Genomic DNA, 137527 nt, shown 5'->3' with positions numbered 1-137527 from the left:
ACCCACTTCATAGATGAGAAGATGGGGCCTAGAGAGGCCTAGTGAATGGGCAGGAAGCTGGGCTCAGAGCCCCACAGCAGGGAGGCCTCGGCCAGCTCCAGAATGAGCTCTGAATGAAAAGAGTCGTGCAGGTGGCTCTGCTCTGGCCTCGCCCCGGGGGCCCCCACCCTGCTCGCCGCCCCTCTGCCAGAACCACAGGCAGCCTCGGCCGGCACACGCAGCCTGGCCCAGCTGGGAGGCCGTGCTCCTGGCACACACACGCCACAGACACATGTGCGCACACACCTCCCCCAACCCCTCATTGCAGAGCCCCAGCTCCGTTCCCCCCGTGCACACCTACCTGCACTCACCCAGGCCTCGGCCCCTACGATGCCCAGGGGTCCGCCTCCCGCCCAGCCCAGCCCACCCCCACTCCCCCCCACCCCAAGCCTCCAAGGAGGGATGTCGCACATCTTCCTCTTCTTCAGCTAGCTTCTGGGACCCCACGGTTTCCCACAGCACGCCCAGAAGGAGAAGCTCCAGGGGTCCCTGAAGCAAGGAGCCAGGAGTGGGTGGGGTGAGTGGGGGGGGCAGCGGGCAGGAAGCCAGGTGAGGCCCCCTGGGGGCCACAAGGCACCAGGAGGGGCCCCACTGGGCCTCATTAACCCAGGCCAGGAGGCCTCTAAGGCTACCCCTTCTGCCTACGTCTCAGCGCTGGCCCCCACCACCACTGACGCCACCCACCCCCTGAGAACAGCTCACAGGAAAAGCTCTCACCCACCTCCCCAGACCACTGGGCACTGCTGGCCAGCCTCAGAGACCCCAGGTGGCCCAGGTGACACTCCTTCGATCCAGAAGGCCAGGCCCAGTCACTACAAGACGTGGACGATGCCAGCGGCCTGGCCAGGTGGTTGAGGCTGCACTGATCAGCTCCTCACTGGAGGTGAAGGGACGGTGAGGGTGGTGGGCTGGTTCCCAGCTGCAGGAGGCACACCCCATTGGGGTGTCAGGGGATTGGAAGGCGGGGGCAGAGAGGTGGGGAGGGACGGGTGCGTTACCCCAGGAGGGTCGGAGCCTGGGGAGGGGTGGGTCCTCTGCAGTGGGAGGCTGTGCCCTGGGGGTGGGAGGGCAGGGGCTGTGTGCTCACCTCACCCTCCCAGGAGCCCATGGGGATGGCCCCTCGTGTGAACAGGCAGGCACGACAGCCACCCAGGCCGCAAGGAACAAGAAACACCACGTGGGTGGGCAGGACAGACAGACAGGGCGGGAGAGGAACGACCCCACCACCCGCCCCGCACCTCCCTGCCCCGCCCTGCATTGAGTCCAGGAGGCCTCCGTGAAGGATGTCGGGGCAGTGCTGGTCTCCAGGTCCCAGTAGCGCTGGGGGCCAAGGCTGTCACCCACCAGCCGGGCGAGAAGGCCAAGTGCGGCCAAGCCGGGCGGCCCAGCCCCACCTGCCCTGCAGCCCCCGCCCCCGCCATGCCCCTTCGGTTGTCACATCTTCCTGCCTCAGAAGCATCTACAAGTGTTGTGCTAAGTCCTCCTGGAGCTGGGGGGCATCAACAAGACCCCCAGGGCCAATCCTGGGGCGGCCAGACAAGGACCACCTGGGTCTCAGGGCTGCCTGTCCTCTGGGGCCAGAGACCCCTCCCAGCCCCGGGCCTCGCATGGGGCTGCCAGCCCAGCCTGGCCCCAGCTGCCACAAAGACGCTGGAATTCCACCAAGCCTCTGGGGAGGGCTTCCCGGCCCCCCATCCACCTGTGCCAGTCTCCCAGCACAGCCAGCCAGGTGCAGGGGGCAGGGCCTGCTCGGGGTGGGGACCCGGGGCCAGGGGGCCTGCAAGATTTCAGTGTGGTGGGGGACACACAGTTGGATGATTCCATCTTAAGAGCCAGCCTGGGAAGGCCTGGCTGGGGCCCAGCCCCTGGAACATCCACTAAGTGAAAGTGTGTTTGAGGGGGCAAGGGGAGCCCGGAGCCACAGGGTGCAACCCACCCACGGGGGTGACTGCCTGGCTGTCGATTCCAGGACCAGGAAGGAGGCGTCAGGCGGGGCCCCGGCCACACAAAGGCTGCGGCAGATGAAATGGTGTTTGCCTGCTTATGTGAAGAGTGATGAAACTTTAAATGAATCGCTGACCTTTCTGGAATGACAGGTGACCCGAGCCATATCTGAGGTGTGTATCGAAAATTGCTGCTGCTGCCCGAAAAGAAACAATAAGACAGAAAATGTGGTTTGAAAAAATTGAACGGCTTCAACACCGAGGGGAGCGGGAGTGATTTCGGGCCGTGGCTCAAGCCCACAGCTCTGCCCTCCCCCGGGGCTGGCAGGCCGGCCTCACAGGACTCCCCTGGCTGCTCCGGCTCTGCCACCCCCTTCCTCCCCGACCAGCTCCTATTTCACATGCTGGTGCTCTGGGCAGAGGCAGTGTCCTCCCCCACATCCACATCCACGTCCCCTGGAGCCCAGCTCCCCAAGGACGGGCTGGCACTGGGGAGCCCCCGTGCCTCAGTTTCCCCGAGTAGGACATGTGCCAGGAGCGCAGCGCTGGGGCTGGGCAGAAAGTGGTGGGCAGAGCTGCGCCCTCGAGCCGTGCCTCTGTCACCTCTCAGGCAGAGGCGGCTCGAGCCAGACCCGCCTCACCTGTGAGCGCCACCCAGCCATGCAGCCCAGAAACAGATGCCCTCCTCAGGGGAGCAGAGAGCCCCGCGGGGCCAGGGGCCACAGGCACAGTGGGCGGGAGGCGCTGCCCCTGCACGGACCCTGGCCAGGCAGGGAGGCTGAGGCAGGCGCTGGCAGGTGGAAACTGGACGTCCCCGCCGGCAGGGCTGAGCCTAGAGCCCCTCCCAGCGCGGTGCCCTCCCTCCCTGCGCCTCCTGAGCTGGCTGGGGCTCCCTGGAGCTGGGGAGCCAGCATCCGGCATCATCCCCAACTCCACCTCCTCCAGGAAGACCCCATTCTGCCAGCTGTCAGGGCAGGGTGAGGCCAGGCCTGGGGGTTCTGGCAGGGGAGGGTCTCCTGGAAGGGGCCCTGTGGCACCAGGAACCCTCTAGGGGCAGAGGGGCCGCAGCCTGGAATTCACTTGACGAGGACACAGTGCCAGTGCGGTCAGGAGGGGTGAGTCCCCTGTGCCGAGCGGCCAGGAGGGCAGGGGCCCGGTAGGGAGGAGAGGCTTCGTCTGGGGAGAGGGAAGGTGTGGGCCGGTCCTGGGGTCGAGTGAGGCCTGCAGGGGAGGAAGCAGCTCCCCGAGGGGAGCACATCCCGGCTGGAGCGCAGGGAGACCCCATGAAGCACCAGACAGGCCCTAGAATCTCTGCCTGAAGCCTCACAGGGTGCAGCCCCCACAGCCCACACCACACCCTGGCCCTCTGTCCAGCCCCTGGGGTGAGCCCATGTCTTCCTCCCACTGAACACGCTCCTCTGGGCTCTGGGCGCAGGTCTGGTTCTCACCCGCCTCCCTGTCCCCTCAGGCAGACCTGCCTCCTCCCGCGAGTATAGACAGCTCCCCCAGACCCGGTCGAGCCCCTCCTCTTCTCTATGCACACGCCCTCTGTGGGGTCCCTTGTCCGCTGCAGCGTGACAACCCTACACCTGCAGCACTCGCCACGGTTCTGCTCACAGACGCTCAGGTCAGGAGCTCGGACGAGGCCAGCAGGCTGGCTGACCTCCTACCCCCATGTCTGACCTCAACAGGAGACACTCAGAGGCTGGGCTGCCTCCCCCGTGTCCCCCCACACCTGTGCTTGACACTGGCCGTGGCTGGGACCTGCCAGCCAGGACCCACACGGCCTCTCCGAGTGCCCTGATGGGGTGGCCTCCCTTTCAATCAACTTGGAAGCCACCCTGTGTCACATCCGTCTGCTTCGAGGGGTGGGAACACAGCCCCTCTCCTTGGGGAGGGCGCCTATGCCCACGGAAGGCCTCCTTGGGGCCACCTGGAAAGGTGACCCAGCAGTCCTACCCCAGGGCCTCACCCAGGGCAGCAGAGGCCAGGCTCGGCGCATGCTCGTCCCCTCTGGGTCCAGGTGTGGATCAGACTCCCTGGGGCAGCCTCTCGGGCAGCTCCAGCCTCCTCCCTGTGGACCCGTCCACCTGCCCCACATGGCAGGCACACAGCCCGTTGCCCGGGTGGGACCCTCTCAGCTCCCAGTCAGCCCTCTGGTCGCCCCTTGTTTCTGTAAAATGCATCTGCTAAAGGGTTTCCTCACCTTACTTCCTCCCGTGAGCCTGCACTGCCCTTTCATCCAAATCGAAAGTGTTTCCTCTTTTGGGGCAGCTTTATTGGGGCGAGGCTCCACCCACCCAGGGCTGTGACACCCAGACCTGGAGCCCCTGAAATCTGCGGCCCAGGTGACCCCTGGCCCAGGATGCCCTCCCGTCCTGCGGGCTCCAGGTCCTCGCTCCCAGTCCACCTCCAAGTCCCCGGGCCCTGACCCAGGAGCTGGATCCACGTTAACGTACAGACCTACCTGCATGCACTCTCCTGAATTTTATCAGGATGTCATTCCCACGCCATGCGGCTCACCTGTTTAATCTCTGCATCCGATGGCTTTGGTACGTCACACTAGCATTTGAATTGAGGTGAGGTCTATTTATTTATTTTTAGCAGAAGCGCTGGGGACCAAACCCTGGACCTCGTGCACGCCAAGCTCACGCTCTACCGCTGAGCCACACACCCCGCCCCCCGAGCTGAGCTAAGATACATAATGTGGTGTCTTCATCGTAACCGTCTTAGGTGTGCGCGTTGGGGCGTTTCATACGTTCCCACCGCTGCAGCCAGCGCCGTTCGTCGCCAGGTCTCTTCTGTCCCCTCCTCAGAAACTCTGGGCCTAGTCAACACGGACTCCCCAACCCCCCACCCCGGTTCCCACCACCCTGCTCTCTCCTCTGTGGAGCTGACGGCTTCAGACACCAGAGCAGAGCGTGTTCAGTGTTCATCCTCACCATAGCAGGTGTCAGAATCTCCTTCCTTTTTAAGCCTGAATAACATTCTGCCATGTGGACGGACCATGTTCTTCCATCCTTGGACACTTGAGTGGCTTCCACATCTTAGCTGTCTTGAAGGATGCGGCCGTAAACATGGGTGTGCAAGTCTCTCGTCAAGACCCCACTTTTAATTCTTTGGGACACATACCCAGGGGTGGGATTGCAAGATCATACGGCAACACAACTTTTAAATGTTTGAGGACCCTCCGTACTGCTTTCCTCAGTGGCTGCACCTACATTCCCACCAACAGTGCACAAGTCTCCAGTTTCTCCAAGTCCTCGTCAGCACCTCGTATTCTCTGGCTCTTCCATAGTGGCCGACCCCATGGGCGTGAGGGGGTAGCTCGCTGTGGTTCGACTTGCACTTGCTTCCGTTTTTGTGGAACGTGGACACAAACACAAGCGTCGACAGGTCTGTGTCAAGGACCCCAGGGACCCCTTGCCCCTCAAGTCACCAGTTCAGGAATCTGGCTTCACCTCTGCCTCCCCTCGCCCCCAGGTCACCGAGAAGTGGGTTCTCCACACAAAGCCTTCCATCCACTGTGCTTCAGGGCATATTTCCAGAAGATAAAGGGACTTTGAACAAGACCACAGTGCACCATTCACCAGAAATGACCCCACCGACTCCCAGCAGACTGAACATCCCGGCCGTGCTGGTCCCCGTGTCTGCGGGGTTTCCTCCCGGCGTGTTGACACCAGGACCCCTGACCAGGCCTCTCCTGATGCACAAGCCGCGGGGAAACGAAGTCACCCCTACTTTCATCCTCCAGGCACCTGGAGAACAATCCCACCCCCCACCCCACGCCCCGTCCCCTGCCCCCTCTGCCACAGGCTGGGATGGACCCTGGATGGCTGGCCAGTGGGGGGGTGGGCAGAGAGAGGCCCCTGAGCTGGCCATGGGTGAGACTTGGCTGGTGGGGGAGGCAGGGGGCAGGTGGGCGGACAGCAGAGCAGGACTGGATGGGAAGACTGGGCGGTCGGCCAGGTTCTGGGGTGCGGTGCACTTGCCCCCACGCTCCACCTGCAGTCTCCTGGAAGGCAGCAGAAGTCCCTGGTCACGGTCCCACGCCCGGGGTCCGGCAGCACCCTGCCCTGCCCTGAATCCCAGTCCCCTCCCAGCACTCACCTGGCCCGCTCGGCGCCCGGTGGCCTCCAGGAGGCGGGGACGCGCATCACCCGACGTCCTTCCCTGGCCCCCGCTCCTCGCCCGAGGGAGAGCCATTTGGACCTGCCCAAGCTGAACAATACAATATTTCTGTTGAGCTGTGAAGTTGATTAATAATTTGGAAATGAAATCAATGCGCTCTGCTTTTCATTCCCCGAGTGTCCCGTGCGCGGGGACGCCACCCAGGCAGCTGCCGCCCCCGGTGGGGCTGGGGTGCTGTGGCCGCCGCAGACCTGCTGACCTGAATTCACCTTGCATTCTCTGCAGAAGCAGAAGCACCGCGGGCTGCAGATCCTTGGCGCCTCACCTCGGAGCAGGGCACCTGTCCCGCCTTCACCCCAGGGCCCCTGCAGGGATGGCATGTCCCTTGTCTGGGGTCCCAGTGGGCCTGGCCATCTCCCCGTGTCCCTCACTCCCACAGGGAGTCCCGGGTCTGCACCCACCCACCTCCCTCACAGTCACTGAAGCTGCTGAGATGGGTGCTCAGCCACGTCCCCTGCAGCTTCCCTGGGCTTGTGGTCCCCCAAGACCCCCCGATCATTGCTGCTGAGCTTCCTGGCTGCAGCATGCAGGGGCTGGGGCTGCTTCCACACTAGCCCCTCTGCCGTCCCCCAGGACCCCCCAGTCCTGCCCACTGCCCACCCCCCAACCCCCGTGCACAGAGTTCAGGCGCAGCAGCCCCCACGCTGCTCCCAGGAAGCCCACTCCCCACCCGGCCCGCCAGCTCCTGTCTAGGGGTTAGAAGGGTGGCGTCGGTCCTGCGGATTCAGCCACCAGACCCAGAGCTGGCCCTGCAGGTTCATCCCCGGGCAGAGGGAGTGAGGGGATGAGTGAGCGAACAGAGTCTGCAGAGACACAAATGCTTCCAGGGTTCACAGGGGTGGTGACCTGAGGACACAGGGGAGCCCCAGTTTTGGGGGCCAGAGCAGCAAGGCACGCCCCAATGCTAGACGGGGGGGGGGTCTAGGGGACCACAGAGAGTGCGGGGGGTGGGGGCAGGAGACTCAGAACAGGGAAGGGGCTTGGGCGGGCAGGAGGCCCCCAACGGGCTAGGGTAGGTCAGGGGATAGGCGGACAAATCCTGAAGACCCATCCCCAGGGCTCAGTGTATCAGGCCTTCAGCGTTCACAGTCAATGGTCAGTGAGGAGGCTGCCCCACCGCCCCACCGTCCACCCCCTCAGCTGTCCCAGAGCCCTGCCTGGACATGCCCTGCCAACTGCATGCACTCAGCCATGCGGGCGCAAGGCTGGCGTCCGGCCCTGCCCTGCCCAGGCCGGCAGAGCTGCCCCCGCTCCACTCCCCTGGAGCCTCGCTCCCGCAGCAGCAGCAGCAGCGCCCAGCAGGCCCCTCTCAGGCCTCCCAGAGGTTGGAGCCCCTGCTCGGCCCCAGAGCATCGGCAGGGCTGCCATCCTGGTCCCTGTGACCAGCCCTGTGGCCCCTCCTGATGCCACCTGTGTCTTTGAGCTCTGCCTGTGACCTTGGGCAGGTCCCTGAGGCCCAGGCACCTCGCCTGGAACGTGGGGACACAGGACAGAGCCCCGGGCTTCTGGGTGAGCAGTCTGGCACTCAGCCCGGCTAGGCGCGCGGTGCTTCCCTCGCTGGGGCAACAGCGCGCGTGCGCGCACACACACACACACTGTTCACTTGCTCAGACTGGGACAGGTGTGGGGCTGTGGGGTCCAGCCCCTGGGCCCCCAGAGACCCTCTTGCTGGCAGACTCCACTCAGGGCCACCCCAGTCTGATGCCTTGACACCAGCGGTCAGGCCACTCCACCGTCTGCCCCAGAGACCAGCCCTTAGACCCAGGCACTGGCCACAAAGGGCAGCGCTGGCCTGGCCCCAGATGCCTTTTACCAGCTCCTAGGGTGGTGACCCACTGGCCTGGCCAGCACAGCGGCCAGTGCCTCTCCTGGGGGGCCCTGGGTGCACGAGAGGGCAGCAGCGGCCCTGGCTGTGTGCACCGCTCTGGGCCCTGGGACAGACGGGCCCCAAGGCCCGGGTGGGCACGGCTGCTCCGGGCAGAGCAGGTCCACCGTGGAGGCCTGGCTCCAGAGCCCAGCAGCCTCGCCTGCTCTGTGGACAGCAGGCCACCGTGGGGCGGTGAGGGCCCCGCGGCATGCACGTGCAGAGAGGTGGGAGGCCGCCAGCCACACTGTCTGTTCCAGCAGCTCCCCAGAAGCCGGAGTTCCTTGACCCACGCCGGGCAGGGGAGGCCGTTTTATAGGAGCCATTGACCGGGCGCATTGATCCCCGAGAATGTATCGCACAAATCATTTTGCACTAAACTGCGGGATCGATGGAGAAATCTCCCGGAAAATTTATATTAAAAGTCTCTGTTTGCCTAAATGAGTTCCCTGTGCCCCATATTGAATATTTGGCTGATGAATTGAATGGGTTTAAATTTGAACATTGCAGACCCATTAAAGAATGAATTCTTAAATCAAATCCTGCCATTTATGATTGAAATGAGATTTCCTCTGCGATGGACCAGCCGCTGTATAAATCAGCTATGCGTTTTATACTGAACCATAAACAAGATATAATTCTTTTAAATACACAACAGGTGCCTTAAATCTTTTGATGCATCTTGTATTTATCTGAAGTGGGGATTGCTGTATTTACACCAGGTCGCGTGGGGCCTTGGATGGCATTGCCAGGGAAGGTAAAGGTCTCCGTGCCGTGGGCTCCCACCTCAAGACCCCTCCAGAGAAGCCCACCAGGGGCCAGGGAAGCCCAGTCCGTGCGCCCGCCAATGCCCGCAGCCAGGGCCCCTATCCGAGTGAGCTCAGCCCCTCTAACACTCGTGCACGGAGCACATAGTCATGCTCATGTGCACACGTGAAAATATACACAGCACACGTGTGCTCATGAGTCTGAGCATGCTTGAGTGACTCGTATGTGTGCAGGTGGGCATGTGTGAACAAGCATGCACACACTAGCACATGCACATGGCACCAGCACCATCACACACTCCCACCTGGACACCTATGAACACACATGAGCACACAGCAGCCACAAGCACACATGCTCTCCTGCAACACACACACCAGACACAAACTGTGCACAGCAGCACAAATCCGACAACACAGGAAAGCACACACTCACACGCATCCCCTCGAGGCTCTCCCCAGGACCTGAGGGCCAAGGCCATGTGGGGCTCTCTCCCCACGTCGTGGCGCCTTCTCAGCGCTGTGGGCACCAACCCACCTGGCCCAGTTCTGGGAGCAGAGAGAAGCCTCCCCATCATGGTTCCATGTCTGGCATCTACACACAGGTGCCTCCCGGCTCCCTGTAGCTCCCACCTTCCTGCACACCTACAAGTTCTCCAGGAGGAACCAGGCCAGGCACTAGGAACCTCTGAGTCATTGACGATGCCAGCAGGGCATCCAGGAAGGCTTCCTGGGGGAGGCAACCGTGGCACTGAGCCCAAGGTATGAGCAATCTCCCCTCCCCAGTTTAGGTTCCTGTCCAGCAGGCATGTCTCGCATGGACCACACTTTCGAGAAACTCTCTCAGGCCTGTCTGTGCTGCTCACCTCCATCCAGACCCATGGGCAAGCCTCAAGGGGTCCTGGCCCTCAGCTGACCACTTGGGCTGGAGGGGGCTCTGAGGCTTGCCAGAAGCAGAGTCCCCTAAGGAAGCGGACCCGGTGATGTGAGTGTCTAGAAACGTCAGATGAGGAAGCTGAGGCTGGAAGGGAGGGAGGGTGGAGCCAGAGCTCCAGACTCTCATCCAGAGCCTGGAACCTCCCCCAGGAGGGGGCGGCACTCAAAGTTCCTCCCGTCAGCCCCCCAGGCTGCACTGCTGCCCCCGGCTGCCACCCATTCTCTCCTGCGCCCACGCCCACCGGCCCCTGAGTCCTGGGGGTGCTGCATCCTGCCTGCCTGCCACCTCGGGCTGGTCACCCTCTCCCAGGCCTCCCAGCCAGTCATCTGCAGACTCAGGGCCTCCCACTACCTTCCTAGCTCAGGCAGCATGCAGAGATCTAGGGGTTGAGGTCACATCAGCAAGTTTGGGGAACTGATGTGAAAAAGTTGGAGAACCCAACAGAATAAATGGTCAGGCAAATCACAGAGGGGAGAGCCAATAGGCTAGTGTGTTCATGAAGAGGTCAGCCCTGACAGGAGTCAGATAAATGCAAAATCAGACACACTTGGTGCCCCACGGAGTAAGGGCTTCAGAAGGTCAGCTCAGAGCCAGTGTTGGCAGAGCCCGGCCGGTGGCAGGCAGTCTACACAGCAGGTCCCGGAGCCCAGGGAAACGGGGTGCATGCAGACTCCCAGGGCCCACACGGTGAGGCTCCTGGGGGCCACAGATAGGCTCGTCCTCTGTGGAGCTGGGACAGCCAGGCACCTGCCGCCAGGGGCTGGGGGAGCAGAAGACGCCCCCAGAGCACGAGCGGGAGCTCCAGGCACACAGTGGGTCTCAACCGCCAAGGTTCTGTGGGAAGCAGGGAACCACCGCCCAAGGCCACACATGAGCCCGAGCGGCCGTTCTCACCACTCACTACCTGAGGCTGTTTCGCTCGATCCAGTGTCACCGAGAGCGCAGAGTCCCTTAGTCCTCGAGTGCCGATCCGCCGCTCCGGGGAATCCAGGGTGGCTTCCCGCCAGCCTCTGGTCACAGCGTGGTCACCGATGGGTCAACACGGAACCCCGCTGCGTGCATCTTCTGTTCAGGGCCACCTGCTGGACGCACACTGTTAACTCACCAGCACTGACCCCCAGCCAGTGGCGCTGTCCCTGGTGCTGAACGGAGCTCTCCCAATGCCGGAGCTCCTCTGCCGGGCACGGCCCAGTCTCTTGCGCAGAACGCTGGGTGGAATGAGCACGAGGCTGGGGTTCCGTGTAAGCAGCAAAATCACCAGCCGAGAGCACAAGAGTGGAAACTCAGTACCGAACCGGCGGGAGGAGGACACGCTCACAGGTGAGTGGACGCAGGAAGGCCAGGCCTCGGTTTCCAATGCTCGGCACACGGCCACAGGCGACCTCGAAGGTGCCGCGAGGGTGGACGGTGGGGACAGTGCATCTTTGCAAAGGCAGGACCCAGGAATACTGAAGACCAGCCCTCCATCCAGAAGCAGCGCCTTGCCCTGTCCACAGAGCCACCCGCACAAAAAAGACACAGGTGGCAGGGGGCAGGCTGGGAGGAGCAGGGGAGGGGGCTGGGGGCCGATGTTGCAGGGATGTTCATATGTTGTTTTAATGGAGGCCAGTTGACCGAGACTCAAGGCTCAGACTGCTGGGGTGCCAGCCATCGGGCCCAGGCTCCTGGCCCTGCCGTCCACCCTCCTTGAGGTCCAGGGCCTGGAGGCTTCCCACCCAGCCCCCAGGAAGCCAGGGAGAACCTCAGAGCCTGGGCCACAAACTGCAACTCAAGGCCTTCTGTTACTACAGGGAAGGTGAGCCTGGCTATCCTTGACAAAGGGGCTTCCAGACCGAGCAGGGGCCTCCAGAACGTGCAAGCTGGCTGAGGGCCAGGAGGGGAGGTGGAGGGAGTGGTTCAAAGGTGCTCGTTCCTTTCCTCTTGTGTTTAATTTAATATCCAGATATAACACCCAAGCACCTGAGTGCTGATGTGTAATCATCTCAATATCACCATTTTCTAAGCTGCCCTAATGACTAGGCTTCTGTTTCCTCTTTGAATCAATGGATATTTAAGGGAGAAAGGAAGAGATCACATTTTCAGATGGTGCCAGGATGCTCAGCTGCTTCAGCTGCTGCGCGTGACTCTCAGTGCTGTTACACTGCAGCCAGAGGCTGCGGACGGAGTCACCCCTGTAGGAGGACTTGACTGAGACTTGCCTCACGGGCCATTAGACACCTATTTTTAAGAAGTTTCCCTAATTGCTTAGCATAAGGGTCTTCCGAACTTAGAGGAGGAAGTCTGGTGCACATACACATGTGCATGTTAAGTTACCTCTGGATAGCTTTACTCAAACCCTATGCACACGAGGGGATGTCTATACCCTGATCTGTTGAAAGACTTTCATTGCAACTGTGTCCCCGCTGTCTTTGCTTTGCTGTTAGAAGGTTTTCCTCTAAAACACTTCATATTGCTGCACGTTTGCCACATGAAAGTTTCCCCTCCAATCTCTTCACTGTGGGGTTCACCGCCTGTCAATGTAAATTTACTTTTTCTCCGTTTTCACGCTTTATATATCTAATCTTACTTGATCGGTGGACATTTGTAAAGGCCACAGACACTCCTGCTCAGGACGCGGCTCCCACCTCCCCTGCCTGGAGTGGTGACTGATTCCTCAGAGAGCAAAAGACAGGGACGGCCTCCTGCCCCTGCAGGGGCCCACGTGGAAGGGAGCCCCCCACTGACTCGAGCCTTCAGATGGCACGGCCCCAGCCCACAGCCCGACCTCGTGAGAGGCCTGAGCCAGAACCTAGGCTGCTCCCAGACCCCTGACTCACAGAAGCCGTGAAGTAGTGGATGTTGGTTTTTCAAGCTGCTCAGATTGGGGGAGATCCATTACACAGAAAAAGATAATGAGTCCAGCTTGACGGCATTATTTGCACCCGACCACCCTTCCTGGCTCAGTATTTACCCAGCGTGGTTTCACCTTCCTTCCTCTGTGACCTCTCCATATCGTTTGCTTTAGGTGTAAAGGTCAGGATTCCAGCAGGAAGCAGGTGGCAGCCCAGTCCACCGGGAGGACCAGAGCCAGGGCCACGCACAGGCGTGGGGGCAGCTGTGGGGGCAGAGGGCAGCTCCCAGCTCAGGCTCCCTCCTGCAACTGCACGCAGCCCTGACTTCATTCACGGTCACAGCCATTTTCACAGGGAGTGTAGCTCACTTACCTTTATTGTTGTAGTGTGTGTTTGCAGTATGCTTTCACACTTGCTTCCTGCTCTCTCTGCTCATATCCCTGGCTTAGGAGTTAGTTCTCTTTGTTTTTTTCTCATTCATGATTTTTAAAGTAAACAGGCATCCTGTGCTTTTAAATGTGTATGTTATTTGTATTTGCATTAAAAACATGAACTTGAGGCCAGGGGACCGAGGCTGAGGCCAGGGCAGCATGACCGAGAGCAGAGCCCCACCCTCCACCACCGGCCGCGTGGCTGGGGTGAGGACGTGTCTCCAATCCCCAGGCCACATGCCGAGCCTCACCCAGACCTCACTGCCCGGCCCCACCGACATCCTCCTGCACTGGCCGTGGCCCCTGGGGGCCCCGTCGTGTGTGGACGTCACCAAGGGCAGGGCAGGGATGTCCTGTGCATTTTTGAAGCAGAATTACAGTGGAGAGGAGACTGCTGGCCAGCAGGTCATTCCGCCCAGAAGCCCTGAAAACAGAAGCCCAGGGACCCAGTGGCAAGCGCGTAAGAGCTCTGTCCTCGGGTGCCGTCACTGCTGCTAAAATCAAAGAGTAGCTGAACCCAGAAAAAAACCATCTCTCCGTTTCTTGGTTACTCTTATTTTGATTCATCCCTCAGGAGGACACCTCTCAGTGATTCTAAAGGAAGGACGCAGTGGGAGGGGTGGCCTCAGAGCCTCCATGTTTGAGGATGTAGTTCAGTATCTTTGTTACCGGAAACAGCTCTGCCTAGGAGGACCACAGAATGCTGTTTCCAAATCTTATAGCTTGTTCCCTGATGAGATTCTTTACGCAGAAAACCCTCCCCTCCTAGGGTCCTCTAAGCCTGCCCCAGAGGCACGCACCTTCAGGGCCGGCTGGACGTGCAGACCAGGATGACATCACTTCCAGGATTTGCCATAAAAGCCTGGCCTCCGTCCTGGGACCATCTCTGCCCTCCTCCCCCCTGAACTGGCCCCTCACCTTGGGGGGCTGCTGCCAGGCACCGGGGGGGCCCAGGGGAGGGGGTTGGAAGTGGATCCCCACCCAGCCCGGTGGAGCCATCAGCTGAGACCACCGCCCACAGCCGGACGACAACCTTGTGAGCCCGCGAGCTGGAGGCCCCCGGGTGAGCCGCACACAGACTACCGGCCCTCAGCAGTGCAGGATGGTAAATAGCTGCTGTTTCAAGCAAGCGGGTCTGAGAGCATTTGTTACACAGCAATAGACAATTAACACAGCAGGGAACCCGGAAAACCACTCCTAGAACCAACGAACGGACCTGGCGAGACACAAGGAAATGCACAAAACCCGATTTTTTTCTGCAAGCTGCTAGTAAACAATCAAAAGTGAAACTTTAACATCTATTTAAATTAGCACGAAAAATAAAATACAAAATACATGGGCGTAAACTTAACAAAATGTGTGTGACTGCCACACCGTAACAGGGAAATCAGAGGCGCAGCGGAGACGCAGACCGCGCCTCTGGGTTGGAGACTCAGCCCCGCTGGGACGGACGTGCTCCTAGACTGGTGCACGAGTCAGCACAAGCCGGGCAAAAGGCCAGCAGCCTTTTTTGTAAAACTTGCTTGAACGTGGCCTACAATTTTTGAAAAGGAGGGAAACTGGAAGGCTCACACAGGGGTCTCAGGACTTACTGTAAAGCTGCAGGAGCACGAGCGGACAGACAGACAGCGGGACAGGACAGTGAGCCCAGAAGTAGACATGTGGACACGTGGTCTGTTTATTTTTTTAATATTCTATCTATTATTGTGTTGTTTAATCATTTTATTCTGGCAGTGGGGGAGGTAATTAGATTTATTTATTTTTTAGGGGAGGTTCTGGGGATTGAACCCAGGACCTCCTGCATGCTAAGCATGCTCTCTACCACTTAAGCTATACCCTCCCCCCTTATTTTTGACAAGACATCAACTCTCGTTAATGGAGGAAGGAAACGTTTTCCAAAAACAGGGCCGGCACCAGCAGATCATCATATGGGGAAGAGGCAGACTGCCATCATGCTGCCCCGACCCGTCCTTCCACAAGGTCAGAGACACGAGGGGGCCTGGCAAGGCCTCACGGGCCCCCACCCACTGCCACCACTCCGCACCCTCTGAACTCCCAGCTCCCGGTGTAGATGGTTCCCCTACCCACGACCCGCCCACCGTGGGTGAGCAGCAGGGAGGGACCTGCCCAGGGCACCATCCAGCGGGCTCCAGAGGCAGCACCCCCAGGTGAGGAAACGGAACAAGGGGGAGACAGGGGAACCCCATGCAGTAGGGCCGGGACCACTGTCTGGGCAGCTGGACCCTGGGGTGCCGAGGCCCCGCGACTGTTAGAGGGTGTGGGGTGAGGGATGTGGTGAGGGCAGGACCCAGGGCAGGGCGATGCAGGTAGAGGCCCAGCCATGCGAGGCTGGCTGGGCCTCTGCACAGGGTTCCTGGCCCTCGTGTGACCTCTGGCAGGGGGAGAAGGGGGCTGCCTCCTCTGAGGTGCGTGCTCCTCCTGCTCCTATGCTGCTGGCTCTGCTGTTTTCCCAGCCGCTCTCTGGGCCACCCGCCCTGCCCATCTGCTGCAGTCCAGACCCTTCTCAGCACCTCTGGCCCTGACCTCTGGGGCCATACGGGGTGGCCACCCCACCCCCATCCCAAATCTGAGTGAAGTTCTTTCTCACAGACTCAAATTCTGCCCCTGCATTTTGTGTGTTTGTACCAACTGGGGCCCTGCAGCAGCAGGCCTGCGTTAGGATCAGGAAGAAGAGTTTACCGAGGGGGGACCCACCGCCAAGATGCAGAGGAGTAGGGCTTGCCCAGCTCAGGGCCCTGCGGGAGGCAGCAGGGAACACTGAAGAGCAGAGCGCCCTTCGGCAGGATGAGCCCCGGCAGGCGAGCTGGGCGGAGAGGCCCAAGCGGACCCTGGGGCAGGCCCAGCAGCCCCACATCCCTCTCCCTCCAGTTGGCTTCCAGTTCAGCGCCACGACCTTTCATCCTCTCCTCCCCATCACCCCAGCACCGTCTCTTGTCTCTCGTCTCCATGTCCCTTACATTATACCAAAAACCAAATCAATGCCTCATAAAGGGTCACTTTATTTTCCCATAATAGATCATTGCCGAGCCTACTTGTCCACTGCTGTTGGATGAACGTCCCACAGGGCCCTCCCTGAGCCTTCCTCTCACTCTGTCTGTCCCAGAACAAGGGAGGCCTCTCTGGGAGCTGCTTCCACATACGGCAGGTTCTCCTTAGTCCCAGCCTCGGTCAGGGATTGTGCTGGCTGCATACACACCACCACCACCAAGAAACCGGGGCTGAGTCTGGGCTCCGCAGTCATTCCGAGACCCAGGTACCTCTGTCCTTCTGCTCCACCTCCTTGCACATGGCTTCCCACTTCAAGATCACCTCATGGTTCACATGGCTGCCAGAGCCCCAGCCATCACACATCTGTTCAGGAAGCAGGAAAAAAGAAATGCAAAGAACAAGGGTGCTTTTCCCAGGTGAGTCAGCTAGTTTTAAGGAGCCTTCCCAAAGCTCTGTCCAGCACTTTTACTCACATCTCGTCAGCCAGAACTGTCACATGGCCACAACCAGCTGTAAGGAATATCGGGGAAAGGGGTCCAGGGAGGGTGTCCGGCTTAGCCAGGACAAGAGAGGGCCCAGCAACTTGGGGTAGGGAGCCCTGTGGGGCAAGTCTGCCCCTCACCCAGCAAAGAGCAGGTACGGGGGCCAGGATGAGCCCCACAGAGTCCCAGCCAAGGACCAGGACCAGCCGCTCCCTCCCAGACGTGGGCAGACTCCATGCCCTCTCCTTGGTTATCCCCAGGCCCCACCTCTGCTGCTCCAAGAACCCAGGAGGCTCTTCTGGGACCAGCAGGGCTCACAGATTGGAGCAGACATCTGGTTTCCCATGGTCTCCTTCATGGCACCCAGGGGCAAGGTCTGGCCAACCCAGTGGGCTCAGGACACCAGACCAGCCTTGGGTTGCACAGTCCACCCCACGTGACGGTCAAAGCTAGGGCCTGGGTGCCTGGGCCAGGGCAGATCTGGCTGGAGTGGCCCTTCAACGGGGGCTCCCTGTTAGCCCCACCACCTCCTTCCACCGGGCCCCTCGCCCCTGGCCCAGGCCCTACTCCCTGACCCAGTGGGCCTACAGGGTGGCCCTGCAGATCACAGATGCTCTGCCCCATGCTGGCTCAGCCTGGACACCAGTCCTTGGGGTCTCCTCCACGGCCCATAGCATATTTCTGAGCAGAAAAGCCTTCCAGCGCCCCTGCCCAGGGCTGAGGGCCCAGGGAGGGGCCGGACGGGAGCTCCCACCTTGCCCCGCAGGGCAGCACCCAGCAGGAGCGGCCTGGTAAGCAGGAGCAGGTGGAGAGGCCCACACAGGGGCCCAGGGTGCCTGGAGGGACTCACGCTTTGCCTGCACCAGCTTCTCTGCTCTTCACCCAAACCAAAGAGGGGGCACCACGTCACCCACTGTACCGATGGGGAAACTGAGACACAGGGCACGAGCCAGGCTCCATGCCCTGCAGCTAGACACCCTTCTGCATGGCCACTGCCCTGCCCTGAGAAGCACAGGTAAGGCAAGTCCATCTTGGAACTGGTGTGACCGGGATGGGGACATGCAGCTGCAGGCGGATCCCCGCCTCCCTCACTGGCTCAGGGGCACCGGCCAAGCTCTCCGGGATGTGCTGGTCAGCGCTGGCCAGGGACAAGGCCCCCAGCCGGCCGCCCCACTGAGGGGCTGCTGTGGGTGCCAGCAAGGGTGGGCTTCTCTGTCCCTCCAGGGACAGCGGCTGGAGGTCCGGCCCCACTTCCCTGGGGATGTGCCCTCCTGTCCGTCAGTTCTCAGGAGTCCACTTGGCCGCCCACCTTCCTCAGCGCCCAGGCCCGGCTGGCCCCTCCCGCGGCGGGTGGCGGCTGCGCCAGTGACCTTGTGATAACCCGAGTGCCATCCGTCAGCGGCCGGCCGCCAGGCTCCGGAACACTGCGGCAGCTCATCTGAATTCAAATTACCCTGGGAGACGCGCACGGTGCCAGCCATAACTCAGCGCGGCGGGAGGAGCGGGCCGCCCGCAGATTGGACATTACCATACATTCCTGGGGCGTCGGACAGGGCTGCTAATGAAAATATCAATCAAAAACTCAGCTGACTTAATGGTCAATTTAAATTAATTAATTGGGGAGGAGAAAAAAGTCGAGGGGGCAGCACTGACGGGCTCCAACTCTGCCGGGCGGTGAGCAGCTGGGTGCTCCGCTGGGAGCCACCCGGGCCCGGGAGACAGGGCATCCCCTCCCAGGGACCCCCAGGACATCCGAGGGCCCCTACCTGGGAAGGGGTGCGAGGCCTGGCATTCCTGCCTCAGGAGCTCCCAGCCAGCTGCGGGGCAGCCTGCCCAACTGTCCAGCTTCGCTGTCCACAAGGACATCGGTCACTCCTGCCAGGTCCCCCCGTGGTCGCTGAGGAGCAGAAAAGCCCTGCGCCCTGCAGGATAGGGGGGAGGGTGACAACCACCCTCCACTCAGGTCTCTGCCTGGATGCCTGCCCTCCCAGCCAGGCCTCATCTCCTCGCCCGTGAAAGGGGATGGAGGCATCCACCGCCCAGGGTGCTGCAGGCCGGGCGCCCCTCGGCCCCTCGGGGGGGTCAGTAGATGGTCCTCAGCACACAGACAGAGAGGGCAGGTCCCCAGAGGGTGGCCCCACACACCTGACGGACGCGAGCGGCCCAAGATCCACCCGAGAGGAGGCTCCGGAAGACCTGGCCCAGGGTCCCGGCGTAAGCAGAGACTCAGCCTCTGCTTCACCTTCGTCCCACAGGTAGCTGTCCCTGCAGACCAACCCCTCCCCCAGGCCTCCAGGTGACAGGCGCCCAAGGGCAGGGGCCGGCCGGGCAGCTGTGGCTCGGCCTCGCAGCTGTGGCTCGGCCTTGAGTGGCCCCCAGAGGGCAGAGCAAGGCCCCGCAAGGCTGAGGGAGGAGGGATAACAGGTCACTGGGCCCCCAGGGCAGCCCCCACCGGGGCCGATTCCACCTCCAAGTCCTGCGGCCAAAATCAGGACGTGGGCGGCCCCCACTGTGGGGCCAAGTCCCAGAGCTTCACCATTAGTCAGACTAGCAGAGCTGGCTCCTACGTGGATGGGCCCTTGGCCCTTGGGCAGCAGAGGCTGGGGGCAGGGGTGGGCAGGACCCCACGGGCAGCAAGGAGGCTGTTGGTGCCAAGTTCACGTGAGTCCAGAGCAGTGGGGGGTCAGGCGGGTCAGGGTGGGGCTTGGGGGCTGGGGGTCCTGCCCTCCCTTTTGTGGGTGGGCACCTCAGAGTGGGGGGTTTGGGACCAGTGGGGGCTGTGGCTGGGCTTTGGGCTCGGGTGGGGTTTGGGGTCAGTGCTGGGGCACCACGTGTTGGGACTGGGGTTCCGGGGAGGCCATGGTGTCCATCACTGGGAGGGAAGGGAGTGGGGCCATATCTGCCCTTGGGCTGTTAGGCCCCAAGCTCCCGAGGGTCTGCCCACCCGGTTGTTACCTCTGGTCCTGCCAGGCCTCCTGCTCAGTGCCTGGCCAGGAAGACCACCCCAGCCTGCCCAGGTCCCCATAGGCCAGGCCCCGGGGGTACAGGGCCTGCCTGGCCCGGCAGTGGGGGGACACAGCTCTACTCCTCAAGCCTGGAGCGCTGCGGCTGATCTGGCCAGACCCTGCGGAGGCCTCAGCAGCAGCCAAGGCCCACGGGGAAAGAGTGGGAGTTGGCGGAGGGAGCCCAGGCAAGGGGGCCTCAGGCCCCCACCCCTCCAGCGCTGGTCCCTGTAGCCACCCCTGCTCCCAGGGTTTCACTCAGCAGCTGGCTCCTCCCAAGGCCATGCCTCAAGTCCATGGCAGCCTGGGGCTTAATCTCAACTTCCCAGAACCCCTTGGAACCCACCCACTGAGGAGAGACTCCCTGGGGGATGTGGGCTGTGTGAGCTGTGTGGGCTCGGGCAAGTCCCTGACCCTCTCTGGACTCAGGGACCCATCTGCACATTGCAGTGTCCAGTGACCTGGGCCACACCCGCAGCTCCCCCTGCCCTGCCCAGCCCTGAGCCCCCACACCCATGACAAGCCCCTGAGGGCTGGACCTCCCTGGGGGGGGCACCTCGCCCCGTCCACACCCCCAGCACTCTTCTGGGAGTGCCCTTGAGCCCCTCCCAGGACCCAGCTCTGACTGGTAAGAGGAAGGAGCCACCAGAGCCCAGAGGGCCCTGGAGTGGGTGAGGCCGACAGGGGACACCATCACCACCACCTCTGGGCCCAGAGCCTGCACCCCCGCCCCGGGCTGCAGACCACTGCAGGCCTGCCCACCCCTGGGAAGGCTGCTGTGTCGGCCACTGTGGGGGCGATCTTTGCTGCCACCCAGTGGCCGCCAGGGGCAGTGCGGGTAGAGCCGCAGGGTGCGAGACCAGGGGCCTCCTGGAACCGGCCAGCAGAAGCAGAGCCCCACTCTGGGCCTGGACTGTGCACCCCAGAGGCCCAGCCAGAGAGCCCCTGGGGCCACTGAGGGTCTAGACAGAGCAATCAGTGCCTCAGTTTGGCCTGGCTCTCCAGCTCTGGGGAGAAGGGATCATCATTCCTCCGACTCCTGCACGTGGGAGCTGACCGCCCCGCGAGGCCCAGACCCCAGCCCCTCATCACTGGGAACACTTCATGCCTCCGTGCACTCAACTGACACTTGTCATCAGCTTCAAGCTGAGAAACAGGAGGCTTTGATCTGAGCACCGGGCTCTCGGAGCAGAAGCCCCTGCCCAGCCTGCGGGGCCACGTGGCGGAGCGCAAGCACAGCTGCTGCCCCTCCAGCCCTCGGGCCCCAGTCAGGAGGGCGGGAGGGAGGCGCCCCTCGCAGCCCCAGCCTGCGAGCCGAGCTGTTCTGGCCTCACCCGCATCTGGGCCTGAGGGGCTGGGATGTCAGCAAGTGAGTATCTCAAAGGCCCTGCTGGCTGCAGGACCCCAGAGGGACTAAGCCCCCCACACCATCAGCCCCTCCCTCTCAGTGGCCCCTTTGTGCAGACATCCTGACTCCAGTCAGGACCACCTCCAGCCTCACCCACAGCCCCTGCTGTGTGTCCTTGGCCCGGCGTGGATGGCCACCTGGGGCCTGGCACACAGCGGGCCTACGGCAGCAGAAGCCCAGTGCTCAGGGCAGGCCCTGCCCACGCCCGGCTTTTGTGGGGACATGCTGGGGGCTCCCCAGAGGGGGTAGCAGGCCCTCAGGAAGGGGGAGCCAGCCCTGAGCCCCAGCCAGTCCCAGGGCTGTCCTCACACAGCAAGCCCACCTGGGTCCCCGAGGCAGTTCTAAGCACCAGGCCCCAGCACACGCAGGGGCCACCACACAGGGGCAACCAGCACAGCCGTTGGACACCCTGCCCCGATCAGCCCACCTCACCCTCACAACCCAGGTTCATGCAGAGGAGATGGCCATGCTGGGAAGTGGAGCCAGGCCCTGGGGCCTGTGTGAGGGCCCCCCTCCCCCATGCCACCCACAGCCCCCACAAGAAGGGAGGAGCCTTGGTGTATGTTAATGAATGGGTCGCCCTGCCCACTCACCTGCCAGGCTGATGAGGGGCTGTACCTGGACACCAGCATCACATGCAGGGCTTCAGCCATCCCAGGCTGAGCTGCACCATGCGGTCAGTGCACAGCAGACTGGCCACACTCCCAGGAGGCCGGCAGAACAGGCATCCAGCCCCACTGGACAGACATTACACTGGGGCCCAAAGAACTGGGGCTCCAGCCCCTGTCCAAGACCCTGTGTCCAGCCAGGCACTGGTGGTAGGGCTGGGTGCCAGGGCGCACAGGGCACGGACTAGGGGGTGGCAGACTCTGTGAAGCACCAGGGTCAGTATCTCCTTTTGTGAGCCTGACAGCCCCCAGCTCCCTCTTGCCTCTGCCATCTGACACTCCACTTCAGAGGCAACAGTGGGCTGGGCGTGGCCCGGGGGCCATAGGCTGCTGGCCTTCGGTCACGACTCCCACCTCCTGGGTTCAAGCCCAGTGTGGGCTGCACCCAGTGGCAGAGGAGACAAGAGGCACTTCCAAGATCAGGCTTCCGAGACAGTGCCCCTGCCTTGGGAGCTCGGGGCTGGCTGGCCCACCCACAGGAGTCGGCTGAGTGCCCACTTCCTCAGAGAGGCCTTGGCAGAAGGAATGAGGAAACATATGCCCTGCAGTCTGGGTGGGACATACGTGGGGACACCATGGCCACTGACTGCACACAACAGAGCTGTCCACAACCAGTGGGTACAATGAGCCTGCCCACACACAACAGGACAGAAAGCCAGGAGGGCAGGGCAGTGCCAGGGCCACAGAGCACTGGTGTGGGGGTGCGGGAGGTAAAGACCTGTGTGAGTTTCAGACTTTGCAAGGCAAGGCCTCGTCATGACAGCTGGGTGCCCGCTTGCAGAGCAGAAACAGAGCTCACAGCATCGCAGCCAGGAGGAGGCAGCAGGAGGCACAGAATCCAGTGACAGAAGACTGACAGTGAGTGAGACACACCAGCGCTCCAGGTAAAGTGGAAAGGGGAATTAAGAGAACCACTCCAGTCGGCTCACCAAAGGCCTGACAGCCAAGGCTGCAGAAAGATTCAAAGCAGAACGTCACAAAAACATACACCTGGTCAGAGAGCAGAGGACGTCAAAGCCCTTGGCGCCTGAAGAGAACACGCATCACACTTACAGCCAGGGGTGCCAGAAGGGCAGCGTCTGCAGGGGATTTTCAGGAACTGACGTCCACGCAAGATGAGGCTTTCCTAGTGGGCACCCGGGGTGGGCACCTGGCTGGCACGGTGGGTCCAGGACCAGGGGAGGCAATGGGCTTGGTCCACAGTCCAAACTACCACACGTCTAATGTGTTTGGAGCTGGAGGCCCAGAGGGCAGGAGAGAGAAGACTGCAGAACGAAGTCTAACAACCCGTCGAGTTCACAAGCTGGCTGAAACAGCAGCAACCAAGCACGATAAATATGAAGAAAAACCACTCCTACGTATGTCACGGCCAACTCCTGAAAACCAAAAATAAAGCACAAATCTCAAAAGCCGCCAGGGAGGAAAAAAAAGAAAAAAGACACGTTGCATCCAGAGAGGCAACAATAAACTCACTTCTGATCACTCACCGGAAACTATGCCAGCTGGAAGACAATGGAACGGCATCTTTAAAGAAGGAGACGGACTAGAATTCCGCCTCTGGCAAAACTGCACTTCCACAGTCAAGGCAAAATGAAGGTATTTCCAGACAAATGACAGCTGAGTCATCAGGCTCAACTACAAGACCTGCTAAAAGGGGGTTTTCAGGCCGGAGCAACATCCAGCAGAAGCTCAGGTCTACTGGATGGCATCAAAAATGGAACCGCGGCGGCCGAAAGGTGTTACAGCTAGATTAATGTCACACAAAACAGAACTTAATCAAAACTATCACTAGAGATAAAGAGGGTCAATTTGTAATTACAAAAGATTCAATTCGACAGAAATATATCATCAACCTGAACGCATCTACAAAAACCACAAGGAGAAACAGCCCGTCAGCCACTGTCAACTCCTACACGGCTGTCGCTACTCAGTGTCTCAGGAGACGAAATATTCGATAAGGATGTAGAAGATTTGTGCAATTAGCCTAGGTCTTACACACATATGCAGAATGCTACAAACATCTGCAGAATGTGTGTTCTTTCCAAGCACAGGTGGAGTATCTAGGAAAAGTGGCTGTATGTCAGGCCATAGACTTTGAGCAGATTTCCTGCCTTAATGCAAGGGAGTTAAATGTCAGCAACAGAATAGAAAACAAACTCCACGGGCACGATCCCAGCCCACCAGGACTGAGCCACTCAGAACAAGTGTCGGTTCGTGGGGAGCCTGGACCCCTTGTGCGCTGCTGGTGGGAACACGAAACGGCGCCACTGCTGTGGAAACCAGTAGGTGGTTACTCAAAAATTTAAACAGAGAATTACTACAGGATGCAGCTGTTCCATCTCTGGGTATGTACTCAAAAGAATTGAAAGCAGGGTCTCAAAGAGGTATCTGTACCCGCATGTGCATAGCAGCATTGTTCACAACAGGCAAAGGGTAGAAGAAACACAAGTGTCCACCCACACAGTGGAACATTATTCAGCCTGGAAAGCGAGGGACATTCTGACACCTGCTACAGCGCAGATTAACCTTGAAGGGTGTTATGCTGAGCAAAATAAGCCAGGCACAAAAACCCAAACACTGTCTCATTCCTCTTACAGGCAGTCCCTAGACGAGTCAAATCCATAGAGACAGAAAGGGTGGTGGGTGCCAGGGCTGGGGGAATGGGGAGTCAGTGTAATGGGGACACTGTTATTTGGGAAGATGGAAAAGTTCTGTGCACGAGTGGTGGTGACGGCTGCACAGCAGTGTGAATGTACTTAATGCCACTGAGCTGCACGCTTAGAAATGGTTAACATGGTAAGTTTTGTTATATGTACATTTAAAAAAATGGAGATGGAGTCTTTAAAGAGGTGACTAATGTAAAGTGAAGTCTTTAGGGTGAGCCCTGATCCAATCTGACTGGTGTCCCTGTGAGAAGAGGCGATTAGGACACAGACACACACAGAGGGATGGCCGCATGGGGACACAGGGAGGAGATGGCTGTTGCACTCCCAGGAGAACATGCCTGCCCACTCGTGGGGCTGGGGCTTGCCTCCTCCAGGCCTGGTACCCCCTAGCCCTCGATTCTTTGTCTTCAAGGTTCAGGGAGGACCTGGGGCCACAGGACGATCCCCCTGCCCACGCAGGAATCCCCAACAAGCCACTCCCAGGCCACCCATGGGTGGGCCTCCAAGATGTGGTTGTGGCCTATTAATCCAGACCCAAACAAGGGGTATGAGACCAGGGGTGCCCCCCTGAGCACCTCAGGGGAAACAGCTCCAGGGTGAGGAGGCAGCAGTGCCCCGATCTCCCCCAGAGGCTCAGAAGGCGGTGGACAAACTGGAAAGAGGACGAGGCCTGAGTCCTCTCCCAGACGTCCTTGTCCGTGCAGCACTCACCTGGGTCAGAAACCACAGAACATCCCCACATGCGTGCACGCGTGTGCATGCGTGTACACACCTGCACCTCCATACACACACTCACACATGTGTATGACCACACGAGGGCAGGCATACGGATGTGCAGCGCTCACACACACACACGTGGGCCCACAGGTGTGCACACATGTGCATGCACTCAGGTACACGCTTGCGCACACATGCCTCGCTCCGTCCCAAACATAAAACATTTCCAGCCTAGTTATTTGAACCAATGCAATGAACCTAAAAATCGCTAAAAGGATCTAAAAAAGAAGCCAGGCAATGTGGAAATTCCAAGCAACTCTCCTGAATCACCCCTGGGTCAGAGAGCAAATAAAAGTGGCCGTGACAGACGATTTTACATCTGCTGGGAGAGGGGCTGCACGTCCGCGGAGGCGGCTTCAGGAGGAGCTGGCGGAGAATTCACAGCCTTAAATGTTTTTATTACTGAGCAAGAGAGACTGGAAATAAATGAACTAAACATTCGACACAAGGAGGGAAAACAGAACAATAAAGTGAATCCACGGGAGGCAGGAGGGGGTTGCAGATAAAGGCGGATTAATGGATTGGAAACAAGAAAAATGGGGGAACTTGTCAGTAAATCCAAGAGCTGGCTCCTCAAAATAAATAAATACAATCAGCAAACCTCTGCCCGGTCTAATCAGTAGAACACGGGCAGCACGAGGGCCGAGGACAGGGCGCTAGGGCGCCAGGATGACAAGTGACGAGTTAACACGCCGGATGTTCTTGATGAAACTGACAATTTCCTAAGGCAATATAGGTGACCTGAATCGTCTTACAAAGGGTTTACAAAGCTCTACCCACAACTGCAGAGCGACAAACAGAGGCATGTGATGGGGGTCACTTGCCCTCCCACTCGATCCCGGGACAGAAGCCCACAGTTGGGAGGTCCAGGGCTGTGGGCACCACGGGAGGGCGGCCCAGCTGAGCATGGGGGCCAAGGTCGGGGGCAAGGTCAGGGGCGTGAGGGGCTCGGCACCTGCGGGCTGGTGGCCGCAGGGAACCAGGGCCTCCCCCGGGGCTGGGCAGAGGGCTGGGTGGAGGCCGGGGGAGCCGGGCTCTGCTCGCCCTGGATCCTCACCACTCTGCCCTTGACTCTGACCGCCTCTGAGCTCCATACCCCACCCCCATCCCTCCACGAGGTCCAGAGAGACGGGAACCCAGAGAGAGACGGAGGCCAGTGGCCGGCCAGCAGCAGGGTCCCCGGCCCTGTCTGGCCTCACACGGTGCTCAGGGCACATTTTCTCCCCCTGGCGTATTGTGTAAGACTTGCCCACAGTGGTCCGGGGCAGGTGTGGTCTTTGCGGGAAGACGGCCGCTGCTCAGTGGCTGCAGGCCCACCGCTGGGCCCTGACCTCTGGCGCCAGTTTCTGGCACTGCTTCCCTGGGAACCTGCCCGCTCGCCCGGCTCGCTGACGACACCCTCACTCTGCTCCCTCCGGCTCCTCCCTCGGGCTGCGTCAGCTCCGCCCATCCATGCTCCTGTTTTGTTCTTTCCTTCTTCTTTGGCTTTATTCTTTTTTTGGACCATTGCTAATTTATGTATTTATTTTACAACATAATTTCCAAACTGAAGTGTGGTTGATGTACAATATTCTATGTTACAGGCATACTGCATAGCGACTCACAGATTTCTAAAGGCTATACTCCATTTATACCGATTATGCCCTGCTGGCTGTATTCCCCACGTTGCACATACACCCTGGCAGCTTATTTCACACCTGGCAGTTTGTGCCTCTTAGTGCTCTGCCTCCATCTTGCCCCTCCCCCTCCCTCTCCCCACTGGGCACCACTGGCTCCTTATCTCCATCTGTGAGTCCGTTTCTCTTCTGTTATGTTCGCTGGTTTGTTGTATTTTTTTAGATTCCACATGTAAGTGATATCTTACAGTGTTTGTCTTTCTCTGTCTGACTTATTTCACTAAGCATAATGCCCTCCAGGTCCATCCATGCTGTACATCGTAAGCAAACACAACATTGTAAATCAACTGCACTTCAATTAAAAAGCAAACAAAAAACCAAGCCATTTAAAACATGGGCAGAAGAACTGAACAGACATTTTTCCAAAAGGAGAAATGCACATGGCCAACGGGAACATGAAAAGTTGCTCAACATCACTTGTATCAGACATTCAAATCCAAATCACAGTGAGACGTCATCTCAAACCTGTCAGAACGGCCATCATCAAAAAGAGCACAAATAACACATGTCGGCAAGGATGTGGAGAAAAGGGAACCCTTGTACACTGTCGGTGGGAATGAAAATTGGTGCAGCCACTATGGAAAACAATATGGAGGTTTCTCAAAAAACTGAAAATAGAACCACCATATGGCCCAGCAACTCCACTCCTGGGCATATATCCAAGAAAGACAAAAACATTAACTCAAAAAGATACATACACTCTGCTATTAACAACAGCATTATTTATAATTACCAGGATATGGAAGCATCCTAAGTGCACATCAGTAGATGATTGGGTAAAGAAGATGTAGCACATATACACAATGGAATATAACTCACCCACGAAAAAGAAGGATATTTTGCCATCTGCGGCCTTCATTCACTTTTTTTTTCCACTTCAAAAACCAGAAATTTATAACTGGCATAAACATTTCCATTGCATCAAAAACAACAAAATGCCTAGAAATAAACTTATCAAAGGAGGTTATCTATACACTGAAAACTGTAAAACATTGGTGAAGGAAATTGAAGATGATACAAAGAAATGGAAAGACATCTTGTGCTCTTGGATTGGAAGAACCAACATTAGCAAAATGGCCATCGGCTTTATTCTTTCATTCCCCGAATTCGGGGGTCAGAAAACAACCCCTGAAATGTGACTGCTGGGAGCACAGGATGGATTTAACTCTTCTGGGGGAAGGACAATATTCGACAGAGACCGTCTGTAGCCCTCAAAATCCAAAATGTTTACTATCTGGCTGTTGCAAGAAGAAGTTTGCTGACCTTTGTTGAGTTTCTTAAATTATGTGCTCAACTCATTAATTTTGACTTTTTTCGTAACATAATCACACAGGGGTATAAATCTCCCCCCCAGTCACAGCCTCAGAGGTATTCGGCAAGTTTTATTTGCAGCATTTCCATTGTCACTCTGCTCTAAGTATTTTCTAACTTGTGATTCTTCTCTGACCCGTGAGTTGTTTGTTTGTTTTAGTGACGGTACTGGGAATCGAACCCAGGGCCTCCGCACGCTAAGCGTGAGCTCTACCACTGAGCTGCACCCTCCCCCACACCCCCACACCCCCACATGAAGTGTATTTTTTAGATTTCTAAACAAATGAGGCTTTGTGTCTTCCTTTTTGTTTTCAAGTTGTGTTAAGAAAGTATGATCCGTATGATATAAATTCCTTGAAGTCAATTGACATTTTCTTTCTGGCCCATTAATGGTTGATTTTGTACTGGGAATTAGTGCAATTTCCCAATTGTCAGGAGCTGCATTTCACAGACGTCCGTTAGCTGGAGCTCACTAACCAGAGCGATCAAATCTTCTATACCCGTATTGTGTTCTTTTGAACAATTAACTACTATGGGAGGATTAGCAAAAAATCTCCAACGATGGTGGGTCAGTGAATTTCTGCATGTAATTTTGTCAAGTTTTTGCTGCAGCAAGCGAGTGGGAAGTTACACGTGTGGCTTTCCCACCCACTCACAGAAGAGCTTAGCCCATTTTTCCCATTATGCTTCCTGATACGTTATTTTGACCCCCTCCCCTCTCACTCTTGACCCTCGAGCCCCACCCCCAGGCTGCTCCTGCCTCAGGGCCTTTGCACTGGCTGTTTCTGCTGCATGAACATTTTGCCCGGACGCCCTCTCTCTCTCACCTCCTCAAGCCTACAGCAGGGCCCAGCACCCAGGAACTGGGCAGTCAACAGCTACTGAACGAGCAGGTGCATGGCTTCCTGAGCCCCAGTTTCTGGCTTTTCTACAGAGGGATCTGTGTCTGCCAGGCCTGCACCAGGAGTCAGGAGGTCACAAGGACGAGGCTCCTGCCCACAGGTTCAGGGTCCTCCAGGCAGTCCCCCTCCACCCAGAGGCCAGACAGGCAAGGGAGGCCCAGAAAGAGGGGCTAATTCATGCTTTCACTGAAGATGAGGTCTCCGACCCATCCACTGGGCGGGGTCCGCTGGGCGGGGTGGCAGCAGTACAGGGCTGCCGCTGCCCTTGGTCACTTGGCTCCAGCCTGGAGGGAAGGGGCCGGTCTGCGTGGTCCAAGCACTGGCACTCGGGCAGAGGTGGCCAGAGAGAACTCAGGATGAGGAGGGAGATGGTGGGAGCGGGGGGGCTATCTCCTATCACTGGCTTCAGCATCGCCTTTGGTGGCCTAGGGCCCAGGCCACCCCCACCCCTTCCCTGAAGCCACCTGGCAGAAGGAACGGCAGGTGCACAATTAGTCAGGACAGAAGCTAGAGAAGGCCCAGCGCACAGGGCAGCAGAGAGAGGCAGCCAGCACGGTGGCAGGGGTCCCGGGTCCATCCCTGAGGGGCTGCCTTCCAGGCCTGGTCTGCAGAGGCCCCTTGACAGCTCTGGACAGTGGGGGACAGAGTGGACCAGCGTAGGTAGGGAGCAGGTACTACAGGGTTGGCCCAGGCAGCCCAGGGTAGGGCCAGTCCTGGAGGATGGGGGTCTCTGGGGGAGGATAAGGGGGGTGTGGTGGATGCTTGCTTGGACAAGGGGTGCTGTGGGCAAGTGGAGGGGGCTGCCGTCCAGCCTTCTCCCGGCCTCAGCCCCCTCCCCCTCAGAAGCCCTCTGGAGACCCTGGCCCGGGGACCTGGAGTGTGGGACACCTAAGTAGAGGGGGCAGGGTCCAGGGAAGAGGAGGCCACAAGGCAGCCCTGAGGGGAGCAGCCCGGGCCGCCTGGAGCCTGAGGGGCAGCTGTCTCGGGAGGGACCCCATCCACTCCCCAAGGCCAACGTGCCAGCCCTCCAGCACTTCTGCCTGGGCAGGTCTGCTCCAACGGGGAGGACCCTGCAGGGGACTGACGCTGAGAAGATGCCTAGGGATGGAGCCCCAGGCCCCCTCGCAGACCCTGCCCAGTCCCACCCACACACCCACCACCCCAAAGGGCCCTGGGGTCGCCTGCCTGCCCCCAGTTCAGGGGGAAGGGCTTCCACCAACACCTGGCCCACCCAGCGCTAGAGCAGCCCCCAGGCGCCCACACCACGTGGCCGCAGTGAAAGGGCTCCGGGAGCCGCCTCCCGCCTGCGTGCCCCGCCCCGGCCTGGGGTGAGGCTCACCCCAGGCAGCCATGTGGCCACGGCTGGGGAAGGCAGACTCGACTGCACCTGTCCAGGGTTAGGTGAGTGACGCGGGGACCCCGCCCAAGTGGGGCACCTAAGTCTCAGGGAACGGAAAGCCCTGGGCCTGCCTTGGGGGCAACCAGTATGGGGGCGAGCGGGTTACGGGGACCTACCTCAGAGAACCAAGGAGACAGGGAGCTGCAGTTCTCACCTGGGCTCCCAAAATGCCCCTCCGAGGCCACTCAGACCTGCAGGGCCGACTCCAAGTGGCCTGGAGCAAACCACCCCCTCACCGGCCCAGCTGGACAGGGATTCGAGGAGCCCACCCCTCCCCACCTCCCCTGCCCTCTGCGTCCCCCGTGTCCTGCCACAGACCACTCAGGCCAGGGTCCCTGTCCATCCCCCGCCAAGAAGCCACCCCCGGAGGGCCCTCCAGCCAGCCCCACGCCACTACGATGACCTCCAAGGCCCCGTCCCACCCCCCGGGGCTGTGCAGGCCATCCTGTCCGAGGGGCCCTGTCTCCGTGTGCTTTGTGGCTCCCCACCCCACAGCCCAGAGCAAACCACGGGGCGCTGACTGCTGACTCACACAGGTAAGCACTCGGAGTCTGTCTCCAGAAGTTCAGCGCCAAACATAACTTCCCAGTGTAGACCCTGGCAGTGGTGTTAGGAGTTCAGCACAGGGGACCCAGGGTCCCAAACCCCCAGCCCCCAGGTAAGGCTGTCCACGCGGGCTCCCAGGCTCCCTCGGGGCCCCACCACCACGCATGGCTAGGTGGTGGCTCTGGAAAGGCAAGTGACACTTTCAGGTGCTAGGCTCCTTTGCATCTCAGGTGGCCTCCTGGCTCCTGCCCCACTCGAGACTTGCTCTGGGCTGAAGGGTCCCACAGCCCGGGGCATCGGCAGAGCCGGCTCTCCCCAGACGCCACCTGGAAGGCCCCTGGGCTCACGGTGGCACCGCGGAGGGGCCTGGCTCCCAGTCCCGAAGCACCCGGCTCTGCTGCACCTTACTTTTGATCTTCCCTCTTTCAACCAAACCTGGAGACCTTCCAAAACCCCACTGTCCAGGCAACATCCCAGATGGGCCCCGCCACAGTGGCGGGGAGCCTCTGAGTGGTCTGTTCCAGGACCGGGAAAGAGGTCCTTTCTGCATCCATCTGTTGCACAGACGTCAATCCCCTGCTTCCTCAAAAGGACCAGGAGTTCAGGACGGCCTGAACCACGCACTCTGACGAGAGCCAGAGCTTAGGTTTTAAAAGGAAGAACACTTTGATGTTAATCGGAAGAGAAACCATCATGGCCACTTCAGTTCTGCAAGTAAACGTGTCAGACGAGGTACCGCTGAATTTTATCCGAGCGGCATAAGGTTGGCCAGTGCCCTGCAGGGCGGCCTGACATCTCAGGAGGTGGCCACCTGGCGCTGAGGCAGGAGGTGCGTCGTAAGACCCTGCTCCTACCTGGCAGGGGAGTGTCGGAGGGAGGGGGCCAACCCAGAAAGAACTCCGCTCCCAGCTCCGCCTGCCTTGGACCCAAATCCAAACCAGTCAGAAGGCACTTCCACTAATGACAGGGACCTACGAAAATTTTCTCGGGGAATAAAATCAAGAAAATATCTCCAAGGATTATAAATGTCTTCTTTCACTATCATAAACGCCTTCTTAAACCTTAGATCAATGTCTTTGGTAGAAATCTTATGATGTTATGAAATTAGGAATGAAAAAAAGGAGACCCGACGTTCTGTCCTCTGCAGGGCCGAGGCCCAACCAAGCTGCCCCCACAACTCAGGAGATAAAAGTTAGAAGCAAAAGCCACACGTGCAAAGCAAATGCCTTTTATTGAAGTGACAGAGTGGGGTGGCCAAGGCCACCACCCTCAAGGCCTGTCCCAAGTCCTCAGCACAGAGAGCACCGACCCTGGCCGGCAGCCCGCGCCGTGGCCCTGCTCCTTACAGCAGGAGGAGCGGGCAGTGTAGGCCAGGGGTTCAGTACACGGGGGACAGGTTTCCCACGGCTACACCACACACAGGCCCTTCACAGCCAGCAGTTTACAAAAGGAACACAACCCCAGGCTGGGGTCTGCACACAGACTCCAGTTAACAGAACGCCCTTTCGAAAATTCATGTCAAAATAGAGACGCTTTCTCAGAACTGTAAAAGCCATAAAAATGCAAAATACTTCTTTAGGAGAGACTGCACCACAGTGACACCTCGTGTCCGAAAAGCACATTCACGGGGAAGAAACGGAGCGCCAGCCCCCACGCTGCTCCCCCTGCCCGGCGCTCAGTTATTCTCGATCTGCTCCAGGTCCAGCTCACGGCTGCGGTCCAGAGGGAAGGCACCCTCCTCCCCGGCGCTGTCCCAGTCACTAGGGTCCCCGCCACTCCAGCCCTCACCCTCGGCGGTCACCCACTCCAGTGAGGCCCTCGGGCTAAGGCCGACGGGCCGGGGCTGCGGGCCGTGGGGGTCACGTGGGGAGGACACGGCCGTCTTCGCTCGGGCGTCATCCTCGTCCTCGTCTTCGTAATCAAGGGAGCAAAGGCTTTTTGAATTTTTTAAAGTCTGCAACAGAAAAGACACAGGCTTAAAGCACCTCCAGGAGGCCACAGGGGAGGCAGCATCCCAACGACCCTGAGAGGGGTCCCCAAGTTCACACAAGGCGTCCTCGGTCCCCTGGGTGTCAGCCACACTCCCTCCCTCCCTGGGGGCTGCCTTCTCAGAGTCCCGCCCACCCCTATCCCCGCCTTGCCAGGTGGCTGGCCAGGCCTGCACTGTCCACTGCCTCATTCGGACCCAGGGCACCACGGGGTGGGGGCCTGACACCCAGCGCAGCCCCAGATGCCAGGGACTCAAGTGTGGAGCTGTACCCACAAGCCCAGCAAGTACTCATGGGAGGACTGGCCAGAGGCCCCCAGACCACGCCCAGTGTGGCCCCCACTCAGCAGACCACGCAACACCCACCTCCAAGGCCCCAGGTGGAACCCTGCAAGGGCCCCCAACCCCTCCAGGCCAGTCCCCCTCTCTGGGCTCCCAGCCTCCCCAGGCGGGGCAGGAAGAGGCTTCTCTGCAGAACTGGGCCCCAAAGGAGACGCCGAGAGACACAGACTCAGGGGCCCCAGGCCCCCGTGAAAAGCTCACGGCCGAAGAGCCACAGCGAAGGGCACAGGGGCTGACCGGCACTTTGGTCCTGTCAGGAACCCCAGCAGACACCCCCATGCTGCCGAACACCTGGGGAGCCCCTCTTGTGCGAGGGCGGCAGGGTAAACCCAAAGAGGAGGCGATCTGAAGGAAATGCGCGACGCGGGAAGAAAACACACCCTGAAAACCAAGTCACCAACGTCCAGAGGTAAGATCCTCACCCTCAGGCCCAGGACAAGGGGTCAGGCCACTTCTGGGCCTGTGGCACCTGCTCACAGCGCCCTCCCTGCACCCTGCCGCGGGCTGCCCCGCAAACTGTGGACGGACGAGCAGGACAAGGGGCCTCCCCTTCACCCACCCGCCCACACTCCAGGGACGCCTTAGTCACTGGTGGCCAACGACCTGATGGACCGCACCCACGTAATGAAGCCTCCGTAAAACCCTGTAAATGGCGGGATTCTAGGGTGCTGGGAGGTGGGGCTGCCTGGAGAAGGCGTGGAAGTTCCGCCCCCTCCCCACGCCCCGCCCTCCACATCTCTTCCAGCTGGCTGCTCCAGAGTGGCAGCCTTTATAGTACACAGGTGTCAGTAAGGCGGTGCTTTCCCGAGTTCTGTGAGCTGTTACAGCAGATTAGGGAACCCCTGATTTACAGCTGGTCGGCGGGAAATGCAGGAGGCCGGGGACTCGGGCCTAGTGCCCGAGGTGAGGCTGTCTGTGGGGCTGAGTCTCACCCTGCAGGGTCTGCACTGACGCCGGGCAGTTAAGTGTCAGAACTGAATCGAACTGTCGGACACCCAGCTGGTGTCTGCAGAGAACTGGAGGTGTGTGTGCAGTGGGGAAAACCCACACGTTCGGTGTGAGAGGTGGTGTGAGTCAACACAGACCACAGTAGTGTCCCCTGACCCACCAAAGAACTGTCACTCAAATGCTCAGTTTCAAGAGGCCGCAAGCTGGGGGCTGGTGAGGGACAGAGGGGCTGCCAGCCTGACCGAGGGGCAGGGCTGGAACCTGGGCTCTGCGTCCGCCCAGACCTGGGCCCCATCCCCTAGAAAGATGATCAGAACTGACAGAAGTTTTTCACAAAAGACTCTTTCAAACAGACAATTTTGTGATTTGCTCACAAGCTATCTGCACACATTCGATCATTCACATCGGGGATAAAAAAGACAAGTACAGAGGCCCTGAGAAATACAACGAGCAATTTGTTCCCAAAACTGAAACCTTAAATAAACCATATCCCAGAAATACACAGTTTAAAACAAACCGAAACAAAAGGAAACCCTGAACGTGTGGGCTGTTTAAATCCACACACACCCTGGGCCCCAGTGGCTTTTCGGTGGGTTCCACCAAACTTGACACACGAAGGAGCCTGGCGGTGGCCCCTCCCGCCCAGCCCCAGCCTTCACGTGCCTGCAGCCCGGCTGCCAGCGTGGCTACCACCCTGCGGCGACCCTCAGCAGAACCAGCGGGCCTGAGCTGCTCCTGGGGGCCTGACCCTGGGGAACACAGCACACACAGTGCTGTTTGTCACGTGGCCGCAGATGGCTGAGGTACTATCTCATACTCTCATTGGAGACACCGCTCTGCTGGGGGTCAGGGTGGAATCAGTCAGAGGTGGGTTAGGACGACGTCTCCGTAGCACAGGGGTCATCAGGAGCCCGGCAGGACGACTGCAGAAGGAAGCAGAGACGCATCAGGACCACCAAGCCTGGGTATCACGTGACAGGTCTCTCCCTTTGCGGAGGCAGGCGTCTCGGTCCTGCCTGGCCGGGCCCCCATCTCCCATTTCTAGTTTGAGGGCCAGTGTGACCCCCAAACCTCTTCCTACGTCCCAGCTGCCCGCTCCTCCACGCTCTCCCCCAGCCTCTCTGCAGAGCGGCCTCTCCGAGGCAGAAGGTGGTCACGGCCGTCATTGGCCCGGAATTCCGCAAGGGCGGAACCGCCCACCCCAGCAGAGGGCAGGGTACATGGGAACCAGGATTCTGATCCTTGCAGCTGTCCACACAGCACACACACAGTCACACACATACACATACGCCCTATGAAGGTACACACTTGCACACGTGGGGGCTGGGGGCTGCGACCCCCCGGAAGGTACGGCACTCAGAAGCTGCAGCCCCTCGGCCCTCAGCTGCCCCACACCGCATGTGCCTGCATCACCCCTGCTGCCCGCTGGGCCCACGGCTCACTCCAGCCCATCACCCTACAACTGCCCCTTCCTGCCCCAGGGGTCGGGACATCCACTCCTGCAAAGAACCACCCAGTAGCGAGGGTTCCCCCCGCTCTGCTTCTCCTGCCCACTCTGCAGTCCTCTCCCACAGTCCTGCCCCCTCAGGGCCCACAGACCCTCGCCGGGCACTGGGAAGTGGGGGCTGCCTGTGGGGTCATGAACCGCTTTCCTCTGTGCCATCTGGTTTCAGGGACACCCACCTTCGCCGCAAAGCTCAGAACACTTCCTTCCTAAACCCCAGCTCTGCAGAAGTTTCACAGCCAGCAAGTCTGGGTGGGCAGCCCCCCTCAACCACTGGGAAGAATCTTCAGGAAACCCACCAGTCAAGAAAGGCAAGGCCGACGGTTCTGTCAAGAGCACCGTGCAGCCTGACTCCGTCTGCACGCTGTCTGACGATGGCGACCCCAACCCATCTGCAAGGTCCTGCTCGCCCTCACCCACCCCCGACCAGGACCCCCGCGCAGCCGCCCCATGCGATGCGGGGAGCACGGGCGTCCATTTCTCACACCCAGGACTTTCTTCCTCAGCCCACCTCCCCCCAGGAAGGTCCCGCCCTCTCCCTGCAAAACCCAGGGCCGGTACTCGAGAAACCGGCTCTTCCCTCTAAGTCCGCTTTAAACGGCCCACTGTCAGCAAACAGCGAGGCACAGAGGGGCAGGCGGTGTCACCCGGACACCAGAATCCTCAACCCGGTCCGCAACCCAAACTCAGAACACCGCTTCTCCTGAGAGGCGTCGGTGGAGGAGAAGCCTGGGGTCAGGCGGTGCCCGCTCAGCCTTGGGCACCCCGACGTCTCCTCACGACCCAAACTGTCTCCTCCCTGAAAAGGGCAGTTCAGGCTCCCACTCCACCCAGGCTTGCGCGGCGAGGACGCCGGCGCAGAGGACCGAGCGCATCGCCCCCTGCCACCGCCCACGCGAGCGCGGAGACCACGGCGCCCGCCCCGCGTCCCGGCCCGCCCCACCTGGCCCCAGAACCGCCCTGCGGCGGCGGCGGCGGCGGCGGCGGCGCCCAGAGGGCCGAGAGGAAGCCTCACCCGGGTCATTTTCAGGAAGTCCAGGGACGGGCGCGGCCAGCGGCCCTCCTCGCGCCTGCGCTTCAGCCGGCTCTTCCCGCCCGCGCGCACGCACGGCTGCGAGCGGCACCGGAGCAGGCCCCGCCTGCGGCCCAGCCGGGGCGTGGACGTGGGCGTGGACGTGGGCGAGCTGCCGGCCGAGGGCGGGGCCGCGCCCGCCGCCGCCGCCGCCGCCGCCGCCAGGTGCTCCTGCGAGAGGGACAGGCGGCGTCGCGGGGGCAGCGCACAAGGGCCCGCGGGTCGCCAGGCCGGGCCTAAGCTGCTGTCGCCGAAGTCCACGAAGCCGCTGCTGGCCGAGGCCGGCCGGGGCGCGGGGGGCGAGGTGGGGCCGGCCGCAGGCAGGGCGTGGCCCGGCGACCAGGCGCTCCGGGATGGGCCGGCGCTCGGGCTGCCCTGCAGCGTGGCGCTCCCGCCGCTGTGGCACCGCCTCTTGGAGACCGGAGTCCAGACCTTGGAGCCGCCCGGGCGCCACTGGGAACGGCAGCGCGCCAGCTCATCCGGCTCCGACAGGGACCGACAATGCCGCTTGGTGGGCGGTGCCGAGGGCGGCCCCCCAGGCTCCCTGAGGTCCCGGGCGCTCACGGCGCCCAGGCTGCTGGGCGAGAGGGGGACGGTGGGGCCCGCGGCCGCCTGGCTTCCGACGGGCGGTCCTCTGCTGACGACCTTCCAGGGGTGCTTGTCTTCTGAGGAAACACGAAGAAGAGACGGGTGAGGAGGGCCCAGGCACATCCTCCTTGCACCTGTGGCCCCTGCCTGGCCTTGGGGTGCGCCCAGATAAGCTCACGGGCGCCGAGGGGGCTCTTCGCACCGCGCCGGGAGTAGCGAATTCCCCCCTTCTCCCCGCCCTGCACAGCCACAGGGCACACCGCGGTGGGGATCCTGCTGGGACAGAGACCCTGACACTGCAGCTTCCGCTTCCTCGCCATTGAACCTCAGGGGCGTGAGGGTCAGACAAGAGGCCGAGCATCCAGGAGTCAACAGTTGATGCTCGCACATGACGGCACCTGAGTGAACGGGGCAGCCTGGGAGCAGGTCTGGGGCTGGTGGAAGTCCAGATCCCCTGCTAACCTGGCCTAGAGGGTGTCCAGCAGCCCTGTGCTGGTCACTGCTGTGCGTCACCACCAGGCGAGGGGCCTTGGCACAGAGGCCAGAGGACCCTGGGAGGAGGCCAGGCCCGGGCAGGGAGACGCACGAACAAAGGCCCCAGGGTGACCCTGGGGTTGAAGAAGGGTTGGTCAGTCAGAGGGGAGAGCAGAGATCTGTGGGCCTGGGGGCAGCCCAAGGGGCTCTGAGCCCGGACTGGCCCCCTGTGGGAGAGAGACATGGCACTCAGGAGCGTGGCCCACACCTCCTCCTCCCATCCGGTCACTGGAGAGCTTAGGGAAGCCTGCACCGAGCAGCCCAGAGAGCAGCTAGTACAGCATCACCACAACTGTGAGCAGGGCTGCAGGGGAGGACCTGGACGCAACTCAGGCTGTCCCACCTGAAATCACCCCACTCTGACCATGGACACCAGCCACAGAGCATCACAGGAGCCAGCAGTTCTCACACTCACTCTCACGGACTCATACTCAAGCAGCTAGGCCTCCTGGCCCACATGAGGGGTGTGCACTGGAGGGAGGGGGGAGCCCCAGACCCACACCGTCCAGGCACAGAGGTCCCCCTACACCCACCGCTGACTGCGTGTGCTCCGCATACACTGCCTGACACCGTCCTGTTCCCGCCCTTTGGCGACTGCAGGACCCCATCTGAAAGGAGGCCCTTTCAGCTCGGCCCTGCCAGGCACCTTCCAGAAAGGGTACAGCAGCCCCAGACCCCACCCACTTTGCTGCCCAGAGGAGAGAGGGGCCTGGCCAGGCCCGGACGGCAGGCCAGCGGAGGGGGAGGACGGCTGCGGGCCCCCTGCCGCAGCGCAGCCAGGCTGTACAGGCGGCCTCCCATGCCCCTCCGCCCAGCAGACTGGCGCCCCCGGCTCAGCGTCAAAGGCCACAGCAGCCCAGGAAGACCTGCTGGGGCTTTTCAACACTTACTGTTGGTCTCAAAAGGGAACAAGCAGCCAGTTGAGCTCACATTCTCGGCAGAACACTGAAGGTGAAAAGAAGGGAGTTTCAGTACCGTGGACTCACGCGTGCTGATTCAGAAACGGTTCAGGCAGGTGTTTTTCTCACCACAATCAACTGCACTTTCCCAGCACTGTGTTTCGTGATGAGTAAAAAGAACAGCATGGACCCTGGAATACGTCTTTCTCTTAATCAAGATTCTTAGAAGCATCACGATGTTCACTGAGTAAAGGCCATAAAAAGGTCCCCAGCATACGCACTGGCGCCAGGACCGTCCCGCTCTTCGGGAAGCCCTCCCCCCGTGGTGCCCACACGGCCGACCCCTCCCTCTGGCGAGTGGCCAGCTGCAGGGCGCAGCGGCCCATGGGGCCCCGCCCGAGCCCACGCAGCTCTCTTCTCGGCCATAATCTGCCCATCAGACGAAGGGGCTGCGTGCAGCTGCAGGCCACTCAACGCCTGTCTGTCTGTCTGCTTTCTCGCGCTCTCCTGACCTCGTGTGCGGTCACGGCTGCTCACCTTTTCCTGCCCCTCAAGTCCTCTCCATCACAACACGACTCAGTCATGGAGTCTAGCTTCTCAGGGACAGTTTCATCGGATTTCCAAAGTCACGATAAAAAAAGGAAATCCTTTGTTGCTTCTCATAAAGTAAGTTAAAAGCTAGGTCATCACCCAGAAAAAAGAGGCCTGCCAACAGTCAGGCTGGGCAGAGCAGGGACCTTGTCGCACAGGATGTCAAGAGCCTGGCACCAGCGTGGGCACCTGGTGACCATGAGGTTCTCCACCAGAGAGCCCCAGTCAGATGGAGCTGATGAAAAAGCAGCTCTGTCAAGGAACAGAAAGCCTGCAGTGAACACGGAGCCCACAACGCCATGGAAATCCACACCCTTGTTGCTGCAAACCCGCCTGGCCCTGGGGATCTCAGCCCTCCCCTGGGCCACCCTCCCAACACGAGCACCAGGGACCATGTTCTCATGTACACCGTAGCCCACCCCCCTCAGGCTGCGTCCCCAGCAGGTAGCAGCGTCCTACCAAAGTGGGGACACACACCTAGCAGGCGCCCACTGGGCCAGCTCAAATGGCGCCACACAGGAGCCCAGGTTCCAACATAGAGCTACACAGGCAAGGGCCATGTAGGACAGCCCAGGACCCCTGGTTTTGGACGGAGCCACAATGAGAGCAGAGGAGGGCTGGCCCTGGCCTCCGTGGGAGGATGGCCGCTGGGCTGTGTGCTGGCGACTCCCAGGACCAGTCTACAAGACACCTCGTGCGAAGGAGCCCCGACAGACGAGGTGGCCTCTGCACACTCGCTGGAGACATGCAGGGGCTGAGGCCACAGGTTCACGCTGAGGCAGGCCTGGCCCACCACACTCACAGAGGCTCCACCTCGGTCTACGTGCAGGGCACAGCCAAGCGGAAGGGCTGAGGCTGGTCAAACCAGGCCTTGACCAGCTTGTGACCAGGGCAGGTCAGCTCCTCTCTGTGAGCCTGGAATCCCCCACCCAGGACAGGAGTGACCATGGAACACACATGGCAGGGTTGCTGCTAGGGTTACATAAGAACACAGGAACCCTCCATGCTCAGTGATGGAGAAAAGACGTTTCTGAAAAGGGTGTGGGGCCGACCACACATCCACACAAAAAGACGAGGAAAGTCCGACCCTGACCTGCTTCATCCCACACGTGAACTTCCGTTCAGAGAGTGTGGGCTTCAAGCTAAGGGCAAAACGGCAGCACTTCCTGAAGAAAGCATAGGAGAGTATCTTCCAGACTCAGGTCAGCAAAGACGTCTTAAGTGGGACACAAAAAACACTCACGTGGACACATTCGTCTACGCTAAAATTTAGAATTTCTTTTCATCAAAAGACACCATTAAGAGAAGGACAAGGCAAACCACAGGATAGGAGGAAAGATCTGCAGAACACACATCCGAAGAAAGACTCACAGCCAGGATATACAGACCATAAGAAGTGCACACCACCCACAGGAAAAGGAGCAAAAGGACACCAAAAACGACACGCTACCGTCCGTAAGCCCAGGAAATGGTGCCGACCTCACTGGTCAAGGCCGTGAGGTCAGAGCCGCAAGGAGACACCACACCTGACCGGGAGAAAGTACAGGCTGAGGTGCTGCTGGCGGACACGCTGGGCAGACCTTCCCCACAAGTGGAAGCAGACGTCCCAAAACAGCTGGCACGTAAACGCCATCAGCGGCACTGTTCTTAACAGCCAGTCGTGGACACAGCCCAAGCGTCTGTCCAGCAAACAGGGCAAAGGAACAACCACCGAAGCACCAGCCACATGGCAGATTCCAGAAGCGTTCGCGTCGAGTGGAGAAGCCAGACTCCAAGAGCAGGTGCTGTGCCACAGCACTTCTGTAACGTTCCAGGACCCGCCAAGCCACCTGGGGCCACGGGGCCTTCCCGGGGCAACGGAGACGTGTGGTGTGGCAGGGACCAAGTTACTGTGTACCCAGCTGGCAAAAGTCACCCACTCAATACCAAACACAATCTGCACACATCACTGTATGCAAATTATACCTCACTGGAAAAATCTCCCTTAAACGTAAGAGTTTTGAAAGCTGAGCTTTGCACCAACCCCAAGTCTGGACCCGTGCACACGGACACGCCGGAGGCACACACCGCACGTGACCCTCCCTGACCTCGCCCCTGCCCCCTCACCCCTCCACCCCGCACCCTTTGGAGGCCGCACGGCGGCCGCTGGCCCCGGCCCCGCTCCCCACCCTGCAGCAAAGTTGGCTGCTATCCTGACCCGGATTGTGGCTTCTGCTTTGGCCCCGCCCTCACTGAGAATGGACGCCAAGCACCTGTCCCCACAGGGCCCCTGGCACAGGCACCCTGTGAGGCCCTTCCCCAAGCTCCATCCGGCTCACCACCCACCGCTTCAGTGCCACCAAAATCCAGCCCTGCGTCACTTCTCAACACCCTCTACCCACTCTGCTTCTCCCAGCATGCCACAGTGACCCCCCAGGCACCCTGCTCACCGTCCGCCTCCCCTCAACACCCCCAGCATCCAGAACAGCCCCATCCCTGCTCTCGGGGAGCCTCGAGCCCAAAATCAAACAGGTGAGAGAGGTGACGGGGAGTCCTTGCTCAAAGACACAATCGTTTGTGTATTTCACTGTGTAGGTGATTCCTGGTCTTCAAGAAGTGAATGTCAGGAAGAGCAGGTGCTACCAGCAAAGGCTGTGCACCCACGCGCGGTGCCGAGACCACGCGGGCCCGCCGGCGAGCCTCCCCAGGAGTTCGGTGAACACCCACATAACACGTGGGGCTTGTCTCCCAACACGTGCGTCCCGACAGAGACGCATGGGGCTTTCACCAGAGTAAAATCCTCTCCATCACCATGGGCAGAATTATAGGTCAGAGTTTTCTCGTCATGGTCTCTTTACAAAAAGAACTGCCTGTGGCCCCCTTCCTCGTGGACCATGGGTGACACACAGGCCAAGCTCTGGGCGCAGGCGCCTGGGGCCAGGCCCCCAGCATCAGGCAGGCGCAGAGACTCCGCTGCCTTCCTCTGGGCCTATGATCCAACCAGATGGGGCTGGTGGCCTGAAGGTCACAGTAACATGACCCTAGAAAATGGCTCCCTGGCGTCCCCCATGTCCTTCCACCTGGCCGAAGCCCGGCTTGGGCAGTGTCCCCCAACCCCGGGGTGGGCAGCTTACCGGGCCAGCATCGTAGCTCTTGTGGGTGAGGTCGTCCAGGCTCTGGTTCTGCAGCTTCTCAGTGATGAGGGTGACCATGGTCCAGGGCCTGTGTTCTCTGTCCACACCAGCAGGCCCTAGGGTTCTGCAACATCGGGCTTCAGGAGGCCCAGGCTGTTGCGAGGTCCGAGCCAACCCGCCAGGCTGCGTTTGTTTTAAAAATCAGTGATCCATTCCCAAGGGCTCCTCAGAGCTTCATGTCTGGTTTTTGCTAAAGGGAAATTGTCACACGTGACTACGCGCAAAACCACCCGGCCAAGGCTACACTCACCTGCCGGCTCCACGCGTGCAAGTGTTCCTGGTCTTCCTACCTGACAAAGGCTCTCCCGCTTTAAAACTGCCACTAGAGTCCTCTCCTGGAAAATGGAACGAAAGCAGGGGTCTGGCTGATAGGCGCAGGTGAGAACCAACACGGGAGGTCTTCCCGACCCCTGCTCCAAACAGCGGGGAGGAGGCCCTGTGATACCTCGGAAGCTAGAAAGCCACTGGGAAGCGGACCTTCAGCCAGCAGTGGGGACGCCCCAGGGACCACCTGGACCCACTTGGCTGCTGACCGCCAGCCACTGGGCGCAGCAGCTAAACACCCCTCCCCAGCTCCAGCCAGCCAGGCCAGGGCCCCGCCCTCAACTCAAGGCGGGGCTTCCTCCCAGGAGAGGAAAGGGGGATGCAGGTCTGCAGCAGGCCCAGCGGGCGGTGATGCAGGTCTGCAGCAGGCCCAGCAGGCGGTGATGCAGGGAGGGGCACTGGCCTCACCAGGGACCCAGCTCCCCACAGAGACCAACAGGGAGAGTCCCCGAGTCTGCATGCAGCTGGTCACCCCACCGCCACACACAGCCTCACCCCTCCCTGGTGGCCCTGCTGCCTATGAGCAGCTGCCAAGGGCCACCAGCCCAGGAAGCCGTAGACAGAGGCCACACAGACAGGAAAACCCCAGCAACCTGGAGACACAGGCACCGGAGGACGAAGCCTTCAGCAGCGTGCTCAATCCCACCTCAGAGGGGAAGGTGGTGTGCCTACAGAACACAGTCAGAGCACCCTGCACAGGGAACACCTAGAGAGAAAGGAAAAGAGCTCTTGGAGATGAAACTCGAGCAGTGAGGGGACCTCCGGAACCTTCAGTTTAGGTTCCTAACTGCCACCAGAGGCCTCCTCGGGCCCAGCAGGCTGTCCAAGGCAGACGGCAGACGGCATGCAGCAGGTGCCAGGCCCCACCTCAAACCGACCATCCCCCTCTGGGCAGCATCACTGCCCCCAAGCCCCGGTGTGGATGAGGACAGAACCCTGCCGTGACCCCTGCCAGGACCTCAGGGAGCACTCAGCGTCCTGAAATGCATTCGCAAAACAGACCGGCAGATCCGGGAGGAACCCGTACGACACTTCCACAGATGCTAAGAAGACGCAGCACACCTTCCATTCCCAAAACACACACGTGTGCTCTCAGCTGGCATCGACAGGCCTCCTCAGCGTGGCTCTGAAACACCAGGCCTGAGGCCAGCATCCTCCCAGGTGGGGAAACGGAGGTGTTCCAGAAAACACAGGGGCAGGACAGAGCACCCATGGTCACACCACACCTCGGCGCACGCCGGGCAGACGCGGGACGGCATGGGGCCCCCCTGTCAGCAGGAGCGTGTGGACCCGCGGGTGGCGTGCGCCCCAACCACAGGCCCCATCCACAGCAGGGGACTATTCGAGGCCAGGAGAGGCACTTGCTGTCAGCACTGTCCATGGCCATGTCCCCTAGTCTGAAGCCCAGTCACGAGCTCTTCAGCACCTGGTGTGCTCAGCACTGACAGCACTCCCAGGGCCCCACCGTCTGGACAGGGGCACAGCAGGGACGCCAAGGCTCAGACAGGAGGGCCAGGGCCAGCCAGCTCCCCCGAGGGGCAGCTCTGTACCATGAGGGGCTCTACTTCAACATGTTTGGAACCAGGGAGCCAAATCACAGGGGGCCACATGGCACCGCCAGCCACAGACACCCCACCAGCCCAAGTCATGGGCAGGGCCAGCCAGGCCACGGAATGGCACCCACAGCTCAGCCAGGTTCTTCCTGCCCCTGCACACACCCACTCGGGCCCCGCACAGGAGAGGGGCGTTACAAGGGCCCCTTCAGCTCGACGTGGGACAGGCCAGCCCACAACGGCCACGCACTGCCCTCAACAGATGGTGAGGGGGCAGCGTCCTCTTCTGCCCTCTGCCCACCGTGCCGGCTCCTCAGGGTCTCTGAGACCCTCCTGTGACGCCCCCTCCGGAGTCAACATAATCCTAGAAAGGTGACAGCAATCACAACAAAATTTGAAAAAATTACAAAACAAGTAGTAGTTTACTTTCAAAACAGGCCCACATCCTTGGAGGGCTGGCTGATTTCCAGGCTCAGGGCGGGGAAGGACCAGCAGAGACTGGAGCACCTCCAGGTGCCAGAGGTCCAGGACCGGTGCAGGAAGTGCTGACAGGGCCCGGGAGCCAAGAGAGGGGGCAGCAAGTGGGTCGTACTCCCCAGGGAAAATGAGACCCACAAATCCACTCAGATGTAAATAACCGAAAAAATAGAGAAGTGGGGGAGGGGAGGCTCTCCCTGTGGGTATGATGCCAACTCAGAAAGGTGGATGGAATGACAGTGTGTTTTTAATCACCACCTGACAAACATCCCATGATGTTTCAGGCAAGATTCATCAATGAAGCTAACACCGGGGGTGGAAGGAGGAGAAGCAGGTATCACACGGCCCCAGAGCATCTGCCGGCAAGACACTCCTTCATCACAAAGGGAGGTGCTGACTGCACAGCAGAGAGGCCTGACGGCACCGAGCAGCCGGGGCGGGCATGGCCAGTCCGGGACAAAGTGGCACTGGGGACACACTGGTCAGCACACAGCAGCCCTCCCACACCCTAGATTCCTGCCTGAAACGGAGACCCTGAATTAGCTGTGAGGAAAGTCAGACAAGCAAGGTGAGCTGCGCAAAGCATCAGCAGCAGTCAGCAGCGGCAGGGCCGTCAAAAAAGACGAGCGCGTAGGCCCCGCCCCGTCCACGACACGGGAGGACAAGGTGGCCAGCACGTCATGGGGTCCTGGGTCTGTGACAGGGCTCAAGGGGACAGTGGCCAAAGCCTGCGTGGGCACTGGGGTCAGACCCAGCACTCATCTCACGTGTCCTGATCTGACCCCGACACTGCTCCATGTCAGGGTGGACGCCGGGGGGGACACGTGGCCCTAAAGAAGCACACAGCCAGGTGGAATGGCCCTCCCATGACCACGGAAGAAGTGCAGGAAAATGCAACAGAACAGCTTAACGCAAACACAAGCTGGCCAGCGGGCAGACAGGTGCCCCGTACCAGGCATGGCAGCTGCGGGAACATGACCGCGTGGAGGGGACCCCTGCCCTCCGAGGGGGTAGGGGCTGGGGCTGCGTGGAAGGAACCGGACCCTCGTGTGCAGCACTGTGATCTCCCTCCCAGAGTAGGGACGCACCACTCGCAGTGACGATCACAGATTCACAACCCCGCGCACCAGCTCCCCGGGGCTGCCACCACAGAGCTCCCAAATCCATTTCCTCCCAGTTCTGAGGCCAAAAGTCAGAAGTCAAGGTGTCAGCAGGATGGTTCCTGGGGCTCCGAGGGGGCACCCCTGTCCCTCCCCAGCTTCCAGCGGGAGCCGTGGCCGGCAGTCCTTGGTGTCCCTTGGTTGTGCCAGCACCCCCATGCCAGCCTCCACCCCCACTGCACACGGCCTTCTCCCTGGGTGTCCTGTCTCTGCATCTCCTCTTATAAGGGCACCAGTGACTGGACTGAGGTCCACCCTAACCCAGTATGACTTTATCTTGATTTTTACATCTCAGCCACATCTGCAAAGACCTTGTTTCCAAATAAGGTCACATTCACAGGTCCCAGGTTCAGGACTTGAGCAGATCCTTCAGGGGAACACAAGGCCAGGCCAGCTCCCCTCACAGGAGATGGAATGACCAGGACGGACGGTCATAACGCACAGCCCATCCCTGCTTGAGACGCAGCGTGATGAGCCCAGGATGGGCAGCTCAGGATAGCGTCCCGGCCCCGGGGTCATGCTGCCAGCTGGTGGCAGGTGCAAAGAAGGACAGGAGCAGGACCCCGTCCCTGGCAGGGCAGCCCCCAGGAGGGGTGCCAATGAAGCCAACACTGGAAGCTGAGGCGATACCAGGAGAGAGGCGCAAAGCCAGGCCTGGGTGCCAAGGGGGATGCAGATGCCAGTCATGAAAAAACTGACCGGCCCTGCTGACCGGGAGGGGAGGGGAGGGGAGGGAAAGGGGCTCTATCCCACAAGCCACTGCATGGACTGAGGAAGGCCAGGCAGCTGGGGCTCCTCACGGTCTCCGGGAGCACAGGTGGCCTCCGACTCCCACCACAGCCCCTGCACAGGAAGCAGTCCTCTGAGATCCAACGCGCACGCACCAGACCACCCCCCGGGCCCCAGGGAACCCTCCTCCTGTGTCAGGTGAACCCACGCCAGAGGAAGCAGGATAAAGGACTCAGCTCCACTTTTCCTGCGATAAGAACTTCAAACACATCATCCTCACCTCCAGGGATGCTGGTCCTTCTCTGCAACCAAGCCAGCCATTCTGTGGCTGACCTCCCCTGGCTCTTCCCCTCCCCTCCACCCCTGTGAGGCTCAAGCCACCTCCGCCATCCCGGGTGGGTGCAGTCGCTAGGCTGTTCCTTCCCGTCCACTCGGCCTCAACAGAAAGCAACCACAGGGTTCCAGCCCCCAGGGGCAACTGGTGGCCGCAGGGCGGAGGCCAGAATCATCACACTGGCCCCCAGGCCCCCAAGGCCTGGCCCTCCTGCTCACCTGGTCCCAACCCACCTCTGCACTCAGCACGCGGGCCACACAGGGTGTCCTCCCGGCCCAGGCATGTCATGCAGGCAGCAGGCGCCCCGCACGCTGCGCGGGGATGAGCCCGAGCACAGGCCAGCCTGGGCCGCGAGGACCTCTGGCTGGCTGCTCTGGCCATGCCCACTCCCTGGACTCCACCCTCCAAAAGGGCACCAAAGTGGGCTTTGTTTTTCTGGTTTTTCATTTCCATTTATTAACAGAGTCAGATGCGGCGTCCGTGAAGCCGTAGGTGAGTGTCCCGGAGCAGCCGTGCAAGCGCCACAAGCGGTGCCGAAACACGGTCTCCTGGCTCTGGGGGCCGTGCTCCCTCTGGGGGCGCAGGCAAGTCTGCTCCAGGCTCTGCCCTGGCTGCTTGCCACTCCCTCGCCTGTGAGGGCGTCCCTCCCCGTGTCTGTGTCCAAAGTCCCCGTTACAGGGACCCCAAGCATTTGGGATCGGGGCCCCCACTCCAGTGTGAATTCAGTTTACCTACCTGCCTCTGCAACAACCCTACTTCCAAGGCCCTGGGGCTTAGGGTTTCAACGTGCGAGTTTTTAGGGGACACAAGTCAAACCACAACAAGGCACATCCCTTCCATTGTGGCAACAATGGCAATGCCGCTGCGCTTCTGTACCACACAGAAGCCCAGCACCCACCCCCTCCCCAGCCCTGCCCTCGGTATCTGTTACGTCCACACTTAGCAGTGCACGTGCACAGCTGTCCTCGATGGTTCCATTTCACACATTACCTACAGACTCTGTGGAGCAGCGTGGCGCAGGTCTCCAAGCCTCCCGCTAAGTCATCACTGACAACACGCTGTCACTGTGAACGGTCCTCCAGCTGAGACACACAGGGGAGGCTGTTTCCCAAGGTGAGTAACTCCCTCCTCCTCCGCGCGGTTTCTGCCCAACACGCTCTTCCCACCAACCCCTCGAAGGAGTTGTAACTCGACAAGCAAGCCTCGTTTGGCCAGAGCCATCGGGACGGCCTGCAGCCCTTACGCTCCTGGACCAGGCACAGGCCAGCCTGGGGAGGGATGCCTCCCCCAGGTCCAAGTGCTGCCAGCAGCTGGGCTGGGCCTCGCCCTCCGCTTGCGGCTCCCGGAGCAGGGGGCCCGGCGGGCGTGTAATGCCTACACCCCTTCTCTCTTCCCTGGATGCCAGCCGGGCTCCCCAAATCTTCCCTCTCCCAGAGATGGGAAGCGTGCAGGGGCCTTGGGCAGGGTCTTCTGAAGGGGGAAACTGAGCCACTGAGGCCTCAGAGATGTGCTGGCTTCATTGATGAGTCCGCCAGCCCCCTTTCCCAGGTCTGTTTCTAGAACAGCCAGCCCTCCCAGGCCTCCACCTCTGCTACTTTCTTGTTGCTGCTGAACTGTTGCCACGACCGGCCCTGGACTTCATCTTCCAATGACGCTTGTTTCTGTACCTCCTGTTTAGCCACCAAGGGCCCTCCGCACCTCTGAACGCCCTGAGCCTCGGCCCGCTCTCCTCTAAGGCTGAACCCACCACAGGGCTCTCCTCCTCACGGCTCTCCCGTCCCAGCCATCCCAGCCCAGCTCCCTCGCTGGTCTCTGCTTTCAGGCCGGAGGTTCCGTGTGCCGATCACCTTGCTCTCCATTCCTGCTAAGAGAGGGATTCTCGAGGCCAAGACCCGCTCGGGACGGCCAGCACTCAGCCCGGCATCTCCACGCGCGGCCACCTGGCCCTTGGGGAGGTGAGCGAGGACCTGCAGTTCAGTGAATCCATGTGGACACAGAGGCTCCAACAGCGGCAGCCTTGGGGCACAGGCAGAGCCACCTCCACACGTAGCCTCTCTCTGCCACCCAAGCCAGACCCCGCCACCGGCTGCGAATCGGACACCGGACTCAAGCCTGAGCTCTGGACAGGCCACTCCAGCTCCTGCTGGCTGGCTTCTGACCCACGAAGTGGGGAGAAACTCTCCAGTACCCGCTTAGCTATTGGGCCAGGGCCCACCCCAGCACACCCAGAAGGCCAAAGCCAGGCGGTTTCAGACATGAAAGCCTCAGGTTCCGGCGGTTTTCATGAAAAAAAGTGTGAAGCCCACCAGCACCTCAAGGTTGAGAACATCCCAAGTTCCAGAAGCGTCGTAGCTAACACAGCGCAACCTCGCAACTAACACAGCGGCACCAACTCCAGCTTCTCTGATTTTTCTTTTTATTTAGTTTTCTCTCAAAGAGCACTTGAACAGAAACTCCTAACCTGGTTGAACATTAGTTATTAACTAGCGATCGCTGGTGCAGGGTTTTTAGCACATGACTGCAGACGCTCTGGCACGCCCCCCATGAGAAGGTGGAGTTTAATTGCCCCTTGACCAGACGCAAAGTGACTTCCAGGTGCCACAAAGGCCTGGTCCTTTTTGGGACACGCCTCGAAGGTGCCATGCTGCAGGCAGCCCCACTGTTCACATCTTCCCAGCCCAGGAACCCAACACAGAGTGAGGATGTCCCAGAGGAGACACCTAGCCCCAGCCCCCATCTGACCAAGCTGCACAAGGCTGCTCCAAATTCCAGGCCCCGAAATCCTGAGCAGTAATAAATGATCATCGTTGTCTGAAGCCACCAATTTTGGAGTTCGTTTGTTACACTGCCATAGTAACCAAAACAGGGATACTTAGCAAAGCAAACGGAGCCAAATGCCCCTTTCTCGCTGTTGGAGTGGGTCACAATCACCAGTCCTGCGTCACAGCAGGCTGGGAAGAAGGGGGGGTGGCCGTGTCCCCAGGATCAACACCAGCCGCACAGGTGAGGTTACTGAAGCCTGCCAAAATTGCCTGACCACTTCCCACTGGTGGCATGCAGGTACGACTCCACTTGAGGGGCTCAGTACCTTCTCTAACAGAACACAGTGGGTGCCGCACTCAGTGGTCCCTGGAAAAGCCCAAGGCAGACACAGCCCTGCGCACAGGACCATGGAAGTCTTCTTGAGAAGACTTTGAAACAAGAAAATAAGACAAAAATCACATGTCCTAACTAACCAACATCTTACTAATATTAAAACCCACAACTAGAGGGTTTAGACAACAGGACTATTAATTTAAAAGTGCCCAGAAACCATGTTTGAACCGTTATCTCTGCAAGCCAACAAAGGAGAAGAAACTCACATCTTAAAAAGGAGATTTTCGTCGTCACCTCTCTCCTAGTGCATGCAGACTGCACCCAAAATCTTCCTTCTGAGAAAGGACACAAGGTGGGCTCTGATTGGCTGCACAGAAGACCCAGGGTCGGACCCGGGCTGGCCTGCTCAGAGCTGGGCTCTCCCAGGCCAGTGACCTCACCTCTCTGGAGAAGAACCACCCACCTCATGAGGCTGCAAGGACTCAGACTAAGGAAGATGCAGGAAAGTGCTGGGTCCCTGGCACACACGTTAAATTAGGACCACTTATAACAAATGCTGAAATGACTGTGAAAGTCAATTTTCCTTTGAAAAATATTATGGCAGAAAAAGTCAAAAAGGTTTATATAAAATTTTAATTTGCTTTAAAAAAAAGTTTTTGAGTGTTTCGAATGCACCTGTGAAAAAACACCTGACTGTTCTCCTGGTCCTTTCATCTCCCAGTAAACAAACAGCAGCCTGTTCCCTGTGCACACTGTGCAGATGAGCAGATGTCTCTGTGACTAGGGAAGGTCCTGATGTGCCCACTGACAAAGAAGAGAAAGACAACAACGTTGGCGTCCTCTCCAGTACATGTTTCCAGCAGCTACAAGAACAGTGCTCCCCTTTGCGGCTCCAAATTCAAAGTCAAGAAAATGTCAGGGTCCACCAAAGGGCATGCCCGTTACGGTGGCTCTTGTTCACCCTCCTGAGATCCTTAAAGTGGCACCACAGAGCACACAAGAGGGACTGAGCTCCAGAACAAGGTCTAAGTTCTCTGCACAGTGAGCCACGGGAGGAGGCCAGTTGAAAGAAAAGCCACTGCTTCTAAACAATTGCTGTTTCGATTTCAAGTTGGGGGCAATTTCGAGTTGTCAAAATTGAGACAAACTGTTCCCCTGCTTTCTACCATCAGAGTGCGAGGCTGGGCTTCCCTGTCGGGACCTGCTTTGATGGGGACACACTCAAGAGACAGTGAGGTCACAGCTGAAGAAACAGAATCTATATGTTCAAGTTAAATTCTTGAAATGTTGTGGAACTGAAGCGCAGTCTTGAAGCCAAGTTAATCCACCCTGAAAGCTTTCAATGCTGAGAGATCATCATAAACTCAACTAAGCAATGAGTCAAGTTTGACTTTAAAAAAAATGTATTTTGACATTAGGGAAGTTTAGAGTCCAGCAGAAGCAGCCTAAGATAAAATGCAAACACTTCAGCCAATTTAACATAGACTAACACATTTCAGATCTGCAACTGCACTCAGAGTGAGGGAAAATGAAGTAGAAATAAAGTAAAACACACACTATCCATCTAACGCACCTTTCTCCACCGACAGGAAGTCTTACGACTCAAACCTCTCGTCTATGCAGAGAACGCAGCTTCGGAATCGACTTCCAATCACCTTCCACAGGTTGTTGGGGGGTCCGGCCTCCCCTCGTCGTGTGGGCCCACCTTTGGGGCTTCGTCAGGGCACAGCTTATCACATCAAACTTCCTGTTTCTCGCTGCAAGATGACAAGACACATGAGCCCCAAGAACCGCTGGAGCCGCGCGTCTCGGCACCGGAACGACAACAGCTCGCAAAGGCGACACCCAAAGTCGGTTCAACAAGTGGCAGCGCGCCCGAGGCGCGGCCCCTCGCAGTCAAAGGGTGCGTGGAGTGCACGGGGGCCCCGGGTGCGCAGGGTCTCGGGGCACACGGGACCCGGGGCGCAGGGCTCTTGGGACGCAGGGGGCCCAGGGTTCCGCGCGGCTCCCGGGGCGCAGGAGTCTCGAGACCTGGGACTCTTGGGGCGCGCACGGGGCCCCGGGCTGCGCGGGGTCTCGGGGCGCAGGGGGTCCTGGGCGCGGGGGGCCCGGGGCCTGAGCCGGCCCGGGGGTCGTGCGCGCGGCAGGAGTCCCAACCCCGGGTCGCGAGCCCCCGGGTCCCCGCGCCCTCAGTGACCCGCCCGCCGCGCTCTCCGGGTCCAGCGGCGAAAACGCTCGGCGCCGGCACCGACGCGGGTGGAAAAGCATCGGGCCGCGCGGGCCGGGCCCGGCGCGCTGACGGGAGCGGACACCGTCCAGCCCAAGTTCACGCGCGGCCCCGCGCCGGCGCGCGCACGCACAACCCCGGGCGCGCGCACGCAAGGACGGGCGCCTCGCGGGCCACGCCGGGCCGGTACCTGAGCGCGGCGGGGCGGGCTGAGCGGGGGAGGCGCTGGCCCTCAGCCGCGCTCCTCCCTCCAAGGACGACGCGCCCCAGCCGCGGCGAACAGGACCGCGGCGGCGCCCCGCCCCCGACACAGGCCCCGCCCCGCGCCACGGCCCCTCCCATTAGCGGGCCCGCGCCTGCCGTCCCTCAGCCGCGCCGCTCCGCAAGCCGGGGACAGGGCCTGTGCCGCGGGGGCGGGACTGCTGCCGGCGGGCGGGCGGGCCGTGTGCCGACGGAGGGGCGGGCCGGCCGGGAGCGGGGCTCGAGCAGATGGGCGGGGCCTGCGCAGACCTCCGCGTTTCTGCGGCGGGTAGGCGAAAAGCGCGTGCGCCGGGGTGGCCCCGCCCCCGGGGTCGGCGCCCCGCTCGCCTGCGGGCCTGCGGGCCTGCGGGCGCTGGGCGTGACGTCGCTCTCCCAGCTGCGAAGGCGGGCGGAGGCGGCGACTCAAGGCTGGTGGCGCGGGGGACGCTGGGCTCAGAGGTGGGTGGCTTGGCCAGCGCCAAGGGCTTGGCCCAGCCGGCGGTTCGGGCCCCACTTCGCGCACCTTCCGGCCCAGAACCCTAACTCGCCGTCGCCGCCGACCCCGCCCTTCCTGTAATTCGCTGTATGACCTTGGGCAGGTCGCTAGCCCTCTCGGGTCTCCTTGAGGCTCGGCCCAGTGACGGGCAGGGCGGCGGGTGCCCAGAGTCCGTGGTCCAGGGCTACGGGCAGGAGAGAAGGGTGGGCACTTGTTCGTCTGAGCACCGTGGTCCGGCCGGCCGGACCTCTTGGGGGCGGTCTCCAGGAGGTGAGGCTGGCGGTCAGCGGACTGGCCTTTGGGAGGGGCCCTGCCTCCCCTCCAGCATTCCATCCTCGGGGGATGAAATGAGCGCCTGACCCAGGATGCTAGCTTCTGGCCGTACCCCGCTCCACTGGCCCCCGCAGCGGACACCGCCCTGCACCCCCACCTCACGGGGCAGCCCCGAGGCCGGACCTCTCGTCCGCGGCTGTCTTCATGGGTTTGTTTCAGACGAGATTTAAAGGGTGCAGGCAGGGGAACGTGAGCAGGGTCACTGGGGCTGGGAGAGGCCTTAGGGATCATGTGGTCCAGAGCGCTCTCATTTGAGTCCCCAGGCCCTGAGGTTTGTGGGGGAGGTGGGAAGGGGTCAGATTGGGAAGAGGAGCCTGGCACCTGTGTGCTCACTCTCAGCATGGGGGCAAGGGCTGGACTTGAAGTGGGGGCTTCAAGCTGGCCAGGTCCTGAGGTCAGACAAATGCTTAATGCATCAGGTGGTACAGCTTGAGAGGAGAGGGACCAGATGGGGTGAGGGCTCTTTTAAGTCAAAAAGGGAGTGACACTGGGAAGAAACCCCAAGGAGGTGAGAGCATAGCCTCCTGGGCATCCTTGGGTTTGGGTGTTACGGGAGACACCAGGGATGCAGCCCCCAAATGCCAGGCCAGGGCCTCCATGCAGGTTCTGGGCCTGGTGAGGCTGGTCCTATAAAGACTTTAGAGCCAAGCCAAGCCAGCTGTCACTGTGACTGGTGGGAAAAAGTCTCCCTGCAGCCTCCTGGAAGAGCTGGAGGCCAGCGTGGCTGGTGCAGGGAGCAGGGCCAGCAACACATGGGGCTGGGGTGGGGTAGGGGATGGAGGTTTGCTATGCAGACCAGCGAAGCCACAGGGGTCCACACAGCCATCCTTTCATACCTTCTATGAGTCAAGCGGTTCTGGCCAGGTTGTGTGAGCCAGGCCAGAACAGGCACCTGGGGGCACCCATGCTGGGGAAGGGAGCTGAGTCTTCTACCCCATCTGGACCCATGACAACCACCTCAGGTCACCTTTGGGTTTGTCAGAAGCCTTGTGACTGAGTAAGTTCTATCCACCTGCTCTTCAGTACTTACGTGGATAACCACTGAAGGTTTCCAGTGGATCAGGGGATACAGTCTGTGCCCCATTAAACTAATAGCTCTCCTTGGGTTTGACGATCTCATGTGAAACTGAAAAGCAACTCAAAACCCTCCTGCAGCCGAGGAGGGAGTTGTGGTGAAGGAGCAGCAGACCAGAGGTCACTGTTGGGTCTCACATGGAGGGTCAGACCAGGGCCGCGTGCACACCAAGCACGCTGGACCAGCACTCCAGCCCACTGTCCGTGTCACGTCAAGAGGGCTCGGCCCACACCAGCTGGGCGCACTGACCTGCAGTGCCACTTGCCAGACGCTGCCATGGATTACCCCGAGGGAAGGAGTCAGGACCTACCCTTTCTACAGAAGAGAAGTCTGAGGCACAGAGCACAGGGCCTTGTCCTTGTCCCACCCCAGTGCTGCTCTCACCGGAGCACTTCACTGGGCTCCATCCTCCCTGTACCAGGATCCCTGGGGCCCCCTGCCCCAGAGCCTTGTTAGGAGAGAGGACAGATGCCCCCATAACCTGAACCAGAGTGACCAGGAGCCAGCAGAAGAGGCAGGTGGCAGGCACGGTGACTCTGTGACCGCTACTGGGGCTGGAGGCACCTTCTGGGTGGAGGAGCTGGAGCTGTCTCTGTTGGCCTTGAAACAGCAGTGCTTTCCTGGGAGAGATGGGGCAGCACACGGGTGGGTGCTCACTGTGCTGTGTCCTGGGCAGAGCCTGAGGCCAGGGACCTGCCGCCAGCAGGAGACAGACCAATGCACCAGTATGGCAGTACCTGGGGCACAGCAGGGACACAAGGCAGAGTGAACGAATGAATAAAAGAGCGTGAGATGGGAAGATGCCTGGAGAAGGGATGTGCCTTTGGGGTGTAACGCTCGGTGGAGCTGAGAGGAGGGGCAGGAGGGGGCCCCAGAAGGAGAGTCACCTGGAGGCTCCTCTCCCCCCACCAACCCTGAGGGGGACGTCTGCACCCTCTACCCAGAGCCCCAAAAGGGATCCCACTCTGCCCCTCTGGGCGGCACCTGGTGACCAGTCACTACCCGGGCTAGTGCCACGCCAGGTCCACTAGAGGTACCCTGGCTGCCAGGATAGGGGCTGCAGTGCCTCCTTGTTTGGCAGCTAAGCCCAGACCCGGCCCTGGACTTCCAGCTCTGAGGATGGTTCTGGCCTCCCCTCAGGACCCCGTCCTGTGGTGGTGAAGAGGGAGGAAGCCTGGGGCATGGAGGGTGGAGAACCCACCCACAGTCAGGCCAAGCCTTGTGGCTGGTGCCCTCCAGCTGGGCCTGCCAGGGTTTTGTCCCTGCCCAACCCCTCTAGGGTCCCCAGGCTTCTAGAAGGAAGGTGCAGCCCCACATCCAGTGAAAGACAGGCAGCTGGGACCAGAACAGAGCAGGAGAGGGTGCGGCCCTTGCTCGGGGGGAAGGATGGGGGAGGAAGGGAGAGGGAAGGGGCCCCCACCCCACCCCCAGCAGGTCTCCAGGGTGAGCACCTGGGGTATGTGCTGCGTGGGCTCCCTAGGCCAGCAGGCACTGTGGTCTGGGGCCACCCCCAGTGTCTGTGGCTGGGCCCCCAAAGCCCAAGAGCTGCTAGAAAGACCCCCACCTCACCCACCTCATGGATGAGCCACTCATCCACATGGCAACAGCAGATCCATTCTACAGGTGGGGACACTGAGGCTCAGCCCAGGGTCACTGTGCCAGGTGGAGGGGAGCTGGTCACCTGCCCAACCCTTCACGTTCACCCCTCACTCTACAACACTGACCACTCCACACCAGGCGCCGGGAACTCCAGGGCCAGCATGCCTTCTCCCTCCTGGGCCCAGGCTCTGCCCAATAATGATGGGTGAGGCACAGCCTGTCCTCTGTGCAGGGAGGACCAGCTCAGGGACCCCTGCCACACCCCAGCAGGAAACCTGCAGCCTGGGGCACAGACAGGGTGGGCCGAGTACCTGAGAAGTGGGCATGTGGTCATCCAGGGCTCTGGGGCCAGAGGGACACGGGCCAAGGCCGGAGAGGAGCCATCGGGAGAGAAGGGGGCAGCAGCAGGGGACACCTTTGTCTACACCTGAACACGCACCCAGTTCCATGAGCTTTGAGGACCGTGTCCAGTTCTGTAATGACCACCACAGTCAAGCTACAGACCACATCCATTCCCCGAGTCCCTGCCACTATTTCACCCCCCCCACCCCAGCAACCACAACCACTGCCGTTGCCAAGCACTGTTAAGCAGGTGACATTCACTCTCTCCCTTCATCCTCAGAGCCAGCCCAGCAGGTAGGCGCCATCAGCCCATCTTAGCAATGGGACCACAGGAGAGGCAGAGCTAGCACTGGATGCAGGGCTGCCTGCCACACGCTGCACAGTTCAAGTGCTCATGACGGGCCAGGCACTGAGCTCTGGGGATGTGGACCAGTTGCCCCTTTGCTGGAAGGTCAACCACAGAGCCCTCAGCACCAGGATCTGCTGCCACCCCCGTACCGAGGGGTGTTTTCCAGAATACTTTACATCTTCAAAGTGTGAGTTTTATAAAGTGGCTGACATCCCATTAAAGCCTACACGTTGACAAAGCAAACAAAACAACAAAGCAAGAAAACAAAAAAACAAAAAACCGTCATGATTCTTAACACATAAAATACAGACTAATGATCAAAAAGTCACACTTGCTCCCTCCCTGCAGCCAGGTTCCACACTGACAGCTAAGTCATTGCAAGGGACTTCCAGTCTGCCAGGCACCGTCACATGACTCTAGCTGGTGGACCTTTTAAATTTGCATATATGGGGAAAAAAACAACCCGGTAACCCCCAGTTAATCAGAAGAGCCACTCACAGATGACAAGGACCTACTGTAGAGCACAGGGAGCTATATTCAACTTCTTGTATTGAGCTGTAATGGAAAATAATCTGAAAAATATATATACGTATATGTATGTGGATAACTGAATTGCTTTGCTGTACACCTGAAACTAACGTCGTAAATTAACCACATTTCAATAAAAAAATAGAAAATACAAAAAAAGTGAAGTCAGTCAGAAAAAGACAAATGTCGTATGATATCACTTATACGTGGAATCTTAAAAAATGACATGAACTTATTTACAAAACAGAGACTCACAGAGATAGAAAACAAACTTATGGTCACCAGGGAGTTAGAGGGGAGAGAGAGATAAATTGGGAGTTGGGTTTGGCTGATACAAACTACTATGTGCAGAATAGATAAACAACAATGTTCTACTGTACAGCACAGGGAACTACTTCAATAACTTGTAGTGACCAGTCATGAAAAAGAATATACATATACATAACTGAATCACTGTGTTGTACACCGGAAGCTAATACAACATTGTGAATCAACTATACCTCAATTAAACAAAAAAAAGGAGAGAGAGAAGAGCGCTCCCCTGGGTTGAAGTGCACCCTTTTGGTTCAAGCGGAAGCTGCTGACTCACCTGGGATGCTCCATCGGCGTCTTCCTGCAGAAGGACAGAGGAATCAGCAACTTGATGGGAGAATCGCTGAAAAAGAGTCCTGGGGGTTGGGGGTGAAGGAGGGGCAGGATCCTGACGGACCAGCCGGAAACCAGACTGGCTCCACACACACAAAAAGAAGTAAGCTGGGGACATAGGATGACAGCCTGATAAGCTGAGCACATCTCTAGACGGGAAGATAGGAAAATGAATGTCCAACGGGAACAAGATAGCAATCAGCCTGGAACTATGAAAAATTAATCATGCTGGACAAATTTAATTTAGTTCTGACACGTCTTGGTTCCACATACAAGAGTCAAGAATAAAGACCACTCCGGCCCAGCCAAGGGTTTGGTAGCTCTCACATACACATATAGCTTACAGCACTTTTAGTCGAGAGATCGAGTTCCCCGATGCGTGAGCGCGTTCCATCCAAATAATGTGATGTAAAAGCCAGTAGCCAGGGTGATTCTTGCAGAATCTGAGGTAGAGCACATGCTCAGCATGCATGAGGCTGAGGTCCTGGGTTCAACCCGTAGTACCTCCATTAAAATAAATAAACCTAATTACCTCCCCCTGAAAAAAAAATCCAGAACCTGAGTCAGGTGCCCCCTGCGCACGAACCCCCAGCTGCCCGCCCCGCCCCCAGACCTCATCCATCACCACCCCTGCTCCCGCCAGCCCAGCCTCCCTACCTGTCCCTCAGGGCCACCACAGGCCACTCTCTGGCTACAAATTACTTACCATCTTCCCAAAGCCCCCAAGTCTCATCCCACAAGAGCACCAGCCCAAAGCCCAGAATCTCATCACCAAAATCAGCTCTTTGGATGGAGTTCCCTAAGCACACCTCCTGGTGTGAAGTTCCTCTCAGTCTGAAGACTTCCGAACTAGAGAGACAACTTCCCTGCACCCTATCCCCAGGCCCCACCAAGCACACCCCCCCAGCATTCATGGGCCAAACCCGGGGTACCTGCTGCCAACACTCCTGTTCGGGGGGGGCAGGGAGGGGGTACACAGGACCACCGGCCACAGCTGTTCCTTGTTCCACCAGTGACTCTCTACACCCCCTGACCCTGCCTCTGGGCCCCATGGCTCCACCTCTGAACCTCCCTTCCTTTTGCATGGAAGGTAGCATGTGTTCACAACGGGGTAGTTTTGTCAGCCTGCTTCCTGCCAGCAGACTCTTAAGGGCCCAGAGGCCTCTTTTAGTTTCATGGTCCTTTTCAGTCCAAACCAGCAGTCTTTTGCCACTGTACTTCTTTCAAAAGCTTTTCGGGTCTCCTATGAATCTTATTGGAGTTCAATTTATTAGACAAAAGCCACACACAGAGGTCTCCTCAAAATAAGCCCTTCTCACGACCCAGAGGAAAGATGTACCATGTTCCTGCATTGGAAGAACCAATGTTGCCAAAATGGCCATACTACCCAAGGCAATCTGCAGATTCAGTGCAATTCCTGTCAAATTACCAATGACATTTTTCACAGAACTGGAACAAAACATGTTAAAATTTACATGGAAACACAGAAGACCACGAATAGCCAAAATAATCTTGAGAAAGGAGAACAGAGATGGGGGAATCACACTCCCTGACTTCAGCCTATACTACAAAGCTACAGATCAAAATAGTCTGGTCCTGGCACAAAACAGACACATGTATCAATGAAACAGGATAGAAAGTCCAAAAACAAACCCACACACTCTTGGTCAATTAATCTATGACAAAGGAGGCAAGAACACACAATGGAGAAAAGACAGTCTCTTCAATAAGTGGTGCTGGGAAAACTGGACAGATACCTGTGAAAGAATGAAATTAGAACCTCCCCTAACGCCATATACACACATCAGCTCAAAAGGGACTAAAGACCTATAACAAGACCAGATACTAGGAAACTCCTAAATGGGAACAGAGGCAGAACACTCTGACATAAATCGCAGCAGTACTTTTTTGGGTCTATCTCCTAGAGTAATGGAAATAAAAGCAAAAATAGACAAATGGGACCTAATTAAACTTTAAAGCTTTTGCACAGCTAAGGCTACCTTCAACGAAATGAAAAGATAACCTACAAAATGGGAGAAAATACTTGCAAACTATCCGACTGACAAGAGACTAATTTCCAAAATAAACAAACAGCTCATACAGCTTTATATATATATAAAGCAACCCAATCGAAAAATGGGCAGGAGACCTAAATAGACATCTCTGTAAAGAAGGCATACAGGTGGCCAGCAGGCACATGAAAAGATGCTCAATTTCACTAATTACCAGAGAAATGCAAATCAAAACTACAATGAGGTGTCACTTCACACCAGCCGGAACAGCCATCATTCAAAAGCCCACAAATGACAAATGCTGGAGAGGCTGTGGAGAGAAGGGAACCCTCCTACAGTGCTGGTGGGAATGCAGTTTGGTGCAGCTACTATGGAGGACAGTATCAAGGTTCCTTAAAAGCTAAAAATAGACTTGCCATGTGATCCAGCTACCCGACTCCTGGGTATGTACCCAGAGAAAATTATAATTCAAAACAACACATGCACCCCAGTGTTCACAGCACCACTACCTACAACAGCCGAGACATGAAAGCAGCCTACATGTCCACCGACACGACTGGATAAAGAAACTGTGGTACATTTATACAGTGGACTACTACTCAACCATAAAAAAAATAAATAATGCCCTTTGCATCAACATGGATAGACCTAGAGATTATCATATTGAGTCAAATAAATCAGAGGAAGACAAATATGTATCACTTATTTGTGGAATCTAAGAAAGAAAAGATAACGAATTCTATTTGCAAACCAAAAACAGACTCACTGGCATAGAAAACAAACTATGGGTACCAAAGGGGAAAGGGCAGGGAGGGATAAATTAGGCGTTGGGGATTAACAGACCCACACTACTATACATGAAAAAGACAGACAACAAGGTCCTACTGTACAGCACGGGGAACTAGATTCAATTTCTTATAATGACGTGTAACGGAAGAGAATCTGAAAAGAAAATACGTATGTGTATGTATAACTGAATCACTTTGCTGTACACCTGGAACTAACACTGCAAATCAACTACACTTCAATAAAAGATAAGAATTAAAAATACTAATAAGCTCTCCTCCGTCTTGGGCTCCTGAGAGACAAGCTCTCAAGCTTACAAGCCCTATTACTTGCTGGAAAGACCCCCCCAGTTCCCAAGGTCTCAACAAGCCTTTCACAGCCCCAGCCCCAGCGTCACAACACGTGGGTCTTCCTGACCGCCCTCTACATCTGACCTTTGCTCTGACGTTTCTCAGGGTTCGCCTTGTCTGCCACCCGGGAAGGCTGGGCATACAGACCAGGAAGGGCACACCTTCACACCAAGAGCCCTTCCCGGAGCTTCTTGGTCGTTCCGTCCAAGCAGCAGGAAGCCACAGGCTCCTTCAGGGCTTGGCATGGCTATTTCGCTAGAGCATCCAGCTCGTTAGGCACACTGTTGTCCTCCACCACTACCCTGTCCCCTGCTCAGTGTTGTCACCTGGGGCCAGGACCCACTCTGCCCTGGCTTCCAGTGTTCCTACACCTCTCCACCGGCCTCACTAGCCATCTCCCCAAGGCCCCCAAGGTGCCCCTGCACCTTCCTCACAGCTCCTCTCACAAGCTGGCTCCTGTAGGTCCTTCCAGCGCCCACCCACTGCCAGCCACCAGGTCCCTCCCACCTTTGAGGGCTCTTTCCACGGTCCCTACACCACTCCCACCGCAGGGCCTTTGCATTTGCTGCCCCTGGAGTGAACGCTCTGCCAGGCAGGACATCTCTGCTCACATGCCGCCTTATCAGGCATCTCCCAACCACCCCACAAGAACAGGCAACATCCCACCACTGTGACCCCGCTCCCCCACCCTTCTCTCTGCCCTTACCCCTTAACCTCGACATCCCACTGCCATCCTCAGTCCCCATCAGAGCTTGAGTGCTCTAAGGGGCGTCATCTCCAGCACACCCCAGTGTCTATCAGATGGCCTAACCTGTGGTACGAGCCCAAGGAACACGGACAGGAAGAGCTTCTGCCCTTCACAGCACCTTAAACCAAGCTGACCAAGCCCAGCCCTTGCCTGAAGCCAGCTCAGTTCCCGGGGGCACCCACAGGGAGCACGGCCGTGGCCGCAGGCCGGGGGCGACGTCTGCACTCGGCTGCCAGGGACCACGTACACAACCAAGACGACTCGGAGGGCAGGGCAGCCCCTCAGGACCAGGTCCCACGCTCACTCCGCTCCAGGGTGGACTGCATGGCCCCGGTTGTCTCTGGACACAGGGAAAGGCCATCGCCCAGCTACCGAACAGGCATCAAGCCAAGGCCCCTGGCTTTGTAGGCAAGGCTGACAGGCACACCCCCCTCCCCGCCAGGAAACCTGCGTGTAAGGAGAGCACACACCTAATGTGGCAGGCCCTGCGCTGACCAGGTCTGGGCCTGGCTGCAGCCCAACTGAGAGCTCAGGCTGGGGCCCCAAGCCTGTCAAAATGAGGTCATGCACAGCCGGGGGGGGGGGTGGCTAAAGCTTGGGCCATGATTCTCCCCCACTGTGAGCTACCCTCCCCGGGCACTGACAGGACAGACACCCACTCGGCCCCTCCAACCGCAGGATCTACCGCAGCAGCTGGCCTACCTGCCAACATAGCAAGTCAGTTAAAGAAGGTTCTTTCCTTTTTATTTTTGCAATGTCATTCCATACAAAAGCAATAAAAACAAAGTCTGAACAAGAAGTTTACAAGTGAATATTTAGACAGAAAATCTATACACATTATCATTTACAGCAATTTTACATGGTAAATTAACTGATTGTAAAAAAAACATGCTTTCTAAATCCCTCTGCTGCCTCAGCTCTTGGAGGGTAGATGGCCTACCTAGCGCTATTTACAAGTACCAAACTAAGACTGTATAACTTACGTAAAACCCATTAACTTACCAGCTCAATTTAAAATCTGACTATTCAGTGCTCTGGATGAGGAAAAAGCCACCTTGACTTACTGACAAGCAGCCAAATATCCAGTTTCCATAAAAGTGTGAAAGGGACCCACGGAGACCACCCGGTCAGACACCAGCAGAGAAAGCCGGCGCCGGCGTGGTCCCGTGAACGACTGTAAACCCAAGCGGCCACCTGACAGGCAGCAACTTAACGTTCAACATACTTGTGGAAAACCAGTTAAAATATGCTTGTCACATTAACCCGAAGATGGTAGAGATTAAAAGCAATTAAGGTCGTGGCAAGATTGCTTCAAGTTCCACTTCCCTTGGATTTAGTTCCATTTACAATTTAAAACATGCAAAATGCACCCCCATTCATAAAATTAATGTTTCTTAAGGATATATGGCAAGAACAACAATCCACCATGAGACAAGAAGCTGTTAAGAAGCTGTTAACAGAAACCAGCCAGCTAAGAACACAGGGCAGGGCTCGGCCGGTGCCTGGATGGTGCGGCCACACCAGTTAGCTCATGGCGGAGAAGTCTCTCAAGGGTTCAGTTAAACACGCCTCCAAATCAAACTCATCCTCCGCCGGGCAGTCCACGTGTCTCACTTTCGTGGGTGTGCCACAGAACGTGTCCTGCAAAACAGAAGCATGGTCAGGGCTCGCTCTGCAGACACGCTGGGCTTGCTGCTAGCGCTGCTGAACACAGGCTGCTTGCCCTGCATGGAGTGGAGGCCAGCTGGCCCCCGGCGCTCCAATCTAAGTCTCAGCGAGGGTCTCTGACCAGGAGCCTCACCTGGGAGTCCAAGGCGCTCAGCTACTTCAAATTCACCAACAGCATCCAGCCTCACTTTCTCTGGTATGTCAAATCCTACCCATCAACCCCGCCCAACTAGAAACCAACTGATCCTTTGAGGCCTCTGAGCCACAGCCACTCAACTCCAACAGGACCTGCTACATGGACTCACCACACTGCCGAGGAAGGTCTGCCCCTCCCGAGCCCATCACCCCCAAAATGGGCCACTTCCTACACAGCCTCTGGGAACCAGGTGAGAGAACACACGGATGACCAGGAGGCACCTGTAACCACGCCACAGGGGCCCGACATCCTCTGCACTGGCCGCTGCCCAGAGCCCAAGGCTGGGGTGAGCACGTCAGTGCCCGCCCTCTGCAAACGGCTGGACAGAACTGAGTAGTGGCTGAAGACAGGTGACAGTGCTTAGTTTAACACACTTCTGGATTGCTTTTTTCACTAAAGAAGTTTAACTGAAAGGTCATACACTCATATGTTATGTCAGAGTTTACAATTTTAACCAACTGAAGCCCAATGTTTATACCAACTAACACCAAAGTTTTAAATGAATGTTAAAAAAAGGTTCCTATTTTTACAATGGGGAAATCTGGTTGATACCACTTGAATCATGCTGTAAACTGAACATCACTGATTAACAGGATAAACTGATACCTCCCCACCCACTGTCACAGTCTTGCCCAAAGTGCTCAACCTGAATCTCATCCTTAAGGAAACAATGTGACAACTCCCAAGTGACAAACATCCTGCTTTATGAAAACTGGCCTGAGCTCTACAAAAGAAATGTCAGAGTTAAGCAGGGAAACTATTCTAAGTTAAAGAAAACTTAAGAGAGGTGGCAATTTAACATGCAACCCTTGATTAAATTCTGGATCAAAAAAGACCTGTAAAAAGGACACTGGAACAATCAGGAGCCCGGAAGCTGGCCCGTTCACTAGACGGCAGGGCTTCAGCAATGTTCCACTTCCCAGCGCAGTCAGCACACTGGAGCGTGTCCAGTGCCAGGGGGTGAGCACCACCACCCTACAGCTTGCTTTCAAGTGGCCAACGAACACACACGGACAGCCAGCCACCTGGGTGGTGACAGCACTAAATATCTCCTTTAGCGCAGCTGCCTGCATATCCAGCCACCTCTCCTAAGACACCCCCAGGATCTCCCACCAGGACCCCCCCCAATCTTCATGGTCTGCCCCCTCTGACGCCCGCATGGTCACCTTGCCTCTCCTGATCCCCAGCCTGCACATCTCCCTGGACCTTGCATCACAAGTGGCACATTCAGAATGTTCCCTGAGCTAGGATAAGGGTCACTCAATCCAAACTAAGGACATCACCTACTGAGACCTTCCTGGGTTTCTTTTTAGTCCTGCCTGTGTATAAATATCCACAAAACTGGGATCATCTTGTTAAATATCCTGTTTTTATTTATCTTGACAACTTTCCACATTAGTCATCAAAAACAATCTGTAGTGGCTGTATTCCTTATGAACATAACTTGGTCGTCCCTCCAACCTGGAAGTCTGTGTTACTTCTAACATCTCACACAGTCACACGGAGTACGAGGTGTGCAGACGGCCCGCAAGACTGGAAGGAGGCAGACCAGGCCTCCCCGGGCGACACAGACAGAAGGCAGGCAAGAGGGCAGCCCTGAGACTTTATTTTAGGTGCCTCTGAGCTGTGCAAATACAGTACAGGCTCGTCTTATAGAAAGCACGACTTTTTCAAACACATATTTATGTTTTCTAACTTTAATCTATTTTCCCACTTAATATGCTGGATATTTCCATATGTAAATACTGGGGCAGTTTCCTTTATAACAAAAAAGGGGCCCTTTTACTGTGAACTGCTGATGTGCACTTGGCTTGTGCACACACAGCAGTCAAGAACGTGCCCCCAGCCGACAACTACAGAATTAGAGATGAGACAATTCTGTACTGCTTTTCATCTTTGAAGTTCTTCCCCCGCAAAACGTAATTTTTAAAAAATTGGCAAATGTGGGGAAACTCCTAGGCCCAAAGAATCCCTTCACTTAATAACCACCAGCAGACGATCCCTACACTGAGCACGCCGGCACAAACTAAGCAGCCTAAATTAACACTAGTGATGACGCCTGTGTGAGCCCCAGAGCCAAAAGAAAAGACCTTTCACTTTTGAATCAAAACAGTACTCCTGATTGGCCGGACTGAACCCTAAATCTAAAATATGGCCGCTACCGATGCCTCCATCAAATCTGGTATTTCGATGAGTCAAGGAAAGGGGTAAGGCGCCCCTCTTTCATAAGCATCAGAATCAAACTTCAGCTTAAACTTCACTTTATAAAGGGGCACATGCCGTCAACAATTAACCTGAAGCACCTACACTGAGACGTAAGACAAAGAACAGGCACTTACGAAGTTATCCTGAGAGCTCGTCTGGGACTCAGAGCTGCTTTCTGCGGATTCAGTCTCCATCTCCCCAAGGTCCACAGGGTGCCTGTGACGCGAAAACAGGCACGTCAGTGGCCCCTTAGCAGAGCCAGGGGACACGGCGCAGGAGGCTCTCCTGGCCTACTCACTGAAGACGAGCCCACCCCACCAGGCTGCCCCATGAGGACACTGACAGTGTCGCCTCTGCTTCCCAAGGGACCCAACAGCTCTCACCGACTCCCCGTGTGCCAGGCCTGCCCCTGCCAAGCAGCTCACAGAGGCAGAGCTGGTGGCAGTAACTGCAGAAACAGCCACCAGGCTCAGAGCACATAGCTATCTGCCAGCCCTAACCACGGCCAGCTGTTCACACGCACCCACGAGCATCCTTGCAAAGAGAAGCATCAATTTGGGGAAGAAATGGACACTACAGCAAACCATATTACACATTACTAATTTTTCCAATTTCCTACTCAAAAAGAGGAAGGGACAATAGTGTAACTTCAGTAAAAAGTCAGTGTGATGTCTGTGAGGCCAACTGTCATGTAAAGCCATCGCTTCAAACATGCTAGTTTCTAATAAATTTCCCCCAGCATTTCAGAAACTCAAACATTTGAATGAATAAATGTGTCTCCGAGAGAGACAGAGGCTTCGGTCAGAAGGGAGCCGAGAAGAGAAGCCACACAGACCAGTCTCTCCACCTCCTGCTCAACTGGCACCCTGACAACCTGGCACAAATCCAGGCCTGACTCCTTTCCAACTAGACACAGCTTAAAAAGATAAAAGCCTTCTTTAGCTAAAAAAACAAAAACAAAAACAAAAACAAAAAAACACTTTACTTGCTGTAATGGAAACAAATCTGAAAAAACATGTATGAATATGTACAACTGATTCACTTTGCTGTACACATGAAACTAACGTTGTCAGTCAACTACACTTCAATAAAAAATAAGAATTAAAAAAAGACCTTTCATTTCGATAGCTCACCATGAATTACCCATATGCTTTTCAAAATTGTTATCTTAGAAACAAACAAAAACCCACATGTCTAGGTTTACTGACACCTATTTTTCCTAGCCACAAAAAGTGAATTAAACCCAGGAGGTACATTCCCTTCCAGCCCTCAAAGCCCACCCATGTGGCTTTACACACTGGTGCACAGAACACACACATGAAGGGGACCACTGGCTGCTCTGCTCCCTCAGGACCTCCAGGCAGATGTAATACAATCCGCCACATAGGGGACGGAGCTACTGCAGTCACTGGATGAATCGCAGAAACAGAGGACAAGAATACAGTAAAGACATACATTTCTTGCAAATCACATCCTTCTTCAGCTGGAGGATCCCAAAAATGCAGAGCCACCTTCCAGAGTTTGATCTGCTGGTCCCACGACCGCCGACTGTACTTCTTGAACTTGTTGGGGGTCTTGGGATGAATGCCGGGCTGTCGAAGGTGTCTACCAGGAGAGAAGATTACCCTAGCACGCGCCACTCACATCGGCACCTCAGCTTAAAGATTAACCAAACTGAGATTATGGCTGTTAAAAAAAAATACATCAGGAGCCTCTGCAACTCAGCAGCCTCTGTGCAGCCCCCCTGGTGTCAGGGCTTCTGCCTGAAGCCTCTCTCTGCAGTCACCAGGCGGCTTTTTAACCATTCTGAAGCCTTCTCCCAAGCTCTGGACCAAATGCAAACAATAAAGCTTTTTGCAGGAAACAAACAAACAAAAAACTATAGATCAACTTAGAGTATACAAAGTGAGCAAAGAAATGTATAAAAAAGCACTACCTCTGACTCTGCTACTCCTCTGCAATTCCCAAGAAAAATGTATCTGAACCTCAACCCTGCCAAGGAGCTGACACGCTCTCCAAAGCTCTCTGCATCCTCGAGAGTGGCAGAGCATGCTGCTTACACAAAAGGGGCGATGCTTCTGTTTTGCTCCAGCAAGATCTTTACAGTCTGTAACTTGAACCTTTTTCCTGTCGTGTATTTTAAGCTTTACATTTGTAAGACAGCTATGAGTCCTAAGAAACAAAATACCATTTAATATTCTAAATCATGAAAACGCTATTTCTTTTATCTGCATGTCCTTGGTTTTTCAGCCACCAATCTATTCTTTATTTATGTAAGTGCCTAAAAGTCATCAACAGTATAGTTCTTGGCAGATGTCAACTACACCCAGAATCAGATTTACCTCCCAAGCAACTCTGGGTGGCAGTGCCACTCGACCTGACTGGGACGTGCCGGTGGAAGGAGCCTACCTCGGGACCTCTTTGATGTAGCGATCGTAGGCAATGGTGTTCTTTCCATAGTTGATCTGTTTCTGTCTCCTCATCAGGACGCTTTCATCCGTCTCTAAGTCAGCTGGCAATGCAGATACAGACTCCTTCGAATCAGAGCTGAAGAAAATGAAGTGAACAGAAGTCTCACAGTTAAGATCACTGTCAGAAAACGCTGAAACACAGTAACGAAGTATTTGTCCTTGGATTCCAAACCACATTAACCCCAGAACAGCCCAGAATCATTACATATATTGGAATTTCGTACACAATATATACATATTTCAAATCAGGGAAAAATAGAAAATCAACAAATGCTACTGAGACACTCAACATCTCACGTTCACAATTTCTTTCATTAATAAATCACAGGTCTAGCAAGTCAGTAAATAATTCACAGCATTTACCTTCCTGATGATGATTTTCTCTCTCTTCCAAAGTCATTTATAAGGAGTTTCCTTTTATATCTGAAAGCAAAGTAAACGTTTCTGTTTTTAAAAAGGTATAAAATTCACACAGTGCTTTCAGAGCTGAAAGACAGCCACCCAGAACAAAGCCTCCCTTGAGGTGTGTGGTAAGTGGATGAAAGTAACAGTATATAGTCTCTTATTTTCAACCTCCTTCAATCACCTTCTCTGATGAGGAGATAAAGACTATTTGCTAAGAACACGTGAAGTGCTTAAGCGTCCAGGTTCTGAAAGAAAACTACATGCACCGCTGGACACAAGGAGAGAGTCTCTAGGCCAAAGAAACCCCTAATGGCTTCAGTTTAAGTACCAAGACCCAAATAACATAGACGTTTACATCCCCCTAACCCTGAAGCCTTTAGGAAAAAAATGAAGGTTAGCTGAAATGAAGTTTTTATTTTTATACTACAATTACTGCTGAGACATGTGTGCCTGTTGGGCACTGCTCACCTTCTCTGATCCTGCAGAGATTGAACCGCCCACCCATTCCTCGTGAATTCAAGGCATTTGCTTTCTATCATAGCAACTATCAAAACCCAGCTCTGCAAAGGCATGTCACCAAAAAAAGTGCAGCGCAATGTAACACTGAAATCATGACCCACCTCTAGCTGGAGGTTCATGCTGGTGTCTCAAAGATGTCACACATCACTCTGCTTCCTTCCAAATGTATAACTCTCCACCCCTCCCAAGTTTGCTGTGGCATCCCAGTGGAGTTTGGACACCAGGCTATAACTGAGGTTTCCCAGTGGAGTTTAGACACCAGGATATCACTGAGGTTTCCCAGTGGAGTTTAGACACCAGAATACAACTGAGGTTTCCCAGTAGAGTCTGGACACCTTCTGCGTATCTAGAATGGCACAATCGTAGACCGCCCTCCGAGAACAGGGAAACTAGTCCCTCAGGTAATTTTTCGTAGGGCTCCACTCGTTCTGGAACCCAAGTTGAAAAGACTGCCTTCAGGTATGCCAAAACCCAGTTTCAAATTTTCAGACAGCTAGTATGCGGTGTGTGTCAGCCTCCTTGAAGTATAGTGAGCTGAATTCTCATTCCCCCAGCCCCTTCCTGGTAGGAAGTAATGCAGACCACCATCATCAAAAGCTCACATCACCAGGGTCTTACGAAAAGTGGCAGCTTTCCATCAGAAAGGATGTGATCCACAGAGTGGTCCCCAACAGTGCTCTGGACAAGAACAGACCCATTCTGCAAAGTATGACAATTTTCAGAGACAGGCCTATGAGACAACTGAGGAACAAAGGAGGGTCAGGACAGAGAGAGGTCTCCCTGCAGAGCACAGAAGCTGCAGACAGTCCCCAGCAGGGGTGACAGTGGGGGTCCAGACACACGAGTACATTACGTGACTTGTTATAAGCCTTGCAAGCAGAGCACAGAAGCAGCAGAGACCAAGTTAGTCTAACTTTCCAGCTGGGAAAGTCGAGATCTACATGAACACAACCACGCCTTCAAAACATAGGAGCCCACCACTGTCGACGCCCACCTCACTTCCCACCCAGTCACACCAACGACCTGGCCCTCGTCACACACTTCCATGTCTGAAAGGAATTAAGTGGCCCTGAAGCGGTCACAACCAGCCCCTGGGCGCTCCCAAAGGAGACACCTAGAACACTACTGAGCACTGCATGTGGAGGAAGGCCTGGCCCGTTTCCCTCCTGACACTGAGGACACATCTTCTCATCAGCATTAACTTCAACTCACCCCGAGCGACAGCATTTTAACTCAAGGTTCACTCACTGGGTTGGATGGCATGTGTCCAAAGGCAGAAAAGCCTCACAACACTAGTGAGGGCACAACCCAGGGAGGCAAGCAGCTGTTAGGGAGCTGGGTGGGAAAGCACAGCGGAAGAGGTGGTGGCTTGGCGCTGAACGTGCATACACACAACAATTCTGTGTACGACTGCAAAGGGTCTGCAGGTCCCAAGTTAGGGACCCCTCCCTGCACTCTGGCATTTCTCAGTTGTTACCTGAGCCAAGTGTCAGTCAAAAGAGTGCACTTCGTATGTGAGGAGAGCACATCCAGGCATGCTGCTGGGAAGGGAGCACCCAGTGTGGCAGGGCACACGGCAGTCCTCTGGGAGCCAGCAGTACCTACCACCTCACACCCGCTGTGATCCCAGAAGGACTGCCACTAAGACAGCGGTCCTCCACCTTCAGTGAGCGGATTCATCTGAAGGGCGCAAGACATGGCTGGGCCCAATCCAGTGTCTATCCAGCAGGCCTGGGGTGCAACCTGAAAATCTGCATTTCTAACAAGTTCCCAGAAGCTGCGGATGTTACTGGTCTGGCGCCCACCAGGCTTCTAAGAACCGCCATTCAAAGACATACCTCAAATTTAACATATAATTAAAAACACCACAGGTAACATTTCACAGTGGCCTGAAACAGATACCTTGCAATTTCTTTGTTAACTCTGGTCCTCATTTCATCTTCTTCAACGGCACTTGCCCAGTCTGAACATCTAGAACGGGGCTTAGGGCCTTCAGGAGTGGTAAAACTGCAACAAAATGAAAATACACGTTTGAACCATGATGCAACCTTCAGTTTCCTTTCCAAGTGTACATGAGGAAGTGTTCCAAGACTGTGGAGAGTGCCAAGAAAACGGGCTCCAGGGTAGCCTCTGCTCCATAACTTACCTGCTCACTGATTCTGGTTAGTTCGCTTAACGCCGCTCTGGGCTCTGTTCATTAAGCAGCTTCTGCGCACTCACCACATGCCCGTGTTGGCTAAGGCATTTAGACACAGCCCACCGTGGGGAAAGGTGACAGGCAGCTGGACCACCAGCCTGAGAAGTACCCCCACCCAGCACAACTTCTTTTTCTTGCAAAACACGAGTTCTTTTCCAGGACATTAAAAAAGTTTCAGATAATACATTCTTCGTGCTAAGCCAAGTGACCAGCACAGAAGAGGTACTGAATAAACGTGGCTACCACCTACTTCCAGGAGCACACGCACATCACATAATTAAAAGAGGAGTAAGAACCTACTTCAGAGTCCTTACGGCACTGGGACTTAGTCTACTAGTAAAGGTGCCCCCAAAGTTGGGTTAATTTTAGTTTAGGAGCTCACTTTATCTAGAGCTCAAGGAAATCTTTAGTCAGGTTCAGGCAATTTGAAAACAGGGCTTCATGCCAAGAATTCTGGCAGTCAGAAGTGTCAGTATATCTGTTACTTATAGATTAGATGTCAACTTGCATTTTCACTTTTCCTCGTCAATTGTCTATTACCCACCACTGGTGTATCCAAAGCAGAAACTAACTTCAGCTGCAACAATAAACAACCTAATACTTCCAGTTGAAAACCCAATGGCGTGTCTGAAAATGCAACAGCAATAACAAACAGTCCCTTTCAATAATGATCTTTTCTTCCCTCATAGTTACCCCACCCAGAGAAACTCAATTTGGATTTCTAAAATAAATTTCCAGTCTAAATACGGTTAGCAGGGCCTGAAATCAAATGAATGAACCAAACAGTAAAATGACTCCATGACTGTGTCATAGACACAGCGAGAACCAAGTGGAGGCTCATCCAGAGTTCGACATCAACTACCTCAGGAGTGTATGAAGACATCCAGGTCCAGGTTCCAGCCACGACATTCATGAACTTTTAAAAAGTACATACAAATGACCTTCCTCTACATCTCACGTTTTAGTAGTATGACAGAAACTACCTTAGTGGAACTAAAATCCATTTTTTAAGTTAGGCAAATCATACTCACCAACTCACCCCATCCTAGGACAAGAATGATGTTGGGAAAAGTGCTCAAATGGAAAACAAAGCCTCGACACATCCTGCTAACTTCCCTCCAAAGGGATCACCTCTGCCCCTGTGGAGACACAGCTGGCTCTCCCCACTCATCACCACAGGGGACCGAGGGGACAGGACATAATGCAGTGCAGAGGGCTAGGACGGGAACACTCCTGCCCAGTCAAGATAAGGAGGCCGCGTGGCTGACTTGAGCCCGAAGAGTACCCGAGGGATACAAAGGAGTTTTCAAGTAATGTGAGGATTTAATGTTGCATCGTCAGCTAGAAGAGAAACCACCGGAGGAATCAGAGCTTGATCCAAAGGTAACACTGGATAACCTGCCCTTCACTTCCAGGCTCATGGGGCCTCTCCCACACTCGCATCTTTTTCCCAGGTAATCTCTGTCCCACGTCTTTAAGTCGTCACATGTGACGATGACTCAAGTCTGCGCCTCCCCATCCAGACTGAGGTCCCACCACCTTCTCAGCACCTTCTCTTAATCACCTAAGCTTCCTAAGCAGAACCACTGACTCCTTCCCCAAGAGGTTGGCTCCACTCCTATCCTCTTCATCTTGGCAAATGGTTCCAGAAGCAACAAAGGTCTTCAGGCCTAAAAACCAGTCACCCTTAACCTTTCTCTGCACCTGCCCTATCCCGTCAGCAGGTACTGAGTCCCGCCTTCCGAAGTCTACCCTGAACCACACATTTCTCACCACCTCCACTGCGCCATCTCTCATGCCCCCTTTCACGCCAACTTAGCAGGTGCCCCTCCTCGTTGAGCTCCTCTAGTCAGTCCTTCAACAGGCCGGATGCGCCCCCCAGGACCCAGGCAGATGGATCTTCAAGGGACCACCTCCCATTTCATCCCAGCCATCACACAAAGGTTCCTCAACAGAGCCCTTCCCTGAGCACCCGCGGGGCTGCCCAGCACCCTGGCGTTCACCACCGGCTGGCCGCCTCGTTTTCTGCAGCCCCTCCTCGTCCCCTGAAACACCCCGCCTGACCTGCCTACCCCCGCCTCAAGGGACCAGCACAACCAAAAAGGAACCTCGTCTGGCACGCCGTCCTGACCTCCCCAGCGCGCTGCCCAGCCTGGAGAGCGCTCGCCTGAGACACGGAGAACCACCAGTGTGGCCAGAGGCTCGTCAGAGGGCAGGGCCCCCAGGAGCAGCCGGGCGGAAGGAGGGGCCTGCGGCTTCGGGCTCGGTGCGCAACCTGCGCCCACCGCTTGTGACTCCGGGCTGACGCCTAACTTCCCTGAGTGGCTTCTTTCAAGGGCCAATCTGACTGAATGCGTTGAGAAGCTGTGAGCAGTCCACGGTGGCGGCGGACGAGGCAGGCGAGGGGACCCCCGGGGCCCCGGCTCCCGCGCAGCGCGCCGGGCCCACCTGTCGGGTCTGCGGCCGCCCGCCGGCCTCGCGGGGTCCTCGGCGTCCTCGGGCTTCCGGCGCCTCCCGTCGGCCGTGCGCTTGCGTCCGAGGCTCCATCTCGCGGGGGGCGGCGGGCTGGCGACGACAAGCCGCGTCAGGGCGGGGCGGCCCGGGACCCCCGCCCGGACCCCCGCCCGGACCCCGCCCGCCGCGCGCCCCGCCTCACCTGGCGTCGCCGTCGCGGCGGCTCCCGCACCCGGGGGGGCTTCGCGGCCGGCAGGCCATGGCGACGAGGCGGGCGGGCTCCTCGGGATACGGGTGGCGGCGGCGGCGGCGGCGGCGTCGTCTCCGCGCGGCGCTGACTGACGGCGCGCGCCCCGCCCCCAACCGCCTTTATCGCCGCCGCCCCGCCCCCCGGGCTCCCGCGCGCGCCGGGCCGGGCGAGACCATCCAGCTCGCGCCCGGGGGAGCAGCTCAGCCGCGCGCGCCCCGCAGGCTGCCTAGGCCCGGGCGGGAGCGGCGATCTCGCGGCCCCGCACGCTGCCGTCTGGCAGGCGGAGAGGAGCCGCCGGGTTGACCGAGACGAGGTTCCAGAAAAACCTTGGCCCCTGCTGCATGGACGCGGCCGGGCCGCCGCGACCCTCGGACGCTGATTGGCCACGCCTTCGCGGGCGGGGGTGGGTAATGGCGGGAGATTCGGGCGAGGGCGAGGCGGGCGCGCCCGGGAGCAAGCGACGCGTCTCCAACTGGCCCGTCCCGGCTAGGGGCGGTCTCCGATTGGTCGGTTCGGCAAGGGCGGCCTCTGATTGGCCGGCACAGGGAGGGGCAGCGTCGGCGCTAGCGGGAACCGGAAACCCGGAAGGGGTGCCCGCAGGGCGGAGTCGGGCTGCAGTCTTCAGCCACCGAAGTCTGCGCAGGAACTCGCTGCCGGCGTCTGATGCTCAGCCCCGCGATCCCCCGTCACTTCTCAGCCCTGAGCACGGCTCACTTCTGCCGCTTTCAGCGCCACCTCCCGCGCTAACTCCCTGCCTCCGCGGGCCCTCCGGGACCCCCACCCGGTACCCAAACCGGCGGGGCCTCAGCCCAGCCTCCTTGCGTTAAGTGCTGATGCTGTGTGCCAAACACAACAACGGCAAAACCAAGGTAAAGGGAACGGCCCAAGAGGAAAGAAAAGTCAAAGACACTTGGGATGTAGAAAATTCTAGTCCACCTGTGCTTTTTTTCATGGGTTGCACGTAGTGCTTTCTAAATACATTCGCGGTCTAGCCGCGATATAAGGGAGCAGGAAGCACGTGCTGTCGAGGAGCTCCCCAACACAAGCCGCCGTCCTGAGCCACCCAGGCACCCCACCAGACAGCAGAGAGCACCACCTTGGGCCACCGGGTCCCCCCACATGGGCCCTTGCATGCTGACCCCCTGACCCCCCAGGACCCTTCAACAAAGGTGCCCAGGACTTGGGCTTTTTGAGACCCTTGCCCCCCAGCTAGGAAATCAGAGGGGAAGACTCCTACAGTCGACCTCCTTTTTCGTCTTATTCTGAACAAAATGTGCACATTAAAGCTGCCACTTCTAGGAGGGCCTTCCCCCAACTGTTAACCAAAGAAAAAGCATTGCAATTAAGAAAATACATATAATGGTCATACTAACATTTTATTAAATAGCGTATCACTTCCCTACAATAGATTTACCTTTATAAAACTAAGTAACTTCTTTCTGTAGAAAAAACTCCAGGCCTGGCTCTCCCTTGCCAGGGTTTGAAACTCCGGGCTGAGGCTGGGCATGGCTCCTGGCTGCCCCTCTGACGGCCTCCATCTGTGAGCGCCCCTGAGGACCACAAAGCTCGGCCATCTCGCTCCCAAATCCCGGGGTTTTTTAGGGGGCTCAGGGCTGCTCCAATAGCCACATCTGTCAGAGCTGTACTTTGGGGCCTGGCAGTTCCCTCCCTGCTCCCCACCTGCACCACTGGGAAGTGGGAATGCAGCTGTCAGTGCCTTGACCACTGGGCACATCCCCTTCTCAAACGGGTGGACCCTGCAGGGCTATGGCCAGCCTTGTGCTGAGTCCCAGTAGGCTTGTCTGGATAGAGAATGCTGCTGTGGTGCTTGGTCTTCAATGTTTTCCCTACCAGAAGCCTGAGACTTGGCCTGTTCCCCGGACTTGCAGCAGCAACAGAAGGCACATGGGTGGGTACATGCCCCTTCAAGGGGTAGGCAGCCCCCATAAGCACACAACTAAGGGAATGGCAGCTGTAAGCAGCGAGCCCCTCACCCGGCCCCTGACAGGAAACCCAGAGTATCCCTGGAAAGGGAGCAGGTAGGGGCCACCCACGTAGGAGAAGGCCCTTGGCTAGTTGCAACCATCAGGAGACCCTGGAACAGAACCCCAGGTTTCCCCCTCCATCAGCAGGCTCTGTGCCAGGTCCTCCATGGGGAGTAGAGGGTGCCAAAACAACAGGGCCACAGCCAGCTTGGGGACAGGAGCAGAATAGACTGATGTAAAATCTGCTGGAAAAATTTGGGTCTGTCATGTAACCAAAGAGCAGTTAAAATTTATGTGCCCCATAAGTTTAAGGCAAGTGGCTCAGGTTAGGGCCATCTGGGGCAGACCACAGGGTCTCCCAAAACCCAGCTAGGGGCCCCAGAAGGCTCTGGAGATGGAACCGATAGCACGTCCTGTGTCCAGCACCTTCCCCTACCCAGAGGAACGGAGAGTGGAGGCAGAGGCAGTGAAGACCAGTCCCACTGCCGCAGACAGAACTGCAGCAGGAAACTTCTTTTTAAAACAAAAGCCCTGGTCCCTCTGCAGCTTCGGGGAGCAGGTGAGTTGCTACGCTGGGAAAAGAGAGCCTGTGGTGTCCCCAGAAAGGCCGACAGGCTTAGCGCACAGCGCACACATCCAAGATGCAGAAGCGCGCACGGCAGGTGGGGCAGGGCACTCGGCTGGCCAGCCAGGTGTCCGGGCGCTGCGGATCCTGGCGGCTGGCGAACCACTTGCCCATGCAGGTGAGACACCACATGGGGCGGCAGTAGCACTGTTGGCATTCGCCCTCCGCCGCCTCCTGGCAGGTCTTCACCAGCTTCACGCTGGCACGTGTCTGCATGCAGCCGATGCACGCCTCCAGGTCCTGCAGCAGGCCAAGGTGGTCACAGGGGCCCCGGCCTATAGAGCCGCCCACCCCAGGAGATGTGGGAATCCATCACCCACCCAGGCCCCCACCTGGCTGCTGGGGACTGAGTAGGCCGGGTTGACCTCCACCAGGGAGGCAAATGTCTCCAGGAACAGGTCGCCCAGGCTCTGGTGGATGACAACGTTGGCCGCGCTGCGGATGGGTGCCCGGAGTTTCTCACACAGCTCACCGTACTCCGTGGAGTTCAGCCTGCACGAGGTGGTTGCTGCTGGGCTGGACCACTGGACTGAGGCCTCTGCAGGGCAGGGCCATCATTCCCAGGCAGGCTGGCAAGGACCCTGGGGCAGTGGCAGGGAGGCCAAGTCTGTGCCACAGTGAGCGGGGCACCCATGACCACACGGAACATGGAGACTCAGGCACAGCCTGGCTGCCAGATGAAGACCAGCTAGCAAAAATGGCCAGAGCACCGAGCCCACAGACCCAGTGCTGCCCAGCTGACCACCGCCCTCCCAGGACATAGCAAGGTTGAAGGATGGTAGCTAAGACATGGAGTGCCTGGCCCTCAGTAGATTCAGGCCCAAGGCATGTCCCAGGAGGAGCACAGCAGGCCGGCCACAGCCTGAACTAGACAGGAGGACCTCGGCTCCAGCCCAAGCCTGTGTCCGGTACAGTGACCCCCAAACATCCCTGTGGGGCTCCCCCTAAGAAGCTGCAGAAGGCAGCTCAGATGAGAAGTGAAGGAGGGAGCTGAGAGTACCTGAGAAGACAGGGGTCCAGCAAGGCGGCCTAGGGTGGGCAGTGCCGCCCTGAGGGAGGGGCACACTGGAGGGACCAAATCCCACCCACCATCGCCTCCTGAGTAAGACAAACACCAGATCTTGGGTGCTGGCCAGGCGTGGGCAAGCCTACCGGATGTCGAAGGCCTGCACAGCAGGGCTGGCGCTGGCTACGCGGATGGTAAGCAGCTGCACAGGTAGATTCGAGTCTGGCGAGAGGTCATGCTGCTGGGATTCCGTCACAGTCAGGTGCACATCCTGCTGCTGGGCCACGTGCACACGGTACGTGGTCACCTTCATCACCCATGTGTCCGTCACAATCACCCGGGCACCCGGAGCCCCCGTAGCAAATTTGTCAATCCTCCGGAACTCAGTGTTCACGGAGGAAGCGACAGCTCGCCAGCCTGACTGTGGGAGGGCATAGAGGGCCAGGGTGCGGGCCAGGGGGTGGTGGGCCCACTGGTCCCGGGACCAGTAGTAGATAAGGGTGCAGGCAATGGTGGGCAGCAGCACCGCCAGCAGGAGGAAGACCCGCCAGATCTCCGGGGCCTGGCTGGGAAAGTAGAGCCGCTTTTCTGAGGCTGCGAAGCACATGCCCACGTAGTAGCCTACAAGGGACAGAGCAAGCCTCAGCAGGGGTGGGGGCTGCTAGGCTGTCATCCTCTCCAGGAGGTTCCCACTGAGGTCCACAGGGCTATCCCTGTTGGGGGCGGGGGGGCTTCCTTTTGTCTCCATCCTTGGGCCAGGGCAAGGCCATGGTACCCTAGGGCAGGTGAGCCTCACCCGCCTCCACAACTGGTCCAACTCAGCCCTTACCCTGTCAGCAGAAAACATTTTTATCTTACTACTTCAGTTCCATACAAATAACACATGCGTACTGGGGAAAACCTACAAAAGCAAAAATACAAGGCTCTCATGTCACCCAATGCAGAGTTGCCCACTGGCCCTCCTGGGGCCAGATCCAGGCCTCTGGATGCCAGCCACTCTTGAGGAGGCAGAAAAGGGCATGGCCATCCCAGAACCGGAACATCGTGTGCCAGTGAGCAAGGTATGACACAGGCATGTCACAAGGACATCAGGGGAGCCAGCTCCAGGACCCTGCTGGCCAGATAGGGGCCAATTTGCATGTCAATAACGAGGTAGACAATAACCCGCAGCACAGGCTTGAAGTTGCAAAAACAATAGCAAGCACTTTTGATCAAGCCAATACAATTTCTCTCGCCCCATAGCAATAGATAACAGGTCTATGAAGTTTCAAAGCTGTTGCAAAACAAATTAAGAAAAGAAAAACTCCTTGTCTGACTCTAAGGCCAGGCTCCACCATTTCGTCCTCGTGTGGCCCAGGGAAGTCACTTGGCTCACTTCCCAGTTTCCCTGTCCTGCCCAGCCCCCCTCAGGCTGGTGGGAGGCATGCAGTCAAGAGGTTCCAGAAGCTTCGGAAATCCTTAGTTCCCGGGGCAGAAACCCAATCCACAACCCTCAGGAGAACCCAAACTCTGAACCACACTTTCCTCCTGCGGGGTTTCCCTGCCTCACAGGGGAGCTAGGTGGAGCGAGCTCACCACGCAGGCTGTCTCTGTCCTGGCCTGGGCTCTTCTCTGCCCTCCATCCCCATGAGGCAGGCAGCCCCCTGGCCTCAAGCCAGCCTCTCAAAGAGACCGGCTACACCTGAGTCACTACCCAGCACAGCCCCTGGCAACATCTGAGCGTCCTGGCCACATACACACCTTCCCGGGTCTCTGCACCCGTGACACTTCCTCCTGCCGTCATGCTCTTTGTCTGTCCTTCCCGCATCCTCCTTCCAAGGACTGGGGCAGGCCACCAATGCTGGCATCAGTTAACTCACGTTCTTCTACAGGGAGCTGCCCCCCATGCGATAGCTCACAACTTGCCCCAGTGAGTGAAGCATCCCCTCGCGCAGGGTCCTGAGCCTGCCTTTCTGCCGCCTGCAAGAGGCCAGCTGCCGCCACTTCCCTCCTGGGAGCACACGAGCTCACAGCCTAGGCTCTGACCCGGACGCCCTCCCCGGTCTCTTCTCGCTCTGAGGTCCCGGAGCTGGGCCTCGAGCGCCGCCCCGCCCACCGAGCTCACCGAGCGGCAGCAGCGAGTGGCACAGCAGCGTGGCGGCCGTGCGGCGCAGGTGGTAGGGCACGAAGGCAGCGTCCTCGCTGCCCAGCCAGCCCGACAGCAGGTTCTGCACCGTGAGCCCGGCCGAGTGGAACTCGGTGGGAGTGAACACGAAGCACACGGCAAATACCAGGTAGGCCAGCGTGAACGTAACCTCGGGGCTGTCCATCGCGCCGCCGTCCCCACCGGGAAGCCGTCCGGGAGAAACCCGCCTTCCGGGCGAAACCCGCTGCCCGGACGCCCGGAGCAGGCCCCAGCGTCCGGGTCCGGTAAGCGCCGGGCAGCGCGGGGCACTCTGGGAAGTGGAGTCCCCACTCTCAGACCACTCGCGCGGCGCTCTGGGAGCTAGGGTCCCGCGGGGCACTTTGGGAAATGGAGTTCCCGTGCCCGACACCCGGCAGAAGTCGTGAGCGCCGCGATAGTCCTCGCGAGGGTTTGGGTTCTCACGACCTGCCCTGGGGGCGGCGCTGCACCTGGTCCCATTTCACAGCTGGGGAAACTGAGACACGGGCGACTGGTTCTCGGGCCCTGGCCTTTCCGCGCAGCCTAGGGGCGCCCGCAGCAGAGCTCGAGATTCCTGGGCGACGGCGGTCCGCGCGGTCAGCCCGCCCACGAGCAACCTTTCCCCATCGCCTGCTGTGGGAGCCGCAGTTACCGAGAATTCCAGCGCCCGCCACGCCCAGCGTACCGCTAGCGCCGGAAGCGGAACCCCTTATGGGCGCGGCGTCAGCCATGGCCTCCCATTGGCCGCCGATTCCGTGCGTCTCGCCCCAGCCGCACGCCGATTGGCCGCGCGCGCCAACCGTCGGTATTTGAATCGGCGGCGGGGAGAGGGGCTCCCGGACTCGACGCCTCCCGCTCTCTTGTTTCCGCGCGGCGGCCGACAGGTAAGGCGGCAGCGGGGTCCGGGCTCGGGGTTCCGGCCTCGCCTCCTCTGGCCCCAGGCCTCTGTCTGCCGTGGTGGCGACCACCCTGGTCGTGGCCCCCTCCCCCCGGGAAGCACTCCCCCCGCGACGCCTCTTCCCACAGTCGCGAGCGGAGCCGGCGGCCTCCCACCCTTGCCTCCGAGACGCCTGGTGGTCCCTCTGCCGCCCTCAAAGACAGAACAGCCCGGGCCCGCTGCGCCGCCCTCCCCCCCACCCCGGTGACCTCGTCCAGCCGCAAACCACCCGTGGCTGTGACCTGCAAAGACACGTCTCCGCCCCCGAATACTCTCCGGCTTGCTGTCCGTACCCTCTGGGCGTAGCCCCACCTGTGAGCCATCGCCGATTCCTGCCGCACCTGCCGCAGAAACCTGGGCTCTGCGCTCCCGCACCGCTGATCCCGCAAGACCCGCTCTCTGGGGCCGCCAGTCTTCCTGCCCTCCTGACCCGGCCCCTCCTCGCTCTGGAGCCGCCTTCGCGGCCCCCTCCTCAGTAGAAGCCAGACCCATAGAGGCTGCCATCATTGTTCTCCCACCTTCTCCGGCAGAGGGAGTTTGCCTCCAAGTCTGTCTCCCTCTTATGTCCCCCTCGTTTTACCCAGCTGTTCAGGCCAAAACTAGTAGTTACTCTTGACTTACACTTCTTTTTCTTGCCTCCACACACAGTGTGTGGGCCTGTTGGCAAAGCAGGGCTGACCACCCAACCCCTGGCCAGATGCAAGAGCCTCTGACTCCCCACTTCCCTCCTGCCCCTCCCGGTCCTCCACACCAGCGCCCCCGACCCCTGGCCTCACCCTTCAAGGGGGCTGGTCACCCTGACCTCCCACCCCAACCTCACCTCTTCCAAGGCCACCCCTACCTACTCCCTCTGCCCCAGCCACCCAGCCTCTTTAAACCGCAGTCCCCAGGGCCCCCACTACTAGCAAGTATCTGTGGTGCCCCCTTGGGCAGGTCAACGCCCAGTTCTCTGGTGACTCCTGGACTCAGGAGGCCACGTCAGTCACCATGACAAAGACTTTGGGAAGAAGTGGGACTGCTCTAGAAACTTCTGGGCCCAGCTGGAGGCCCCTGGTGTGTTTCTACTCTGCAGACTCTGATGTAGAAGCCACTTGACTCCCTGCAAACGATTCTGCACCCTGCTGCTTGTTACCTTCTCTGGCTCCTCCTCTGGGCCTCCACCCTCCCAACACCTTGTCTGGTCCCCATTTCCTGGCCCCATAGGCAGAGTGCAGGCTGCCGTGCTGTCTGCTCTCCCATCCTCCACCAGTTTGGTAGCCCACTCCAACTCTGACACCGAGGCCTGCAGGGAGACGAAGATTCCTATGCCTCATCCAGTGTCATCACAGATCAGCCCTTACCTGTCTCCCAGCCTTTACCCACAAAGTTCAAGTTATTTCGTCGACATGGTTTTCCCTCCTTGCCCTGAGGGCTGGGGACCCCTTTAGCTCTTGCACCTGGGAGGTGGCAGCTCCCCCCAAAGCAGGGAGGGGACTGCCTGGCAGAGGACATGCTGCCTAAGGTGTGACCCACCTGTGCAGGCAGGGGGATGTCCTCACTCAGCACCATGGGGTCAGCCCTGTCCTTTCCACATACATGCGTCCAGACAACATGCCCTGCTGCTGACACAAAACTGTTTGTTTTTCCAGAATGAGTCTGCACATCTTCAGTGACGAGAATGTCACTGATGACAAAAGCACAGAGAACTATGACTTCCTGTTTTCACCACTGGAAGTTACCGGAAGGTTGCCTGTACTCCGTTTGTCACAGAAAGAAAATGTGCCACCCAAGAGCACAGCCAAAGCAGTGAAGGTGAGCATGTCTCCCCCTGTATAGATCTAAATCTACCAAGTGTCACAGGTGCAGTCATCCTGGGACCTGCTTTCCCGGGGACTTACTGCGCTGCCAGGGCATGGTGCTTGGAGATGTGAGTTACTGACTAGGAGCCCTCCTCCCTCCCCAACAGGTGACTTTTCAGACACCTCTGCGGGATCCGCAGACACACAGGATTTTAAGTCCCAGCATGAGCAGCAAACTTGAAGTTTTTTTAGCTCTGGGCGACACCCCTGGATTAGAAAACTCTCACCAAGTCTGGACCCAGAAGGAGAAGTAAGTGTCGGTGCCGTCTGATGTATTGCAGCTGTGACCTCTCTGACGGACGTGGCAGGAAGAGTCTGTCTTGTTTGTCACATCCAGCTGGTCTCTGCTCTGGGTTTGTGTCGTGCATGGCCAGAGTACTCAGAAGTCATTTGTTCCTGAAGAGTGAGTCCCGAAGCAGCGTGAGTTTAAATGTGCGTTCCGCACCTTTGCTGCATCCTTGCCAACAAACTGGCCGTAGTTTCTGCTTCCCTGGCTTCGTGAAATGTCCTGGCCTCCTCTCCTGGGGCTGCTCTGTGGTTTGCTGCTTTTATAGCATTCCACTGGGATCTCCCTCCTCACAAGTCAGCCTCATGTTCTCCACATCCAGCCCTGGAGAAAGCTCACAGACAGATCTTACCTCTGAAGGCAGAGAAACTGTTAATCTAGTCAGAGTGCCAGTGGCGTCTGACGGACCAGGTTTTAAGCACCTGACTTTAATCAAGAGCAGCTTCTTCGCAGCCTGCCCTGGCCGAGGCGTTTTACTGGATGTACTGGTAGCCTAAGCAAAGCCGAGGCTTTTCCAGCCTCAGTCTGGAGATGAGTCCGCTGCCCCCAGATTAGGACGGACCAAGTGGGCAGGCCCGGGACCCTCTGCGTCTGGGTGAGAAGGGGCCTCGCTGGCGCATTTGGTCCTGACTTTTGCTGACTTAAACTGTTTTAGACCTTGCTTTTTCTTTTAAACAGGTTTCAGAGAAACATGTAAAAGCAAAACATCGCTAATGTCCCCGTCACCTAACTCGAGTGAAATGTGCTCGGGCCACGTTCCCTCCTCCTCCTCCTGAATCCCTCCTCCCCTTTCCTTGCTGCTTTCCAACTTTAGATTTTTTACTCTTCATTTTGAAATTCAGCTAATGAGATTAGAGTGATCAAATACCGTTCTTCTGTAACAGCCCCACAAGGGAAGGGAAACCCAGCTGTTGGGACTCTGCCTCCGGGCTGCTCCAGGGCCACAGAGGGGAGGCGCGGGAGGCCCAGGAGGACCCAGGGTGGGCAGGCCTGAAGGCAGTGTCCTGGACCTCATCTTTCTTGCTCTCCAGTGAGGAGCCTGACCCTCCTGTGCCCAGACTGTCCTTGACCACGTAGCTGCTAGGCCCCAGCTGACAGGGGAGCCTGGCCTTTGATCCTTTGCCTTTGGCGTTTCCACGCCATCTGCCTTGGAACCCTGGGTCTCCAGGTAGCCGCCAGCAGACTGCGCTTGGAAAGTTAACCTGGGAAGGTTGATTGTATGATTGTATGTTTTTTTTTCTTTCTTTAACTAATGTTTTCACGCAGACTGAAATCTAAATGAAAACCTAACTGGTTCATTTGTGTTAACTAAGTCTGTTTCTAAAAGCCAACAGTTTACCCAGGAAACAGAGACCAGGACAACTAATGGAATTCTGCAGAAGCCAGCAGTGGAGGGGGCCAACCTTCCTCCAGGGTTCGTGAGACCAGCGTCTGAAGACAGGCTTCCCAGTGGGCCCGCCTGTGCCGGTCTGGGTCCCTCAAGCTTCCCTCAAATGCCAGAAAGTGTTGAAAACCAAGTGGCATCTTCAGGACGAGTGTCAAGCAGCCCTGAACAAGCCTGGGAGGAGCATGTCCATTCTCGTTCCTCAGAGGAAAGTGTTGCATCCACACCCAAGATTCTAGAACACCCTCCCGGGATGGTGTCCCAAGACACAGACAGAGCAGAGGACCCATGTAGCCTCCCAGGAGAAAACCCGGATGTGGTTCCTGCTTCATGCGTGGGGGCTGCTCCAGCTCCCGGTACCCTCCCCGGAGGAGCCCACGCAGGGGAGCCCCACACAGACCTGCCTGACGAGGGCCCTGTGGGCCCCGAGGCCACTGCCCTGGTCGGCCGTGTGGAGGCTGGAGGGGCCCCAGCCCCCAGTTCTCAGAGTGAGGAGGGCAGGGTCCAGGAGGCCAGCTCTTTGAGAAGCAGGCCTGTGAGGCTAGAATTTGACTTCCCTGATGATGCCACCAGCAAAAAGCCACCTCCACTGAGGAAACGAGGGACGGCCCCAGGTCTCAAACCTCCCTCAAGGAGACCAGAGATGAGGCAGGAAAAGGCCACCATGGCTGCGGGCGAGGGTCCTGATCCCCCTCCACGAAGGTCTGGCAGCCTGGATGGGGACAAGCTGGATGACCCAGACTTTAACCCATGTGGAGGTGACGGAGAGGCCTGGCCCCCGGAGCACCCCCAGAGCAGGCCAGCCAGGCCTGCAGCCGCAGAGGACTCATCACCAAGCCAGTGAGTGTCGGGGGGTGGTGGCAGGGCAGCAGCTCCAGGGTGTGGGCGCCCGTGGGCCCCAGACCAGATGTGCCACCTGCACCCCGAGAGGCCCAGGGCAGACGCAGCTCTTGGGAATAAGAAGCAGAGGAGTGACGTCGGCCCCTCACAGGGGGCGTCCTGTGCTGTGACCCACCCGGGAGGTCTAGAAAGCTCCTAGCAGAGAGTCCCTAGGGTTCCCCGAGGCAGCGTGGCTCCAGGGGAGCCCGAGTTTCCTGGCGTGAGCTCCCAGGACGCAGCTTCGTGGCCGCCGCGGGCGTGTGGCCACAGAGGAGCCCACCCAGCTCCTGCTGCGGTTTCCTGATGGGGGGGATACGTGGATCCTCGTGGTTTGCTTTTCCTTGAGTTGAGTGACCTCAGAGCTCCTTCTGAGGAGTGGTTCTCGTGCAGGTGAGGTTGGGGGCCGGCTTTGCCGGGCTGCTCAGCTGGCCCCGTGCCTGGCTTGCTGGGCGGGGTTTGCAGGGCAGGCGGCAGGTGAGTGCCGAAGTGGCAGTGGGGACACAGGCCCTGCAGACCCTGTCTCTTCAGGCAGGTGCTTTCAGCCTCAGCAGATGACACACCTGGGGTACAGAGCCCGGCGGGGACCACAGGAGCTGCAAGTGAGGTACGGAGTGCGGGTGGGCACCCCAGTGTGACACATCCTTGCACTGTCACCATGTCTGGGTATCGTAACGGGGCGGAGGGGGCCTGGGGGCACAGGCTGCTGCCCCTACCCCCACCCCCATGTCCCTCGTCCTGACGAGACTACATGAGGTGCCCAAACCAAGCCCCCAAGGTGACCCCGACCTCCCTTCCAGGAGGGATCTGCAGGCTCTTCGGGTGCACCAGCTCCCACTAGCAGCCCGAGCACTGAGCCAGTGACCGCACCTGCTGACCCCACGCCCCCTGCTCCTCAGGGCCTGGAGCCCGCCTTGGACCTGACTGGGGAGCACTTCCGAGACCCCACTGAGGGTACGTCGCTGTCTGTCCTCACAGCCAGGTTGCTCGGAACATTTCACGAGCACATGTTCAGTGGCACCTGCTGCCATTGTCCTGCAGGCAGCTCTGTTCCCTGACTTCAGTGATTCAAGCAGAAACTTCTGGTTTATCAAAAGATAGGCATTTTCAGGAGAACAGGGCTGATGCCTGTGACATAAAAAAAATCTTAGGCTCAGAAAACTGGGCAGAAGCCCTGGCTTAGACAGCTCGAGTGCAGTCCGGAGGCAGCTGGGGCCTCACTGTTCTGGGGGACATGCTGTTTGAAACAGGACCCCACAGAGATGACAGGAGGGCTGGAAGAGCCCTGGGTCTAAGCTGAGCTCAGTGAGGGCTTGTGACTGAGCTGCTTCGCAAGACAGAAGGCAACTGGAGACACTCTTGGTTTGGGTTACGTAAGAGCCCACAGGTGCAGTGGAGACAGGATGTGGACGCAGGGCTTCTCTGGCAGGACAGCCGTGGGGCCCTCCGCACATAGGTGGGACCAGAAGCCATGGACGCGCTCCACTAGGCCAGGGACCTGGAGGCACACAATGTGCGGTTTTGTGTCTGGTGTCTTTCACTGGACAACAAGGTCCGTTTCAGGTCAGGACCTCCTTTTATGGCTAAGCAACATTCCACCATGTGGAAATTACATCTCGTTTCTTCTTTTACTAGTCGATGGACTTCGGGATGGTTTCCACTTTTGCGCTGTTACGACTAAGGCCGCTGGGAACACTCACGTACATGTTTACGTGTGGCCGTGCATGGCCCACTTCTCTGGGGCAGATGTACCTAGAGGGACCTGGTCACATTGTGCTGACTGTGGGAGGAGCTGCCCAGCCGTTCTCCACAGGCCCGCACCTCTTACCCCTCCATGGGCAGCACCCAAGGGCCAGCTGCACTGCGTCCCGCCTGCACGCGGTGCTGGCTGCATGTCACGGTCCCTCACCAACGAGCCACATTTGTCCACGTGCGTGTTGACCTTTTGAGTCTCCCCTTTGGAGGAGCATATGCTCAGATCCTTTCCCATTTCTTCGCTGAGTTATTTGCCATATGACCAAGTTGCAGAGATTTCTAGTGTAATCTGGGTAGGGACCCCTCGTCAGGCACCTGATCTGCAAAACTTGCCTTTGCACTCTGTGTCCTTGGAGGCCCAAGCTGTCACCTTGCTGCTTGTGCGTCTGGCGTCAGTCCTGATGAGTCACTGTCACAGCCGGTGTCACGAGGGTGTGCCCTTGTGTTTTCTTCTAAGAATTCTGTGGTTTTAACTCACACACTTGGGGCTTTGATCCATTTTGGGTCAGTTTCTGTCTATGGCACGAGTCACCTTTAGAATCTGTAAACAAAGGTCGCACCAGAGCACAAAGGGCTCTTCCGGGCTGGCTGCACACTGCTGCTCAGCCAGGGGTGCCCTTGGCCGTTACTCCTGGGGGGTCTATCAGCCCTTGTGTGTGGCCCAACAAAACCACCCAGCCCCCAGCGTCATGAGCAGGGCGGCAGCCCCGCCTTACAGCAAAGGGCCGTCTGTCCAGGGCGGACCGGGCCGTGGAAGGGAGCCGGGGGCGGGGGCTGCTTGGGAGCTGCCGAGCCCTGCGCCGGAGAGCTCTAGCCTGAGTCCCACGGGCCGTGACGCACCCACCCGCTACTCTCAGTTCTAGGCACGGGGGTTGAAGTGGACTACCTGGAGCAGTTTGGGGCTTCCTCGGTGAGTATCCTGCACCTCGTGGCAGCCTTTCCTCAAGTGTGAGTCTCAAAAAGGGGCTGTTTCTGGAACAGCCCTGAGTCCCTGCCCTGCTCGGCAGTCACCAGGCTTCCTCAACTCGGGCAGCGTCTGTGTCCGCCCAGGGCTGGCCGGTGGGGATGGTGTCTCCAGGCCCCTGTCCTGCAGCTGCTCCCAGCGGAGTCGTGTCCCCCTCCTGCGCCACGCAGGCCATGATCTGCCTGGGCCTGTCCCAGGCGCTGCATGTCGGGGATGCCGCTGAACCTGCTCCCCCTACCGCAGCAGTTTAAGGAGTCAGCCCTGAGGAAGCAGTCCTTGTACCTCAAGTTCGACCCGCTCCTGCAGGACAGCCCTCGGAGACCGGTGCCCGCAGCCCCCGAGACCAGCAGGTGTGCCTCTCCTCTGTCTGCGGGCGACAGGCGGGCTGGCAGGTGTGAACCTGAATCAGACACCGGCCGAGCCAGAGGCCTGACAGGCCGGGTGGCCCACAAATCCCGAGGCGCTCACTCAGCCCTTCGGGGAGAACCTGGGCTGACCCCACCCTGCAGGTAAACGACACGTGTGTTCTGTTTCGATCTCAGGGCACAGGGCGTGGACACGCCTTCCTCGGGAAGCCCCCCCGAGGCGAAGCTGGTGGAACTGGACTTCCTCGGCGCCCCGGGTGTCCCCGTAAGTGCTTGGTTCCCCACGCGGTGTAAAGAGACACATGTTCCAAGGGCGTGGGATTTATGTTCTGGGACCTGGGGGAAGGCATCAGGAGGTCGGCTGGGCCAGGGCGCCGAGCTGTGCCGTCTGGGAAACCGGCGGAGACGAGCACCAGTGGAACCTGCCCAGCCTGTCTCCATCACCCCGCAGGCACTTGGCCCAATTCCATGTGACCTCGGGCCCGGGGGCCCGCTGTTGCCCGTGGGGCCCATTGTGGACGTGCTGCAGTACAGCCAGAGGGACCTGGACACAGTGGTGAGGATGATCGGGAGGACGGGCCCCCAGGCACCGCCCCGGAGGAGAGCCCCGTGGATGGCTCTGAGCTCTGGTCTTCCTCGTGCTGCTGCTCGTGGAATCCTGGTGTCCACTTACGGACCCCCACCAGTCACCCAGTTAGCTGAGGGTCTGGATGTCCTCGTTGGGCACCACTCTGAGCTGCCCTAGGGGTGGCAAAGCAGGACAGCTGGCAGGGCTGGGCCTCAGCCCCCAAGTCTCCTCGCTGCCTAGGTGATGCCCTGGGCGGTGTCCAGCTTGTTCCCTCTCAGGGAGGCCTGCATGCCAGGCCCCAGCCGGCAGCTGGATCCTCCCTGCCACTGGGCCTGCCCTCTGCAGGCTGTTCTCCCACCACGTCTGTACCACGTGGTGTTCCCACCATATACCCAGCGCATGCAGGCCCCCTAGTCCGGTGATCGCTGAGTGGGACAGGAGGTACTGGCATGGGAGGGTGCCCAGCACCAACTCAGAGCTACGGTCCGCGCAGGTGGAAGCAACACAGAAGGAGAACGAGGCACTGAGGAGCCAGTGCGCCGAGCTCCACGCCAGGATCCTGGAGATGGGGTGAGGCCTGAGTGGCTGCTGGGACCTGGGTGCCCGCCTGCCCACCCGCCTGCCACAGCGCTCATGGCACATCTGCTCTCCTCCCGCAGGAAGATCATGGATGGGTTTGAGGGGACCGTGTATCAAGCGATGGGTGAGTGCCGGGCGCCCACGGCCTTTCTTCCCAGTAGCAGCTCCCTCCTGCAAGCTAAGCCCACATGCCCACACCCCCTGCAGTGGAGCAGCTGGCGGTCAGGGAGGCCTGGTGGCTCTGGGCCACTGGCACTTACCAACCCCAAAATTGGCCAGCCCCTGAGCTGGCATCCGGGGCCAAGGCCAGGAAAGATAGGGTCCCTCCCGTAGGTGCTGCACTGCGGTGTCCCCCTCCCCCAGGTGGCTGCTTGTCCAGCTTCAGCCACTGGGTGCCGGGCACTGGGCGTGTCCAGGCTGGGGTGGGTGTGGCTGTGGGCTCTGAGCGCCTTGGCCCCACCTCTTCCCAGGGCCTCTGAAGTTGGGCCCTGGGTTCACTATCCACTGCCTCTGGGTCTGGGTGGAGCTGGGGGGAGGGAATGGCTGTTTCTTGGGCACTTGTGGCCCCTAGGTCCTGCCTGGGAAGCTCACAGGAGAGCGACCGTCACCTCGCCCCAGTGGGCCCTCCGGCCGCCCGCCCTGGTCTCTTGCCATGGGTGCCCCCCATCCAAGTGCTGGTTTTCTTTCCTGAAGAGGAGGCCCAGAAACGGAAGGAACTTGCCAGAGTTGAGATCCAGAAGGTTCTGAAGGAAAAGGACCAGCTTACTGCAGACTTGCACTCCCTGGAGAAGTCTTTTTCTGATCTTTTCAAGCGATTTGAGAAACAGAAGGAGGTGATCGAAGGCTACCGTGCGGTAGGTGCCAGGGCCAGTGCGAGGCTGTAGGGCCAGCAGGCGTTGGCCTTGTCTCCAGTGAGGCAAGGCGACAAGTGCTGGCGGGGCCTGGAGGCTGCAGCGGGGAGCTGAGCCTTCGGGTTGCATCTGGGAAGCAGGGTGATGTGGGGGCCCCAGGTTCCAGCCCTGGCTGTCGTTTTTGTCATCTACAACCTCACGTGCATGCCTGCAAGGTTGTCCCCTTGCAGAGATCGCCATGTCCAGTCCCCACTGCTGTCTTCACCCATCCTGGGCCAGTTGGGAGACCCGGCCCCCATAGCCCAGGGCTGGGAGGGGAGGCAGGAGAGTAGGGGCCGTACAGGTGGGCTCTGTGTGCCAGGCAGGCTGAGGGACGGACAGGAGGCCCGTGGGTGTCAGAGGATGAGGCCCAGTGTCTGAGGACCCTCCTGAACCCCAGGATGGGGAGGCCTGGGGCTGTGTGTGTGGTAGACCGTCCTTAGAAGGAAATGGGGAGTGCTTCTCCCACGTGGCCTCGTCCACTGCTATTTCACGAACGACCAGAGAGCCGGCGCTGGGGAACCGCCCCCACCTGACCTGGGGGGTCCCCCAGGCCGCTCCTGAATGCGGTCAGACAGCAGCATGCCATCAGTCAGAGTTCACATCACTCTTCCTTAAAGAACGAAGAGTCCCTGAAGCAATGTGTGGAGGGCTACATAGGGAGGATCGAGAAGGAGAGCCAGAGGTACCAGGCGCTGAAGGCCCACGCGGAGGAGAAGCTCCAGCTGTGAGTGGTGCAGCCTGGGGCTGGGGGCGGGGCTGGAGGAGGCCCCGAGTCGGGGCTCAGCCCTGCCCTCCGCTGCTCCAGGGCCAACGAGGAGATCGCGCAGGTCCGCAGCAAGGCCCAGGCGGAGGCTCTGGCGCTGCAGGCGGTCCTGAGGAAGGAGCAGATGCGGGTCCACTCCCTGGAGAAGGTCGTGGAGCAGAAGGTGGGCATGGGGTCCCAGGGTCTGGGCAGAGCCGGGGAGGAGCAGACCCCTGGTTCTAGAAGCCCTGGAGCTGCTCCCGACTCCTCAGAGCACTGTGTGAGAATTCTCAGGATTCGACTTCCCTCCTCCAGACGAAGGAAAACGATGAACTGACCAGGATCTGTGACGACCTCATTTCCAAGATGGAGAAAATCTGATGGGGAGGTCCTGACCGGTGCCCGGCTCTCCTGTCTGTGTGTGTGTCTGTCTGACTCTTTTTTCTTTTCTATTAACCTCAACTCGTTTTTAAACTAGGTTGCTTTAGGAAGAAGACTAAATAAAGTTTCCCTTAAGTCTCCTGGTCTTGACTGAAGTGAAAGTTTCTGGCTCTGGCCCGACCGAGGCTGAGCCGCCCAGGCTGCCATCCACTCTGCGCCGTCAGCCTGCCCCTGCCCCGTACCTCCTCCGGAGCCGCTCGGCGGGCGCAGGCAGGCATGTGGGCGGGCAGCCCGCCCTAGGGACCACGAGGTGGGCCCAAGTCTGCCCCGGCAGCCGAGTGGTCCTGGGGCGTGGTATCTCTGCCTCATGACCACAGATCAAAATCCAAACAGACCAAAGTTTTAATGTGAGGAAGCGAACAACCAGCCACGGTGAGGGCTGGCTTTGTGTCACTTGGCAAGGCCTCGGCCCCATTAATCGAACAGTCACTGAGGTGTCGCTGGTGCGTCTCGTAGCCGTGCCGAGATCACACCTGTGGTTGGTAGTTCCGAGCTGTCTTGACAGCAGGGAGGGCCTCCTGTCCCCAGAGACCGTTCCCAAGGAAGAAGGGGCTCCATCTCCTGACTAGCAGCTCCCGCTGGGTTTCCAGGCTGCAGACCCACAGTCTCCTGAGCCAGTTCAGTGAGGGAGTCTGAGAAGGTGGCGTCAGGCAACCTACGGGCTGCTTCTCGGTCTAGGACAGACTTTTGTAGCTCCTGAAAAATGCTCTGCCTCTAAAACCTCAAGTAAGAAATAAGGCCTGAGTAGGGTTTCCAAGTCCACGCCCCCGGCCCCCGTGGCTGCATCTCTGGTCCCCCAGGGCCCACTCCAGCGGAGGGGCGCGTCACACACTTGCTGGACCCTTGGACACGGGCCAGAGCACTGCCCTTGTCCTGGTGCCTTGCTCAGTGACCCTGTGATACAGGGGATGGGGCTGGGGAGGCACTTGGAGGTGAACTCCAGGGACAGGCACGGAGGGTGTACGGCAGCCCCCAGAAGTCCTTCTGAACTGGGCAGGGTCCTGGCCCACAGGGCATCAGGGGACCCTGGGCACGGGCCGGCAGAGAGCTGGTCGGACACTCGTCTCTGAAACTGAGACCTAGAGCCATGTCCTCACACCGCGGCCCCCGGAACCAGGAGGAGGGCAGCCTGAGGTTCTGCGTTCCCAGCCCATTCCCGATGGTGCTGGTGCTGCCGGCCCAGACCTCACCATCGTCAAGCGGACAAAGGACATGGGCGAGAAAGCACCAGACCTACGGAAGAACCACCAGCAAAGGACACTTCCTCTCATCAGCCACGGGGGGGGGTCCCCACACAGGGACCCAGGCCGAGGCCTGCCTGGTTAGAAGACCTCTGAGCATGCCTCAGGCGAAGGCCCCAGCCCGGACCTCCCCAGGACCCATCTTCTCCCCAGGATGGACTCCCAGGTGGGCCGCAGCCACAGGCCGGCCGCCACCAGGGGTCGCTGCTGGCCACGGGCCACAGCATGGACTGGAACCTGGTGGCAGCCTCACTGGGGAGCAACCCCCACACCATGGGCCCCGACAGGCACACAGCGCGTTTGTCCTCAGTGCGTTCAGAGGGACTAAAGGCCGGGCGGGAGCCCAGGGGGCCACTCTGCCCAGGCTCCAGCCCCCATCGGTACAGCTGCCACAGTCATTTTACAACAACCAAAGTCAAGCATGTCCCTCCTGTGCTCAAGAACCTGCCATGGCTACCAGCTCCCAGTGTAAGGGCCAAGCCCCTGGGCTGGGCCAGAACCTCCCACCAGGCCAGCCCCAGGCCATGGGCCCTCTTTAGGAAGGAGGCTGGTGGCCCTGAAGGCCTACGCAGAGGCCACCCTCAGTCTCCTCCTGGCAGGCAGGCTGGCCACTGGCCAGGGGTCTGGGATTCCTCATCACGCTGGACCCCCTCCCTGGAGTGATGCAGGCTCCTGCCCTCACTGTGCAGACCCCAAGCCTGCCCCAAACCTGGTGCCCCGCTCCCGGCTCCCACGCCAATGTCAGCCCCACCCCTGTCCCTGGACAAGAGTCTCTCTCACCCCCTCCCCTGCACAGGGACCGACCCCCTTTCAGCCCTTGGATGGGTACCCTACACATCACTCCCACCCAGGAGGAGCTCAGGAGCTGAGGGACCTCAAAGTCCTGCTGAGGCCCACTTCACAGGTGGGGAAACTAAGGCCGCAGGGACCAGCGACTAACGGCTGGGGAGGCCCTGCAGGGCACAGGGTGTGGGCACCCCTCTCCTGCCTGGGCAGACGGGCGAGGGCTGCCGCCTCCAAGCTGACCAGCTGCTCTGCGGCTCGGGGCGGTGGTGTCCTCAGCTCCCTGCAGGTGTGCCCCCGCTTCTCCTTGCAGGCTCCGGGCTGCTCTGGAGGGGCCTGGAGAGGCATCCTCCTCACCTGGCTCAGCCTGGCCTCTCTGGCCACTCCAAGAGCTGCCTGGGGCCCTGTCCCCAGCCGGGGCCTCTCTGAGCCAGGCCAGGAGTCTGCCCAGAGGCCACGAGGGGCGGCCGGCCATACTGAGGACACAGGCCGCCAGGCAGCATCCTGGGCCGGGAGCCTCTCTCTGGACAAAGGGGCCTTGTGCGGCTGAATGGGTGTTTATCCTGGAGCCCAAGTTAACTTGGGGCCACGAGGCCGGGTGGGGGCCCTGGCACTGGCCTTCCAAGGGTAAACACGACCTGAGCTGGGCATGCAGCCGCAGGCCTAGTCTTCCGCACCCCTGGGCTCCCTGCACATCGTCACCACCAAGCCAGGGGACCTCCTACCAGGATGGGGACGTGGGGAAACAGAGCTGTCCTGGGGCCATCTCCTCGTCCTCTTAGCTGAGCAGGGAGAATGATGGGAATGGCGGCAGCAGAGGCCTCGTGGACCAAGCCTCCCAGAGGCTGCCTCCCAGACACTGAACCCTCCCCATGGCACGGCGGGAACCTGGCTTCTTACTGTTACAGAACAGATGTGTGTCCCCCCAAAATTCACGTGCTGAAACCCTAGCCCCAGGGTGATGCTATCAGGAGGTGGGGCCTTTGGGAGGTGATTAGGGTTGGATGGGCTCGTGAGTGTGGGGTCCCCATGATGGAGTTAATGTCCTTACAGGAAAAGGAAGAGAACAGACCTCCTCTGCCTCCACTGTGAGGGCCCAGCAAGAAGGCGGCCGTCTGCAGGCCAGGAGCGGGCCCTCACCCTGAAGCAAGCTGGTCTCCACCCTGAGCTCAGACTTCCTCCAGGACTGTGAGAAAATAAATGTCTGTTGTTTAAGGCCCAGGCTGCGGTACTTTGTCACAGCAGCCTGCGTCGACATGACTAGGGCTGCCTGGCCCAAGGCCACCCACTGCCCACTGTCCCCCTGCAGCTGTGACCACCCCCACCCTGAGCTGGCATCCCACCCGGAGAAGGCCGGGCCAATGGGGCCTCACTGCCCCCCACCCCTCTCAGAGGGTCCATCTCGGGCCACCCTGGGCTGCTTTTGGCCCTCTCAGTGGGCGGAGGGGTGCCAGTAGCATCCTCATGTCTCGGTTATGGCTCTCTGTGGCCAAGCTCCTGACAGGGACGGGAATGCAGGGAGACTGGCCAAAATGGGACCCCTTGCCGAGCCCACTCTCCAGGCCCCCATCCAATACCGGCCCTCCCCCCTGCAGGTCACCCCCAGTTTCCCTGGAACCCAGAGCTGCCTCCCCTCACAACTGCCCCAGCCCAGGCTGGACCCCAGACCCACATCAGTCCCTCATGGTCCAAGCCAACGGGAGTTGCTGCCAGGCCAAGCAGGTGCCTGGAAGTCTTTTCTGGCACTGCCATCCCATCCGTGGGTCCTTCCCCGGGGGCATCTGTGCCGTGCGTGCCTCGGTGACCCGGCATGCAGGCCCAGACTCTGCGCTCCCTCACTGACCCCTTGGGCTGCCCCGGTGCCTGGGTTCATGCTCCTGTGTCCTCCCAGGGGTCCTAGACAGAGGGCCCAGCAGACCACCACACACTCAGGAAGTGGGGGCACACTGTGGAACAGCTGGCCCCTCTGGGCAGGACCAGGCCAGAGGAGGAGCGTCCTCACTCAGCTGAAGCCATCCTCCGGGGCTGTGTGGTGTGTGTCGTGAGGGGGCGCACGCCTGCGCCTGCAGGGGCTGTGCGTGTGGGGACAGGCATGCACATCCTGGCCCTGGCCCCGAGCGGCCTCCACTCCCCAGACCCCAGACCCCAGGCGGCCTGTACTACCCCCAGCCCTGGCCCAGCCCCAGCTCTCCTGACCCCACCCAGGTACTCCGACCCCCACGCGCCCTGACCCAGACTGCTGGGGCTGCGCAGAAGCCATTGAGTCCAGCGGCCCGCAGGGGGCATTGCTGAGCCAGTCTGAGGCTGGCTGAGCAGTGACCGTGTCCTCAGAGCGATCCAGACCGGCCCCTCCCCTCCACACCACTGTGGGAGTCGAGGGGCCACCCCCTTTTGTGCCCTGCCAAGTCTTGGGGGGCGCTGATCTTCCCCTTTCACGGTGTCCCTCCATCCTTTAGACCCTTGTGCATGGCCCAGGCCCTCTCCAGCTTGTGAACGGCCGGGCCCGGGCCCAGGGAGGGTACGGGGCTAGCACCATCGCCACTGAGGGTCTGAACAAGCCGGCGTGGGGCTGCGAGACGGGTCTACAGCAGAGCCCAGGCCCTCCCTCCCCAGTCCAGGCCTTGTCCAGTCCAGTGATTTTCTGGGCTGCCCTGTGGTGAGGCGGACACTGCACTCTGGCCTCTGAACCACCAGCTAGGCCCCCGAGGCACACAGTGGCCCTCACTTCCATAAGGCTTCCAGAGTGGCCGGACTCCTCGGAGAAACATCCCTTGTTCCAAACCTGGTGCTGGGCACCCAGCAATCTGGACAGTACACAGGTGTTCGTAGAGTGAATGGATGAATGGGATTGCGGGCACCAAAGGCCTCCCTCAGGCCCCCTGGCTCTAGGGCAGGGAGTAAGGTGAGGAGTCAGGCCTCTTGCAGACAGTGGGTGGGATGAGAGGCAGTGAGTGAGCGAGTGAGTGAAGGAGTGAATGAGTGCGTGAACGAGGGAGGGAGGGAGCGGGGCTGTGCCCGGTGAGGCAATGGCCAGGCCCCCACAGGTGGTGTCCTCTAAGGCCCCACCCTGCGGGAAGACTGTCCCCCTGCTGTCCCCCTTCCTCGTACACCGGCTGCCTGTCCGTCCACCCCTCCGTGTCCACTCCTGAGTCAAGCAGGTGCTGACCAGGCCTGGCTGTGGAGCCGAGACGGGGGTGGACAACAGACAACGTGAGACACTGAGCATCGGCCTCTGAGTCTGGACAGAAGGTGCTCTGGGGGAAGGATGCAGCTCTGCGGCAGAGCGCGTGCTCAGCATGCAGGAGGCCCCGGTTCAGTCCCCAGGGCCTCCTCTAAAAATAAACACAGAAGAAAATAAATAAATAAACCTATCTACCTCCCCCCTTATAAAAAGAAAGGGCTCCTGAGTGGGGCAGGGTGGCTGCCTTGGGTGCTGGCAGGTGGACGGGCGGGCGCGACACTGGCCCGGGCTGCTGTCTGCCCACTGGGTCTTCGTCTGTCCACTCGTAGGGGCCGGACCGGACCTGCCTGAGAGCCTGTTCTGGCAGGCGCCACTCAGTGGGCAAAATCTGGGAGGGGTCTTGGGAGGGAAGGTGGGGGTCCTGGGCAGAGGGCAGAGTGTCAGAGAGCCAGAGGGCTAGGGCAGTGCTGGGGTTAAAGCGAGCTGGAAGGGTCCCACCAGGGGGCACCCTTTCCCAGGTGTGCCCAGCCTGGTGGGTGACCCCCCCCACCAACCGGGCGGCAGGGCCACGAGCCACAGGCAGTGCCTCGGGGGAACCACACTGTCTTGTCGCGCGGCCTGTGGGGACACGGCAGCGAAGGGGCCCCAGGGCTTCCATCGGGGTGACCTCAGGCCTGCCCTGCCCTCTGCCCTGCCCAGAGCTGTCTGCTCTCAGCTCCCAGGGCCCACGCCAGGAGACAGATCCAGGAGGCAGCAGACCCCCGCCAGCACCAAGCCCGACGCCCCGTCAGTCATGAGGAGCGGGACCCTGAGACTCGAAGACAGCGCCACACGCTGGGTCATTCATTCATTCACACGACAGACGTATGCTGAGCACCCCGTCTGTTCCAAGCTTTGTTCTAGGCCCTGGGGTCAGCCGGGGACAGACCCGTCCAGTCCCTGCCCTGCTGGAGCCAACTCTCTGGCTAGGGTGGGGTGGGGGGAGCGGAGACTGAAGGGATAAACAAGCCAACACAGAACATGTCGAGAGGTGACAGTGCCACAGGGGAGGGGCGGAGATCAGGGAGGAAAGGGTGCGGTGCCTCTTGTGGGGCTCCAACCAGGAAGGTGCAGCGCTTCTCCACTGCGCCCCCTGCCCCAGGCCCTGCAGGCCATGGAGGCGCGCCCGCGGCTGTCACGCTTCTTCGGCGGGGCACTCACACCACAGGAGCTGGCTGGGCAAGAGCTCCAGGGTCTCTGACGCATTGGAGGCCAGAACAGCAGGCAGCATAGGGGAGGGGACAGGGTCAGGGGACACTGACCCAGAGAGGGGGCTGGCCCCAAGCCCCAGCAAGGCCTGAAAACAGGGTGCAGGCTCCCCTAGCCCCAAATGACCCAGCCGCTCCCCAGTGGGCAGGTGGTGGGGAGGGTCAGCCCTGGGAGGCCAGCGGTTCGACTGGCCCGGCTCTGTCTGTGCTCTGGAAACACGCGCGGGACCCTCTCCCTCTCTGTGCCGCCCAGCTGTCAGGAGCCAGCGACCCTCAGGCTCCTTTGGGCCTGGAAGGCAGCCTCCCACCGGGGTCCAGCTGCCCCCCACCCCCATGGGCTGAGGCTGCAGGGTGAGTCCTCTCGCACCAAGGGAAGGGGCACATCTTGCACAAGCACCATGCTGGGGAGGCAGCAGGGAATCAGAAACACATGGCCAGGGCGGCCCAGCATCATGTCCCCACGCCCTGCGTCCAGCCCTCGGGCGGCTCACTCACGGAGCTGAGCCGGGGCGGGACCTAGATGGCAGGGCTTCTCTGAGCCTTCCTGTCGCACCAGGGGCCCGCTGTTTGCTCTCAGTCCCTCAGTCACACAGCCCTGCTCACTCTCTACATCCACCTGGAGGCTCACACCTCATTGCCCGGGCACTGGGCTCTCAGAGCTGGGTGTCAGGGCTACTCACCCGCAAGGCGCCCCTCCCGCCCCCAGAGCCTGGCATCTGGAGAACCTGGATCTCCAGGTTTCAAAAAAAGAGACAAAGACCGCCCCATCCCCTCAGCCACCGTGAGTCCAGCTCCTCCGGAGCAGCGGCAGTCACCAACTTTACTGCACGCCCCCAAAGGCACGCTGCAGGGTTCCGTTCACACGGAGGCTGCCGAGCCCCTGAGAAGCAAAGGGAGAGAAACAGGTCAGCTGCCTACAGAGCAGTGGGCTCAGTGCCAGGCTGTGGCCACCCCACGCCAAAAGGCCCAGGCCTTGGGACCAGGCTCACCCCTCATCCCCGTAGGGGGCCCCATGTGGGCCAGCCTGGCGGCCAGGGGCTTTCTGGAGGAGTGGGCATTGCCAGGCAGGGGCCTCTCTTCTAAAGGAGACTTCAGACGTGGTTGGTGTCTGAAGTCCCGCCTCTCGGCCACCGAGGTCGCTGTGTCCCCTGGGGAGGCCGCACCCAGGCGCAGGGCCAGGTGGGTGTGCCAGCTCCGCACCCGCCCCAACGTGCCCACTGTGCTGCTTCCTCCGGGCGCGCTCCCCACACCAGGTGCTGGCTCACCCGCCAGGAGCGTGATCTCATCTCACCCCCTCAGCAGGGCAGGCCACGGCGGGACCCCACCCCACAGGCAACAAGACTTGCCCACCCGAGGTCCCACAGCCCTCTCCCCACCCTGCCCTGATCATCCACCCTCCTCTGCCTCCTGGAGAGGGTCCTGAACCTGTGTCCTCCTGTGGACGGTGACAACCAGAGCATGGCCCTGACGGAGATGCCGAGGACAGCAGGGCAGCTGGTGGGCACAGTGGGCGGGGGCACAGCATGGGCTCGGTGGCACCAGAGGACGCAGTGACGGGATGCCAGCCGCGCCAGGGGCAGGGTCGGCCAGGGGCTGGGCCTTGTCTGGTCGGATCTGAGGCCAGCCCCCCGCCTGGGCAGAGGGAGGCCGGCGAGGGCCGGCAGTAGAGGCCGTGTTGTTGCCGTGTTTCTCTCTCACCAAGCAGGAAGTGCCAGGGGCTCTTCCCGCGGGCTGCCGGCCAGGCCTCCTCAGCGCTTCTGGGAACCCCCTCCCCACGGGCTCAGAGAGCAGGAATGTGTCCTTGCCCCGAGCCCAGGCTTGTCTGGGCCCGAGTGCCCCATCAGGCCCAGTGTGACACGCCCCTTTCCCGGCCAGGGACAGCTGAGGCTGGCTTCCTGGAAGAGGTGCCTTGGGCCTCACCAGATGCCAGGCCAGGGGGAGACCGGTGAGTCAGGACCCGGGCAGGGGCTTAGCCTGAACAGAGCAGGAGGCAGAGGTGACAGGAGCCAGGGACGTGGCAAGCCAAGGCTTGTCTCTCTATCTGTCCCCACTCTGGTGACCAGGCTCTGGGCCCCATCCTCACATCAAAGTCCCCAGGCCACTGACCTCTCACAGGTGGTCATAAGGTCTCTCTAAACCAGCGATGGTGAAAGGAAAAAGGCCCCAGGCCAGCTGTGTCCCCTGCTCCTGCCTCCAGTCCACCCACCCAGAATCTGTGCCTGCCCCCTCGCTGAGCCCTGCTCCAAGCCTGGCCAGAGCCCCACCTGCTGGGAGCTGGGGTTCTCAGAGGAGCCCCTCCCAGAAAAGTTCACACTGCCCCCCTGGCCCCTGGTGCCCCCTGTCCCGCAGCCTGAGAAGTCACCTTCCCCACTTTCCACTCTGAGATTCTGAGAGAGTGAGGCTCAGGGAAGGTCCCACAACAGGGGACGTGGAAGAGAGGGCAGGGAGGGGAGGTCACCTGCGGGCTGGCCCCTAGGGATCCCAGTCCAGAGATGCAGCCAGCCTCAGGGAGGCCCAGTGTGGGATGAGGAAGTTCTCAGAGGGCCGATGGCAGGGATGGTGACCACTGGGCCCAGCCCGCGGGAGGTGCTGGGAGGGCGGTGGGGACACCGGGGTCAAGGCTGTGGGCTCTGGCGTCGGGCTGGGGGAGGCATGGTGGGAGCAAGACTGATGCAGTTGGCTGAGGGTCTCTGAGCCTCCATACGTTCGGACTAAGGGCTGGTGCTAAGCCCACACCAGGGCTGGTGTGCCACCCCAGCCCAAGCCTGGAGAGGCCACTGGTCCCAGCCGTGTCCAGCCTGCTCTCCCTGGCAATGAGCAACACGCTGCTTGCCCCAGGGCTCCTCCCAACAGTTAGAGCCTCAGGTCCTGCTGCCAGGGGTGGGCAGGGGGCACAGCCGGGCTGAGCCTGTCACATGTTCCGAGCTGAACAGGCAGCTGGAGAGAGGCCGAGCTACCCAACCTGGGGCCCGCACCATGATCCCTGGGCCAGGTTTCTGGGGGGCCCAGATTCTTGCTGCCCATCCCCTCCCTGGGAGGCTGTGCTGCTTTGGGCCCTGCGGTGACAGGAGCAGCAGCTGCTGTGAGCAGGACTCTCCTGATGTTCTCAGGGTCACCCCTATGCAGTGTCAGCTCAGGCCGGGGAGAGGAGGAAGGCAGAACCAGGGCCTGTGCTTACCTTGAGCCCCTCAGGGGAAGCTGAGCTCTCTGCAGGCTGAGGGGGAGGTAAGGAGGGCTCCCCGGAGGAGGAGGAGCCCAGCCAGCACCCACCCGACACTTGCTCCCTTGGGCTCCACCAGCAGAAGCCACCTGTTCCTGAGGCTTCATTGGGCAGCTCTTATCAGCTCCTGGACCCTTGAGCCCGTGGTCTGACAGAGGCCCCACGGCGGGGGCTGGCCTTGGTGGGCAGGCGAGCCTCTGAGGTGCCTCTCACCCCACATCTCCCTGGGCCACACCCTCCTTGGGGGCCAGAATGACCCTTTAATTTCACCGAGGGGCTGTTCGGGAGAGGGGGACCCTCGTCCTGCAATGGGTCACCAGCCAGGGAAGTTTCCCGGCGGAGGCGAGGTCTGGAGGATGAGGAAGGAGGAGGGAGAAGGTGCTCCCAGGGGAGGAGGGGCAGGACCAAGCTGGGGTCCCACTGCCCACCACTCAGCAGGAGACCCTGAGGGGAGGAGCAAGGCTCCCACCGGCAGCTGGATCATTGCCTGTGGCCTGGGAACAACCAGCACAGAAGCTGCCCCAACGTGGACAGAACGGCTCAGGACCAGGGCAGGAGGCAGGGTGGGGGGCAGTGAAGCCATGGCCCGCGGCCTCAGTGGCTCAACGGGTACTTTGAGGCAGGCCGTGGAGGCAGCCCACACGGGACAGTGACACTCCCGGGCCCAGCGTCAGAGCGATCCGGTTTCAAAACCAGCCTGGATTCCTCCCCAGCCAAGGAAGGAGCATAAAAACCCAATATGTTTTAATTATATCTTTGAGGGCCACGAGCACAATCGTTTCCAGATGGGGACCCCGTTGACAGCCGCTCCGTGCTGGGCCCCAGGCTGGCAGGAGGAAGAGAGGACAGGACAGGCCCCCTCTAGGGTGACAGTGGCCCCTGTGGCACAGGGTTCACTGCCCAGTTCACCGCCAGTATGGGAGTGGCTGTTATTGGTCATGATTTCCATTTTACAGGTGGGGAAACTGAGGCTTGGACCTGCTGGGCCACACAGTCTGACCCTGAGGGGTCGGTACCCTGACCTGGGGGCCCTTCCAAGCTGGGAGCTGTGGGGCTGGGCTGGCCCAGACTCCGGAGCAGGGGCCAGCAGGAGCCCAGTGTGCCAGGGATTCGGGTCACTCACTGGGGCCTTGGGTTAGGAGATGGCCTGGACCACGCTGTCTGGGAAAGTCCATCTCCTCGGTCCCAGCGCTGAACAGGCCACACACCTTCAGCTCCTGCCAGGCAAGGAAGCGCCCAGCAGCCTTCTCAGCCAGGAGTGAGGACCAGGGGCTGCGTGGGGCCCGGGATGGCCGCCACCGGGCCAAAGACAGTGATGGCAGCTGGGGGCCCTGGTTCTACCTGCTCAGGAAGATCCAGCCCCTGAGGGCAGTGCACACACTGGGTGGGCGGCGGATGAGGAAGGTCGCTGGGCGGTCAGCTGCTGGGCTTCGGAAGTCTGCCAGCTAATAAGATTTGCCCGCTCAGCCTTCCTGGCTCTTCCGTGGAGATGGCAGCCCTTGTCCGCCTGAGACCCCTCTTTTTCTCCTGTCTGGCTGCACCACCACCCAGTTCAGCACTGCCTGAGTGGGCAAGACAGCCAGGGGATGGGTGAGTGGTGAGGGGCCTTGAGGGGCCAAGATTTCACTTCTGCCTCTTTGTCAGCCTGGAGACCCTCACCCTCCCCTGCATCCGGCAGAGCGGGCGGGTGGGCTCTGGGGGAGTGATGGCAGTGAGGAGGGCGTGCAGATGGGTCAGCGGCAGTGGGAGAGGGTAGACAGGACCCAGGCCAGGCTGGCCCTCACCTGGCCCTGCTGATGCTGGCCTGGGCTAGGGGGCAACCAGCTCATCCAATCAGAGGAGTCAGTGCCTCAGGCTACCCCTGGCCCTGCCACCGCCGCGCCACAATGACCGGCCTGTAAAACAGGCACAGGCCAGAGGGCCCATCCCTGGGCGTCCAGGCGGACATGGAGGGCTTGCTCTGTCCTGGGCAGGTGCCTGTGCCTCTCCTGGCCCTGCCCCTGGGGGAGGCTCCACCATTACCCCTACCTTCTGCCACAGCCAGTGCCCCTAGAGGTGACCCGGCCTGGCCTGACTCCCCACCAGCCCCCTCAAAGGAGCAGAACACACACTTGGCCCGGGCCAGGCTGCCACAGCCCAGGGACGAGGCTGGGGACACAGAAAGGTCAGTTGAGGCTGCCCCAGGCGATGGTGCCCCGCCTGCTCGGCGACCCAGGGGTAGCCTGAGGCTGGCAGGGTTGAGGTGGGGACCTGGCCTAGCCCTGGGCAAGGCACCCCGGCTGGCAATGCCCCTGGGCTGTGAGCCTGCCGCCAGGCGCTGGGGCACCCGCAGCAGACGTGACATCATCCTTCGGCCTCACGCCTGCTGTGAGCGGGAGTGATGGGGGCCCACTGAGGCAAGTGTGGGCTCTCGTCCCCGCTGGGCCCCCCAGGCTGATGGCTCACCCCTCCCACCTGCCGATGGCCCAGCTCTGCTCCAGGCTGGGGAGGCAGAGGGATGCCCCGCTGGGGCCAGGACTCCCTAGGCTGGACCCTCCAGCTGACCCTGGTGGACTCTGGACTCCTGCCAGTTCCCCCGGGGCCCCCACACTGCTTGTGCCAACAGCCGTCTCCCAGCCAAGGCCTGCCTGGCCCAGGCAGGTGCCGCAGGCCACACTCTCCAAACAGGCCAAGCCTGCCCTCCCCTGGGACTCTCACCACCTCCCTGACAGCTCAGAAAACCGCTGGGCGCAGCTCCAGGATCTGGGAGACAGGCTTCCGTTTCCATTCCTGTCCTCCACAGACTCACCCCTCCACCCTCCGCCCGCCCACCACCCTCCCTGCGAGCCCACCCACCACACCCACTTACTCACCCCGCAGCATGCGCCCAGCCATCTCTACCCGACTTAGCCATCCAGAGACCTCGCGACTCACTGAGCACCCACGTCCACTCCTCTGGTCACCACTCCATCACTCTGCACCCTCCCACCCCGCCACGGACCGGTCACAAGGATTCCCTGTTCCCTCTGTCCCCTTGACAAACACTGGCTGACGGTGCATGCGGGACCAGGCTCGGCTGGGGCCAGGCTGCCCTGGCAGGGAGGAGGGCAGGCGCTTCTGCAGGCCGAAGGCAGGTGCCAGGTGAGAGTGGGGGCCGGTGGCAGGGAGCCTAGGTCAGAAGACATGAGGGGGAAGCGGTGAGAGACAGCCCAGGACAGACCTGCTGAGTGCCTGCTGTATACTGGGGGAGTCCAAGACCCAGAGGAAGACTCCAAGGGCTCACCTTGGGACATCTGGGCCTGGGCTGAGGGAAGGGGATAGTGTCCCCCTCTGTTGAGGGGCGCTGAGGCAGCTCTGTTGAGGACCCCTGCAGCCTGGGCCTGCCTTCAGCCCATGGGCCGAGGGACTGCGAAGAGGGCCCCCGCTGGAACGGGGGGTGGATGGCACAGACCCCCGCCCCACCCAGCACGGCAGCTGGGTTCTGGGAAGGCCCAGCCAGGACAGGCCTGAGCAGGAGAGATGGAGGCAGGCCGGGCTAACCGCCCCAGAGCCTCCAAACCCCTCCCATCCCGCTCCACCCACCCGCCCCAGCCAAGGTGGAGGACTGACATCTCCACACCCTCCCCCCACCCCCTCTCCCCATGCCGCTGACCTGCTGGCCTCAGGCCTTCCTCCTGCTCGGCCATCACTGCCTGGCTGGAGGCAGGTCCCCTTCAGCCCCGAGCCGGAGCCCATTCATGCCGGGCAGTGAGGGAGAAATTCAATTTGAAGGCATCCCCCCAAAGTGGATTTCAAGGGCACTGGTTCAGGAAAGTTCCCTCCCCTCGAGGGTCAGCCCCTGCAGTCTGGGGCCTCCCAGGCTCTGGCACAGGGTAGTGGGACCAGCTAAGGGAGGCTCCAAGGGCTAGGAGAGGCCACGCTGGCCAGGACAGTCTGCCCACTGGGCACAATCAGCATCTGGGCCAGCCCGGGCCCTCCCCCGCTGGGGGTCCGTGGGCAGTGGGAGATGGCTGCAGTGCTGAGGCCTGAGAAAGAAGGGCCTATCCAGGCCAGTACGGGGGCTCCCGGTGCGCCCCCACAACGACGTCTCAGCTGGGTTCGGCCCCAGGGCCGTACCCAGTCGGGATGCCACTCCGCCCCCTTCCCCAGAGATAACGTGTGACTGAGGCACAGATAAACCTCCCCCGCCCAAGGCCCTGATTAAGGCCAAATCCCAGGAAGTTCCCGCCCCATCCTGAAACCCCATCTGAAGCCTGGCTCAGCCTGGGCAGTGGTCCCACCCATCCGGGCAGGCCTGGCCCGGGAGGCCACCATCATTGGCATGTCCCAGCTGCCCCTCCCAGAGGCCTGGCCCTCCCCGCCCAGGGGATGTCATGTCCACTTCGGGGGAGAGATAGGTGAGGGGCCCAGGAGCTGACCCTGCCTCCACGGGCCTCCCCGCTCAGGCTTTGCTCTAAAACAAGTGAAAGACCCTCTGGGGGCACTTGCTTTTTGCAGACCAAAGAGGAAATCCAGGTCCTGCTATGGCTGGTCCAGGGCCCCCACAAATGCCCAGTGGCGCTAGCAGGGTCCCCCGGTGAGGAGTCGGTGGTTTCTTGTGTCCCCAGACACTCCCTTCTCAGCGCTTGTACCCACCCAGAGTCCCGACCAGGCTGGACTCTTCCTTCTCAGTGGGAGGGGGATTATGCAGGGAGGTCCCATGTGGCCCTGTAGGCAGACACTGGAGGGCCCCCAGCTCCTGGTGGGCGGGGCAGGCAGAGACCAGCCCACCCGGGAGGCCCCCAGGAGGAAGGGGAGGCCCCTGGGGAGTGAGGGTGGAGACAGTCAATGGGAACAGCAGGAAAGGTGGTTGGGGGCCATGGGGACCTCTCCACTTCCTTCCCTTGAGCAAGTGACCCTACCACCCACCCTGGCCAGCACCCCCAGCCCAGATCAGAGCTCAGGGTGGAAAAAATCTGGGGGGCATCAGGGTGTGGGCCTGGGAGCCAGTCGGATCCCAGGATACGTGGGGACAGCACAGCCCTGGAGCTGGGGCCTTCAGGAGCCCATGGAACAAATGGGGACACTGAGGCCAAGGGGCCTTGACTGTGGTCACCGGCAGGTCAGCAGCAGAGCTGGGAAGATGTCACGAGCACCTGGGCAGTAGAGGCCATGCAGCAGGGTTGGGTAGGGTGCTTCGAGTCTAATCAGGAAGCAGGGGGTGGTCAGGTTGCAGCGGCCACAGGGTGTGGCTGGGGTGGCCGTCAGTTGACAGGGGGGCATGCGTGGAGCCAACGGGTAGATGACTTAATCACAGGCTGGCTTTGTCCCGGGGCGCCTGTCCCACGCCCGGATCCTCCACCGGCCGCACACCCCAACCCCCACCCCCACCCAGCTCCTAGCAACCTGCAGCGGAGCGTGGGCAAATGTGAGGGCTGGGGGCTCTGCCACGGGCCTGGGAACAGCCCAGGGGTGGCCGGGGTGCGGCCGGGTGGATCCGTCCCAGGCCAGGCTTGGGAGAACGTCTGCCCAGCCTGGCCCGTGCCAGCCTCCCAAGGAGGGCATCCTGGGAGTGGCTCCAGCCTGGCATCTTGGCAGAGGAGGCACCAGAGCCGGGGGCTTTGTGTACCGTGGCCCCCTCTCTTCCCGGGCCCCCACCCGGCCAATCCTGTCAGAGCCTTAGAAAGTGAGACAAAGGCCTGGGAGGCCCCAGGAGGGCTGGGACACAGGCAGGAGATGGGGTTTTAATGACCCAACTACAACAGTGGGAGTGGAGGCCGCTCCTTAACCCTGTCGGGCCCTGGCCTGGGACTGCCCACGCCAGCCAGGCCCCCGTCACCAACCCTGTGAGACTGGGAACAAATGAAAGTCTCCAAGAGACCCAGGTCCCTGACGCCCCCCGCCTGGGCAGCCTGTGCCCCAGGCTCCTGCCAGAGGCCCTGGGTGAGATGGAGGCCCTCCGGACATCACCGGACACACGCTGGCAACACCCACTCATCCCGTGCTTTCAGCCTTCCTGCTGCCTGACACCCACAGGGGTGTCACCTGCAGCGTGGGAGCTACCATCCTCCCCACAGGAAGCCCCCACCGCGCCGGCTGGCCGGGCCCCTGCCATCCCTCCGCAACGCCCTCACAAAGCTCCTCCCCACACGGGCCCCTTGGGGGCCAGAGCTGTGGCAGGTCGAGATGCCAGCTCCCTGCTCGTTCCACACCATTCGAAGGCCTCGCTGCCCCTCCTGCCTCAGTCTCCCCACCTCCAAGATGGGTGCATGGGCGAGGCGGAGGCCAGTGTAAGTGGCTGTCTCCGAGGCTCCTTGGGGGGTGAGGAGGTGGGACGTCCTGAGCGGAAAGGGTCCTGGAGACACCTTGATAACCCAACTCCTGCTGAGTCGTTTCCCCCCCAGGCCCCCCAGGTTCCCAGAGGCACCACCCGTTCCCCCATCCACCCTGCTGCCCCCACTCACTGCTTCTCACCTCCTGCCTCGAGGTGTGTAAGTGGGCCTGGGCCTACCACCTGCTGTGACCTTGGACTTACCGTGTGACCTTGACAAGCCCCTGGGTGCCCTGAGCCTTACTTTTCGGGACAGAAACTTTCTAGAAGTTTCTAATCTGAGCCACACAGGATAACCCAGAGAGCACCAACGGTGGGAGCTGGGAGCGAGCAGCTTCTCCAGGAGGTGGGCAGGTCAGGACCCTTCCCAGGGCAGAGGAACAGTGGGAAGGGGCACCCTTGGGAGCACTGAGCCCCCCAGCACTGCTCCCAGCAGCCTGCTGCAGGGGGACCAGGCAAGGAGATGCAGCCCAGACAGGGCACGTCGCTACCCCCAGGTGCTAGGTCCCTGCAGAGGAGGACCTGTGTCCTCAGCCTGAGACCACCCCCGCTGCGGCCCTCCACATCCTGCACTGGGCTGGGCTGGGGTCCTGAAATCAGACTCCAGGAAGTGGGGTTGATGTGATTCCAGCTCCTGCTGTTGGCCTGACTCCTCGAGGTGGGGTCAGGGTTGGGGGCCCAGCCAGAGCAGACTGGGCAGCAGGTAGAGGTCAGGCTTCTCTGCAGGGCCACCTCTGCTGTTGAATTCCCAGCCCGGTGGAGAGCCAGGCACTCAGCAGAGGAGTATGGCCCATCCACATCTCCCTAGGACTGACTCCTCCACTGAACAGATACCGGGGGCCAGGTAGACACAGGGAGACTGCTGAAGGGCACCCATGATGGCCCAGGGAAGTGTGGACGAGGCCAGCCAGAGGGGATGCCAAAGTCTGGCAGGGTACCCTAGTGGTTAGAGGGTGAGCCAACTCAAAGAGGACCCCAAGGTCGGGCCTGAGATCTGGGTCAGTTTCAGAGCTGCCAGTAGGTGTTGGGGCCAGGAGCTGGGTGTGACCCTGTCAAGTTCAGGGTGCCCAATCAAGACGCCCATTAGCTGTGTTTAGGTGTAGACAACGAGTAGGGGTCACTCTGTGACCCACGTGTGTGTCCGTGTGTCCCTCTGTGCTTGTGCCGGGGGCTCTGACCTAGAGCAGGGCCTAGGCCCCCAAATGCCACCAGGGTGGGTTTGCCTGTCGGATGTGTCCACGGGTCATGGGCAGCAGCCCCTCCAAGAGAACTGGTCACGGTTCCAGTCCTCCAAGGGAGCCCCCTGAGTTCTGCCCACTACAGCATGCTGCATCCTTGGGGTCCTGAGGCTCAGCCTGTCTCAAGGGCCTCCCAGTCCCTCTGGGAGGAAGTCTAGCCCTGTATAGGCACCCGCACCCTTTCCTCCTTGGGGTGGGGGTCCTGGGCTGGGTGGTGGGCTCCGCGCACACACTGGCCATTCAGTGAACACCTCATGAATGAAGCTATTTCTTGGCCTCAGCGAAGCGGGCCCTGAACCTCGGAGCTTCCAAACAGGACGGTATTCTTGGGACGTGACTGAATCCCTCTCCTCCAGGCAGTGTGAATTCCCGGGAGGAAGCTTGAATCGGGCTGCACAGAAGAGAAGCCACAGGGCCCTCACGGTGGCGGCTCAGGCTTGCGCCCCCGTGGAACCGGCCGGCCGAGGGGGTCTCGCTGTGGCGGCGGGGACCGGGGGCCTGCCAAGGCACAGACAGCCAGTTTGTTTTCACCCGCGGGGTTCCGCAGGGTTTCCAAATGGCTTAATAGGGAACGTGGCCTGGGCGGGCGCGCGGCGGCCGGGCGCGAGTGGCGCCTGTGAGCGCCGAGGAAGGCCGGCCTCTGGGCGGCGGGGGGCCGGGATAAATGGCCCCAGTCATGCCGCGGGCTGGCCCAGCGCGGGTGCGCTAAGTTGAAGCTATAAATTACCCGGCCTGGCCAGCGCCACCGCAGCGCGGGCGGGGCGGGAGGGGGCGCGGCGCTCAGTAAATCGGCCCTTTCACCACTGGAGGCCGTGCACGAAAGAAAAACTTTGTTTTATTAAAGCAACATCAGGGTTGTGGCCGCCCGGCCGGGAGGCGCCGACAGCAGGGCTGGGCACTGGGCGGGGAGGGGGGCGCTCTGCCACACCCCGGGGCCTCGGAGAAAGGCCCCTTCAGGAGGCACTGGCTCTGGTAGGGGGGTGGGCCTGGGGCTCACTCCTACACCCTGCCCGGCAGCCTCCCCCTCGACCCCCAGACTCCAAGACATTGTCCCGGGGCTCCTGTGTTTCCCCCGAGGGATCTGCACCCAGAGCAGGGGTCCTGGACCCCTGGTCACCTCTACCCCCGAGAGCACCTCTTCCTTTAGAGTTCGGGCTGAGCAAAGAGTGGAGGGGAGATCCCCGCCTGGTGCTCGGCCCACAGTGGGGTCATACCCCGCTCAGCAGAGAGGTGCTCGGCTGTGGGGGCCACAACCACAGGCCAGCCCTCAGGTGTGCCCCCAACCCCCGCCGAGGCCTCCGCCCACTCCTGGCTGCTCCAGCTCCAGGGTGGGAGGGGCCAGGGGGCTATGGGAGCTGGCTGGGATAATATTTAGACAATTCAAGTGGAAATGAATGGGAAGTAGAGGCTCATCTCTGTTCCTTGCGTGGCTGGGAGGGCCCTGGGTCCTGCAGACCCCAGCATGGCGGGCGAGCCAGGGGGCTGTGAGCTGGGCTTCTGCTGCCATAAGTCACCCCTTAATGGAGGCCTCTGGTGGCCTATGGCCCTGGCACCCAAGGTACTTGCCCCTGCAGGGGCTCCCCCTGAGTGGAACCCTCTGCCCACCACCCCTTGTGCTTCCAGGCTCCTCCAGAGCCCCTCCTTAGAGCACCCCTGGCCCCACAAGCCACAGTGGGAACTGTAGCTGGAGGCCCACCCTCCTCCCTGCACCTCCTGCACTGCTGCTGGACAGCAGGGCTGAGCTGCGTCTCCTGCACCCGAGTCCAGCACAGACGGTGCCTGGCTGGTCTGGGGGCAGGTCCAGAGGCTTCCCTGGTGAAGGCTCCTCTGACTTTGACCGGTGCTCTCTGGGCTTTCCAGGCACCCAGGCTGAAAACAGGGCTTGGCGGGATTCTGTGTGAGCTGAAGCCCACCTCTCTCCAGAGTTCCCGCCAGGCTGCGGGGATGCCCTCATGCTTTAGCCAGATGCCCACCCTCGGGCTGAGGCCTAGCCTACGGCCACCTGACTCCTGGTCTCCTCAGCTTCCCTGCCACCTGTAGTCCTTGCAGCCATGCCCTCCTGTCACCTCACCCCAGCTCTTAGGTGAGTGGAGATTCTCAGGGGCACAAACAGCTGGACAAAGACAGAGGGGCTGGAAAGACCAAAACATTGCCCAGGCCCCAGGCCAGGCACAGGTAAGGCTACAACTCAGGATCCCCGAGCCCACCTGCTGGGCTCAGTTCACACTGCCTCCTCCTCCTCTCTCACCCAGCCCAGAGGAAGCCCGCTGAGCTGACCAGGCCAAAATGGGGCCCGGAGGCTCAAACTGACCATGGCACCACTCTGGGCCTTGCCCCTGTGCTTCTGGGAGATGGCAGAGGGGAGGTGCCTAACAGGCAAACCCCACGGTGGGCCTGGGTGTGGTTCCCCCTGCGGCAGCCCACCCCACTGTGCCCGGACCGAGGGTGGCCAGGGGAAGGCCCGGGTGCGGACGAACACCTGTGTGCCGAGCTCACTCATCCTCCACTTAGTCTCTGCGGCAATCTGAAAACTGGTGAGGGGGTGCTCCCCAGGGGTCACACAGCCCTTTGCAGATGCCCACCCCATGGGGCACCAGTGACTCACATCTGCCCTCCAACGTAGGGTGGGGCCCCATGAATGAGACTGGCTGGGGATGGGGCCGGCCTCCCAATGGGGACAGACCACAGCGTGTGAAAAAGACCCCATCCCAGGTTTCATTGAGCGCAGAGGAGGAGGTCAGTGAGCGGTCAGTAAGGGCACCCCAGGGGGGCACTCCTGGGTGGAGGCCTGAGTGGTCTGAGATGCAGAGGGAGCTGGGGGAGGCAGGAACTGGAGCCACAGGGCATAAGGCACCAGGTACTCCAGCCTCGAGGGCACTGTGGGGACTTAGCTTTGACTCAGAAGCCCCAGGAGTCACTGCAGATACCCCAGGGCAGGGTGGGGTGCCAAGTCCTACTGGGGTGCCAGGGAAAGGGCCTGGGATGTGGCCTTACCCTCAGGGATCCTCCAGCCCCCAGCCTGCCACCCAGGAGATGAAAGGCCCTGCCCACGCAGGCCCCACAGCGCCCTTTGAAGGCTGTGGGAGTGCCCGCAGGGCAGTCAGGTGCCAGGCACTGGGAGAGGGGCTCTGCTGGTGCTGTGGCTGTGACCCTAAAGGCCTCCTGGCTGAGCCCTGGCCACCCTCCAGAGGCCACGCTATCATGCCCTTGTCCTGTCTGAGATGCTGGTGGGCAGTGGAGGTCAGGGCATACCAACCTCCTTGACCCAGCGGCAAAGAGCAAGCCCTGTCAGTGCCTCAGTCTCCCCATCTGGACTGAAGGTAGAGACAGATTCTGGGAATATGAGGGGAGCAAGACTACTCCCCACACACCCCTGCAGTGTCGGCCTTACTGACCCCTAGGACCCAGGAGAGGCAGGTCCGGAGGCCTCTCTAACCTCCACTCTCGTGTCCAGGGTCCAGGGACGTGTCTTGGGGCCACCATCACCACTCAGTGGTCAGCACAGAAGCTCCAGTTAGAACTCCGGGGCAGGCACTGATGGGGAGGGGATGTCCTGCCCTGGGAGGGTGTTCAGCCTCCCTCCACCATCACTCTGCTCTGACCCTTTGACGGCCTGACCTGGCTGCTGCGGCCAGGGGAGGGGGGGCAAACTCCAAGGACCTGTGGGCAGGGGCGGGGCCTGTTGCTCCCCAGGGCTGGGCTGGGGCTGGAATGTTTGCACTCACTGTTTGCTTGAGGGGGTGTCCACCTCGCCTCCAGGGGCGCCCCTCCCCTCGCCTTGGGGCCCAGGTCCAGCTGAGTCTACAGCTCTGGTCAGATGGGGAGGAGGAGGGACCCTCTGGCTCAAATGGGGAATTCCAGGACCCGCTCTGATACAAAAGAGTCCTCTTGCCCCGGGCCTGGGCCCTCACATCCTACAGGACCCTTCTGTCCCGTGGATTGGGAGACCCCAACCCAAATAGTTGCTCGGCCGGCTCCTCCCCGCGCCCAGCTCTCCCGCCCCAGGCTTCCCAGCCCCGCTCAGAGATTATGCAAATCCCCGGCGGCTCCTTAATTAAATCCCTAACGAGGCGCTGGGGCCGGGCCAGGGGCGTCGCTGAAAGCCGGGGTCACGCTCCGGAGGGGCCCGGCCCGTCTGCGACGTGAGGCCCCCGCGCCCCTCCTGGGCCTGGGAACCGCCGCGCCGCCGGAGGGGGCGGACCGGCCGGCCCTCACCCGACCCGGCCAGCCCCTTCCCCACCGCCCGCCCTGGGCCCGGGTCTCCCCAGCGGGGACGCGGTGGGACGGGGACAGCGCTTCTCCCGGCGGGGCGGCGAGGGCTCCGGGGGCGCGGACGCACCTGCGCCCCGTCCTGCACGCTCGGGGTCCCGCGGCCGCCGGGGTCGGGGGCGGGGCGGCCGGGGCAGCGGCCCCCGCGCCCCGCTTTCAGACGCCTGTTGTTGGGCCAACAGCCGGGGCCGCGGCCGCTTGAAAGGCCGGGATTAGCGAACATTAGCGGCCCTTTGAGCGGCGCCCGCGGCGCCCCTTCCGCCGGCCCCGCCCCCGCGCAGGCCGGACCGCGGGCCGAGTGGGGAGGGCGGGGGAGGGGCAGAAACGGGGGCGGGGCGGCCCCGCCGGAGACCGCCGGCGTCCCGCTCGCCCGGCTGCGGCCGGAGTTCCGCCCTCCCAGGGGCGGCCGGGGCAGGAGGCCAGCGGCCCGCAGCTCGGTGGACTTGGGTGCCCGCCCCGCGGAGCCGCCTCCCCTGCTCAGAGCTGGGGCAGGCGTCGCTGAGCGAGAGGCCCCCTTATCCTCCACAGCTTCCAGGGGTTGGCGTGGGGAGACCCCCTGCCACCTTCCGGTCCAAGGCGAAGTCTGAATGGCAGAAGGTCCCTCAGTCCCCACGCAGCTCCAGAGAACTACTGCAGCCCGGCCCACGCCCACCTCCAGGCCCTCGCTTCCCACCTTCTGCCGCCAACCCCTGCACTGCCTTCTCCCAGCAGCCTGCCAGGATTTTCCCAAGCTGAGCTCTGGACCCCTGGGTCCCTGCAACCATCTTCTACTGGAACCCTGGCTCCAAGATCACATGGGTGGGTTAGCATCCGTCCCCCAACACCCAGCTGGGGTCTCAGCCTTTCCTCTGAAAATAATTCTTAGGCCCTGGGGTCAGTGACTTCAGAGGGGGCCAGAAGGAAGGCTGCAGAATGGAGAGGACACTGTCCACAGATGGAACTCAGGAAGGACACTTAGGGATTTAATTAAGAATTTAATAGCTGAGTGCTGTCTGCCTGCCGGACCCGATCTCAGACACTTGGCTCAGGTTAGATGACAAGGAGGTGTTACTGTTACCCTCACTTTACAGATGAGGAAACGGAGGTGCAGGGCCAGGAAGCAGCTCCAGGTCACACTGCCAGCCGGTGAGGAGCAGACACCTGACCCTCAGCTTGCACACCCAGGGTCTCCTCCTCACTCTTACCCACCCACCTGCCTGTTCGGGGCAACTAACTGTTGGCCCAGAGGATTCAACATCTATACAGCATTGATGGGCCTGGAGTGGGGGCCTCAGCCTGGACCATGTAGGGTGTGGCCTGGGCTGGGCCTCCCCTCTCTGAGCCTCTGTTCCTGCTCACTGCTGGGGACTAGCTCAAACTTGACCTGCTTCCTGGGACCCGAGCACAGGGACTTGCACACATGTGCATGCACACGTGTGCACACACATGCACACACACCAGGGCAAGCACTCCTGCCCTGGGAAGAGTAAACAGCTTCATCAGAGGAAGCAACAGGCCTGTCTCCCAAGAGAAAAAATGTGGCCAAACCAGACCCAGGCTGCCTGTGGGCCCCACTCTTGCTCCCACCCCAGAGTCAGGATGGCCTCTCAAGTTTGGTTGTAAAATATTGACAGTACCCCCCGCCCCCACTGGGCGGGTGTTGTGGGGGAGCACGGAGCTGGGCAGGCCTGTGGGACCGGGTAGGTGGGCACTGACGTGGCCCAGCAAGTGCTGGTGTCCAACGTGCCCATGTAGCTGGGCCACTGTGAGTCCCTTCCCAGCCCCCTCCCTGAGGGCTGACTCTCAGGGCCTGCAGGGCCCAGGGGCTGCCCCTGGGATCGCGCCTGAGAGAAAGCACAGCCGTCCAGCCAGGAGCCCACAGCTCTGCTGCCGTGTATCCTCGGGCCCTCACCCTGTTCCCTGGGCCCCAGATGGCTCAGGACCCACTTCAAGCGGACGTGGGGCCAGTGGGGCTCGAGGGGGCACCCGCAGCTGTGGGAGGCCACTGAGGTGATGCGGAGTCCAGGAGTCCTTCCTTTGCTGGCTGCAAGAGGTTTTGACTGACTCTGACCCTTTTGCCTCTGGGAAGGCAGGAGAGAGGCAGGCCCACCCCCCTACCCAGGGTCCCCCATCCCCCCGACCAGGACAAGGACAGGCCTGGCCAGATCCTATGACTCTGGAGAAACCACATGGAGCCTGGGGTTTGCAGCGGGAAACCCGATCAAGTAATGACAGGGTTGGTGTGGGGGTGACCGTCTGAGGGAGCCATCCCACCCCGGGCCTATCAGCAGGAGAGGACCCCATGCCCTCCTCATCCCAAGGGCAGAAGATGCCAGAAGCCAGGCCCCAAGGCCTCCTGCACCAGCACCCCCTTTGCCTTTGCCCTCCTGTGCCCCTCAGCCGCTCACTCAGCCTGGCCGCCGACCCCGCTTGGCCAGCGCATACCAGGGTCCCTCCAGGAACCTTCTAGAGCTTCTGGGACTGCTCTTCTGGAGTCAACCCCCAGGGGGTTGTCAGGCGGAAAGGGGAAGCTGAGCCCCTGCATTGTCACCTGCACCTCTCCTTGGACCAAAGTGGCCCCTCTGTTCCAGCCTGAGCTGCCTCCTGGCCCCAGGGCTCCGAGTGAGGGCCTGGGACAGCAGGGAGCTCAGGTGAGGTCAAGAGAAATCAATGGTCGCGATGTCCGGCAGCCGCCAGCCCCACTGGGACGCACCCCCGCCGCCCCGCCTGGAGCACAGGCACAGAGACCTGCATGCCCGCATGTGAGCTCAGCCCGGGGAGGCCCCCTGTCTTAGGCTCTGCTATCCGGCCACCTAGCCAGGCCTTTGGGCAGCTCCTGGGAGGCTCCAAGGAAGCAGATGACTGCAGGGGTCCCCAGAGGGTCCTGGCTGAAGCAAGCGGGCTGGTCAGCTCACACCCTACTCAGAAGCCGGATCCGCTTATGAGCCTCACTGTGACAGACTGTGTCAGCCCAACTTTCAGAAGGGGAAATGGAGGCAGGCAGTCCCCAGCGTACAGCAAGTCCAGGGACCACGGGCACGGGGTGTGCAGGGCAGCCCTGCCCGGGCGGGCACCAGGGCCTCCCTCACCGCTGTGGCCGGGCAGGCAGTTTTAATTACCACTGGCTGGGCCCACTGAGCCGCGCTAATCCGGGCCGCCGCTGCGGGCGGTTCAGGCGGGTGCCCCCTCCCCCGCAGCCCGGGCACGGGGTCCCCAGGTTCTCACGTCCTGCCGGCCCCAATTAAAGCGAGCTCGGCGGGGCGGACTCTGTGCTAATGAGCTGCTCCGCAGCCGCTGGGCTTCACGCCAGGGGGGCACAGGGGCGGGGTGGGGGGTGGAGCTGGCTTGGGTGGGGTGACTTGGGACCATTTCTGAGGGGAGGCCTGAGGGACTCCCTCTCTGTGCCCACCTGCCGAGAGTGGAGCTCAGTGACCACACCCCCAACGAAGGAGAAACACCTCACCGCAGGAAGACCCCCTCCCAGCTCAAAGCCGAGAGCCTACAGGAGAGCACGCAGGAGTGGGGATGTCCAAGTGCAGGGCAGGAGCTGGGGAGGGCTGGGGTCCAGAGGGCCAGTGGCAGGGGCCCATGCTGGTTAGTGGTGGGGTTGGTGGCCTGGCCAGGTCGTGTCTCCCTGCCTGTGCTACCTCTCACCTGGACAGCGGCCTGGGACAGAGGTGATGGGAGGTGGTCTTGGCATCTGGCTGGGGTCTAACACCTTGTGGGGCTTAGCCATCCCCCAGCATTTCACTCAGAGGAGCGGCGTGGGGTCTGGGGGCGAGGAACCAAGGGTCCAAGGCCCTGGCACTGCAGGCTCTGCAGCTGGAGGGGGCAGGATAGCAGGGCCGAGGGGATTCAGCAATACAGGCTGGGGTGTCCAGCTCAGTCTGGGCGGGATGGCCCTGGGAGGTCCCTGGGGGAAGCTCTGTGGGTTTTGCAAACCTCTCCAATCCAGAGCTCCAGGTCCCTGGGGAGCTGCGGCTCAGAGTTGAGGCCCTCCCCATTGGTGATGGGGGGCCTGGTACAGCACGTGGTTGGGGGGTGGGAGGGTCCACGGCCAGACTGAGTGCCAGTGGGCTGTGAAGGATGGCTGGGTAGGGGTGGGGGTGGGATGTCACCACTCTGTTTGCCCCCACCCTGGCCTGCTGTGCGACCTTAGAGGGGCTGCCTCTGTCCAGACGCCCTGCCGGGTGTGTAGGAACCTGGAAGGGCTGGGACTGCAGGCCAGAAGCTCTTCTCCCCAGTCCCAGCCCACCAGACAGGGGACTCGGTGCTGGGGCCTCTCGATTTTGCTGGGGCCTCCAGGTCTGGCTCCGGGTGCAGCACCCAATCCCACTCCCACCCCGACCCGTTATGGACCACTGCGGCTTTGAAGTGGGGAACTGGGGCCTTGGCAGGTGGAGGCCCCATCTCAGCCTGCAGAGGCCCGGCAAGGAGGGACAGGCAGTGTGGGGGTTGTTGGACGCATAGTCCTTGGCTTCCCTTGCCACTCTGCTGACCCAACCTCTAAGGGTGGCCTGGAGCCCAGAGCCTGACCAGCAAGTCCTCCTGAGGGCTCTGGCCTGGTCCCTCTGTGTGAAAAAGGATGCAGGCACGGGGCGGGGGGGTGTGCATGTGCATGGGACATGGGGCGCATGCGTGAGCACGTGGCCTCTGGGCAGGCATAGGCCCCGGGCCCTGGGAGGGGTCCTGGGAATGGCCTACCACAGGCTTAGGGCTAGTGAGTACTTGTGAGGTGCAGCAGCTGACAGTGTGTGCACAGGAGGCCATGGGATGACCCAGTTTGCTGGGCAAGGGCGCCAGCCGATTGTCAGAGCCAGTTCAAGGCCATACAGAGGCCTGGACACCCAGACACATGTGCCCAAAGGCCCAGCAATGCTGGGTCACCTGGGGACAGGCAGCCCATCTCCCAGGGTGGGAAACTGAGGCTGTGGGAGGGTGCCATAGTCACTAAAGGGTTCCCATGGTCCCCTGCTTGCAGGGCCAGCCCAGGAGTCACAAGACCCAGAGTGGGGAGCCGGGCAGGCTGTAGCCGTTTCGCCTACCATCTCCTTCTCTCTCTGACCACTTCATCTGACCTGGGGCCTGGTGCCAGTCGGGTGCAGGGGAGGTTTGTGTTCTGGAGAGGAGGAAATGTCTTTGGACCCCCAAGTCTGCTCCACCCCCACCCCATGCTCCTCTGGGAAGCCCCCTCCCTATGGTCCCCACAGGGCACTGGGTTTCGGTGCTGGGGGAGGCGGGCACTCATGAGCCAGAAGCGGACGAGCCCCTGAGAGGTCCTGATGGGAAGGGAGCGGGCTTCCCGTTTCCAGCCGCTTCTCCCCTGGGGCCCTGGCCCACCGTGCCCGACTGGAGTCCGGTGCCAGCCCTTGTCCCCTGCACAGCCGGGGAGCGCCGGAGGTGCTATCTGTGACAGCAGCAGAATGAGCCCGTCGCACCCAGGGCAGGTGTCGGCGCCTGGGAAGGGGCCAATCGGAAACCCAACCCCACCCCCACCCCCCACCCGCTGCAAACCTGGCAGGCTGTCCCCCGAGACTAGACTAGCAGGACCCTTGTCCCGGCCCCTCTCAAGTCGATCGGTCCCAGATATAGGCAGGGACTGGGTCCAGGGGGCCTGAACCAACCCCCCACACACCGGAAGTAGGGGGATGAGGTGGGAGGCAGCGAGAGGGGAGGAGGCTCTCAGGTCTTGGTTTCCCATTTGCATGGAGGGGCCCACACTCTCAGTACTGAGTTGGGGGGGCGGTCTTAGATCCCAGCTCCTTTCCTGCTCAGATGGCCGCAAGATCTGGGTCAGGCTTGGGGCCCGGGACAGTGGGGCATGCTGGTGTGGGCTTACAGCTTTCACACCCGCCTCTCTCGGGCGCCCCAGGCCCAGACTGTCCCCAGGGGGTGACCACGACGGGCCAGCTTTCACACTGCCTGCTGGGCCTCTGCCCCAGGCCTCGGTTGTATCACCCTTGCCGCCCAGCCAGGCACTGCCCCTTCACTGGCCACACGCGTTCTCTTCTCTCAGACCCCAGCCCAGCTGTGGCTGCCCTGGGAAGCCCCTGTAGGGCCCCCCAACTCCAGACCCTACCCTTCCAGGCCCTCACTGCCCATGATGGGGGCTCCCAGGGAAGGCAGCCCCACCTCAGAGTCCCGCGTGTGGGCAATGTGTCTGTTCTGACCCCCCGTGACTGAGTGAGGGAGATGGGGCGGTGGCCCAGGGACAGAGTGAGGCAGGCGTGAGGAGGGACCAGGCCTGGGGGCTCACTTTCCCGGAGCCTTGTGACCTGCCTGGGTTGGGCCCGTTCTCCAGCCCCGGGTGCAGCCTCCCTGGGCGGGCAGTCCCAGGCCCCTGCCCTTCCTCTAGAGTGGCTCTCAGCTCAGCCCAGATCCACAGCCCTGCTGCTCGCTGCTGGGTCCAGCCACCTTGCCAGCTACCTGGGCAGTGCGTCAGAGTCTTCCCGGCTTCCCTGCGCCCCCAGCTGCTGAGGGGAAAGCCCTCGCTGGGGTCAGGCTGGGCCTCTCGCTGCTGGTCTCGCCCCAGCTGCATCTTCTGCTTGCGGAGCCTCTCCACTGCCTCCTTTCCACTCCCAAACATCTCCCCACCTGGGGCCACACACCCACTGGGACTTTGGGGTTGCTGCCCCCTCAGGTGACCAGAGGTCTCCCCTGGGCTCCGCTGGTTCTCCCAGACCCTCCCCCCTGGGCCCGGGGCAGCCTCAACATGGCCGCTGAGTTTGCGCTGCGGGTCCACTGGCTGCTGCCAGCCGTTTCTAGGCCCAGACCGAGGCCAGAAGAAGGGAAGTGCGGGGCCCACCCGTGGCCCACGGTTCAGCTCCAGCATCCCGGGGAACCCCATCCTACTTGGGCTCTGTCCCCAGACACCAGCCTGAGTGTATCAAAACCACCTGGCTTTGGTTTTATGAAGGCATCGCTGGGTCCAGTCCAGTGGCTGGGCTGAGACTGCAACCAGGGGTGGGACCTTGGGGGCTGCGGAGGGTAGAGGTCTTGGCGGGATGGGGCTGCCTGGGACTCTACGCAGGTCGCCCAAGGGACATGCCCATCTTTCCCCCTGGCCCACGCAGCCTGGGGTCCGAGGTGGGGGCTGCTTGGCTGTGCCACAGCCAGCAGCCACGCTCTGGGACCGACACAGGGCTGATAATCGGGGTGGGGACAGCTACTGCACATCGCAGTGTCAGATGAGAGCAAATGCCTCAAGAGGGAACAGACTGCCGGACACCCTGGTCCCGGGGCACCGTCTCACTCCCTCAGGTACTTGGGTGAGTCCATCAGCCTCAGCACTGGGGGCTGTCCCCCGAGGGAGCTGACCTTTGGGACTTAACTGAGGCCTCTGGCCTCCAGCAGCTCCCATGCCCTGGGCAGTCAGACCCCCTGTGAGATGGCCCCTCTACGGGGCAGGTCTAGCTGAGGACCCGGGATCCCCTGTGCCCTGCGCCTGGCCCTGGGCAACAGGGCTCTTTCCCTACCCTTAACCCTGCTCTTTCCATGGCTTCTGGGCCAGCCTGTCCATCCTGGGTCTAGAGGACACAGTCACAGTGGGTGAGGTCGCTGCTGGAGTCCAGCCATCCTGAACCAGCTGGACACAGCGAAGCTGACATGGACAAGATTGACAGGTGGATACTGGACAGACAGCCCAGGCCAGCCGGCTGACGCTGATGCCTCCTGACTCCCAGCCTCTGCCCGTGAATGGACTGTGTTTGTGTCTGGGGCAGGAGCAGGCGGGAGCAGCGCCTGGGGCGAGGTGGCCAGTGCTGGGTCAGCGTTGCTGGCCACCCCGAGGCAGGCAGGGGGCCCCTCCCACCCCTTTCACACCCCCGCCCCAGGCCAAGGACCCAGGCCATGCCCAGGAGGGAACACACTGCCCACCCCGGCCTGGCCATTGTGTTTCTCCATCCAGCCACAGACGCCTCCACCAGGAAGTCCTCCGAGAAGTACGTGGCCTCAGTGCTCCAGCTTTGTCCAGTGGCCTCCAAGGTCCTCACCCAACATCAGCCCGAATGTGAGCAGGCACAGTGTGGGGCGTGGGTCTTGATCTTGAGAGACCCCACCCCATGGGGGGGTTGACCCAACCCCTCACTTTCTCCCAAATGTGCTCCGTCTCTCTCACACCCACAGTTATGCTCTCAGCAAGTCCACGTGGCTCTGCCTTCAAGAAGCACCAGAATAGAGCACGTCTCACCCTCCGGACCTACCACCTGATCCAGGCCTCCTTCTCCTCCTGCTGGGACCCTGCATTCACCTCCTCACCGGCTCGGAAGCCCCCTCCTCCCAATACAACAGCTCAGAAACCTTAATCAGGTTGTATCCCACCTTAGCCAGCCTGCCAGTTCTCCTGTCTCCCCCCAGTAAAAGTCTTTCTAGTAACCCACAAACTGGCCTCCGTCCCCTCCCTGTTCCTGATGGGCCAGCGGCCCAGCCTCAGAGTCCTTGCAGCTTCTCTGCACACCAGGGTTGTGCACCTCACGGTCGGTCGAGGCCAGGCCTTAGGCCGTTTCCTCAGTGCCCCCTTTCCCCACTCTCAGCTCAGCTGCAGTGAGGCCAGCTGGCTGCAGTGAGCTCAGCGGCCATGGGCGCTGGGATTTGGGTATCCATTGTTCTCCCCTGGGTCTGTGTCCCCTGCTCTTGGGCGTCTGCTGCTCCCTGAGGGCTCACGGCCAGGCCTGGGGTGCGAACACTCGTCCCCCAAGCAGTCTCGGCTCTGGCCGTGAGCCCCACCCCCCCACGTCCCTGGCGTGGACCACTCCTCCCGCAAACACACGCTAGACTTTCCTCAAACACAACTTCATTTCCATTTGTGCCATTGATTGTCTGCACAGACAAAGGCCCCTTTCAGGGACGTCAGAGGTTCAGCAAATAAATAAATGAATGAAGTCTCAGCGGAGGAAGAGGTGGTGGGAAGGGGCTGGGGGGCAGCCAGCATCCCCCATCAGCTGCCCCGCCCTCCAAGGGAGCCCAGGCTGGGGACAGAGAATGGGCTGGGGGCTTGAGCAGCATTTGGGAAGCTTTAGGGGTATGAGGGCCAGGAATGGTGGTGTCTCACACAGAGGGCTCCCACAAAGGCTGGGGGCTGTCTCGGTCTGGATATGGTATGTTCTGTGGGGAGGACAGGATTGGAGGCCCCAGTTCTGGGTGATGTGAGTTGCAGGCCTGCATATAGTCCCCCATGTGTCCCTGCAAGCCAGGTACCACCCTTGACTGTACCTTCCTGGGGTCCCAGCTTGGACCTGGAGATGACCCTTAGCCCAGAGGAATGACTGTTCTTTTCTTGGCAGGTCTGAGCTTCATGATTTGGAGGCCTCCACAAGCTGCCTTCCAGGGTGAGAGGCCGGAGTTGTATCCCTGATCCTGGGTCCCCCCACCCCCATAAATCCAGAATTCAGGGCACATGTGGCTGGGCTGGCCAGTAGATTTATGCACAGAAAGCTGCACCAAACTCTGAGAGGGTGGCCCTGAGCACCTCGGTCCTCCTGCCTGGCCCCACGATGCTGCTGGAGTGGGGCCCAGGAAGGGTAAGGCCTGCATCCCACAGAGGGGCTTGACTCAGCCTGTCTGAGGGAAAGCAGGCTGTGGGCGAGGCTCCTCAAGGAAGGTTGACGGCACAGTCAGTTCCCAGTCCTGGCAGACAGAACTAGAGCTGGGTGGCTGATAGACAGAGCTAGAGGGGTCCAGGAGGGCTGCCTGGAGGAGAGAGTAAAAGACAGGCCTACAGGAGAGAAGGGATGGGCCTGCTCAATTGGCTGCTGCTCCAGTCCAGGCCCGCTCCAGGCCCCAGGGCCTTGCTGACTCCTGGCCATTCTGCGGACAACAATGGCCAGCATTTAAATTCCAATTGAATCGCCTGAGTGGCCTCGGGCGTGAGAACAGGAGCCCCCACCCCCCAGCCTGAGCCCCGCCCGCCACATTCCTGCCTCCCCGGAGATGGCAATGGCCGGGAGTCGCCAGGGGGCCGGAACGCAGCGCTCAATGGCCAGGGACAAGGGGCCATTGAACGATGACGGGCGGGATTGAGCCGTCAGCGCCCTCCACTTGGGATCCCCCTCCTCTGTCCCGGCCCCCTCCCAGCGTTACCAACGTCAGCTGCTGGAGGGGACCCTGCTCACACCCTCCTGGGCCCAGAGAAGACACGGGCCTGGGTCTCCTCGACTGACCCACTGACCATGAGGCCTTCTTCTCAGCCCCTCCCCACCACAGCCAGAGAGGCTGTGTCTTAATCAGATCATGTCACGGCCCTGCCTCGAGCCTTGGGGCTGCCCCATGCCTCAGGGACTGAAGGCCGCTTCTCCATCCCCAGGCCAGCTGACTCCTGCCTCCTCTGGCCCGCCCTTGTCTCCACCCCATCACCCTGCCCTGTGGCACCCGGCAGGCCTTCCCTGGCCACCCGCCCCGCCACCTGCTCTCCTCCTGCCCAGCCTCCTGCCCTGTCCATCACCCCCAATGCTATCACCCCGCAGAGGTGGGACCCCACCCGTGATCTGCGTCCAGCAGCCATCCTGAACCTGGCACTCGGTGTCCATACATGTCTGAGGAATCGAGGTGTCAGCGCAAATGAGCTGTTGGCCATATCCCCAGGACCCTGGACGGGGCACAATGCCCTCACAACAGCCCTGCCAGAGAGGAGAGTGAAGGGGGCATGCGGGCAGCCCACGTCCTGGCCTCACTGGGGCCCCGGGAGCTGAGGCCCATCCCATGCGGCAATCCAAGGCTCCCAGGGGCTTCATCCTGTCCCCTCCTTGGAGTTGGCCTCCGCTCCTGGAGCCGCCAAAGGCTAGGTGCTGGCTAAGCAGTGCCCACCAGCATTCATCTCCACCCAGACAAGGTCACCAGACGGGCCCAGTCCTCGCTGTCCTCGGGCTGGGCACAGCCCCTCCTCCCTCCAGGCCGTGCCAAGGACCTTGTCTCCGGCCAGGGTGGGAGGATGTCAGGCAGGACGCCGGTGAGCCTGAGCCCAGGAAACGAGGGTGACCAGGAGGCCCAAAGCTCTGGCTGCCGGGGGCCCCGCCTGAAGAGAGCCCAGGGACTGGAGAGTCTGGCATGGTGCCCGGGGCAGCACAGCGTCCCTATGCAGACACCTCCTTCCGCCCTGCTTGGGAAGATGAGCTCAGCAGCCTGTCTCCCGGGCATGGGGGGCTGCTGGGGGGGGCCAGAGAGAGTGGGGCATCCTTGGTCAGGAAGGGCAGCCTGCCAGATAGGGCTGTATCCCCCGGGGGGCACAGGGGCCCACCTCCCCCAGACAGCTGTCCAGGAACCCCAGGCAAGTAAGATGCGCCGGCTCTGGGGCTGGGCTTCCTCCAGGGAGCCCTCAGGGAGGGTGGCAGGGAGGGCTTCAGGCAGGCACCCCCTCAAGCCCTGGCCGCACTGACCATAGAGACTGCCACCTCGGGCCTCCCCAGAGCGGCCTGCCGAGCCATTCTTACCCTCAGTGGCTGATCCAGGGCCGCACAGCTGAAGACAGGACAGGAGCCCTGCCGCTGAGGCCTCGCCCCTGCAAAGTGCATCCAGAGTGAAGCCCACGCCCCAGGAAGCCCCTTTGGCCTCCAGCCTCTGTCTGGCCTGCCCTGAGCCCATCGGTCAGATCGGCCCTTCCTGTGCTCCATACCCTCCCATGGCTGCCACCTTGCTGGGAAAAAGACAGCTCCCTGGCTGCCCAGGCCTGCCCTGCCCCTCCCTTACACCACTGGGCCTCTTGGTCCTGGGGTCCCTGGCCCTGCGTCAGTCCCTCTGCCTGGCGCTCCCCTCCCTCAGCTCAGGGCGTCAGCGATCAGCCCCATGTGGCCACCTTCCTCACGTGATGCAGCCGGAGCCCCACCCTGCCCGCACGACTGAGGGGCTGGCCCTGCAATTGACCACAATGTGATTGTCCAGCCCTGGAGGGCAGGCCCCCAGTGCCGCAAGCAGTGCCAGGCACACAGCAGGTCCTGGGGGACAGTGCAGAATGAATGAGTGACTCCTCATTCCCAAATCCTGAGCTGAGGCTCCGAGCAAGAAGTTCCAGGGAGTGGAAGGGAGCGGGTGGCCTGGCCCGTCCCTGGCGCCCTCCCTGGTCCAGAGAGCACCGAGGCCTGCAACAGGTGCCTCTGCCCTCCTCCTGCCCCGGCAGCCCAGATGTCCGTCGGGCTTCACAGGTGTGGGGACCCCTCACCTGTTTCATTGTTGAGGGGAAGCCCAGGGCCAGCCAGGGCAGCAGACTGGGCTGTGGAGCCCAACAAGCCCCTGCGGACCCCCGTCTTTACGCTTCAGCGGGCAGGCGGCAGCAGGGGTGGAGGACAGGCTGCCAGCCCTCCTCAGGAGGTCCTGGGACCCCGAGGCCCGTCCTCAGCTCGGCTGCGTCAGGGTCCTCACTGCCAGCCTCTCCCCTCCTGCCACACCCGCAAGGCCAGACCACCCCTCAGGTCCTGTGTCCAGGCTGTGCCAGATGTCAGAGGCCCTTGCCCAGGGTGGAGGGTGAGTAGGAAGGGCTTTGTTGAATGGGTGGCACTGAAAGAGCCCTGAGTTGGGGGGGCGGGGAGGTGGGGGGACAGGCTTCAGGGGAAGGAATGTCCTGGCCGGGGCAGAGGTGGACTCAGAGTGTCCGAGGAGCAGCCAGTGGAGGGCGGTTGGAGAGGTTGTCTGTGAGCCCCAAGCTGAGCGGCGGTTCAGCCCGGAGCCCAGGAGCCACTCAGCAGAGCCCTGGCCGGCTGGGAAAGAGAGACTGAGGGGGCAGCACCCGAGGTAAGGGGTGAGGAGGAGTACAGATGTCCAAGGCAGGTGGCTCTGGAAAGAGACAGTAGCCAGCAGGGCTGGACCCATCCAGGAGGTCCATCCCGACCTCATGCCCAGCCCTGAGGCAGCTCCCTGAGCCCCAGATGACCCGGCTCAGTGTCCCTCAGCTCCCCCTCACCTGCACTGGGGTCCAGGCCTGGGCCGGTTGTGACCATACATTGGCTCTGCCCTTCTGATGTCGGGTCACTGCTGTCCCCTGCAGGGCTGCCTGCAGGTGGGAACGTGGTCTCAGGCCTGGGAGGGGAAACATGGCTACAGAATGCCGAGGGCCCTCCATCTTGCCAGCCAGACTCCCCGGGACTGCTCTTTCATGGGCATGGAAACCCACAGCCGCATCTTCTTTCTCCCTTTGCTCTGGCTGCCAGGGAGCTCAGGATCAAAGCCAAGGGCTCCAGGGCAGTAACTCTCCCTCCACATGTTCAGGAGTATTTTTCTTTTCTTGGCCTAAGTAAATTCAGTGTGAAAAAGGTACATTTTCTCAGCAGCTTAAAGCTTTAAACCTGCATAGCAGACATGCCTGGTGCCTGTGTCCCCGGGATGTACTTTCCTTCTCTCTCAGCCCCAAGGCCCAGACATGCCTGGCACCCAACTTCCCCCAGCCCCAGCAGAGCCCCCACCTGGACTTGCAGTCCCGTCTTCGTCAGGACTGGCCATCGAGCTAGGCTGGGGGCCTGAACAGGTGGCCTCCCTCATCCCGGACCTGGGGACTCACCTAAGCCCTCAGCTGCCTCCCAGGTGAAGGGGGCATCCTGAGCAGGGGTGAGGGGTCAAGCCAAGGCCACCAGGGTCCATGACAAGTGCTGGGCTTGGTGAAGTGTTGCATCCCAAGAGGGTGGCAAGAATGAGGTCCCAAAGCCTGGCGTCCCCTGGGACTAGCTGAGATCCTCCCTGCCTGGGTGCTCCCCGAGGGCTGGCCCTGGCTTTGAGGGAGCTGGCTGGGTGCTCAGTGGGCCCTAGGCCTGGCAGGCATCCCAGAGAATACGGCCGTGCTCAGGCCACGGTGAATGAGCCGTTGTGCTCTGCTACTCCTGCCCACCTGGCGGGACAGATGTGTCCTTGCCGGCAGACCCTAGCTCCTGCCGGCAGCAGCTGGCAGCCACACACGGCCAGGGACTCATGTGCATCCTGGGGGCTCTGGGAGCCCCACCCAAGCAGAGAGTGAGCCTTGCGCCCTGCTCCCCCCGCCCCCGACCAGCTGTCTTCAAGGCCACGCTCACTGCTGCGGCAGGCGGCTGACTACAGCCTCGCAGCTGCTCACAGCCAGAGCAGTCTTTGCCCCTTCCTGGGGGTGCAGGTCCTGACTGCAGGGGCCTGAGTCCTCTATCTTGACTTGAAACCCCTTTTGACAGCCCCTGAGCACCTCCAGGCTGAGCCGGGCTGAGCAGGGGCTCAGGACACACAGCCAGCCTCCGGCCCCCAGCACCTTGGGGCCCTCCTTGGGTAACGGGGTCCCAGTAGGTTGGGATTGAGGACAGCATGCCTGGGAGCAGCACTAAAGACCTGGGAGCAGAAGTAGGGTGGGGCAGGTGGAGGAGGAACTGGCTGAGATCCCTGTCACAGAACAGACCCTCTTCAGGGCTGAGACACGGATCCAGACTCGGCCTCCAGGTTCCAGTCCACGGGTGGGGTCTGCCGTGTGAGAAGAATAGAGGCCAGGACCCCAGCCACAGCGGGAGAGATGGTGCTGCAGTCGACTGATAATGTCTGCCAGGGCACAGGCTGGCACATGGTGGCACGTGTGGCATATAACTGCCACCCCGAGGGTCACAAAGGCACACCTCTGAGACCACAGTCTCCATCCCAAGGCGCCTACCCTGATTCTTGTCGGCCGGGCCTCTGTGTCAGCTAGCGGGTGGCGAAGGCACACTCCATTCTGGATGAGCCCGCCTCCAGCAGAAGACAGTGTGTGGGGCTGGACCTCATGGGGGCGATCTCCCAAGGCTGAACTACAGGAGGTGCAGAAAGGGTCTGACACCAGCCCGTCCCCTGCAGGTCGAGTCACCTGGCTCCACGATGGCACCTTTGCTGTCCCCACTTCATAAACATGCCTGAGACCACTCACCAAGTGCCAGCATTACTGGGACTAGCTCTGAGATGGGGAGGGCAGGGCTGTGTGTGGGCTGAGAGTGATCAGGGGTGGCGATGCTGAGGGCCGGGGTAGGGCCAGGGCACCGCAACACTCAGAGGTCTGCGGGGGGTCAGGTGGTCCTGTGTCTACTCCTCACACCTGAGGGTCATCTTCCGGGGGGGGCAGCACTGAGCAGGGAGGCCCCGGGGAGCGGGCTGGCCCTGTCGAGTCTCCACCTGCCCAGCAAGCTGGATTTCTGGCACTACCAGTTCTGTGAGCTCACAGCAGCAAGCAGCCTGGAATCCTTTAAGCAATTTACGAGGAGCACGCAGTGTCTGGGCCAGGTGCGTGTGTGTGAGCACCTATGCCCACGTGTGTGCGCGTGTGAGCACATCTGAGGGGAAGGAGTGGGGTGCCACACCGAGCCCTTCCCGTCCTTCGATGCCAGGATCAGGGGCCTCCTGAGAGTGTGGGGTCCTGCAGAGTCACAGGGAGCCTGGACAGGTCAGCCTGTGAGCTGGGCTGGGTGGCGGACCTGCCACCCCCCTGTGAGCCCTGCTGACAGTGAGCGTGGATGCCCAAGGCTGGACAGGGTTGGTGCAGGGATAGGGGCATGGGAATGAGGGGATCCTCCAGGCTGTACCAGCTCCTGGTTTTGAAGGCATGATGCATTCTCCACTCTCAGCGGGGAGATGTAGCAAGGGGGAGTGAAACGGGAGGGCCAGACCAGGTATAGGGCTGGGCCCAACCCCGTGGGTTATGAGGGCAGCCGCTCTCCTGGGAGTCACGGTGAAGTCTGTTCACCAGCCACACTTGGCTGTAGGGGCAAAAAGTGGCCTGCAGAGGAGTCAGGGAGCAGAGGCGTCACCCAGCAAGGGGCAGCTACAGCTTCTCCCTCTGTGGGCTGAGACCCAGGACCCTTCACCCACCCGAGGCTGGGCCCTGTGTGCTGCGCCTGCAGCACCCCCTCCCCAGGAGGATGAGCTTTGAGCCCCAAGGCCATGGAGTGCAGGCCTCGCTGAACCCCTGGGAATGCCGCCAAGGGTAATTGTCAGAAGAGGGGTCTTGGCTGGTGCAAGTCAGGGTGGGGGCCTGGGAGGGCAGCTAAGGGAGGCACTCCAGGCACCAGGAGGTCATAGCCACAAGCATGGGAGGACAGCCCTTCTGGATTTGTTGTGTGCCCCAGGGTAGGCCACTGCCCTCTCTGAAGCTGAGCACATTCCTTGTCTGTCTACCTAAGACCATTCATCTCCTCAGCCCCGAAGAGCCAAGGAGCCAGGGGAGGGAGGCCTTTTCTGAGTTGGCCAGAGTCGGCCAGCTTTGGTGGGCTAGCCTGGAGCCTGCATTGGCCAAAGGTTGCCCTCAGCCAGGTCAGGGGCCAGTGGGTCCGGGGCCGCCCAGAGCACTGAGCAGTCAGCTGAGGCCTCCGACCAGTTCACAGCTTCAGGACACACACATGCGTGTGGACACATGTGCACCAGGCTGGGCCTGGGCCCAGGGTGTGCTGGGATCTGAAGCCCCTGCCCTTGCTGGGTGCGTGCTCAGGTGGGCGTGGGGAGCCTGCCCAGCCTTGCCCTGACCCAGTTTCCCAGGCCTGGCCTGGCCCTCTGCTCGGGCAGGCAGGCGGCACTGGCAGTGGGAGCTTGCAGAGCTGGTCTGCGGTGTGGGAGCCCTGGGCCCGTGGCAGGTTGTTGGGGGTACCTGTTGGCAATACATGCTGGGGGCTTGGGCACAGGCTGCTCCTGGGGGAACCGTGAGGCCAGCACACACACACATGCACACGAGCAGGCTGGTGTGAAAGTCCGTGAGCGTGTGCTCAAGGCCCTAGGGCTCCAGGCACAGGGAGGACCTGTGGGCTGGGTGCTCCTCCTGCACTCAGGCTGCCGCTGGGCACCCCAGTACCCTGCCCTTGGGCCTCTACCTTCCACTGTGGTCACCAGCTGTGCTGCCCACCTGGCCTTCTACCTGGGGATGAACCAACAGCACGTGGCCCGAAGACCAAGCCCTGGGGCCCTGCACTACTGACCTGGCCACTGCCTCCTGGAGATCAGGGTCCTGGGAGTCATGGGTCTGGGGCTAAGCCACAGAGCCACGGGGGCTTAGAAGGCAGAAGATGTCCCAGAGGAGGGGCGGGGTAGGGAGGATCCAGATGGGCGGGAAGGTGGCAGGAGGGCAGGGGGGGGAACAGAAGGGTGGTGCAGGAGGGGAGCCCTGGCCTGAAAAGCCCCTTTGATCCACACTGAGGTAATGCGGACTCATCCTGAGACAACCTGGGCCTGGGAACACACCCCACCCCCACCCACTCCAGCCCTGGGCAGACCCTGGCCCAGAAGTTCCTCAGGGCAGGCTTGGCTGGAAGCTGGGGCAGGGTTGGCTGAAGCCAAGACCCAGCAGGGACCACACGGAGTGGGCTTGGCAGCTGGAAGGAGAGCCTGGTGTGTCCCCCCACCCCGAGATTCCTGGTCCTCCCCAGGCCCACCAGGCCACCCCCAGCCCCAGCCTTGCTGCACCCAGCCCTCTCCAGCCCCGCCTCCCTGCCCAGCTCCCACTCATCTTCACCCTGAGCCTGGGGGTCCCTGTGAGGCTCCTCCCTGGCTGTGGCCTGTTGGGTGGCCCTGTCTGACAGGGCTAGAGACCAGTGTGGGCACAAGTGTGGACACCAGGAGAGCCACTCTCTGCATGGGTGGTGGTCAGCTTCCCATCTGAGGGAGGCTGCCCCAACTATGCCCTCAGCCCCTGCAGGGCAGGCCAGCCAGACAATAGAGCTGTCAGAGGCCTTGGGCCCTGGGGAAGGCAGGCAGGCATGGCAGGGGAAGGTGGCTTCAGGAAGCCCCTCAGAGACATCTCTATTAGAGGGCTGCAGATCTGGCCTGAGCGCAAGGTCTCCAAGAGCTGGCAGAAGGGGCCAGCAGGGGCAGGGGAGGCCCTCAGGCTCACGGCTGGCGGGGACTCACTGTCCACCAGGGCCTCCCACCGGCCCCTGGGCTCAGCCCCCAGGAGGGCAGGCCCATTAGGCAGAGGAGCAAACTGAGGCTGGGAGCTGGGTGGTGACTAGGTGTCGGGTCGCCTGCTCCCAGGGTCCTGAAAGACCTTCAAAAGCACCCACAGCCCCCATCTCCCTCTGGGTGGGAGTGTCCTGAGGGACCACCCAGCCCCAGGCCCTGAGGGCTAGAGCCCTTGAGGTGCTTCACACCGCTGCGCCTTTGTCTCCCCATCTGTGAAGTGGTGCCACGCGGAGCGCTCGGGGCAGCTCCGTGGCTGAAACAGACCCGCCTGTCCCGGCGCCAGCGTGTGCACAGGCTGGCTGGGGCTCTGGGGCAGCGTGCCGCGGGCTTCCAGGGATCGGGGTTTGAGGATGCTCAGGGCCTCGGGGGGCGCCCAGTGAAGCCCCCGCCCCGAAATTCCTGGAAGGGTGGGGCTGGAGCAGGCTTCCAGCAGGAGCAAGGTCTCAAGCGATCACTCTGCCCACCCTCCCTGAGTCAGGGGCTGGCAAGACCCCACAGGAAACACAGTCCCTCTCCTTAAAGGCCCAACAGCTGACCACTCCCCATCTCTCCTTCCTGTGGGGTGGAGGGGGCAGGAGAGGGGGTGCCATGGGGCTTTTGGATCAGCAGAGCCCAGCCAAGGCCTTCTCTCCTGGAATCCCCAGAGCCCAGTCCCCCTTCCTGGGAAGCTAGGACCTCCATGGGCTCACCTCCCACCCAGTGCCCACTCTGAGCACTTTCCCAACAGGCCTCCTTCCTCCAGCCGCCCTCTGAGCAAGTGCTGGTGGAGTCCCTGTACACACAGGAGGCCAAGGCCCTGGGAACGGCCAGCTGCCCGAGATCATGGAACTGGGTCGCAGTGGTCCTGGGCTTTATCCCGGCTTCTACCTCAGAGAGCTGGCCTTAGCCTTCCACCCCGAGCCCACCCCCAGGCCAAGTGCTGCTAGCCCACTGTCAGTGGTGTCAGCTGGGCCCCAGGGTTGAGCTGGCCCTCAGGGCTGCCTGGAATGTCCCCCCAGGCTGCATTCCCCTGGGCAGCAGCAGGCCTGGACCGCGGGGGGGGGGGGTGGAATGTGCCTCTTGATGGACCTGGCTGGGGGTGCACACAAAGAAGGGGGCTCCTGACGGGGGTTGCTTGGTGAATCCGCGATCTCTGCCCAGTGTCTGTAAATTTACTCGGCAAATAGCTGCCTCCTCCATGCAGCTCTGTGCAACCTGAGCCAGCATCTGGCGGCTGGGCCCTGGTGGGGGCAGGGCTGGCCCTCCCTCCGGCTCCTGGGTGCCTGCCTGAGGCCAGAGGGTCTAGTCTGCACTCTGGGCTCCCTAAATACTGCAGAGAACACCTCACCCATTCCAAACTCAGCGGAAACCTCCCTGGGGCCAGGCAGCTGCACCTGGTCATCACGTACCTGGGCAGGCCATGCCCCTTGAGGCTCCGTGCCTCGGTGTCCCCATCTATCAAGCAGGGCTGATGATGGGGCTGGTGTGAGCATCTGGCCCCTGAAGGTTCTCTGTCAGAGCCACTGTCACCCACAAATTCGGTCCTTCTGTTCCCAGTCCCACAGGATGTGGGTTGCCCCAGTCTGAGTCTGCGGGGCCGCCCTGGCCCCTGCCCAGGTCGGGCAGTGTCTACAGCCTCCAGCCAGCAGATGAGGGCCCCTCTGCCCACTGGGCCCAGCTGGCCACGCTGGACGTGCAGGCTCTGGCCAGAAGCATGGCTGAGGTGTGTCCATGGGTGACCTGTACAGGGACCAGTGGGGGCAAAGGGCAGGGGATCAAGGCCCCCGGGAGGGCCTTTGGCTGAGAGGCTCAGGGCAGAGCTCGCAGGGATTCCTGGAGCAGGTGACACCCACCCAGAAGGGCCAGCAGGACCCAGAAGAAAGGGCATTCCAAGGCGGGTGAGGGCTGCCTGGCGGGAGGGAGGAGGGCATGGCGTGGGGCTGGCCCAGCGGCCCAGACCCAGGTTCCTAATTCATCCGGAGCCTGCCGAGTTGGGCTTGTTTATTCTTGGCAGGAAGGCTGGTGCTGGGGGTGGGGGTGGGGGGAGTAAAGCCTTTTCAAAAAATAATAATAATAAAAACGCTCATTTAGAAGGCTCCCAAGACGTGCTGAACTCCAAAAGAGTCCTGGAAAAAATGCTGAGAAGGTTTAAGTGTAAATGGACCCAAAACACCATAATTAAATTTCCCTTAAATTTACCAGAGTTTGGGGTCAAAGAAAAAATAAAACTTAGGGAAAATACACTTGAGGTTTCAGGCAAATGCCAAGTGCTTAGGAAAACAGATTTCAGAGCTGCTCAGTGGCCACTGGCCTGGCCCCCGTCAGCCCCGGGAGCTACAGGGGCCTTCACCCCTCCCTGGCCAGAGCTGGCTGCCTCTCCAGGGCCCTCATTCCCAGGCCCACCCCCTTGGGCCCTTGGGGGCCTTCCCCACACCCTGGCTGGCCCTCCCCAGCCAGACTTCCCCCACACCAGCACCTCCTGCTCTTCTGCACTTTGGGGCAGCCCTCTGTGCCAGGCTCCAGGCAGGGAGCTGGGGCCCCTCCCCCCAACCTGGGATGGAGCCCAGGAGAAGCCTGAGCTTTCATCCCCCCGCCCTCTACCCCTCTCTCCTGTCTACAGACAGCACTGGTCTCCTTTTTTTGCTCATCTGGGAGCAACCACATTTTCCAAACCTAAAGTCAGGATCTGAGGTTTAGCGGTCTAAGTGAACCAAGGGACGAAAAGGCCAGAATCTTTGGACTAGGGCTGTCACAGCACATCTGAGAAGACAGCCTCCCAACAGCATATGATTCATGGTGTTGCCCTTTTTGCTCAGCCTGCCAGGAAGCTCAAAGCTAAAATTAAGGCTCTTGTACAGCAGTTATTGTTGGCCACCGAATGTTGGACTATTTTCTCTTCTCTATGTTCTTTAAAATTCCATTTCTGTTATAATGAGCAAATCAATTATGTTTTTTTATTTTTTATCCTCAGGTTTTCTGAGAATGAATTTAAAAGGCAGAAATTACCCACAATCCACAACAGCCATGGCCTCTCTCAAATCTGCTGGGTCTTCTTTTGGGGGGAGGGGGTCCCTAGCTTAGCCCAGCCCAGAGGGGCTATTGAGGATCCCCTCCTCCTTCACCCTTTGGTGACCTTCTCTGGTCTCTGGGACCAAACCCTGTGCCCTGACAGCGGGAGGGGGCAGCAATGGTTTCCAGAGAAGCTGGAATGTGTGCTGGCAGATGGGGAGGTCCCAGGAGGAGACCAAACAGCCCCCACTGGGAGTCCCAAGAGCCTCCTGGAGGAGATGGCCTGGGCACCAGAGACCTGGGGCCTTGGTCTCCCACATCCCTGCACTTTGCCTTGTGTCAGGGCAGAGGGGTGCTCCCACCAGCAGCCCCTCTCCAGGTGAGGCACTCCCAGAGGAGGAGGGGGCTGATTCGGGGGCTCTGGCTGGGGCACCACCTGCCCTGGGCTCCAGGCCTGGCTCTGGCCTTGGTGGGCACCTACTGGGGACCATGGCGGCTGAGGCCTGCCGGGAGTGGCGAGAATGGCAGGCCGGGTGTGGATTCCAGTCCACACCGGGAACATCCCTACTGCTGAGCGCACCTCAGTGTGGTGCCCCAGCATCAGCCCAGGCCTGGCAGGGAGGCAGGAGGGGTGGACACAGGGCCTGCTGCTGACAGCCTGCTGCCATCCCTGCACCCGGGGCACTCTACAGCCTGCTTGCCGCACAAGCCCCGGCAAGCCGGCTGCCCAACCCTGAGTCACAGAGAAAGCTGGGCGGGGCCAGCTGCCGTCAGCGCCCCCCCACTCTGCCTCACCCTCAGCCGCCCACACCCACCTGCACTCAGGCCTGCGATGTGGTCCTGTGGAGATGGGTGGGCATTCGGGGGGAGTGGACAGGGTGGTGTCAACATCGGAGGGGTGTCTAGCAACATGGAGGCCCCTGCAGGCAGGCTGGCTGCCCCGGGACCCCAGCACCAGCACCCTGACCCTCTCAGCAGCCTCTCCACACAGTCCCCCTGGCCCCCTACACCTTGGCCACCTGTCCGATGGGCCTGAGGAGTGCCTGAATCTCACCAGGGCACCAGGGGGACTGAGGCAGGCAATTCTGCAGAGGGTCTTGGGTGAAATGCTTTGTCCAGAGGGCGAGGACGCGATAGGGCCCATTTACAGGCCGCATAGCCCAGCCCTGGGAAGCACGTGGACGGCGCTGGTCACAGCAGGCTTGCTGCTGTCTGGGGATGGCCCCGGGAATCCACTTGCTCCAGCCGAACACACTGATTGGAAACAATAATTGAGGACGATAAAATTATTTTGTCAAGAATAATAAAACCCTCCCCTGGTGTTGAGAGCAGGCCCAACTCCTCCAGCGCTGCAAATGGGCAGTGCTCGGACCCTCTGGAAACAATTTAGCAGTCAGCCACCAGGAGCCATGAAAATGCTCCAGATCTTTGACCTAAATGCCACCAGACAGTACCACTGGCCGCACTAAGGGGCCATGACAAACTCTGGGTGGCACCAAAGAAACCAGCCACCAAGGGTGTATGGGGGCAGCATGAGGGTCTCCAAAGATAGGTCCAAGTCTTGTCTGGGGATAGCAACCTGGAGATGTGACCTTACTGGGGCAAAGAGGCTTTGCAGGTGTCCTTCAGTTGAACTCTTGAGGTAGAGAGACAATCTCGAGTTGACCCTACATCCAGCGACGAGTGTCCCAGGAAGAGACAGAAAGAAGGCCACAGGACTGTGGAGGCAGAAACTAGGGCGATGCAGGCACTAGCTGGGGGGGTCCCGGACGCACCAGAAGCAGGAAGAGGCCGGAAGAAGCCCCCTCTAGAGCCTGGCAGGGGGAGAGGGGCGGGGAGGCATGGCCCTGACGACGCCTTGGCTTCAGGCCGCTGGGGAGGGGAGAGACCACGTTTCCGCCAGCCAGTTTGTGGAATGTGCGATAGCAGCCCTGGGAAGGCACACAGGGCACAAAGTGCCCAGGGGGCAGCCCGGGCCTGTTGCTGGGGGAAGAGGGGCTCGGCACCCACCCTGTGGGGGAGGAGCAGGGCGCCTGCCCTCCAGCCAGACCCACACAGAAGCTGCGATGCCATGTCGGGGTGGGACTCGTGGGGACAGGTGAGAGAAGAGACGGGGGTAGGAACCACACAGACAAAATCCGGCAGCAGCCCGTGACCCCACCATGGGCACTTCTGCCCAGGAGATAGTCCCAATGGGACACAAAGCAGAAAGCAACCCGCACGAAGACTGATGGAGGAAGCAGAACACCCTTCTCAGGGGTCCAGGAGGGGCTGTGGGCACTGTCCCGGGAGAGGACCAGAGGGACATGCAGAGCCCTTCCTGGACCTCAAAAGTGTCCTGGGAGAGGCCATCCTTCAGGTGCCAGAAGCCAGTCTCTCCTCCCTGCCCACCCAGGGATGACTCCTGCCCTGCCTGCCAGCTCCTTCCACAAACGAATCTGGAGGTTAGAGCCCATCCAGTCCCCAACCCCTCAGCTACCCTGAGGAAGGGGACCAAGGGGGCCAGCAGCCCACACCCATCGTGGCCTATCAAGTCACTGATTAGTTAACTGTTAAGAAACTTCTTAAGAGCCCTGGGATGGTACCCCTCTAGAGGACCTACTGGGGGTGGCCTGAGGCTGTGCACTGGGGGGGATGTGGTCAGCCCTCTTAGGGTTCAGTGGACCCCTGGTCAGTCTAGGGGACCTCGGCTTGACCAGAGCAGGCAACGAGGGCAGCATACAGCAGAGGTGCTGACCCATCAAGTGGGCACAGAGGAGTGGGCACGGCCAGGGTCCTGAGGTCTAGCCTCAGAGGCTGGGGTGTCTCCAGGCTGCACCTGAAGCTTGGGCAGGGAATAAGCAGTGGGTCAGGGAGGGGCTTTCATTGTCGACTTCACTGATGAGCAAACCGAGTCCCAGAAGCCTCAAGCCAGGTGGGCCAGAGGCACTTGGCTGGGCCAGCCCAGAGCCAGGGTCAGCTTCTCCCCTGTCCAGCTCCTGCAGGCCGCCAGCACTCCCCCCCCCGGCTTGCCTGAAAGTGACAGAGGCACTGTCCTCCATGTGAAGGTGGACACAGAAGCCATAGTCACATTGGGTCTCCCCACCCTGCAGTGGCCCAGGACCTGGCACCCTCTGGCCAGCTCCTCATGGGCCTTCCTTAGAGCCCTAGGGCTGGCACCCCCTACCAGGACCCCCTAGCCCCTTCTCTCCATTCCCATGTCTAGCAAGCACCCAATCTCCAAACTTATTTCGTCCTAGGGCAGTGGGGGTAAGTGAGCCCCTCTGGCAGGGAACACAGGTCACTTAGCTACACGTGTGCCACAGGCGCTTAATAAATGCGGCGGTGAGCCCATAGATTCTGCGGTGCAGTCCCCTTGTTTTCAACCCCAGGCGAGCCGGCCGGGCTGTCCTTCGCCCTCAGGCTTTTTGTGCTGCTCACACCTCAGGGCTCAGCCTGCGCAGCTCCTTCTCGGCGAAGCCCCTCTGACAGGCTCACTGAGACCGCCCCTCTGTATGCCCCCGCCTTCCCCGGCCTGAGCCCCCGGTTGGCAGCCGGGTGGTAACAGGGACCGTGCGCTGTGTAAATAGAGACTTACGCTCGGCCTCTCTGTGCGCCCGCCCCACGCGGAGC

General features: G+C 60.2%; 4 protein-coding genes and 1 long non-coding RNA gene across 15 annotated transcripts; 2 read left to right on the top strand and 3 right to left on the bottom strand.

The window, feature by feature from the left end:
• Positions 1–32058: 32058 nt before the first annotated feature.
• On the bottom strand, positions 32059–52707 carry FAM53A (family with sequence similarity 53 member A). 5 transcript variants are annotated; one of them, XM_072947382.1, is made up of 6 exons: positions 52575–52707; positions 51731–51914; positions 42425–42674; positions 38712–38766; positions 36643–37364; positions 32059–32800 (listed from the first exon to the last, which is right to left on the bottom strand). In XM_072947382.1, exons 3-6 carry the CDS (start codon positions 42500–42502, stop codon positions 32522–32524), a joined length of 1134 nt encoding a protein of 377 aa, XP_072803483.1. In that variant the 5' UTR covers positions 42503–42674; positions 51731–51914; positions 52575–52707; the 3' UTR covers positions 32059–32521. The 5 variants fall into 5 exon arrangements, with proteins under 5 accessions (XP_072803483.1, XP_072803491.1, XP_072803476.1 ...); XM_072947390.1 differs by lacking the exon at positions 52575–52707 and adding an exon at positions 50424–50492 and having other exon boundaries at positions 51731–52502; XM_072947375.1 differs by lacking the exon at positions 52575–52707 and adding an exon at positions 52189–52502.
• Positions 43611–51716, top strand: LOC140688448 (uncharacterized). Its single transcript, XR_012063155.1, has 2 exons — positions 43611–48174; positions 48740–51716. It is a non-coding gene; the product is annotated as an uncharacterized lncRNA (long non-coding RNA).
• Positions 52708–62614: 9907 nt separating the features above from the next.
• SLBP (stem-loop histone mRNA binding protein) lies at positions 62615–74565 on the bottom strand. Its single transcript, XM_072947358.1, has 8 exons — positions 74205–74565; positions 73997–74113; positions 71254–71358; positions 68791–68850; positions 68366–68503; positions 67412–67561; positions 66091–66172; positions 62615–63528 (listed from the first exon to the last, which is right to left on the bottom strand). The coding sequence occupies exons 1-8, from the start codon at positions 74261–74263 to the stop codon at positions 63412–63414; spliced, it is 828 nt and encodes a 275-aa protein (XP_072803459.1). The 5' UTR covers positions 74264–74565; the 3' UTR covers positions 62615–63411.
• Positions 74566–75609: 1044 nt separating this feature from the next.
• Positions 75610–80394, bottom strand: TMEM129 (transmembrane protein 129, E3 ubiquitin ligase). 2 transcript variants are annotated; one of them, XM_006213047.4, is made up of 4 exons: positions 79973–80394; positions 78015–78489; positions 77195–77354; positions 75610–77102 (listed from the first exon to the last, which is right to left on the bottom strand). In XM_006213047.4, the coding sequence occupies exons 1-4, from the start codon at positions 80175–80177 to the stop codon at positions 76854–76856; spliced, it is 1089 nt and encodes a 362-aa protein (XP_006213109.1). In that variant the 5' UTR covers positions 80178–80394; the 3' UTR covers positions 75610–76853. The 2 variants fall into 2 exon arrangements, with proteins under 2 accessions (XP_006213109.1, XP_072803451.1); XM_072947350.1 differs by lacking the exon at positions 79973–80394 and adding an exon at positions 79609–79965.
• Positions 80395–80633: 239 nt separating this feature from the next.
• Positions 80634–91722, top strand: TACC3 (transforming acidic coiled-coil containing protein 3). 6 transcript variants are annotated; one of them, XM_015246884.3, is made up of 16 exons: positions 80634–80895; positions 82577–82739; positions 82894–83036; positions 84400–85296; positions 85864–85939; positions 86133–86286; positions 87945–87997; positions 88298–88401; positions 88594–88681; positions 88868–88972; positions 89478–89554; positions 89644–89687; positions 90257–90417; positions 91074–91180; positions 91262–91382; positions 91514–91722. In XM_015246884.3, the coding sequence occupies exons 2-16, from the start codon at positions 82578–82580 to the stop codon at positions 91577–91579; spliced, it is 2358 nt and encodes a 785-aa protein (XP_015102370.2). In that variant the 5' UTR covers positions 80634–80895; position 82577; the 3' UTR covers positions 91580–91722. The 6 variants fall into 6 exon arrangements, with proteins under 6 accessions (XP_015102370.2, XP_072803424.1, XP_015102369.2 ...); XM_072947323.1 differs by having other exon boundaries at positions 88298–88443; XM_015246883.3 differs by having other exon boundaries at positions 88295–88401.
• The last annotated feature ends 45805 nt before the right edge of the window (positions 91723–137527 follow it).

The sequence above is a fragment of the Vicugna pacos genome, chromosome 2, assembly GCF_048564905.1.
Source record: "Vicugna pacos chromosome 2, VicPac4, whole genome shotgun sequence".
Classification (NCBI taxonomy): domain Eukaryota; kingdom Metazoa; phylum Chordata; class Mammalia; order Artiodactyla; family Camelidae; genus Vicugna; species Vicugna pacos.
This window is presented reverse-complemented; position numbering and strand designations above follow the sequence as displayed.

Bases quoted from the DNA above. Each gene is read 5' to 3' on its own strand.
- TACC3 (XM_072947306.1), top strand. From the start codon at position 82,578: ATGAGTCTGCACATCTTCAGTGACGAGAATGTCACTGATGACAAAAGC. The intron at 82,740-82,893 runs GTGAGCATGTCT...CCTCCCCAACAG, and splicing joins GCACAGCCAAAGCAGTGAAG to GTGACTTTTCAGACACCTCT. The intron at 87,998-88,294 runs GTGAGTATCCTG...CCCCTACCGCAG, and splicing joins AGCAGTTTGGGGCTTCCTCG to CAGTTTAAGGAGTCAGCCCT.
- SLBP (XM_072947358.1), bottom strand. From the start codon at position 74,263: ATGGCCTGCCGGCCGCGAAGCCCCCCCGGGTGCGGGAGCCGCCGCGAC. The intron at 74,114-74,204 runs GTGAGGCGGGGC...TGTCGTCGCCAG, and splicing joins CGCCGCGACGGCGACGCCAG to CCCGCCGCCCCCCGCGAGAT. The intron at 66,173-67,411 runs GTATGTCTTTAC...TTCGCGTCACAG, and splicing joins GGATGTGATTTGCAAGAAAT to GCACCCTGTGGACCTTGGGG.
- TMEM129 (XM_006213047.4), bottom strand. From the start codon at position 80,177: ATGGACAGCCCCGAGGTTACGTTCACGCTGGCCTACCTGGTATTTGCC. The intron at 78,490-79,972 runs GTGAGCTCGGTG...TGTCCCTTGTAG, and splicing joins CCACTCGCTGCTGCCGCTCG to GCTACTACGTGGGCATGTGC. The intron at 77,103-77,194 runs GTGGGGGCCTGG...GGCCTGCTGCAG, and splicing joins ACTCAGTCCCCAGCAGCCAG to GACCTGGAGGCGTGCATCGG.
- FAM53A (XM_072947382.1), bottom strand. From the start codon at position 42,502: ATGGTCACCCTCATCACTGAGAAGCTGCAGAACCAGAGCCTGGACGAC. The intron at 38,767-42,424 runs GTAAGCTGCCCA...TTTCACCTTCAG, and splicing joins AGAGCTACGATGCTGGCCCG to TGTTCTGCCGAGAATGTGAG. The intron at 32,801-36,642 runs GTGAGGCTTCCT...TTTCTGTTGCAG, and splicing joins ACTTCCTGAAAATGACCCGG to ACTTTAAAAAATTCAAAAAG.